Source organism: Pocillopora damicornis, chromosome 2 (assembly GCF_964200805.1).
Source record: "Pocillopora damicornis chromosome 2, jaPocDami1.2, whole genome shotgun sequence".
NCBI lineage: Eukaryota > Metazoa > Cnidaria > Anthozoa > Scleractinia > Pocilloporidae > Pocillopora > Pocillopora damicornis.
In genome coordinates, this window is record NC_142671.1 from 33328918 (window position 1) to 33470554 (window position 141637).

General features: G+C 37.3%; 12 protein-coding genes, 2 long non-coding RNA genes and 1 pseudogene across 21 annotated transcripts in view; 6 read left to right on the plus strand and 9 right to left on the minus strand.

The window, feature by feature from the left end:
• The window catches only part of LOC113670020 (uncharacterized), a 4991-nt gene extending 3365 nt beyond the window's left edge, over positions 1-1626 (minus strand). Inside the window, exon 1 of one of the 3 annotated variants that reach the window (XM_027186101.2) lies at positions 1441-1626. The gene's annotated coding sequence lies outside the window, so the exon portion shown is untranslated. The remainder of the gene's footprint in view (positions 1-1440) is intronic. The other 2 variants (XM_089197983.1, XM_089197982.1) reach the window with 2 other exon arrangements.
• Positions 1627-5479: 3853 nt separating this feature from the next.
• On the plus strand, positions 5480-11239 carry LOC113670047 (uroporphyrinogen-III synthase). 2 transcript variants are annotated; one of them, XM_027186131.2, is made up of 9 exons: positions 5480-5738; positions 6000-6108; positions 6380-6451; positions 6540-6614; positions 6799-6876; positions 7675-7758; positions 8537-8622; positions 9022-9114; positions 9238-11239. In XM_027186131.2, exons 1-9 carry the CDS (start codon positions 5673-5675, stop codon positions 9367-9369), a joined length of 795 nt encoding a protein of 264 aa, XP_027041932.2. In that variant the 5' UTR covers positions 5480-5672; the 3' UTR covers positions 9370-11239. The 2 variants fall into 2 exon arrangements, with proteins under 2 accessions (XP_027041932.2, XP_089054117.1); XM_089197991.1 differs by having other exon boundaries at positions 5483-5738; positions 8537-8617; positions 9020-9114; positions 9238-10919.
• LOC113670010 (putative pre-mRNA-splicing factor ATP-dependent RNA helicase PRP1) lies at positions 9513-21528 on the minus strand. 2 transcript variants are annotated; one of them, XR_016184157.1, is made up of 13 exons: positions 21259-21528; positions 19344-19533; positions 18550-18734; positions 18064-18196; positions 17089-17334; positions 16003-16257; positions 15434-15692; positions 14680-14871; positions 13912-14034; positions 12672-12862; positions 11782-11910; positions 11062-11180; positions 9513-10250 (listed from the first exon to the last, which is right to left on the minus strand). XR_016184157.1 is itself a non-coding variant. In XM_089197977.1 (13 exons), the coding sequence occupies exons 1-13, from the start codon at positions 21336-21338 to the stop codon at positions 10145-10147; spliced, it is 2130 nt and encodes a 709-aa protein (XP_089054103.1). In that variant the 5' UTR covers positions 21339-21528; the 3' UTR covers positions 9513-10144. The 2 variants fall into 2 exon arrangements, 1 of the variants encoding a protein (XP_089054103.1); XM_089197977.1 differs by having other exon boundaries at positions 11782-11832.
• Positions 21529-32867, plus strand: LOC113670083 (DNA-directed primase/polymerase protein). 3 transcript variants are annotated; one of them, XM_027186170.2, is made up of 18 exons: positions 21529-21722; positions 21817-21906; positions 22386-22464; positions 23050-23141; positions 23920-23966; positions 24475-24566; positions 25008-25081; positions 25642-25715; positions 26079-26282; positions 26812-26883; positions 26973-27067; positions 27515-27597; positions 27724-27818; positions 28315-28437; positions 29058-29136; positions 30560-30642; positions 31227-31270; positions 31444-32867. In XM_027186170.2, the coding sequence occupies exons 1-18, from the start codon at positions 21670-21672 to the stop codon at positions 32095-32097; spliced, it is 2133 nt and encodes a 710-aa protein (XP_027041971.2). In that variant the 5' UTR covers positions 21529-21669; the 3' UTR covers positions 32098-32867. The 3 variants fall into 3 exon arrangements, with proteins under 3 accessions (XP_027041971.2, XP_089054101.1, XP_089054102.1); XM_089197975.1 differs by having other exon boundaries at positions 26812-26856; XM_089197976.1 differs by lacking the exons at positions 21529-21722; positions 21817-21906; positions 22386-22464; positions 23050-23141; positions 23920-23966 and having other exon boundaries at positions 24512-24898.
• A 3522-nt stretch (positions 32868-36389) lies between these two features.
• LOC113670009 (techylectin-5B-like) lies at positions 36390-110889 on the plus strand. Its single transcript, XM_089197985.1, has 4 exons — positions 36390-37136; positions 40048-40138; positions 109354-109783; positions 110266-110889. The coding sequence occupies exons 1-4, from the start codon at positions 36816-36818 to the stop codon at positions 110483-110485; spliced, it is 1062 nt and encodes a 353-aa protein (XP_089054111.1). The 5' UTR covers positions 36390-36815; the 3' UTR covers positions 110486-110889.
• On the minus strand, positions 42384-57612 carry LOC113674486 (uncharacterized). Of its 2 annotated transcripts, none has more exons than XM_089197989.1 (10): positions 57494-57612; positions 56558-56880; positions 55150-55255; positions 54528-54701; positions 54084-54139; positions 53947-53993; positions 53339-53442; positions 43181-43234; positions 42641-42752; positions 42384-42506 (listed from the first exon to the last, which is right to left on the minus strand). In XM_089197989.1, exons 2-9 carry the CDS (start codon positions 56864-56866, stop codon positions 42661-42663), a joined length of 942 nt encoding a protein of 313 aa, XP_089054115.1. In that variant the 5' UTR covers positions 56867-56880; positions 57494-57612; the 3' UTR covers positions 42384-42506; positions 42641-42660. The 2 variants fall into 2 exon arrangements, 1 of the variants encoding a protein (XP_089054115.1); XR_016184158.1 differs by lacking the exons at positions 42384-42506; positions 42641-42752; positions 43181-43234 and adding exons at positions 51972-52106; positions 52228-52345; positions 52794-52847.
• LOC149050953 (uncharacterized) lies at positions 44164-46374 on the minus strand. The gene is made up of 4 exons (XR_016184159.1): positions 46225-46374; positions 45442-45615; positions 45005-45060; positions 44164-44349 (listed from the first exon to the last, which is right to left on the minus strand). It is a non-coding gene; the product is annotated as an uncharacterized LOC149050953 (long non-coding RNA).
• LOC149050954 (uncharacterized) lies at positions 57778-61471 on the minus strand. Its single transcript, XM_089197974.1, has one exon. The coding sequence runs from the start codon at positions 61298-61300 to the stop codon at positions 59129-59131; it is 2172 nt and encodes a 723-aa protein (XP_089054100.1). The 5' UTR covers positions 61301-61471; the 3' UTR covers positions 57778-59128.
• On the minus strand, positions 62091-72787 carry LOC149050955 (uncharacterized). Its single transcript, XM_089197986.1, has 10 exons — positions 72614-72787; positions 68006-68328; positions 66492-66597; positions 65860-66033; positions 65415-65470; positions 65278-65324; positions 64662-64765; positions 64387-64437; positions 63838-63955; positions 62091-63703 (listed from the first exon to the last, which is right to left on the minus strand). Exons 2-9 carry the CDS (start codon positions 68312-68314, stop codon positions 63858-63860), a joined length of 945 nt encoding a protein of 314 aa, XP_089054112.1. The 5' UTR covers positions 68315-68328; positions 72614-72787; the 3' UTR covers positions 62091-63703; positions 63838-63857.
• LOC149050956 (uncharacterized) lies at positions 75840-81062 on the minus strand (annotated as a pseudogene).
• LOC149050957 (uncharacterized) lies at positions 88816-94056 on the minus strand. Its single transcript, XM_089195932.1, has 10 exons — positions 93939-94056; positions 93084-93410; positions 92766-92871; positions 91979-92152; positions 91585-91640; positions 91448-91494; positions 90844-90947; positions 90299-90358; positions 89784-89895; positions 88816-89663 (listed from the first exon to the last, which is right to left on the minus strand). The coding sequence occupies exons 2-9, from the start codon at positions 93393-93395 to the stop codon at positions 89804-89806; spliced, it is 951 nt and encodes a 316-aa protein (XP_089052058.1). The 5' UTR covers positions 93396-93410; positions 93939-94056; the 3' UTR covers positions 88816-89663; positions 89784-89803.
• LOC149050958 (uncharacterized) lies at positions 102830-104355 on the plus strand. The gene is made up of 2 exons (XM_089196340.1): positions 102830-103674; positions 104053-104355. The coding sequence occupies exons 1-2, from the start codon at positions 102836-102838 to the stop codon at positions 104171-104173; spliced, it is 960 nt and encodes a 319-aa protein (XP_089052466.1). The 5' UTR covers positions 102830-102835; the 3' UTR covers positions 104174-104355.
• A 1668-nt stretch (positions 110890-112557) lies between the features above and the next one.
• Positions 112558-119099, plus strand: LOC113670004 (techylectin-5B-like). The gene is made up of 4 exons (XM_089197984.1): positions 112558-113130; positions 117168-117258; positions 117484-117910; positions 118391-119099. The coding sequence occupies exons 1-4, from the start codon at positions 112810-112812 to the stop codon at positions 118620-118622; spliced, it is 1071 nt and encodes a 356-aa protein (XP_089054110.1). The 5' UTR covers positions 112558-112809; the 3' UTR covers positions 118623-119099.
• A 9212-nt stretch (positions 119100-128311) lies between these two features.
• On the plus strand, positions 128312-133127 carry LOC113670075 (uncharacterized). The gene is made up of 4 exons (XM_027186159.2): positions 128312-128676; positions 130209-130299; positions 130545-130971; positions 131456-133127. The coding sequence occupies exons 1-3, from the start codon at positions 128353-128355 to the stop codon at positions 130721-130723; spliced, it is 594 nt and encodes a 197-aa protein (XP_027041960.2). The 5' UTR covers positions 128312-128352; the 3' UTR covers positions 130724-130971; positions 131456-133127.
• A 608-nt stretch (positions 133128-133735) lies between these two features.
• On the minus strand, positions 133736-135360 carry LOC149050959 (uncharacterized). Its single transcript, XR_016184161.1, has 3 exons — positions 135329-135360; positions 134935-135035; positions 133736-134142 (listed from the first exon to the last, which is right to left on the minus strand). It is a non-coding gene; the product is annotated as an uncharacterized LOC149050959 (long non-coding RNA).
• Positions 135361-141637: the final 6277 nt, after the last annotated feature.

A 141637-nucleotide genomic window follows, 5' to 3' on the forward strand; every position in this document is an offset into this window, starting at 1 on the left:
ACAATGTACGCGGAAGTATGTTATTCCGTGTTCTTTTGGAAGTTACCACACCCTTACCAAGACAGAGAAGGACTCAAAACTTCTACATGACTGAAATCAAGAATCTATTTTTGACAATACTTCTTGTGTTCCTAGATAATGTTTATAAAAAGTAGTAAGACCAATCAAAATTATTTCAATCTTTTTTTAAATAAGGGCGCAAACGAGTATTTTGTTACAAGAGTAAATTTGTATCATTGTTGTATATCACTGGAAATTCTTAGTAATCACAAAGTTAAGTCTGATAATGGGTCTCGCTACAAGGCTAGATAGAGACTATTAAATGGCAATTCTGCTAAATTAAGTGACATCCTCATGAAATAGCTGTTCTTTTTGGATTAAGAAAGCTGGATTGCTTTTTTACATGGCACACAATTTTGACCAACCATTAAGTTGCTTTGAGGCTCTCTGACACGACATTTTGATGCACGTTTTGTTGAAAACCCTGATCACTAATGCGGTAAACAGCACTTTGCAAGAGACAAAGAATAGTTTCATACTCTAAATCTCCTGGAAGTGAGGTTTCATATCTCTTTACCATCGCAATTTTTTTTAGACCAACGACTTGCCCTTGGGGCGGTTACTATGCCGCCATATGCTCGTATATCGTAGAAAATTATTGTAAACCTGAGTATTTTAAGACATCTCTGGCACATTTTTCTTCTTTCGTGGTCATTCTGCCTTATGTGCTATTTTCAAGTAACAAAAGAACCTACAAGATCCAAGGTGGAACGCGGACCAAACACAAAGAGAAAATGTCGGTGAGAGACAAAATTTATTCAACTACAAGAGCTCGTCTGTATCTAAGATGCGTGACTACCTCCTCTTTTTTCAAAAGAACATTCAAGATCGAGTAAAACTGTAAATTAGCTCAGGGGTCTGATTCAAAGCGACCTTTCTTACCACTGTAGTTTTCGTGACAAGCCAAAGAATTTCATCCTCAAACATTTTCATGTGGTTTTTAAATTTTTATTATTTGCATGTAAAGGAAATGAAACCACATCTTGAGATCACATCATGAATTTTAATCGTCTTAGAAAACAACTCATCCGTCAATCTACATCAGAATTTGTCACGATACAGTTGTAAAACTAGAAAACTATAAGAACTTAGACGTGTTGCGATATCATCTTAAGGAACTAGCCTCAATTTACAAATATCATCCATAGAAACTTCTTTGTACCCGAGACTCCAAAAGAATCGCAAAAGCAAAAATTTAAGCGTCAATGTATTTCGCCAAACTTTATCTTTTCCAAGTATGCCTTTTGTCTTCTTCAACAATACCTTATATTCTAAGTAATCGTTAGAACTTTTGGTAATAAGGAATTGTGCGTTCTTATCGTAAACCCTTAAGCCGGCTTAACTTAAGTGCAAACATCACAAATAAGTTATCAAACTCACTTGTATTTAATGCGAAACTGTGGAAGATGTTATCACGGCCGAAGATTTTCAACATATGGCAATATACCCGCACTTTTTAAACCATTCACCAGACATCGCAGTGGAAATAAATATCAGCTACCTTTGTTCCGTGTAGATTTTGCTTTCAGTCAGGAACACCTTTCGATGAAGTGGGGTCTTATCTCGAATTTACATGCGCATAAATTTGCGTGAAAAAGCACTTAGCTGCAATAGGAAACAATATCTATATCGGCCTGATTGTGCCAACATTATCTTTTTAAAACCCTTTTTATACTTACAATAAGTGTGTAATTGTTTGTTATGCATTTTATCATTGATAAATGTTAATTTTGCGGTTATTGTGTTCTTGATGTGTTTGTTTTATCTGAACAGGCGTTCGGGGCTTGCTGAACTAAAAAATAATTTTTCCGCGATGTTGTTTTTCTGCCGAAAACCTACAGATGCGTGCATTTTATGGCCAGTTCTTTTGATTCATGAAAAAAGGTTCTGGGTTTGCACGTCTGATTTTTGTCTTCTCATATTATCTCATCTAAAGGATGTTTAGAGTGTTTATGACTCCCCTTGAGAGCTTTCATAAATGCATAAAGGCCTATTACCCTCTAAACCCTTTAATTCCCAAGATCTTATTAGTAATTCTCCTTACTGTCTGCCGTATAGTTCTTGTGATGTTGGTTTGAAGAATTTGTTACTGGCTCAACTAATAATCATCTGGTTAATATTTCTCTTTATTCTCATCACTTTTCTGCTTGTTATTGTATTGATATTGCAAGGAGAAATTCTATCTTGGTCCCTTATTGGAGTTGAAGGGCTATGCAAATACAATATTGATTTTATCGCCTGACTGTTTGGCAGCTGGCGAGTGCCATCTTGTGCTGTTCTCTGCTCGCTGATGATTTCTTTTTACAGCTCAAAAAAAACTTAATGAGATACTAAAGGAGAGAAATCATTCTAATGCACATTAAAATACAACAATCCTCCCTTACTCTCCGTTTCCTTTTTTTCCATCCATTCATCTCGTTCGGGAGCGTAAAACTATCTTTCTGCGAGAACATATTTTTTGATAGCGTATCAATACGCGTCAAACAAGCATGATGAAACCTTTAAACTCGCTTAAAATACACTTTAATCTTCACAGCTTAGGTGGACTCACTAAGTCACAAAATAAATTAGAATTAATCCCTTTTTTCGATCTCAGATGTAATTTTTTCACCAAAGTTTCGAATCACTTTTCTGTTACCTTCTCTAGCCACTCTTGGTCCTTCCTTCTGAGTATCCTAAAATTGACAAAAAAATACTGGAAGTACTGTCAGGTGTTACAAGCCTTTTAAACGGTGCTAAGCTAACTAGTTATTGGACTATGGTTTTCTAAAATGTACTGTTATCTGTGTTACTTGATTCCACTTTAATTTGGGATATTTTTTTTTTTACAGGGTATCGTAGTTTTTAAAATTTTTTTTGCATATTCGTAATTTGTCATGTCATCATCAACCACAAGAGAAAACAATGTCCCATTGTTTGCTCTAGTCAACCACCATCATATTAATTTATTTCAATTCTGCATTAATCAGCTACTTTACTGTCAAGTTCACTTTAACCTCTAGTGCGTTTCACGACATGCAAAATTTTCTGAAGTCTCTCAGTCACTTTGAGAGGATGGAAAGCAACCATAGTCTTAAGGTCCTCTCTCTTTCGCCCTCGAGAAAGTTATGTTCTCGAGGAAGGAGGAGAAAGGACCCTGGAAACGAGGTTGGATGGGAAGGAGTTTACTCTATAGATGTAGGGAAGGAGCCTATAACGGGAGCCTCCATCTCCCATACTTATCCTTGGAGGCAACCCTTCCCTGCTTAAATCTTAGGATGGCAGCCAAGTGAAGTTTCCAGTTATAGGAAACAGCTAAAACAGAGCCGGGAAAATCCTATTGTTTTACTTTAAACATCCGTTCAGCGAAATCAGATTTTGTGATTCGCGGTGGACTCAACGGAGATATGATACTTTTCGCGGTAGAGAGCCGTTCTTAAAATGAATCTTTTCGGGAAAGGGACGCCGTGACTCAAGGAATCGGTGGAGATAGAGGCTACCGTTGATGCGAAACTGTGTAAGGTTAGTTATCAGCGAGTCTGTATTAGGCACGAAAAGGTTAGAGTATTAACCCTTTCTTTCCTAGGTCAAACACACGTCCTCGTTAATGCGCTTGCGCAATAATGGCTTCCTAAGAATTATTGGGAAAGAAATGGGTGGAAATGAAATATGAATGGCGGCTAGTGAGATCCTCCAGTTTGAGATGCGAAGAGTGATCAATGTTTGTTTCTGAAATAATCTGAAACCAGGAAATTTCGCATGTATAGCTAGGTTAAATAAAAATACGTACTTCCCGAAAAAGTAAAAAAAAGAACGACTCTCTCGAACAATCCACATCAATACCTGCTCTCAGCTTGTGGTACTTCAATTGAATTAAATCAATTCTTGCAGCCCCAGAACTTCGGTGGTAACATGCTCTCAACTCAGTCACAACGCATGCTCGATATTTCGGAAACACTGATATAAATTACACTCCGGAATCACAATCTTTAAATGGGTTCTTGTCGGTGAATGTGAATGTCGTTTCGACAGTCTGAGCGAAAGTCATCATCAGAGTTGTGTATCACTAGCCTTTACAAGACAGCCTCGAGCGAATTCAGATAGAGCAGCAATGGCCAGGTGTATTAATTATTTGTTCCTTAACGCGTAAACTCCCAAGATCTGATTGTTAATTCTCCCCTCCCGCTGCTCCTCTTTTCCTTGTAAATTGGGTAGGATAATTTATAAGTTTGACTGTTCTAGTTACCTGTTTGCTGGATAATGTTTGCATATTATAGGGAGAAGTTACAATTTGATCTATTTGTGAGTTTAAAGGTTAACCGGCACTGCCATTACACTAAAAAACTAATTCTCATTTATTTGAATTGAAACAAACCGTTAACTTCTATCAAATTATTAGCTTTCTTGTTAGTGGCAAATCTAGAACTCAATTAACAGTCTCCTTCCAAGAATCGTTCATTAAAGCGCTGGATTCAAGATACTTTAGTGTGGATATTGAGTCTTAAAATATTAAGCAATCTAAATTCCGTCTTTAAATAACAGATCTATACCATCACGTAGAAGATATTAAACAGCTTAAGAATCTCAGGGTTAGAACCAGTTCTATGACATAATACTTGCGACGTATGATTTCAAACCAAAGAAAACCAAGTTGATATTATAAGCTCGCTCGGATAAGTACACCCTCCTTTCTTTTGCTACCATTAAGTTAATTAGTCCATTTATAAACTAAATGACTTTTAGTGATTAAAGGTTCTAGAAGAGGTCTGTCTTTAGTGAGTTTTGTTGGCCAATTGTAAGTTACACTCTTGCCACTACACTGTCAAGACTTCTTAGGAGCACTGATTAGTCGGCGTAAAATGAAATCGTGTAACTTTCATTTTTTCTCGTATTTCGAAAATAGCTATTTACGTGTACATAATCAGTATAATTTTGCGCGCACCACTAACTGGGACGTCAGGCAGAAAATCTTAACAAGCGAATTAGTCTAATTAGTAATAAATCATAACGTCTATGAAAAGCCTTCTAGCGAACAATGTGCGGGTTGTCACTCTTCAAGAGTGCGTGGTTTTTCGGTTCCTTATATTATATAATTATGGTAGGAAAATTGACGTCACACATGAGTTTAAAATTTGTCTTTAGACTTTGCGGAATATCTTTCGACAGTTTACGAATATTTTTTAATATATATCAATACCGTTGAGGGAACTTATTTCTTGTCACGATCAAGACCATCATTTTTTCAAATAAGTCATGCAAAAGTTTCCTTTGGAGAACATTGTTGTCATGTGTCGAAGGCAGGAATTCGAACTCCAAAATGAGAGAAAAATTGTCGATAAACTCTTAGGTAGCTGTTCTCTATTTCATTTTCTCGAAAGCCTTCGATTTTTATGTGTTTCAACAGGTGGATGTTAGAAGTAAAGAAGATTGATTAGATTCCAGCTTCTCTCGGTCCTCCAAAAACAAAATGGTGGACGCAGTGCTCAACAAATTTCCAGTTACTCTAACTAGGTTTTCCGGTTGAAAATAGGGCTAACAAACCAAAAAAAATTGATTTCAGAAATAAATTCACTTAAAAGACTACAGGTTAAATTCTTGGATGAAACGTTGTTATTCAAGAACTGAATCGATTGATGGCTCCCATCGTTGTGTTGTTTCGATCACCTACTTCACCTCCCACAGAAGACGAATACCACAAGGTGAGAAATTTTTTGAAAAATTTGGCTGACCTAAGAGTGACCAACCACTAGTTCTAATTATAATATCACCCCTGAATCACACATTAAGGTCGCGAGATTAAAGGAAATGATCGCCAACAGAAGAGGCTCTTGATTGTTGAACAAATTCTCCTTGTCAGTAACTTAGGAAATGTATAGAGAACAGTATGGAGAATATGCATACTGATGTAAGCTATCGAACTATTTTTTCAAATAATGTTGTGGTGCTTTTTTTTTCTGCAGGAGTTGACTATGAAAGGATGTGAACCATTCTCAATTCCTGTCCTTGCATTCAAGTATGACAATGAGAAAGAGTTGAGTCAGAAACTTCAGGATCCAAATAAATATGGAGGTGTATTGTACATACAAACGTTTTCTTCTTTCTTAAATGACAGGCTGTCTATAAGGCATCCGGTATTGGAGAATCCTTAGGCTCCAAAGCAGAATTCTCTTTTCAGATGCATGGCAACATGAAATCTTCTTGTTAAATGGATGTATTCTGTGTAATTAGTAACATTGAGTCTGGGAATGCAGTTTCACTCCTTTATCTCCTTCCCACTTCTTATAAAAATCTCTGTTACTAAACAATCAAATACCAATGGACTTGCAAATGGTTGCTACAGGTATGGTTGTGACAAGCCAGCGTGCAGTGGAGGCTATGGAACTCTGTGTGGCTAACTTTGTGTCACATGAAGGTTGGAGTCATTTCATTAATTATGTTTCATTTGCTTTCTTCTGGTATGGTGCTAAGGCAATGACATTATAAAAATTTTCTGTTCCTAGTTTGGAGAGATGAGGTGGCAAAATTGTGGAAAGAGAAACCAATATATGTTGTGGGAAAAGCTACAGCCAAAGCAGGTTAGAGTGATTTTATAATGCGAGTACTAGCTAAGTCATTGATATCATGTCATCAGCATCATCATTGATCTAGATGGATATTGAACCAATTAACATCTGCATGCACAAGTTACTTTTGCTGTGATATTTAGTATCCTGTTTAATTTGAAGAGTTAGGACAGATCTTTTTTTTTTTATCTTTTAGTCAGTGAGAAGCTTGGATTGAACTCTACTGGGGGTGATGCAGGGAACGCAGATGCCCTTGTTCCTTTCATTCTTCAGTGTATGGATTATGTTATGACTGTGAATATATGAAAATCATACATGTGAACTGTGGATAAAGAAGTGAATATGAAAGTGATCTTCGCAGTTTGAACATTACTTAAGCAGTAGAGAAAATAAGGCCTGAAAAAATTCAGGCCTGTACAGAATTTGAACCCATGACCTCTGTGATACTGCTGCAGTGCTCTACCAACTGAGCTAGCAAGCCAACTGGGAGTTGGTCATTATGTTGGTTCCAAATAAACCTGTAGTGATGAATGGATGACTGTGAATATCTGAAAATCTTATAGATGAACTGTGGATAAAGAGGTGAATAAGAAAGTGATCTTTGCAGTCTGAACATTACTTGAAAAATAAAGCCTGAAAAAAAATTCAGGCCAGTACAGGATTTGAACCTATGGCCTCTGCAATACTGGGGCAGTGCTCTACCACTTCTCTATTTGCAGTTCACACATATGATTTTCATGTATTCACAGTCATTCATTCATCACCTCACAGTCTTATTTAAAACCAACATAATGACCAGCTCCCAGTTGGCTAGTTAGTTCAGTTCTGCCACCTGAGTCTTATAGCCAATAACATCATGGCTAAATTGACCAATCCTTTTACACCATCCTGATTTATTGCATTCAACTGACAACAGCTCTCAAAGGACTCTGATGATGACTTCCACTCAGGTTGTCAAAAGGCTATTCAGTACTGCCAACAACAATTTCCTTGAATTTCCTTTATCAATTTGATTATCAAAAAGATTGTGGTGGAAATGACTCTAGTAATATTTTGTTTATACTCTACATAGCTTTCACACCAGACAGTGATCCACTGTTGTTTCCTTGTGGTAATTTAAGAAGAGAGACAATACCCACAGCAATGGCAAAAGCAGGTACAGTGGTGGTAGGGGAAAAGGTTTTTTTTCCACCTTTAACCTCACATGAGCTGTAACTTGCTCAGATGGGACATACTTGGTTGTTTTTTCTGCAATAAGCAAAAAACCTGGAATGAAAGTGGTTGCAGAAGGGTGATTAAACAAATCAGATTTTAACCTTCTGCTATGCAGGAGAGGGTTATTCATGTAATGTTGTCTTGAACATGGGAGGAGAAGTAGATGACACACCACCCCCCTTCCCCTACCTTTACAGTTAGAGTGTTTCATGTAAATTATCTTCTTTTATGAAGAAGGTTGGGGGGGGGGGTGGGATGGCACATACCTTAGACACCTCTCTCCCTTCAGTCATGAATCATTATTACTACCTGATTAATCCTTTTACCCTTAATGAGTGTTTGGCATCCAGTTTCTCTGTACTGTATCACTGCTGAAATCAGCATTGTGATGATGAGAATATAGGAAATGATTTGCAAGAAATGTTTTTGATCTCCTTGCTAGCACCAGAGAAATGTATCTAGAACAGTATGGAAAATTCATGGATATTCATGTTAGGCTGCAAAGGATTAAAGTAGCTTGAATATTTCTTCTTAAGTGGGCTGGCCTCCTCCTGTTTAGCTTCCACTTATTGGCAACCCACAACAGCCCCTATTAAGAAGTAAAAGCTAACTGCCAGCCCTGAAACCTAAGGGATAGGAAGCCTTGTACTTAGAAAAAGAGGCTTGCTGTTAGTGAAGGCTATAAATAACCACCTGCTGTTAATTTCTTGATTTTGCAGGAGTAGCACTTGACAGCATTCATGTATACAGTACATGTGCAGACCCTAATGTTAAAAATTTGTTGGAAGACTTAACAAAAGAGAAGGTAATTTTTTTTTTTTGAGGAAATATCATAGCACTTGTTGTAACAATGAAAGAGCAAAATGTCAAAGTACATCATCATGCAAAATTGTTACCAATTAACCCTTTCACTCCTAAGAGCTCAATCATAATTCTCCTGTATGCCATACAATTCTTACGATTAGAGTTTGAAGAATCTGGTATTGAATCAACTAAATAATCCCCTAATGTATGATTTTGTATATCCTCATAATTTATCTGCTTAATATTGAGGAGAGATTCTGTCTTTGTCACTCATGGGTGTTACAGGGTTTAGTGACAAAATTCATGTTTGAGAGACAGGGGGAGGGGGGTGGGTGGAACATAGACTTTTCTTATTTGCCATTCCAGAATATTCTGCAACTAATAAGTATTTTCATTTTAGGGTGTTCCATCATATGCTGTGTTTTTCAGTCCATCAGGAGTTAACTTCACTCAAGATATTCTTTCTGGCATTTCGGAATGGGATAGCATTAAAGTAAATATTTGATTTTTTCACATATAACTCTTAGTGATTTTCCTCCATACATTCTCCCCTAGTAACCAAGTGGTGTCTCAAGGATGCCTTACCAATTGACCTTGACATGGTTTTACTTTACAGCTCATTGCAATTGGTAAAACAACAGCAGAGGCAATGAAGAATAAAGGTTGGAAAGTATTTGCAGTTTCTGAACAACCCAATGCTCACTGTCTAGCTAAATGTATCACGCAAAATGTGGAAGGAGATCATTAACAGCTGCTAAAAAATACTTGAAGCACAGTAAAAAAAAAGTAGTTTATGTATAGTACCACAGATCTCTGCATTTTCTTAAAAAAAAAAAAAAAAGCCCTCTTACTTTTGAGTAGTGGAAAATAACAATCTTGAACAAAATGAAATTGGGTTCCTTAGATTTTATTAAGCAATTTTTTTTTTAATCTGCTACAGATAACTAAGTTTTGCAAAGGATCAGAAATCAAGTCAGTTTGTAGAATGTGCAACTTATCTTGCATGCTGGTTTCTTCCCCCTTGAATTCCAAAGGGTAATGAATATGCAACTTCTGTTTAGCACATAATCTCCACAGTAACCAGCAAACTGGTAAAAGGAATACCTTAACTTAAGGGTGAAGTCACTTTTAATTACTGCTTTACAAGAGTATTTGTGGCAGCTGAAGGAGAGAATTCGAACCACAATCTCTGGAGGTACAAAGTTAATAGAACAAAGACATCGATAGTAATTGAAAGCTATGTACAGCAACAAGTGTCAAATCAGCAACTAACAGATTTGTAGAGCAGCATACCATTTAACATGCTTAAATGACCTATGGGTCTTTGCTTACATATTAATGTTTCTATGTCAATAACAAAAAAAAAAGCTTCCGGGAAAACATCTGAGGAAGCAAACGGGGCAAAACCACAGTTTTACTTTTTGTCAGAAAGCAACCAGTTACAGATGGTGGTATAATAATTATTGCATTTGCAAAGTTCTTTCTTCACGTTTCTTTTTGGTTCATGGTTCATTGTTGCCGTTTTATCTGTTCTTCTGTAACCTCTCTATAATCCTCTCCAATACTCGCTTAGCTTCACACATCGGGAAGTTCCTCATGTCATAGTACTGGGGTGCAATCTTCACCAACCTTGGAAAAAAAAAAGGAACAAGCTTTCCTAAAACATCTCAGAAGAAGTTGTTCAAGAGGTAACTAGATTGTCCTGAAGAAGTTCCCAAAAGGTCTCTAAAGTGTTATAGGCATAATTGATTCTAGCCACTTTCCTGATGCACTCTTGTCTCAAGCCCACGGCAATAATGTCATGTCTGGCTTGTTCATGTAATAAACTGAATTACGATTGATTTATTGAAGGACAGACACATAGGTGACATCATAATAATTGAAAGTTTTTTAATTTCTATTATACAAAACATAGATTCCGTATTGCTGTAGATCACACAATATGTGAAAAATGTAATGAGAACATCAGTGACACTCAGCTGTGCCTTGTGCACCACTTTTTTGTTCTTACCAGCATTTCGACTCCATCTGTTATCTCTAACAGAACACAAGCATGACAACATGGAATATATTTGTTAAACAGACTGAGACCAAAGCAGAAGCTCTTCTCTTTGGTGCACTAAGTGAGGCCATAATGTCTAGCTTCAAGCATGATCACCAGAGTTACCTTCTTGGGCCTCAGGAACAAAACAACACCTGACTCAATACAATGTACATGGGGCAATATAAACAAACTTGCTAGCCAACAGACCATTTAGAACTTATTGAAAATAAAGTAACATCGTCAAGTGTTGGAAATAGCAGTTGACTAGGATTCAGTTGAATTTGTTTTGTAATTGGTTGCACAGGTGACAACATTCAAGAGATCAATCATAATGGGTTATAAAGCAAACACCCCAAGAAATACACTCAGGAAAGTCTTGGGTATCATGAAACTTACCAGTCAGCCTTTATGTCTGTACAGGTCCGAATGTAGTTCTTGGTGGTCAATACAAACTCATTATACAACACCCACTCTGGCTTGTGATCCAAACAAGTTGATGGATGCAGTTGTACAACCTAGTGGTTGAATAATAATAATTTTTAGTCAAATAAATTCAGTTAACCTTCAGATGAAATTCAAATACACCATTGGTCCTTGCAGGTGATCTGTAATTTCAGTCATTGCTGAATAGAAGCCTGAAAAAAAATCAGGCTTTACCTGGATTTGAACCCAGGCCTCCTTGGTACTGGTTGGACCCCTACAACCAACTGAGCTACCAAGCCTCATGTTTGGAGTGGGGCACATTTTCGAGGGTTCTCCTTTCAAGTGGAGAAATCTGCTCCAAATATGTAGGTTTGGCAATCATTCACCCAATATTTCAATTTCAGGAATGTCTGGGATAGTTTAGCTTGTTACCAGTCACTTAGGTGCTTAGCTACAGTACCCCCTAATCACAAAGAAAAATGGTGTGCAGAAGAATCTGACAAAGACATCAGTCAATCTCCTAATATATCAGCAAAATCTTGGACTGTAGGTAAACAGTGAAATTGTTGATTGCCTGGGATTTTTGTGACATATAAAAACAAAACTTTATCAGTGTTCTGTTATTAATGTAACAACTCAAGACAGTAATATCCTGCTTTAAAATTTACTGATTTCCTTTACTTAATATCTCACCTGGTTGTCTTTGACAGTCAGATAGTGTCCAGACCTCTCCAAATGAGCCACCTACTCATCAGAACAGTTAAGTGGGAGGGATGGGTGGGTAGGTAGGATTCACAGATTTAATGGTCAGTATCTGAAGTACTTCAAATAAGATTACTGAATCAGTTTGGGGAACAAATGCCATTTTTTAACCACACTTCATTTTGACGGGAAATTTTTTTGCTCACAATATTTGTACACATTTTTGGTTGCAAAATACTAACAGAGTACATGTTTGTTGCCAAACAATAATAATGCACTGTTCAAATTGAAGCTGAATTTTTTCAAACATAAATGATTTTTAGAAACTTGACTGAACTAAAAAAAGGTCCATGTTCCCCTAACTGGTGTCTTTACCCTAAACTTACACAAGGTACAATTTTGGCTCAGTATAAATGTGATAGAAGTTTATCAATTTCAGTTCCTGATGATGGTCAGGCTGGTTTGATTGTAAATAATGACTAAGTTTTACCAAACTGTGCATAAAATAATTGAATGGATGTACTTTACGTCACTACTCTGACACAAATGATATTTCTGAAGATGGCTAGCAAAGGTAAGTGAAATGTAAATGGAGCAAGACTAAAAAAAAGTATTGCAACAATCCATGATCTTATTCTTAAGTATTTCTCGGACCATTTTTGCCCAAACTTTTTCCTTCCCAAAATTACTTTTTTGGCTGATTCCCCTACAAAAAATACTTCGAAATAATGATGTACATCTATAGAACAGACCTTATTAAAAGGACTTCCAACACAGTTTGCTTCTAGGATTTTGTCATGGACAAGTGACTTCCAATCAAATTTAAAACCAGTTTAAAAGTTGAAGCCATTTTAATTAAGGTCTGGAAATTTGTACAGTACCTGCATAAAAAATCCTGTCACCAGTGCCTTCCTGATGTTTACATAATAATCACGACTGTTGAAGTCAGTGCTACGTCGTCCAAGATTGAACCTGTCCATGATCCTGGTAAGTTGCTGTCTCACATTATCAGCCGATTTGAGAGAACGATGCTGGATGAAGTTATCGTAACACCACTGAGTATCTTCATGATCTGAAAATAAAGATTTAAAAAAGTGTAATTTAACACTTTGATCCCAAAGAGTGACTTCTCCTTACAGAATTACCCCTGAATCACACATTACCCTCACAAGAATACAGGTAATGATTGCCAAGTAAAGAAGCTCTTGTTTGTTAAACAAAATAATTCTCCTTTTTAGCACCTTGAGAGATGTAAGGAGAACATTATGGAGAACATGCATGCTGATGTTATTTTCAACCCATTGCCTAATTGAGTGAAAGTTGGGTGCCTGGTGCATCTTTGGGCTTTGACTATGTCAAGCCAGCCCCCAGACAGCATAATGAATCTTTCCCATGGCTGGCAAATCTCACAACCTAGTCATGAGCCCCTTCTCTGTACCCTAGTAAACTCTGATGAGATCAGTAGATGGAAAATAAAAAGAGGGAAGGGAAACAACTGAACACAACTGCCACAAAACCCCTGGAGACTTCTGAAAGACAACTGCTACAACATCTGCACTAAAACCCAAACATAGAGCTACAATCTAACTGCAATAATACCTGTTAGCCTGCCACATTAACTGCAAAAGTTTGCTTGAATTGAAATTTTTCCCTTCTATTTAAACCCAGGGATAAAATAAATATCTTACTAACACTGTTTTCCTAGTTGGTACAGTAAGTTACGGAACCTAGATTTTTCCTGCTCGGTTTAATGGCCTGAATGCTTCCACTGGGCCAAAAATCCAAGCAAGAAAAACTTGGTCCATAACTTAAAGTACAGACCTAAAACTTTGGCCAGTCCTTTAACTCCCAAGATCTCATTGGTGTTTCTCCTTACTGTCTGCCAAATGATTCTCATTATGTTAGTTTGGAGTATTTGGTATTAGATCAATTAGTAATCTCATAATTGAGGCTTTTCTTTATTCTCATCACTTGTCTGCATGATATTGTATAGATATAGTAAGGAGAAATTCTGTCTTGGTCACTCATGGGAGTCAAAGGGTTGGTAAAAGGTATTTAGTTTACAATGTACAAATATTAACATCAGAAAACTTAACATTACGATCAGGTTGTAATACTCACTCTGTTTGTATGCATGGTAAACATTCAGCAAGGTCAGATGGTCTCCATCAATGTGAGCAAACTTCATCTTAGCCTCATCAGCTGCCTTTTTAGCTTCATTTGGTCTCATAAACACCTGAGGAACTAATGGACAGGGGCATGATCACTGTTAAATTAAAATTAATGTCCACATCATTAATGAAAATGAGGTGCTCGAGGGCCTGGGGTCTGCAACCACAGTGGCACACCAAGGAGCTAGAACACCTGACTGGCCTGCCTAACCTGCAATCAAGCCATGAGCCCCCCACCCCCTATGAGCATTATCACACTAGAGCCAGATGGCTAAATGCAGGAAAACATGAATAAATAAATTAATCAATAAATAAAACAAATGATACAAAATAAACCCTGCACTAGAAACCCTACAGTAAGGGTTGGGGGGAAGGAAACACAAAGAACTGCTATCTTTAAGGACAATGCCACAGTGTAAAACAACAAACACAATGCAAGCTAATGACAGAACAACACATGCACTGATAAGGTATACTGCTAGAAGAGGACAGTTCCAGGACCCCAAAAACCACAGTACTGCTGCAAATGCTACAGAATGCAACAAATGCTGCTTGAACGCTTAACAGCCAGTCAAATGCGAACCAAATGCCTGAAAACACTACTAATCATATTTGCTCCTAGTTCTTAACTATGTTTAATTCCAGTTAACTATAAAATAATAACATCAAAAGGTATTTTTCACTCAACAGGTTCACTTGATATAGACATGGAGTGTACCTGATAACATAGCAGTAATAGAGAGAATTTCATTAGAACAGTTATGGTCACAGCTGGCAATCACCATCTTGGCAAGTTGAGGGTCAAGTGGAAACTCTGCCATCATGGAACCCAGTGATGTGAGGTCTCCATTGTCATCCAGGGCACCAAGATAGTTCAGCAGTTCAAGGGCTCTCATCAGGGTTTCTGGTGCTAGCAAATTGAAAACAAAGAGAATAAAATGTTAGCCCTCTTTGTCTGGTTTGTACATAAACTTTCACTTGGAAGACTTCATTCCATTCCTTCAGAAGAGAATCTTCTGGGAATCATCACAAATCAAGTGTTTATACATCAGCTTGCTAGCAAGCCCTCAACACTTTAAATCCCATGAGTGACCAAGACAGAATTTCTTTTTACAATATCAATACAATATCAATACAACATCAGGTAGACCAGAATTGAGAATAGAGAACAATATCAATTGGGGGATTATTAGTAGATCCAGTACCAAATTCTCTGAACTAACATCACCAGAATAATATTCAGACAGTAAGGAGAATTACTAATAAGATCTTGAGAGTTAAAGGGTTAACTCCCATGGGAGACCAAGACAGAATTTCTTCTCACAAAAATAAATACAATATCAAGCAGACAAGAGACAAGAATAAAGAAAAATATAAATTAAGGGATTGCTAGTTGATCCAATACTTAATTCTCCACAATATCATCATGAGAATTGTGAAGCAAATTACAAATGGTGAAAGGCTTAACCTACCAGGAGGATCCATAAAGTCAAAATGCACCAAGTCGTCAATGCCCAACTTCTTCAGCTGTAGCACCACAGTACCGAGGTTGGACCTCAGGATTTCAGGGTATGTATTGTCTTGCATCTCAGTCTGATAAGCTTTTTCAGTGTACAACCTGAAACACTTGCCAGGACGTGTACGACCTGCACGGCCAGCTCTCTGCTGTGAACTGGCTTTAGATATAGCAGAAACTAACAGTGACTCTACACGGATACGGGGATTGTACACCTATTATAAAAAAACAGATAAAAATGACTTTACACTCAGTCAACCTTAGCATGTAACAATAAACTAGAATTATATTTTTGAGCTTGGTAAAGAAAGAAATATTTTTTCATCTTGTCACATATTAAACATGGAACATAGAAAAAACTCTGAGTTCCCATGAAAAATTGCACCAAAGCACTTAAGGTCTAAGGTTTGATTTGTCTGGGGAACTCAGGAGGTTTTCTTTGTCTTGTGCTGATTAAAAGACAAGAAAAACAGTAAAACACTTTGTACAAAGTAGACAGTGATAAAATTCTAGAATAAGACAGACCTTCTGCTTGGAAAATCCAGGATCTATTACAAACACCACACCATCAATGGTGAGAGATGTTTCAGCTATGTTGGTGGAGACCACACACTTGCGCCCAATGGCACCATTGGGACGTTTGGCTGGAGGAGCATCAAAGATACGCTGCTGCTGCTGTGGAGGAAGAGTTGAGTACAGTGGGATGCAGCGTAGCTCGCCTACTTCAGGTCCCAAGTTATCAATTTCTTTCTTCAGTCTCTTACATGCTTCTTCTATTTCCTGAATGGAAAGAAAACAGTATAATGTTGAAAGAGTACTTTCAACTTGGTTAAACTTGGTGTAACGTATAGAAAAATTTGTTAGAAATTAATAACTAACTTGCATTTGTTACAAAATCTTTTCAGGAATGAATGCTCTTGTATCATTAGGTCAAATGGCTATTTAAGGTCTCGTCATTTATAAATGGGCAAACAAAGAATTTACTACTGGCCATCATTTTTTGCCACGTACAATGTAAGCACCAGAAGTCGAATGAGGATTCCTTTTTCATTTCAGGCCCCATGTTAATCAATAATACTCTAGGGTCATTATCATTGAAGAATATTGACAGTAAATGCACTAGAGGCTTTGCAATTTGCACAACTTGAATGCTTTACACCCGAACATCAGCATGCATATTCTCCACACTGTTCTCAATACATTTCCTAAGGTGCTGGTAAGGAGAATTTTTTTAACAATCAAGATCTTTAGTTGGTGATCACGTTCTTTATTCTTGTGTTCTTAATGTTTGATTCAGGGTTGATACTGTTGGGAGAAATTAGATGCCTATCACTCTTAGGGGTTTGAGTGTTAATAACACCCACATTGCAAATGGAGGCTAGGTGCTCAAGGGGTCCGAGGGCAGCAACAACAACCACAGTACTGCTGCAAAATGCCACAGAATGCAACAAATGCAGCATGAATGCTAACAACAAACAAGACAGGAACCAAATACCTGCAAACACTATTAACCATATAAGCTCCTAGTTCTTAACTATGTTAAATTTCATATATCTATATGATAAAATATACCATTTAAACACAACAGAACATCAAGAACTTTGAACACACCTCTTGCCCAGTAAGAAACAACAAAATGTCACCCTCTACTTCCTCACACATGTGTATCTGTACCACTGTTCTAATGGCAGCCTCCAGGTAGTCTCGTTCAGGTTCAGGAGTGTAAAAAATCTCCACAGGATGAGTTCGTCCAGGGATTGTCATAAGTGGACACTCATCAAAGTATTCCTGAAATTTCCCAGCATCTAAGGTGGCACTCATGATTATGATCTTAAGGTCATGTCTCTGTCGCACAACCTGTAGAAAAACAGTTACAGGTGCAACATAAGGAAGTGGTAGTAGAGTGGATAGTTTACTAATTAACACAAAGGCAGCCAGAAGGTTGGATTGTGCATTTACAGTTAAATACTACTACTGATAAAGTTCTTATTCTAAAAAAATATACATAATTTTTTGTACTAAGGATCATAACATCATAATATAAATACAACACCCAAAATTTGTAATACAAATTTAAAACTGTAATAAAAGTGATCATTAATGTAAATGATTCTTTAATTAAACACAAGCTCATTAAAAATGTGTTTCTAATACAGTCTGTTTTCCATTCTAAGACTGAGAAAAGCTTATTGCATCTGGGTGAGTACACTGATTTATGTGTGTGGAAAAAAGATTTTGAAGGCGGCTATCCTTATCAGTCAGACGTCTTCATACAACAATCTTCATCTTAATTAGCTGATGTAAGAAAGCCAGCTTAGTCTAGGGCAACAGAGTATTCTACACCTGTGAAGACAATGGCTAACACCCCCTGATGAACATGCTCTAGTTCTCACTTAAGGTGCAATGGAAGAGCATTATGGAAACTGGTACAGTGTAACTTAAAATAGATCTACCAGGGTAATGCAAGTACAGAAGAGGTCGCAGATCTGATAAAAATGATGCCTACAAAGTAGCAGTGTATGAAACCAATGCTATGTCACCTAGCTCTTGTTGGAAGAAATACAAAATCTCCAGGTGCGTGCATACCTCTTTCAGTAGACCCATGAGGATATCAGTAGCAAGAGTTCTCTCGTGAGCCTCATCAAGAAGAATGACTGCATAACGGTCTAGCAAAGGATCAGTCATAGCCTCCCGCAACAACATACCATCTGTCATGTACCTGTAAACAAATTAAAACAAGCTTTAAATTACATTTAGAGATGATTATCTCATTTCTTCAGGCATCTGTACCAGCCTAACTGATACCTTTGCATTTTCCCACATCTTCTTTCTTCCTGTACAGTTTTTAACCCTCTATCTGATTAACACACAACTTCTCCCTTTAATATCCATACATTACCCAGCAAACAGGTAACAAGAATACTCAAACTCATCAGGTAGAAGTTATTATTTTGATCTAACACCAAATTCTCATAACCATTCACCAGGAAATGTGTAGCAGTTAGAAGGGAGAATCAATAATCAGATGTTGGAAGTTTAAGGGTTGGGGATGAAATTGACTTTTTCTCTTACTTCAATATAGTGCGAGGACTTGTGCAATCTTCAAATCGAATGGTGTACCCAACCTCTTGACCTATGGTGACATCCAATTCATCAGCAACACGCTGAGCAACACTCATGGCAGCAACCCTCCGTGGCTGGGTACATGCCACACATTTGCGTTTGTCAATACGAGTTTCAAGACACCACTGTGGAATCTACAAAAATAAAAAAAAGTTCATCAAAAATTTGTCTTCTTTCACCTTAAACTACATTTAATGCAATGCAATCACCAACATAATAAAATTGAATTCTTCTGTCTTTCCCACTTCATTTCACCTTGAAAATGAATCTCAGTTTAATGACCTTACTACAAAGATTAGGCATAACTGGTCTTGGATGTACATATGATAAGGAGGGTACTAAAGCTCAACTTCCAATAAACTACTAAGATAATTTGGTCTCATCAACTGAGTTATTTCAAATAGCGTCCATAAACAGTTTCTAAAGCTGATAACTTGAGCATTAGCCCTTCTTCACAGCTAAATACCGCTAATTATTGATGAATAAACAGGGTTAGTTTCCAAAAGAAACTGTGGTGCTGTGCAGCTAGGGGAGTACAACAAATTAATTAGTATTATCAGCTGAGGTGATAAGGTAAACTGGCCAGTGTAAAGAGTTTCAGAGCTGATGTTTTGAGTGTTAGCCCTTTGTCCTTCCCTCTGACAAAGGGCTAATGCTCGAAACATCAGCATGAAAGTCTTTACGGAGGCCAATTTACCTTATCACCTGAGTTGATAATACCAAATTATACAGCTGAGTATTACCTGGGTTGTTTTACCAGATCCAGTCTCTCCAACCAGGACAAAAGCTTGTTTTTCTTTCATAGTCTCCATAAATTTTTCCCTGTACTCCCATACTGGAAGCTCAATTCTCTTCTTAAGAATGTCAAAATATCTGTCTGAGAATAGCTTCCCATTGAAAGGATTGATCTTTCCGCGAAGATTGCTTGGATTACTACCAACAGAAAAGAGAGAAATGTAAACCAGGAGTTGGATATATATACTTCTTAGAATGAGGTCACAGAGAGTTCTGATTAAAATCATCAAAAATAAATACAGTGTTGAGGGGGGGAAGGTGACTGATAGGTTGGTGCAGGCGACCAAATGTAGCAGGTAACCATGACAACCCAAAGAGTGACATCTATCCACTGTAATGATTTGATTTAGTGCCCAAGGGCACTTATTCACTGTTGGTACAGAGTGCTTATCAGGGACAGGGTGCTTATTTCTTTTTCAAGGAATGGCTGAATATGCAAAAAAAACTGTTCATGTTCATTCAAAATGTATCAGAGAAAATGGAAAACAGACTTGTTGTCCAAAGATCCCTCCTAGCTGGAACAACAAGCCAGACAGCTGATGCAAAATTTTGAGACAAGATCATTTGTATGAAGGACCTGTGCAGTCATGTAGACATAATAGCTGAGAGACCATGATGAAGACCACTGTAGTATTCAAAGATCCCTCCTAGCTGGAACAACAAGCCAGACAACTGATGCAAAATTTTGAGACAAGATCATTCGTATGAAGGACCTGTGCAATCATTTAGACATAATAGCTGAGAGACCATGATGAAGACCACTGTTTTTGTAATGAGGCTTTAAGCAAGCAAGTTAAAAGAAGATCAACCATGGTTGATCTCAGTAGACATATACTCTGACAATGCTATCAATGCAACAGAGTAGCGACGCTTATTGGAATAACAGTGTTTACTCAAAAGGGGCACTTAATAGAAAAGGGGTGCTTATTAACATGTAAAAAAACACATTTAGAGGGGGTGCATTTATTAGAGGGGGCACTTACAGGAATGATGATACTAAATCTAAACGTTACGGTGAGTAACATCATACTCGCAAACAGCGGAAGCCTGAGTAAATTGACACAACACTTACAAAAGGGCAGAAGGAGAAGAATGCAGTGGCAGCAACTCACAAGTTTGTGTTACACAAGGTAAAAGAAACATGATGATTCATCAAAGGCAGGCAAAAAACGCCAACAGCTCTTGCAAAGGCATTTTATTTCCTGGAGAATACTATAATCTCGAGTCTTACATAGCTATCACCTGAATTAGAGGAAGTACCTTGTGACTTTCTGACTGTAAGAAATTTCTTTTTTAGTGAATGTTTTTAAATTTTTTGTTTTTATCTTTTATATATTTTGTTTCATTTTAGCACAAAGAAATTCATCCAGTGTATATAATGAAAGCCACGACGTATGAATTTAAGCGACCTAACGTGAGTTTCAGACTGGGGTAACAAAGAGAGAGAGAAGTCAATGTTTTTAAGTGCTCTCTTGCTCGAATACTAATCAATTTGGTCCAAAATTGAAACAACACTTTAAGGATATGTGTGGTATCTTTCATAGCCCTACATATTTATATAACACAAGGGAGGATTCTGCGAAATAAATGATGATTTCGCGATGTTGGAAATACCGTCTTCTTTAATTGTCAGCATAATTCGGCAGTGTAGGTTCGAAAAAAAAATTGCACATCTAATCGGCCACATTTAAATCAGATACGCTTCGATAGAAATATTTCCAGAGCAACGCCTTCCCGAGGAAAGATTGTGATGGAAAAGACAAATGAACTTTAGTTTCTGTTCCAAAAACAGCTGCTGATTGATTAAGATCGGCGATTATTCAAAAATGAAAATCTGCCCTTCGCATGTGAATCACAGCCTACCTCAACTCTTCCTTTATCCTTTTCGCGGTGGTTAACGAGTTGGATGAGCTTCCATCGACATCTAACCTCCTTTTCGACATCTTGCACTGACATCGAAGTCAAATATTCCAGTAAATGCTCCCCAACTGCTACACTAACACAAGTGCCACTCAGATTTCCATTGAATTTTGCCGGCAAGGGAAATGCAGAAGACACGCGTTTTGATCTCTTTATCCCACAAGTCTCTACGATCATAACGGAGACTAAATATGGTAAAATTTCCAATAAATCCTGGCGGCCGTTGTTGCGCGCGAAACATTGAAAAACATGGCGGATGACATGTTTGTTTGGTTCGCGTTTTTAAAAATGACATATTGGTAATTTTAAAATCCATGTGTAGAAACATGATTGTCGTGGATACACGTTCATAAGATGGCAGAAATTTCAATCACTACAAGGGCGTTTTATGGGAACAATTCAAAGAGGTTTGTTCACGGAACGGCTTTTCATTTCATCAGCTGTAGACTGTGTAGCTGATAAAGATAATTTTCATAGTTATTAAAATTTTTCTGGCTGTAGATTGAATAAAGCTTGGCAGCAAAAGATGAATAAACTGGAAAAGTGCGCCAGGGAATTCGAAGATAACCCAATTTTACTCAAACGTCAAAGGTACACAGTTTTATACTGTATTTAACATTAGCCATTAATTGTCATTAAATTTTCCAGTTTACCACGTGAAGGCAAAAGTGAGTTATCTAAAAAACATTTTTTAGTTAGCCAAATATGTTTCTTATGATAACAAAACCTAGCATGCCTCTGATCTCGTTAAAATGCTGGGGAAGGCTCCTATATTTTCCTTCCTGAAAATTGCTGTTACCGGTAATACTCTTCGCTTCAAAATACAACACAACTCTGGGATGAGGTCACTTGTAGCTAGAATCAATGTTGCATGCATTGCGATCTAAACTTTTTAAATCATACAATGACTGTTGGAATAAAGCCCTTCCCTTAGTTTTACAGCTGCTGAATGTCTGGAATCTAATTCTGTGATTCCAGTGCCCTGTCACTTCCCCTACTCTGCATTTTAAGCTTTGCTCCAGTTACTATTCAGTCTTGAGTCGTGTCCCAAACGATGTTGATGTTTTTAGGATAAACGACCCTCCACCTATCTTTAAAACATTCCCAAGACAACAAATGGCCTTTGATTACCTCAAGACTTGTCAAGAGGTAGGTGAGCTACAGTTCAAAATTTCTAATTACTTTATTCTCATTTCTGGAAGCGAACATCAAGTTTTTTTTCGTCACGTCAAGATTATTTACTCTTTCTCAAAGCTTCTTTTCAACTACATTGTAATTTACTGTAACTAGCATGCATAGGCCTAATATCACTCTGAAAGGCAATTTTGATTAATCCTCAAAGAAAAAAAATGCCTACACTTTTGGGGATCTCAGTGGTTGATGAAACATCAGCTCATAAAGAACAAGAATTCTCCTTAAACAAGTTTGGCATAGCTGTTGATGATGTACACCAAGGGCAGGCAACAGCTAGCAATGTGTTCTTAACTATTTCATAGCTTATTAAATAGAGTTACTTCAACTATATTTTTATATGTTTTTGAAAGAATCTCTTGGAATTTAAGCGATGTAACTGGGTTTTTTCCTCAGAGTAAGAGTATCTTGGATCTGTTTTTCTCTGTATACTCTACTTTTTTTGTGTTCATTTTCACAATGAAGCAAAAATAAATCAAGGAAAGGAGGTAATAAAATAACTTAGCACATTTTATAGTGATATTTCATTTTGTTATTGGATAGGATGTTCATGTGTTTGCTAAAGAGAAAGACTGTCATGGAAAACGTGGCTATATTGTTGCAACTTTGCCATACTTTTGGCACAAGTATACAAGGTCAGGTATCACATTTATTTTACTGCAATTCTTAGCAAACTTAACCCTTTCATTAGTAATTCTCCTTGCTGTCTACCATACAATTTATGTGATGTTAGTTTGGAGAATTTGGAACTGGATCAACCATTAATCCCCTAATTGAAATTTTTCTTTATTCTCATTACTTGTCAGCTTGATATCATACTGACAGTGTAAGGAGAAATTCTGTCTAAGTCACCAGTGGGACTTAAAGGTTAAATAGTTCAGAAGAGTTTCTGGCAAAGTAAGGGTGGGTCTAGAACTTTTCATAGGAGACTTTGTGACCTTACTGATGTCTGCTCTGACAAATAGAAGGGCTATTAGAAAGAGCAGTGCCAAACTACCATTCTTATAACATGTAACAAACATTTTTTAACCATGTCTCATGTTTTGCTTCAGTGCAAATGAACCACAGGTTTTTCTTTTTTTATGCACAATACTAGTTATATAAGAAAGCTACAGGTCATCTCAGGGGGAGAGGTGTGCATGCCCTGCACCCCTCCCCTAGATCTGCTCCCTGCAAAGCATGGTCCTTTGAAACTGCTAGCAGTGCAAAACTGAAAAACACTTGGTGAGAAGGATCAGTGAGGCTAGCCAAAGAAGAATTCAATTGACACTTGTACAGATCCCAAATTTGAAATGATCAAATAGCTTGAAATGAAGAAACTTAAAGCAAATGCACAAAAAAAAACAGAGAACATTTTCTTTCCTTGTAATTTGATGTCACCCTTTCCTGATTTTCCTTTTCTCAACTTGGCAGGATATGTTCATCAGAGGACAGAAATTATTATGAAGTTATACCAGAGGGTAATCTTAAATCTGTATATTATTTAACTGTTTATATATTTAATTCTCATTCTTTGACCTCATGCTTTCATTCCCAAGATCTTATTAGTAATTCTCCTTACTCTGTTGCCTTCAATTCTTATTATTTTAGTTTGGACTGTTTGGTGTTGGATTGACTTATGATCCCTGAATTGATGTTTTTCTGTATTCTCATCACTTGTCTGCTTCATACTGTATTGATGGTGTAGGGAGATATTCTGTCTTCGTCACTCAATTTGAAGTAAAAGGGTTAATTAGGAGTGAGACTGTGTTGAGAACTGAGATGAGAATCTATTCTAGATTGCGGTTTCCCCCAAACATCCAACTGATCAATTGTTGTTGAGATGAAGAAGGTGGTGGTTGTAGTCATTGATGCCAATATAGGAGTCTGATGTTGTGAATGATTGATGTCTATAAAACAGGGAAGTCTGGTTGCAGCTTAAAAACCTTGGATTCTGTTGCAATATTATTTATCTTTGAATAATTCTAGGGGCTGCTTGCCGACTGTATTTTGACCTGGAATTTAAAACCGAATTTAATCCACTAAAGGATGGAGCCAGTATGGTAGACATTTTCATCAAGGTGAGTCCAAGGAAGTTGATTAGAGGCAAGAGAATAGGGCAGATAAACAAGGAAATATTTTCCATGTCTGAGTAGATATGTTATTTACTGGGCAGGAGGTCTTTAATGAGGAAAAACTGTGTTGGAGGTCTAGAGGACAACGTAAGGCCTCAGGCCTCAGGTGGTACTCAAGACCTTGGGCACAGTTTTTCTCTTATGGACTGATCTACATATGTAAACCTGTAAATTACTTGTTTATTTTTTCTACCGGCTTCTCTTTTTTCTGCTGTGCAACAGATGGTGGAGAACAAGGACTGGACTCAGTTGGCTGTGTTGTATTGTGGGTTGTGATGGTGAATTCTCCAATTTGTTTGCTCAATTAAAACCCTGATATGTTCTTCTTAATGAACATTAAAGGAAGGAAATACTATGGAGTAAATATGAATGATTTTTCTATTTCAGTATGTTTGTCACCACCTGAAAAATATGTATGGTGTTGACTGTGACAGGAAATTTATTATAGATTTGGATTCAAGGTAAGTTACTAGTAATGAATGATTATTTCCATGCCAAGAAATGATTCACATAAGAACTCTTATTATCCCTGGGGATTGTTATATGTCTGTGATATACTAGTACTTAAACGAATTAAATAAAATTGGTCATTGTTAATTTCTTTCTTCAATCCAAGTGAAATTATTCCTGAGTTCTCCCACACTTGGGAGCTCAACAATTGTAATAATAATTATTATTATGATTATATTAGCCTCCTTCTTGTTATTTCTGTCAATAGCTTCTCTTATTTTCCTCTTTGACCTTTTCCATCACTGTTCTTTGGCTAAGATTGTGACATTCATAGTCACAATATCCAAAAGAACCAAACTTCATAGTCACAATATCCAAAAGAACCAAAACCAGACTGTAGTAAAAGGTATCTCTTTATCTCTATTCACCATGCTAGAGTTGTAAGACAACTTCCTTTCTACAAAATTATTATGGTTTTGCTTTGTTGATCTACTGAATTATTCAATTATGTGAAGCTTCAGTCCCTGGATCATTAACAAGTATATGTACATTGTTGTTGATTTGATTTCAGCACTTCTTCTAAGTTTTCAAGACATCTGATATTCCACTTACCTGGTGCTGTGTTTAAAGATAATATTCATGCTGGTAGGGATACTGTTATTTATGGCACAGAAAATATTTACACTGTTATGCTACTTTAAGCAACATACAGTCTGAAATTCTTCAGATAATTTTCTAAAGTTATTGATGATAGGGTTTTTTGCTTTTGTCCTGTTTTTAATTGGTAAAATTTTAAGGTGTTTCATTAACCCTCAGAAAATGAGTTTTACTCTCATTGTCAGATACTCCAGCTGAATTTCAAAGGCCCTAGCTTTGTTTAATTCAGATGTGAAGTTGTTACGTACTATTTTACAGCATTCTCCATTTGCTTTCGACAATTCTCATGCTGCTAATGACAATTTTTGAAGAAAACCTTCAATTTTGAAAGTTGAGAATTCTAATTTTCAGGAAATTTTGTCCGACACATTTGCACATTGCTGGAAATGAAGCTCAGAGTTGGTACTGAGTTTTCTGTAAACAAAGACATGGGTTTTACATGTAACTCTCATCAACCAACAATGTCAGGGAGTGAGGTCTCGACTGGAAATGACCCCGTACCTGAAAATGCTGAAAAGATATGTGATGAGAAAGAACTTGAAAGCCTTACCTCAGGTGCAGTTTTGGGTTGATTGTGTAGTGTTTGCATTTTATTATATTGTTGAGTTAAAGTGTGGCTCAAACTCATCCCTCTAAAACAAAGAATAAGTGTTCAGAAAATTGTGGCCCCTTAATGTCAGAGCTTCTCCGGGTTTCTGTGGCCAGTCTTTGACAGGTAAACACAGCTGTCAAATGACAGGCATGCATAAGGGAATTAATTCTGACTTAAGGCTCTCCGATTTGCCTTCCAAAATTTTATAGGAAAACATAAGAAACAACTGCTGTTTTGCAAAATGACTGAAAGGAATATGAAACATTTGTAGAAATTTCTTTAAAAAATAAGGGAAAAGAAGAACACTCTATTTTGAGGTTTACAAAACAAAAAAGGTTTTACATGCGTAAAACACAGTGACTTTCTGGCTTGTGTGGAGAGAATCACTGTTGGAGCTGAGCCTCTTGCCGAGAACACCAGACCCCTAAACACACACAAAAAAAATCAAATTTGTTGAGAGGATAAATTCATAGCTTTCATTTGCCTTTGCAGTTAGCCTACAAGAACTAAGAGAACTTGTTGTGAAGGATGGAAAAGGTGAAGTGGGGATTTTCTGTGATCAAGGTGTGTGTAATGATGTGTGAGAAAAAATCAATGATCTTGAGCAGAAGGGAAAATTTTTGCTTGCTGACTTTATCCGTATTAATTTTCAGGTGTTTATACAAAAAATAGAAACTTTCGAATTTTCAAGTCAACAAAGATAGGAAAAGATTCTCATCTGATTCTCTCCAGTCAGAACACCTACGAGGTATGTAATAAATGTATCCTTAGAATACATTCGATTCCTCATGGAGACTCACAATTTTTTTCTTTGTCCCACGCTCGTGACAAGACGAAAAACATCTTTCTATATTTCTTTACCGAGCTCAAAACTTACCATCTCTCTTATTTCCATCCACGAACATTACGCTAGTGCCATTACTGATCCTAGCAGTATGCAGGACGCGTGTCATATGAACTTCGTAATAGACCTCGCTCACCGTGGAGTCTCTGTGGCTTAGTGGTAGAGCATCGGAGCGCGGAATCCGAAGGTCTGAGGCGCGATTCCTCATAAGGACTCACAATTTTTTCTTTGTCTCACGCTCATGACAAGACGAAAAACATCTTTCTATAATGTATCCTTTGTTGTCCCTTAAATATTAACACTTGGAGAGAGTTTGATCACATTTTTCGTGTCTTGTTTGTCATGTGACAGCCCAGCTTCAAAGATGTGAAAGGAAGTTTCTCCAAAGATCCTGAGTACTTGCTATTTCTTGATTCACTAGTTTCCAATGTCAGGTGAGAACGCAACTCGTTTCACAATTGTGATGACAAATTTGAGTCTTCACGCGGTATAATTTGTTCTCACTTAAGTCCATAGTTGGTGCTTCTTTCTCTATTTTTAACCTTTTCTTTATCAAACAGCATGCAAGTGGCTGGAAAAGATGTAAAAGTTTTAACATGTGGCAACTGTGAGAAATCTTGCAAAAGATCCTCTCGAATGGATGCACGCGATTCAAGTATGTTTTGTAGTTAACTTTCTGTTTAGAGTGTTTGTGAAGATGTAATTTTGAAGTAAGTGCAGTGGTAATTTCCCGCTCGTGGGAGGATTTGAAACGAGTTGGGGAATGGGTTTGCGAGGGGTCTGGCATTCAATATCAGTGCTGAACTCCTTTCCAGACGTATCTCGCGTTGCTCATGGCCTTTTTTTTTTTCCCGCGGGCAAGGAAATCCCAAGCGTTAATAACGATGGCCTTCTCGCAGGTTAGATAGTCATCGGATAATTGGCTTGTACTCGGCCCATTTTCGGCCGACAGCCGACAATCAAACGACTGTTAGCCGACAATCAAACGACAGTTAGCCGAAAATCGACCGACAGTTTGCCCACTGTCGATCTGCGCGTTAGGTGGAGCGGATTCCATACCCTTCCGGTGGTTACCTTATTCAGTGATGTTACAGAAACTTAAGCGCAAGAAGGAAGTTTGTCTCTTCTCAAGTTCTTCTCCTTGTTGTTAGGTTCGCCTTCTCAGCATGGATATGAACACTCCCCTTATCCCGAGATTGACAACTTTATCTTAAGTGTTCTCAACAAGGGTGGAGTACAGGGTCAGATCAGGAGATGGGTTTATTTCCCACAAGGTACCGTCTTAGAAAGAAGCTATTGCTAATAAAAGATAATTGTATACATAAATGAGTTTACATTTGTGAGGAGTATGGGTAACAAAAAGTGAGTCATCTTTGAGGATTGAAGTCCCAGTTAGTCCCGATTTCGACATTAAATTATGTTGCTAGTGAGTCATGGTACATTTTTTTTTTTGGGAGCCAAGTAATAAACAAGGTGATTACAAAGGAGTCTAGAGACAAACATGCTTGATCAGTTGAACAACAATTTCGGAAATACTTTTTGTTTTAACTGAACCTTCAAGAAGGCTTCCAAGCTTCCAAGATAGTTCTTTTCTTCTATTTTTTTAATATATTTTTTTCTCCAAGGATTGACTGCTGTTAGTTATGTTGACTTTGCAAGGGGATGGTACAAATGGATCACTGATCTCTAAAGAATAAGAACATTTAGGAACATGAAATGAATATTTATGTTACGTATAAGTTCTGTTCAGTCTGAGGAATACTCCTGGAAAAAAAATGTAAGGAACAGGAGATCGGCCATTCCTTCAAATTAAGTGAATCAGGCTTTAATTAGCTGAGGGAATTGCTAGGGATTGCTAAGTCTGAGCAAACCAATTTCTTTTTTTATTCAACAGGAAAGTTAGTCACCTATGATGTTATTAATAACCGTTGGTGTGAAAACATTGGAAGAGCGCACAAGAGTAATAACGTGATGTAAGCCAAAGAGCTGCTCTCTTAATAATGATTATCAAGCAGATTCCATGTTACCTTTACTTGCCTCTGTTCAGTAAGAGATCACTGGTGAAGTTAAAACGTGTTAAGAACAAAAAAAGGGGCTCAAGAGGTGCAGCCGAGTGTGTCACAGCTGTTCTCATCACATTGCGACATCTTTTGTGATCTATTGCTGTCCATACCCACGGCAACATGAAATCTGTTTGTTTAATATTGTAGTAAAGCAAAAGGATGTTCATGGTGACGTCCTCCATGCGTCTGTCCTCTTATAGATTATAAGTAAGGACCAATTAAACCGTTCGTGTTCTTCAGCTTATTATACATAGAGAATAATACACGGGCGCGCGTAGATATGGAATTTCTCTTCGAGTGTTTAACTCGATAGCTCACGAGTGAGCGCAGCGAACGAGTGAAATGTCGAGTTGAACTCGAGAAGAGAAATTCCATATCTACAAGCAACCATGTATTATTCTCTATGTGTAATAAGCCGAAGAACACGTGCATGTTGTATTATTTTGTTTATCCCGATAGCCCTTTGGTGACAAGAAAAGCCGACGTCATTAAGAATGAAAATAAAAGAATCGAAAATCGTACAGTGTGTCGGCCCTTAGGCTCAAGATAGAAAAATGCTTATAAAAACAACAGTGGGCGTTATTTTCCATTTACAAATTCTCATTTATTGACTTTGTCCTTACCGACAGAAATCTTTCAGGTAAACGGCCAAAATCGGCCTGTGGCAAATCTTCCAGTTGTCGATTTTCGTTCTTAGCCGCGAGAAATGCCGTTACCAAAGCCACTGAATACGTAACGTTCGGTTTTCCTTTTCGCACATTGGTTTTCTTTCCCTTCTAGAAAAGTTTGAATATCACTTTCTCTGAGCGGTACGGAGTTTTTAGTGTTTTAACCGTCATAATCCGAGAAAGTTCCGACAAACGGCCTTGTATTAAGAATCGTGAGGGCTTCGCTGTTCATTCATCAACCTGACCGAGTGGCGCGAAAGGCGAGTGACGTGTCAACAGCTGATTGGCGATATCAAACACACGTGAAAACATATCGTGTTTTTTTCACGTATGTTGTTACGGCTTTTCTCATGGCTAGAAATCCTTGTATAACACCGTAGTTTATATGATAAAAACTATTATCGTTTGCCTCTCGATGTCTTCACTCTCGGTTTGGATCGCGACGATTCTACAGCATGGTGCTTATGTTGTTCACATGATTAGGTAAACTTATAACCGTATGTAGTTGGACGTGGTGATGATAGTGGATACGAAACCTTCCTTTAAAGAATGTAATGTTGATGAAGTAATATATAATTATTATTTCCATGAATTTTCCTTAAAAATAAATCAATTATTATTGAATGTGAGAACACATAGTTAATTTTTTTTTTCTTGCATGTTAGGATTGTGGCAGACTTGAGACTTGGTGTTTATTACCAGAAATGTCACGATCCCGACTGTAGAAGAATTGACTATCGTTCCCCTGGTATGTGAGTATTAGCTGTAAAAAAAAGACATCAGTTGGTAGGATTTCTTTGAGTGCAGGCTTAAAATGGAGGAAGCGGTGAAACGGATCGCGGAGAGTTCTCGCACAGATTCCAATCGTAATTCAAAGTATGGTATTGTCAGGAACTGGAGAACTAGCCTTCAGTAAAACTGTTCTGGAATTGAACCAGGGCTAGAAAAATCTTCATATATATGTAATTTTTCTTCAAATCTTTAAAAGTACTGTTCCAGCTTTGTACAATTTTAGGGATCCTTTAATAAGGTAGTCTAAATACACCCTCTTTTAAAATTGTGAAAAGGTGTGAATTCTTGCGAAACAATTTTTCAGAATTGGCATCAGATAGAAGATAAAGATGAGTCCTTACAAAAAAAACCAACAAAAAATTGGGAAGAAGTCTTGGGTCTATTCTTAGCGGTGGCGAGCGCAAAACTTGAATTTCACATCAATCAACAAATTGTGGGAGTATTGACGCCGTAAACATCTTCTTATCATAGTGTAAACCAGTTGTTGGATGTATTCGACAAAAGCAAATTATATACCATCTATCTTTCGGTTACTTTCAGAAAAGCCTATTCCACAGGAAATCAATCCATTGTCAAGTTGTAAGGTAATAGAGTAAAGATTTGTATATAATTCTTCGATCTTGAAGAATTTGAATACGGTTCATGAAGTATAGCTTACGCTAATTAATCATAAATTGAGAGTTTGTCGAGTGACAGACACGCTCTTTTGTTAATTTTTTTTACAAAAGTTTCAACTTTGATTTTTTTCACCTTTTAGTTTGATGAATTTTTAACTGATGATTTTGATGATCAAGAGCTTTGCAAGTTATTGTCTGAATGTGAGCAGAAGCCAAATGATTCCGGGAATGATGAAATGGAAGAAATTCTAAACACGAATGAGAACAACATGAACAAAAATTGTGTCTCAAGAACTAAACAAGATGTAACGCAATTTGACATCAGTGGTTATGTCACGCAACATCACGTTAGTGATTGTGACTACGATAATGACTTGGACGATGAATTACTGCTTGAGCTTCAGATTCCCGAGCACTGTTATGATGACAAGGATGCAGTTTCACATACAAAGAGCCTTAAGGATCACAGCAAGTATATCTTACAATCATGTCACGATAATGACAATTACACGAATGAAATACTGAAGTTATTGCATGGGGAAAGTAACCAAACCAAATTAATCGAAACAGCTGTAATGGACCTTTCATCAAACTATGTGATTTGTCAGGATGAAACACACGCCAGGATGAATGGAAAATGTATGTGTAGTGGAGTATTACCTGAAAATAATTGCGCTGATGATGTGAGGGTGAAATTTTTAACAGATGAGGAAGTTTCTGAGTGGCTAGATGAAGAGTCTCTTGATGATTTAGAGTTGTCCCTGGCTGCGGAGGAGGCCGAAAGTACAGCTTAACTCAAATGTATCCCACTAGTTTGGCAAACTAGCTTGTTCCGATACCCGACTCTTTGTCAGGGAAATTTTTGATGATGGTGTTACTTATTTCTTAAATCCAATTCGACTTGTAGAGCCCTGATTTTAAGGTCGGTTTGGACAAGTTTATTCAAAATACTTTAAACGAGTAATAAACAATATAGTACTGAGACATATCGGTTGTCAAATTCTTGTTAAGCTGGTTTTATTGGAGAAGAAACCAGATGACCAAACCTCATCGAAAAAGATAGCTTTTTTCATGCGTTCAGCTAGTAAAACGAAACGCGATTAGTAAACGGTGCAATAGTAGCGGGGAGGCAAAAAAACAAACAAACAAAGGAGGATTGGGATGCAGTCGCTGATCTGGCCCTTCACAAAATTGAAAATCACATCTGGCTCTTGGATAGGGCATTTCAACACAGTTCTCGCACAGGGAAGGCGATGTTGAGGCTTCGACTTGATTGACGCAAAACATCTGTTGGTTACGTGTGATTTCAAAGACTTAAAGTCTAAATTATTCCACGTTATTGTAGTTATTAGTAATAAGATGTAATGAATGTGAAAGCAATCTTCGCAGTATTGCGGACCACTTAGGCAGAAGTGAAAAACAGTCCTGATAAAAACTTCAGGCCTGTACGGAATTTAAACACGTGACCTTTGTGATTCCGGGGCAGTGCTCTACCAACTGAGCTAACAAGGCAACTGGGAGCTCGTGATTATATTGGTTCGTAATAAAAACGTGAAGTGATGAATCATTGACTATGAATATATGAAAGTCATGTACGTGAACTGCGGTTTAAGAAAAAAATGTGAAAGCGATCTTCGCAGTAATGAACACTACTCAAACAGTAGTGAAAAAAGGCTTTAAAAAAGAATCAGGCCTGTACGCTTTCATGTTCATTTCTTAATCTGCAGTTCACGTATATGATTTTCACAGTCTTTAATATGGTGTCACGTTCTCTTTTGTGATCACTCTTTGCTACATTATGATTAAGCCTAGAACTCGAACCTTCCCCGTTCCCCTCGTTACGGTCAGAGACATTTATCGGAGAGGACTGGTGCAAAATACGTACAGCGACTTAAAAACTGACTGAACTAACAAAACTTTGGTAATTTAGTGTTAACAACTGGGTTGAAAAGGTAAATTAGCCACCGTAAAGGGTAAAAAAGCTGACGTTTCGAGCGTTAGCCCTTCGTCAGAGCGATTGACGAAGGGCTAACGCTCGAAACGTCAGCTTTTTTACCCTTTACGGTGGCTAATTTACGTTTTCAACCCAGTTGTTAACACTAAATTACGTGTAATATAAATATATCTTTATTCGATAAAAATATTTTTATTCGATGAAATATATTTCTATTTACAAAACGTATTTTATTTGACAAAATATAATTTCATTCGTTAAAAAAAAAATTTTTCGTTAAAGAACCTTGGTTTATTCAATTTTCATTCCATAAAAAAATATTTGTATTCGATAAAATCACATGGTAAGCTTAGTGATGACCAATTAATTTTGCTGCTACTGCTGTTCATCGTTTTTGAGAGGAAATTTACTTCAGCAAAACAGATTATCTCATCATGGGTCAAAGGGTTTTCATTTGAAGACAGAGTTTTTTCCATGTGTACAACTGTTTTACAAACATCTTTTGGCAGAACATTTCTATAACGTGAGGCCCTTGCCAGTCGAAGTATTTTAGGAAATGAACTATGTAATGTTGACTCGGCTCTGAATGATGTGGAAGCATTGCGGCTGAATGTGGAGCTGTTGTACCGCAGTATGTCCCTCGCACGGTTCACTACCTGACCAACTTGCGAGCTCAGTTGTTGGCTCGTACTTTCTATAGTAACAGCATGACGAAGGCTTTATAGCTTAGCGATCAGGCCTAAGCTTACCATGTGATTTTCCCGACAAATGAAGATATTTTTTATCGAACAAAAACATTTTTATCGAATGAAACCAAGATTTTTTTTGCAAATGAAATTATATTTTGTCGAATAAAAATGTATCTCATCGGATAAAAATATTTTTATTAAATTTTGCTCCATTTAGGCGACCCTGTGTATTGGACAATTCTTTCCGTCTCTTAGTTCCCTGGACACTCTTGGACTTATGGAGTTTTTTTTAACCACTTTGTTACGATTCAAACAACTTCTGTTGTGAAAGGTATAAAATGCCAATAAGACTAAACTTATGAATGAAATGAAAACAGTTGTTGCCGCCATATCCTTTATTCACGTGTTTAATTATGATTAAAAGCTCCCACTTCATGACCAGAGCCCAGTTGTTCGAAGGCCGATTGGCGCCTACCCATGGTTAAATTTTATTCTGGGTTTCTTTATTCCTTTATTGAAGGGCCTTTTTGGGATAATGTCCCGTGTTCTTTTTAGAGCATCAAAGAATCATATTTTTAACAAAAAGACTTCGACTGAATTTTCTTTTAAAGCTCTCAGTTCTGAATTCAGATTTCACACTAACTCTGGGTTATCTTAACCTAGCTTTGAACAACCCAGCCCAGGGGGGTAAACAGGATCAATATCATCCGTATAAAGATAACATTTAAAAATGAATTTAAGAAAAGGAAATAGCTGGAGAAAACAAATTGACAATCTAAACTATGCGCGAAGAAACACGGATACATATTCTCAGATATTATATATCCGCGAATCCTGTGTTCATTAAGCAAACTGCATGAGGATACACACAAAAGAGAAATAAACAATCAAAAGCGAAAATGCCTCGGGGAAATACAGCTTAGTACTGCTTCATTAAAATATTTGAACTGACTAAGTCCTGTATTTGGACAATTTCAGAATGGATGTAATAAAGTGGTAATTGAACCTCGTGTCGTGCAATTTTGGTCTGAAATCATACTTGTGATTGCAAATCGAAGTCGCGCTGCGCGCTCGTTCAATTTTGAAATCACGCGTATGATTTCAGCCCTAATAGTACACATGAAAAAATTACTCAGTTCTGATTAGTCAAGATAAATGCAGTTTTCAGGTAATTCAGTGCAGAAGAGAGTTAATTCAGTGCAGAAGAGGGTTAATTCAGTACAAAGAAAGTAACAAATCAGACATTCTGATTGGTAAATAATCTGACGAAGGGCTAACGCTCGAAACGTCAGCTTTTTTACTCTTTACGGTGGCTAATTTACGTTTTCAACCCAGTTGTTAACACTAAATTACCTTCTATACTCTCCCACCGACGCAGCACCACAGTTTCTTTAGAAACTTACCCCTTCAAAGAAACTCACAGACAGCCAATCAAATGCGAGCCTTGGAAGTCGAACAAAATTTGAAAATTTGCGAAAGAAACAATGGTCGGGTTTTAGGTAAGTTTTCTTTCGCCACCGAGACCGAAAAATAGCTCAAACAACGAAAACACTGGAAAAAGCACTGCTTTTTGGTTATCGATTCGGAAAAAGTGGTGTGAAGGGAATTGCCAAGGAAATCAAAAATTACGAACCGACCCAGCTTAACACTTTGCTCGAGCGATCCAACGCCGAAATTAAAAACAAACATGGTTAAACCTCGGAAACGACGATTCCATTTCATTGAAAGTGATTCGGACACAGACTGAACAATTCCTTGAACTGTTTAGCTGGTCGTAGAACCTTTTTGCGCCTTAAAGATGTGAAGATATCATTGCATATTATTGTTTTGATCGTACGCGGTTGTTTTGACCAAACGCACCGTTTGAATAAATTATTTTTGCACTTGATGCGCGCGCTTTGCTTATGTTTAACTATGATAAGCTATCTCGTATTTTTTCATGTTTATTATTAACACGTAATCACATGATTTTTCTCGTGCAATGTGGAATAAATAAGCACTTGTTAATTTTTTTCAAAGACCACAAATTGCACTCGGACTACGGGCTCGTACAATTTTGTTAGTCTTTAAAAAAAATTTACTCATGCTTATTTAGTCCACATTGCACTCGAAATCATGTGATTACCTATACAAATTGCACGCCACTCAGTTCAATTACCATTATAAATACCCTCTCTTCGATAGCCAATCAGACCGCGACTTTACCTTTAGCCATGCGATTCTATGTTAAACCATCGAATAAGGTGTATGTATTTTTTTGGGGACGTAACTCATACATATTTAAAGAGAATTCTTAAATGAAACGAAAGTTTAATTTTTAGTTTAGTAGGAATAAAGATGAAACAATGATAAATATGAAGTACTTCGGAGGTGGCTATTAATTATGAATGTGGAAAAAGTTATGTTAACATCAGTTCGTCTTACTGTAAACCTGTAGCTATAGGAAAGACTTTTACGTTGTATCTAATCAAAATATATTTGATCAGTCGCCATTTGAATGCTCTACTTCACAAGGTGTACATTGATAACAACTGTCCACTCTGCCTGAGGTATGATGATTACAAAAATTATGATGAAAAAGGTTTATTTACGAGATCCCCCACTAGGGGCTTCTTGGCGTCGTTAAAGAGATAAATATGGAAATCACAAGTTAAGTAGTATGTTTATGTAATTGATAAAAGAAAAAGATGGTTATTGTGCAATACCCCCCCGAGCGCATTCTTTGCGTATTATGAGCGTAAAGAAATTACTGCAAACTATTCCTTCACGCTAAGAATTTATTTTCACCTGCTAACCTAACTAGGTCGCCGCTCGAAGTCAAAGAATTTCCACATCAGTTTACGAGAAAAGCTTTCCATGGAGAATAAACATGCATCTGTGGATATTTAATCTCGTCTGTTCAGCTGTGTACGGCATAAGCCGTATTTCAGGGCCAAATTTGAAAGCTGTTAACTTTGCCAAAGAGTTAGAAGGAAAAAAGCTGAACGGAAGCCTGATAAAAGAAATAGAAGTTTCTTCGGAAAGTTCTTGTCGATTTGAGTGTGTCAATAAAGAGCGATGTCAATCCTACAACTTTGGAACCTTGGAGGGCGATTCAGGGAAATTCAAATGTCAGCTCAGCGACTCTGATCGATTTGTTGGATTTGCTAACTTTACCGAGGATGAACATTTCATTTACAGAGGAATAAAGGTAAGCTGAATCTCTTTTAATTTATCAAAAATTACTTGAGGCTCAATGGTTGAATTTTATCTCTAGAATCGAAGCTGGATCTCTTTAAAATGCTTTCTAACTTAATGCATCAACCTTACTCTGCCTAATATAGGTCGCTAAAGTTTTTAAGAATCTAGGATTCTTGCGCCAACCTGTGGGAAATTTGCCGATGTTTGTGTCACGGAAAGAAGCCTGGTAGAGCCAATGATAAACAAAAAAAGTACTAAACTATTTTAAGGAATTAATTTTTGCAATCGATTTTTTACAATAAGGGAAATAAACCCTATTTCATTTTTAACATAAATCCTGCTAATGAAGATTCAAGCGTTTTCCCATCCGTGCATCAGTCAATTTACGGACGTTTTGCCCCGTCACAAATTTGCCCCCTTAAAGCAAAACAAGTTTACCCTAAATCTTTCAGCGCGTTTTAGCTGGCGCTCATAAAATTATCACCCAAGAACGAAAGAATACTTTTGACCAATTTCAGAAAGCTGTCTAACGGATGCTTTTAAATAAATTATGTCGAACCTCTGAATAAACACATATCAAAATTGAAATGCTTACCAAATCCCTTATATATCACACAATTTAGGAATACAAACGATTTCTTGCTGCGTGTGATGTGTTACGAGGAGTAAACTTGTCAACTTTTGAAAGTTTCGATGTCGCAAGAGATCAAAAAAGGGCCTTCTGCAGCTTAGATTATTGAGAGCTCTCAAAAAAAATTTTTAAACGTATTTTCAGAAACCAATGTGGTTTTATCTATTTACTACCGATGATAGTTTAATGGGCAAAGTTTGAGGCAAAACTTTTTTTCCGATGAAAAACGCCTTGGACCGCTTTTACAGAGATCGCCACTTGAGTTTGACACCAAGCCAATCAAAAGAATGTTAGTTGGAAGATTAAAAAAGGTTTTTTAAAGCTAGGAATATCGATGTTTGTCATACAACTTCCTTTCCACCCATGGCAAGGCGGCCAACAGATGCCAGCTAAGTGGCTCTGACCGATTTGTGTGTCAGGTGAATTTGACAAAATAGTGTGAAGCATTATTAGAGGAATACAGGCAAAAAAACTGATGAACTCTTTGGATAATGGAGCAATTTTGATACTAATTACCTTGCATTGTGAATTAGTAATTTTTGGGTCTTGAGGACAAACGCTGGGCTTGGAAAGCTTAGGAAGTTGAATCGATCACAACACGATAACGCACTTGAAACTCCAGCCTTTTAAAATATTTTATGTATCTACGAGGTTTTATCAACCTATGTAAACAACTAGGTCATATTAAACAATTAAATTGTTTCACGTCTCAACTGAGTCAACTGATTCCAAAGAATACAATATCTTTCTAGAGTTAACGGTGCCGAAAAGCACCAGTTATGAAGACCGCCGAGGTTCTCGACAAAGAAAGAACGAGAACTCCTCACTAAGGCATCCTTTCGTGAAATGAATCTACCTTAAGATGAATCATAATCTGATACAAATTTCTTTTAAAGACTTAAGGCTGAAGAAATGTAGTTAGAAATAACATAGAAGACACCAACGTAGTAATAAATCTAGAAATAAAGCGGGATGCGGCCGTCGTCAGCCAGCAAAAAATTGAGAAATAAAGGAAGACAGCACCATGTTAACGGCTTTCCATAATTTGTAATGATACAAGAATAGAATTGTACAATCTTAGTTAAGTATTCATATAAGATATTTTATTCACTTGTGATTTGCAGTTGTAGCATTCAAATGCCGAATTTTTTTCTTAAGCTTACTAATAGAGCTTGTCTTCATGTCGTGTTAGTTACGTAAGGAAGTATAATATATATTCATAGAGCTTTTGTAATCACTTGGATCCTCTTAAAGCCGTTGCTCTATGAAATCATCAGTTAACTAGAGGCAATGGTAGAATAGGGAAAAGGATTAGTAAACTCATTTCAGGAATTTCTCCACATCGTGTGGCATATTTGGCCCTTTTTTGCATTTAATAATTAATTTTGTTTAAAAAAGAGCTGGAGAAAAACAAATGATAAAATACATGAATGGTTTTGTTATTGAGCTATGACTCCACGAAGGAAGACGCTCGCCAGTGATAACTTTTGGCTTTACCTTTGATTTTCTTCAATTTTCTTCGGTGAAAGCTCTCATAATTTTCACAATTTGTGAAATCTGTCCAGCCGATCATTTAAAAGCCGAAATTTCCTTGGCTACTCGCAATTTTTCGTTTTCACCAAAGGAAACACGATAAGTCTTGCTCGAAAGATCCCTGTTTTCTTTGTCGCAGAACAGCACTAAAAAGAATAGAACTTCGCCAAAATCTGTATCTGAGCATGCATAAACTTTCGAATCTGCCGCGATCTGTCGCTTGTTTCACAGTTTTTCCTATGGTGTTTTCTTTTCGGTTGACTTCTTTTTCAGGCGTAGAGGGCCTATAAATATAACGGGTGCAGTTGCTGGAAACCCAAGATTCCATTAAATAAAAACTTTTAAACTGTTTTTAACACATTAATAAAGGGGGTAAGTTTCTAAAGAAACTTTGGGGCTGCGTCGGTGGGAGAGTATAGAAGGTAATTTGGTGTTAACAACTGAGTTGAAAACGTAAATTGGCCTCTGTAAAAGGTAAAAAAGCTGACCGTTCGAGTGTTAACCCTTCGTCAGGCCAATTTACGTTTTCAACTCAATTGTTAACACTAAATTAACTCTTTTTATCACACCTTTTCAGATAACAATTGTGCGATCGTATCGAGCCGCCATGTTATGCATGTTGACGCTTTTTAAGTTTGTGCTATGTTCGCACCCAGATCTCGGTCAGAAAATCCTATAGAACCTCTTTAAACGAAAAAGTCTGCCATCATCCTTTTGATATCTCTTTGTACACTGATTTCCTTTCTTTAATATTAAGAGCACCTGCGAAGAAGATGATCCTTGCAAGGAGAATGAAATTTGTTTTGTTGACTACAAATCAAACACTCATGTTTGTAAGTGTATTAGAGGTAAGTGAAGATCTGTTCGGGGAAAGATAAAAAACAACTATGGAAGAGGGACATACTGAAAATGCCGGGGACAGAAAAAACGGGTAGATTAGCATCAGCTGAGGCAAGGGTATGAAAGATCAAGGATGTAACGTCCATTACAGAAACAACTAAAGGGAGAGAGAGAGAGAGAGAGAGAGAGAGAGAGAGAGAGAGAGAGAGAGAGAGAGAGAGAGAGAGAGAGAGAGAGAGAGAGAGAGAAATATGGATAAATCATTAGACTATAAATTTTAACATTGGAAATAATCACCGAAGGTTCGTACTTTCAATATATTGTGTTGAAAGGACGAATCTTAGGTGATTCAAACACATCCATGTAGATACATGCTGTTTTTGGTCTATAATCCTCTGGGTGGGCATGTCTTCCTGCGAGGATAATTTAAAATAAATAGAACATTGTAATCCGACACATGAAGAAACAAACTTAATTTATTTGAATGACTTGTTTTAGCGACAGATGGCTGGAGAAGATAATGAAAATAAACCGACAAACTAAAACTTTCGAGAAGGACAACACATATAAATTGAATAAAACGTCATCGCTCTGACGAAGGGCTAACGCTCGAAGCGTCAGCTTTTTTACCTTTTAAGGTGGCTAGTTTACTTTTTCAACTCAGTTGTTAACACTAAATTACCTGCTATACTCTCCCACCGACGCAGCACCACGGATTCTTTAGAAACTTACCCCTTTATTTAACTGATTTGTGATCTGTTCGAAAACATAGAGCACTTTCATATTGGATGAAAAATCCCATTTTTTTCCCAAGAGAACTTGGTTTACTTACCTTAAATTGATTTGGTGTTAAAATTACATAAGTGTCAAACATTCTCTGTCAAAGGGAAATGTCAACTTTACTTAATCGCGACCAACTTGAATAGGCCTACACTTAAATAACTACTACTTTAAGTTGTATTATAAAGGAAAGCAAAAACCTCACCTTCACAAATTATCGAAATTTGGGCCTGATATGGGAGCTTTAAATGTTATTTGTTTTTATTTTATCTTTTTTTTTCCAAGAGATGCAATCAATAATATAATCAATTATGCATTGCCTTTACTTTAGATTCTGACTGAAGCACAATACATTGTCTTGAAATCTTTTTCCATACTAGGTATTTGTTTCCTTTGGGTTTGGTTTCGAGCTACCTGCTGGCAGAAAAAACTTTAAAAGAGTCCTTAAAAACAAGCTGTTTGTACAGAAAATAAATGAAAAAATTTACGTGTCAAACAGCAACGACAATAATGAACGAATTTTGGTTTCTTTCAAGAATCATGACCCAGGGCTCAAGTTCTTTGTTAGAGGCGCAAGTTCTTACGTGGCTTAATGTGCAGTTGCGTGAAACACACAATTGCAACACCGACTCGATCTTGTCGATCTTGTTGTGATCCCGAGAGGAACCAGAGGAAACCCTCTCAGCATTAATGGTCAAAAAGGAAACCATCTGTACGAAGTGCGGAGCTTCATGTGTCAGAAGGACCTTGGAATCCTACAATGCGGGCGTCGGCAGAGAAGGTTTAATTTGAGTTTCGATTGTATGTGGTGTGGGTGAGCTATATCTCAAGGGGTATACAAATGTAAGAGAAATGATAATGCGCTTCGAAAAAGGTTGGAAGGGAAATTTATTTTGTCTCATTACTACTTTTGCTGTATTTACAAACAGTTGTGTGTCATAGCGCTTAACTTTTTACTTGCGCTCTCATTTCAGTTGATTCCTTGTTAAATGAAGTTGAGTTCACAAGTAGTACAACATTACTTATCCTTACTACGCATACCTGCTTCAAACCAAACTAGCGCGCGCACACGAATAGTTGTGGCTTTTTCTCTATGGTCATAGATCACTTAGTATAGGTAATCACATGAGGCCAAGTACTATTAAGGATTAATTGCACGAGAGTTTTCAAAATTTTCTCTAAAATTGCCCGAGTCGCGAAGCGACCCACAAATATTCTTCCATAATTTACATAACTACAAGATAAAAAGGAAATTGGTTACGTGTGGCAAAAATCTTGGTGCAGGGTTTAAAACATAGGAATAGCCTTAAAGTTCTCATCATTTTCTTTGCTAAATTATTGTGATTTGAGAAAGCTTAAGCACATTAAGTTGTAAAGTAACGTTATATTTAGATGAAAAGGAAAATAAATTCCTTTTCGTTTTTAGGCGTCGCTTGCGTCATCACAAGGCTTTAGCAAAACTAAAACAACAAAACTATAAGAAAATACATTGCACCAAATCTCTCCTAGATAGGATTACTTTACAAACAACATCCCGTCCTTGTTTAGGAAGATTACATGGCAATTGCTAAAGCACAGTGGAAAACCTTTGAGGGTCTGAGGATAAAAAAGATAAAAACAAATAAGATAAAATTGCGAATGATGTGATTGGAAAGTGTAGTTCATGATTGTAACATCAGAGTTCATTCCAGTTTTCGCTGATTGATTTTGAGGATCCTGACATACCTTACCAAATTTCTCTGGAGTAGGGTTATTTTACAAACAACATCCCTGCGTTGTTTTGGTAGATTCCGTGATTATTTTCGCACTGTGGATAACCATACAAGGCTCGTCTTCCAGAGTCTGTTTTCAAATGGAATGAAATATGAGAGTCAGGGGCTATTTTAAAACACACGATTTTGCCATCGAAGTTTGGTGCTCCCCCGGCCCAAACGTTAATATATTATAGGTCTTACATGTCGTCTGAGGTAGAATGGCATTGTGAAAGTAAACTTCTCAAGTTTCACCCAAAAGCAGAGCAAAACAGGCACTTGCGATTTTCTATCAGGCCATCACTTCTCCCACTATAAGAAGATTATACAGGCTTGGCTCTTTGACCCCTTAGAGTGACTAGCGACATATTATCGTTGTCAGCACCTTGGTAAATGTATCGAGAATAAGATGGAGAATATGCATGTTGATGTTTGGGGGAAATCGGTTAAAAATCGTTCATAAATCAACTATTAATTAAAATCAATTTTCAATTGATATTAATTGCCATTTACTCCTACATTTTGATGAATGCCACTCATGGCCACACTCCCCATCGTCATGTCCGTCGAAGACTGGTGACCAGAAACAAAAAGATTCAAGATAAATGAATAAAGAACGGAGAAAGAGGTAATAATTAAAATGCTCACTTGGTCACACCAAAAAGAGGAGTTTTTATTCTTACTCTGAGGTAAACAGGTTTGGAGGGAAAAGGGAGGAATCATGCACAAGTTTTTGTTCCTAGTAGCGTCCCTGAAACTGACTTTGCGTGTGTGACTGGCGCAATCTCTCGCATCTCGTTTCCAACTAAACTCTTAAATATATGAATTGGAAATTTCTCCCCAGCCACAAGTTCTTATAACTCTATATTATTAAATGCTTTCTAAAGTAAAAAAGCATGGAGCTACGTTCCAAAATTGCATCTCTCTGGATTTACTAAATTCCGCCACCAAATGGTCTATCTCATTGGAATGTTTCTCGTTATTCTTGGTCTTTTACATGTCATTGCAGCCAAGGAAGAGAGTTTGTAACTCATCATCACACATCATCGTTCCTGTTACCTCCGTGGCAACCGGGGTAAATGTTGTAGCTGACGTCAATATTTGTACAATCGTTTGTCTCCCATTGATGAGGATAAGAATGAGAAATGATTATGCGTGGACACCTGTATTCGACAAAAACAAAAGTAACAAAACAAAGCGTAACAAAATACAATAGTTTCTCTTTTTGGACCTACTCTAGTTAATCATTGTGTTCGCTTTGGAAAGGAAAATAAGATACATCAACCTGGTAGAATGGGGGACATGAAGAGTTCACCTCAACCCTAAGCTTTAGCTGCTGGATGGTTTACGTTTGAGGACACCACGTTAATGTTAATTCAATGGCTTATTGACTGAGTGGGAGAGGAAGGCTGGAAGATATGCCTTAACGTAAGAGCAGAGCACAGCAAGGTCCAAGCTTCATGTCGAAGAGTCAAATTTTCTCTCGTTCTTTCTGACCAAGCTCAGCCAATAATGTTGGTTTTTGCATGGTAATGGAGGGGATGTTTGTGACTTAGAATATGCCCACGATTTCGAACGACGCAAGAGAATAAGGTAATATTTATTGGCAGGTTCTAATTCATTTATATTTCATGCACTTACTTTCCATAGCTACATGTTGAATTAAACTTTTCTGGGCCACTTGGTATCTAGATTGAGTTTCAAATAGGATATACGTAATTACTAATGGTCTTCTGTAGGAAAATCCATTGCCTGACTCGTGAATTCCGCGTTAAATTGCACGCGAAAACCGATATCGCACGAATCGCTTTACGATTCGTGCCATATCGGAATTCACGAGTCAGGTAGTGGATTTTCCTTAAATTGCATAATTGAATAAAGAAAAAAAGAAAACAGTAATAATATAATTTGTTAACCTGAAGGCGTGACCCACAAAGCCATTTCAAAGTCAATTGTCCGACCTGTCACTGCGTTAGCGAATAGGAAGCAAGGTCAGTGGTAGACGTTTGAATCTTCGACAACCTTATTTGTACCTTATGCCTGTTTTTGCATTTATTTTAAAACTTTTTAAACAAGTTTCACTCTATCTTTAGGAAAATAGTGGTATTTCACTGAATTTACAAGCCGTTTATCTTTTAATTGGTATTGTTGAGAACTTTGTTACAATTTGACGACAGGTGTTTTGTTTAAGTACATGCGAAACAATATCCTTTGGTCTCGTTTTCAGCTCGCTAATTCTAAGCCAAATACTTCACTTCGTTGACCAATCAGAATGCCAGATTTTATTTAATTACACGATTCAACAAAGACGGCAGGTAAACTCAAACATGTAATGAGCAATACCTGGTGAAAAACGGTGTAATTAACATCCTTTGTCAAAACATCAACTCTAAAAGTTCCTGAAAAAAAAATGTGTCAAGGTTAGAGGTGAGGAATTATATGCAATGGAATCTGTGTAAACCAAATACCTCCATAAGTTATCTATGAGCATACTTACATTTTATCACCTATCTTGAAATTTGCAGCAGAAACAAAAATAAAAGGCTGAACGAATACACAAGGTAGAAAGCAAGACCCTAATTGTGTTCAACGGACCTAAGAGATCGTAACTCTAGGGGGACCAAAATGTTGTTGTATAAATGATAGACATTGAAACCTTCTTTAATTTCTTTAATAACCTTTTATTGTACCTATAAATATTCATGGGCAGTCTGATCCGAACAGGAAAAACATTAATTGTTTATTGAATAATTGGCCTTTAATCCAGTTCACAGCTTTACCTTCAAAATATCTCATTTCGTGTATATCTTCGTCTGCTAATTTTCGCGCAGCGATGTCGTTGTTCCCCTCGACAAAGGGAATACACAATGTGGGTTTAAGACAGTGCACTTCAGCACCTTTAAGGTGATCGTTGCTCTTGGAGCTAATGGTCACTACCAAAGTCCAACCGCCACCTACACACATCAACATTTCAAAATAAACAGTGCAATCATTTTAACTGCATGACTAATAGAAGAATCTCGTTAAATGAATCAGGGACTGTGTGTAAAAGAAAAAAAGTAAGAACACATATATTGAATAGATGAATAAACATATGAAAAACTTAGTAAATAACGCCAACAACAACAAAAACAATCACGTCCACAACAACGATTTTGCGTAGTCGGGGAGCTCCAAGCCCTAACTCTTAACTGGCTGAACATTTGTTTTCATCTTAGTTTGATTTTTGCCAGCTTTTCTAACCAGTCATCTCTTACATTCTAGATCAAAACAGGCTTATTAGGTTAGATTCGAGCTACAAGATCCAGCACAATGAATCATAGTGATTCCTCTTGGGTAATTTTTGAGTCTTGTCAGCGTGGAAGGTACGGAAATATTCTCCTTTCTCAATTAATTAAGTTGGATTGAATTGAACTTGATTGAATAAGATGACAAAACTGAAAACTAAGCAACAAAGAATAAAAAAACATTGATGTTCATATAGACTCTAAGGCTTAGGTTAGTTGTAATAAAAATAAATATAAAAATCGTGACTGAAAGGAATTATTTGACTTGGGGCTTACCGTAGTTCGTCATATCACAATAAACCTGAACTTCTCTGCTCCCAGTCGTTATCCAATAGTATCCACTTTCCGCCTGAGGCCATTCTTGCTATATTGCTGCACAAGACTTCAAATGGATAAAAGCTTTTGTCGGATTCTCGATCTGAAAAAATTTTAAAAAATAAAAAAAAAAAAAAAAAAAAGAAAAAGAAAATTATCGTTTAATTTCCCCAGAGAGAGAGAGAGAGAGAGAGAGAAATATAGATAAATCATTGGACTATAAATTTTAACATTGGAAACAATCACCTAAGGTTCGTACTTTCAATACATTATGTTGAAAGGACGAATCTTAGGTGATTCAAACACATAAAAACTTTTGCTGGGTTTTTGATTTGGAAAAAAAATCGTTTGTTTTTCGAGTCGAGCGTCGAACTATAACGTACTATTGATCTTTACATTTCCTTTTTCCAAAGAGAAAGAGATAATAAATAACAAATAGAAAAGCCTTGCCTGTGCTCTGTTTTGTTGTAAAGCACGCAGGAAGCGGCTGGAGCACGAAAGAAGTACATTTTTTTCAATTTTCAAAACAAACTTTATTTCCAAAGCGAACAAAAGCGTCGTCAGCGTACTCTATGCGCTAATAAAGCACTTTACGATAAGCCAATCAGAATCCTTGTCAGAATGGTTCATTTGTTGTACAAGATTTCAGCTGTCAAAGATGTCAAACCATCAAAGTTCAAAAATCATCAAAGTTCACAATCTGCATGTTCTAGCTTACAAACTGAAATAATTCGACAGGTCCAATTTAACACTTTTGCCTGAATTCTATAAGTCTCTCCTACTAATTTGTGTTTTGCAGAAGAGAAAGATGTTGTTAAGATCCCTTGCGAGGCCAGGCGTGGGCATCGGGTAATTAAAAATTAATAGACCATTGTCATCCGACACATGAAAATACAAATTTCATCTATTTGAACGACTTCTCTTAGCGAAAGATGGCCAGAGATCTCGTAACAAAGAAGATGAAAAAAACCGATAAACTAAAACTTTCGCGAAGGAAAAGACAAATAAAAGGAATAAAACGGAACTAACTGATTTGAAATCAGTCCGAAAACATAGAACACTTTCATATTGAGCAAATGAAGATCATCGCAGTATATACTCAACTTAAGCAGTTGAGAAATAAGGCCTGAAAAAAATTCAGGCCTGAACGGGAATCGAATCCATGACCTCTGCGATACCGTTGCAGCGCTCTAACCAACTGAGCTATCAAGCCAACTGGGAGCTGGTCAATTGTGAGTTCGTTATATACCCGTAGATGGAGAAGGTGTGATAAGAATACATGAAAGTCATATATTTGTATATATTTGTAAAAAAATTCAGGCCTTATTTCTCAACTGCTTAAGTTGAGTATATACTGCGATGATCTTCATTTGCTTAAAATGTATTTTCCGCAGTACAAATATATGACTTTCATATATTCTTATCACACCTTCTCCATCTACGGGTCTATAACGAACTCACAATTGACCAGCTCCCAGTTGGCTTGATAGCTCAGTTGGTTAGAGCGCTGCACCGGTATCGCAGAGGTCATGGGTTCGATTCCCGTTCAGGCCTGAATTTTTTTCAGGCCTTATTTCTCAACTGCTTAAGCTGAGTATATACTGCGATGATCTTCATTTGCTTAAAATGTATTTTCCGCAGTACAAATATATGACTTTCATGTATTCTTATCACACTTTCATATTGGTTGAAAAATCCCATTTTTTCCTGAGATGACGTGGTTTAATTTCGTGAAATGAATGTTTGGGCATCGGGTAATTAAAAATGAATAGACCATTGTAATCCGACACATGAAAATACAAACTTTATCTATTTGAACGACTTGTCTCAGCGACGGATGGCCAGAGATCTCAAAACAAAGATGATAAAACAAACCGATAAACTAAAACTTTCGCGAAGGACAAGACAAATAAAAGGAATGAAACGGAACTAACTGATCAGAGATCTGCTTTAAAACATAGAGCACTTTCATATTGGTTTAAGAATCCCATCTTTTTTCCTAAGATGACTTTGTTTACTTTTACTTTTTTTGAATTCTATAAGCGTCAAACGTCCTCTGTTAAAGGAATATGTCAACATTACCCAATACCAAGAACTTGAATCGGTAAATCGTGAAAAAAATTTTTTTAAAGTCTACACTTAAACAAGTACTACTTTGAGTTATAGATAAAATTGAGCAGGATCCCTCTAAGGGCATTTAAAACGGCGAATCGTTTTAAATGCCACGAATTTTTCACAAGTATTTATCAATTTTTCATTGTATTTATAAAATGAGATATTACGAGGGCTCTAATTAGTCAAAAACCCATCGTAAAGCCAAACTTCCTCAATGTTCTCTGAACATCTTGCGAGTGTTATAGTCTGGGTAAACCGATAAAGAGCGTAGTCTATTCCATTAGTACCACACAAAAATTAAATGACGTCCTTCCAAGAAATAAACTCAACCTACCAAATTCATATTAACCAAATTTACAAATCTACTATGATCCCAAAAATACATAACCAGAACATTTTTTTTTTGTTTAAATGGGGTTGTCTAAGCCATTACTTCGCCTGAAAATATGATTTACACCCTTTACATCTTTTGAACTTTTAACACTCTGCTTATAGAAAAAGAAAGCCTTATAAACCGGGAAAAAATTTACACTGAAAGACTCGTGTAAAAGTTGATTTATAAATTTATAAGCGTCAAACCTTCTCTGTCAAAGGGATATGTCAACTTTACTTAATCCCAACAACTTGAATAGGCAAGTCGAGAAAACTATTTTTCTAAAAGTCTACGCCTAAACAAGTTTTACTTTAAGTAATAGATAAAATATGAGCTGGAGCCCTTCTGGGCATTTAAAACGGCGAGCCGTAATAAATTCCATAAAGGTCGGACGCCATTATTTTATAATACACGTGGGCGTGTAGCTGTCGCATAGGATAATGATTTTAGATATATGAAATTCATATATTTGCAATGCGGTGAAGGAAGGAATATAAGAGATCCCCGCAGCTAAGAACACTACTGAACTAGCAGTTGAAATAAGACCTGAAAAAATTTTCACTACTACTTCAATAGTGTTCTTAGCTGCAAAGATCTCTTATATTCGTTTTTGCACCGCAGTGCAAATATATGAATTTCACATATTTAATATCATTATTCATCACTTGGATGGTTTATTTGGATCCTCCCAGTTGGCTTCTTAGCTCAGTTGGTAGAGCGCCGCACCGGTATCTCAGAGGTCGTAGGTTTAAATCCCGTACGGGCATGAAAAAAAATTTTCAGGTCTTATTTCAACTACTTGTTCAGTAGTGTTCTTAGCTGCGAGGATCTCTTATATTCGTGTCCCATGGCAGTTTGGAAATATTCAGTATTAGCATTTCATTTTCATAAACTATAGCTTTTGCAGTAGAAACATGGCTAACGGTTTCGTTCTCCAAAGAGTAAAGAAGAGACTATTCTACTGTCGGAAGCCACTCCAAAAGCAACGCAATACACCACTAAATGGGGTAAAATAGTCTTTGAGGAATGGCAGCAGTGTCAAAATACATGTGCAATGTTAGAAGTTGTTGGAGTGGCCGATCTGAAATGCGAAGATATTCAAGTTCAAGTTTGGAGTGTTATCCGCCCAATTCGCTTTATTTGTTAATTGTTGCGATTAACCGTTATTTGAGTGAGACGGGAGAAAATGATGCAAACTAGCGATTGATTAATAAACTTTGAACAAATTTCCAGGGTTCGTCCTTATCAAAGATAAGCATACTAAGTAGGGGAGATGGATATCTTTCTGAAAATTAATTCTATTGATAATTTTACTAATTCATAATCCATCAACCCTTGCCTTTCCCTGCTATCTTTCAAACCCTCCCCGTGGTTTTATACAGTTAATTTATATTGGGGTTTACAGAGGTAAACATGTGACTTAAATACGGCCTATTGATTGGTATCATAAATTAAAGAAACAACCTTACCCTCACAAATTATCGAAAATTGTGCCCGATATGGAAGCTGTAACTATCTATTATCTTTTTTTTTTCAAGCCACGCAATAAATAATTTAATGTCAGCATTAATGGTCAGAAAACAAAACCCTTTGTGCGAGGTTCATGCGCTAGAAGGACCTTGGAGTCGTACAATGTGGGCGTCGGCAGAGAAGGTTTAATTTGAGTTTAGATTTTATGTGGTGTGGGTGACTTAAATTCCAAGGGGTATACAAATGTGAGAGAAATAAAAATACGCTTCGAAAAAGGTTGGGAGGGAAATGTATTCTGTCTCATTGCTACTTTTGCTGTATTTACAGACAGTTGTGTGTCATAGCGCACAAAAATTATTTAAAGGAAAGAAATAAACTTACCCTCACAAATTGTCGAAAACTGGCCCGATATAGAAGCTGTAACTGTTATTTGTTTTTGTTTTTTTTTGTCTTTTTTTTCCAAGCAACGCAATTAACAGTTTAATCAATTATACATTGCCTTTACTTAGGAATCCGATTAAGTACAATACATTGTCTAGAAATCTTGTTCTGCATTTGGTTTTTTGTTTCTTTTCGGTTTGATTTTGAGTTACCCGCTAGCAGAAAAACTTTATAAGAGTCATCACGACCAGCTACTTTTACAGGAAATAAATGAAAAAATTTAAGCTTCAAACAGCGACGACAAAAATCAACGAAATTTGGTTTCTTCCAAGAATCGTAACCCAGGACTCAAGTTCTTCGTTAGAGGCGGAAGTTCTTACGTGGCTTTATGTGAAGTTGTATGTAAAACACAATTGCAACACGGACTCAATCTTGTAAGTTGACCGTTTGATCCCGAAAGGCACCAGAGGAAACCCTCTCAGCATTAACGGTCAAAAAGTAAAACTCTGTACAAATGTGAAAACAGGTTTTGCCTTCACAAATAAATGGACGGACGGGGACAACTCTTAATTTGGGTTTGGATTGTATCTGGTGTAGGTGACCTATACCTCAAGGGGTATACAAATGTAAAAGAAATAATAATGCGCTTCGAAAAAGGTTGGAAGGGAAATTTATTTTGTCTCAGTACTACTTTTGCTGTACTTACATACAGTTATGTGTCATAGCGCTTGAGTTTTTTACCTGCGCTCTCATTTCAGTTGATTTCTTGTTAGTAAAGTTGACCTTTCCAAGTAGTACTACATTACGCATCTTTCATATGCATAACTGTTTTAAACCAAACTAGTGCGCGCACACAAGAAGTGGTGACGTTTTCTCGAAGGTCGTAGATCACTTAAGATGTAAATTATGACTTTCCCCCAAACGAGGACAGTGACCTGTCGTTTTTTTATTCTTTCTTGGGTTTGAGCAAAACCTTTTCTCAGAGTAAGAAAACGAGCAATTTTCGGAAACCCGAATTTAGCAAGAATATATAATTGTCACGATCTTATAGGAATCATATGGGTATCTATCTGCCCCTAAAGGGAACAGAGACACTCAAATAATCTTTCTTTTTTTTACGTACTTATAAGATAATCAACTGATTACATAAAGTATAGCAAAAATCGTGGTGCAGGTTTCAAATGATAGGAGTGACTTTAAACGTTAATTATTTTCTTTGCTGAGCTTGTGACTTGAGATAGCTAAGGCTAAATAAGTTTTAAAGTAACATTATATCTCGATGAAAAGGAAAAAATTCTCTTTTGTTTTTTTACGCGTAGCTGTACACCATCACAGGGCTTTAGCACCATTAAAACAAAACAAAACAAAACCAAAACAAAACATATTCCACCAAATCTCTCCTAGATAGGATTGCTTTACAAACAACATCTGGCATTTGTTTAGAAAGATTCCACGGCTATCGCTGTAGTTTAGAGGATAACCTGCAATGCTCGTCTTTGAAGGGCTGTTGGATAAATAATATGAAAATTTGTAATAATGTAATTGGAAAGTATAGTTCATGGTAATACCATCAGAGTTCATTCCGGTTTTTACTAATTGATTCTTAGAATGCTGACATAACTCACCATATTTCTCTGAAGCAGGGTTATTTTACAAACAACATCCCTGAGTTGTTGTAGTAGATTCCATGATTATTTTCGCCGTGGCACTGTGGGAAACCATACTAGGCTCGTCTTATATGATCTGTTTTCAAATGGAATGAGATATGGGAGTCGGGGGCTATTTTAAAACACATAATTTTGCCGTGGAAGTTTGGTGCTCCACGGCTCACACGTTAATCTATCATAGAAGGTCTTACATCTCGTCAAGTAAGATGAGGTAGAAAGGTATTGTGAAAGTAGATCTCTAAGGTTTCACCCAAAAGCAGAGCAATACAGGCAGATACGATTTGGTATCAGTATAAGAAGATTATGCAGATTATAGATTATTAAGAAGATTATACAGTTTTAACTCTCTAACCCCTTAGAGTGACTAGCGACATATTATCCTTGCCAGCATCTTGGTAAATGCATCGAGAATAAGACGGGAAATATGCGTGCTGATGTTACGGGGAAATCGTTAAAAAATCAGTCATAAATCAAATATATTTAAAATCAATTTGCAATTGAAATGAATTGCCATTTACTCCTACATTTTGATGAAGTCTACCAATGGCCACAATCCCCATCGTCATGTCCGTCGAAAACTAGCGACCAGAAACAAAAACAGTCAAGATAAGAAGTTTAAGAAAAGAGAAAGAGGTGATAATTGAAATGCGCACTTGGTCACACCCAAAAGAGATTTTATCCTTACTCTGAGATAAGGGGGGATTGGGGGGGAAAGAAAGGGATTAAGCTCAAGTTCAAGTTTTTGTTCCTGAGAGCGTCCCTGAAACTGACTTTGCGTGTGTGACTGGCGCAATCTCTCGCATCTCGTTTCAATTAAACTGTTGAATATATGACTTGGAAATTTCTCCCCAGCCACAAGTTCTTTTAACTCTATATCATTAAATACTTTCTAAAGTAAAAAAAAGCATGGAGCTAAGTTCCAAAATCTCGTCTCTCTGGATTTACTCAATTCCGCTACAAAATAGTGAATCTTATTTGAATGTCTCTGGTTATTCTTGGTCTTTTACATGTCATTGCAGTCGAAGAAGAGAGTTAATAACTCATCATCACATATCAACATCTCTATTACCTCTGTGGCAGTCGGAGTATATGCGGTAGCCCACGTCAATATTATTACAGCTGTTTGTCTCCCATTGATAAGGATAAGAATAAGAAATGATTATGCGTGGACACCTGTATTCGACAAAAACAAAAGCAAAGATAAAGAAAAGGAAACAAAACGAAGCGTAACAAAATACAATAGTCTCTCTTTTTGGACCTACTCTATTTATCTGCACGAGTTAATTCTTGTGTTCGCTTAGGAAAGCAAAATGACATAGGTCACCCTGGTGGAATGGGGAACATGAAGAGTTCACCTCAACTTTTACCTTTAGCTGCTGGATAATTTACATTTAAGGTCACCTCGTTAATGTTAATTCTATGACTTATTGACTGAGTGGGAAGGCCAGGCAAGACGACACGTAAGAATAGAGCACAGCCAGGTCAGTGCTTTATGACCGAGAGTAAAATTTTTTTCCGTCCATTCCGACCAAACTGAGCCAATAATATTGGTTTTTGCAGTGTTTTTGGGATAATAGAAGGGGGCTTTTGTGACTTCAACTACGATTTTGACCGAAGGGAGAAAGGAAGGCAGTCTACATTGGCAGACTCTAATTTATCTATATTACATGCACTTACGTTCCATAGCCACATGTTGAGTTAAACTTTTCTGGGCCACTTGGTATCTAAAATTGAATTTCAAAGAGGATATCCGTAATTACTCGTGGTGTTCAATAAGAAATAGCAGTTAAACTCAAACATGTCATAAGCAATACCTGGTAAAAAACGGCGTAAGTAACATCCTTTTTCAAAACATCGACTCTAAAAGTTCCTGGAAAATAAAATACGTGTCAAGGTTAGAGGTGAAAAATCATCTGCAATGGAATCTGCATAAATCAAATATCTCCAAGTTCTCTAGGTGCATACTGTACATGAAACTTGCTTTCTTGAAATTTGCAGCAGAAGCAAAAATAGAAGACTAAGAGAATAAACAAAGTAGAACACAAAACGCAGCTAATTATATTTAATGGACCCAAGAGATCTTAACTCCAGCTGGACCAACATATAAATAAATATATATAAATGATAGACGTTGAAACCTTTTTTTTCTATGATAACATTTTATTGTATCTGAGAATTTCTTGGGCAGTATAATCCGAACAGTAAAAACATTAATCATTTATTGAATGACTCGCCTTTAATCTAGCTCACAGCTTTACCTTCAAAATACATCATTTCTTGTATATCTTTGTCTGCTAATTTTCGCGCCGCGATGTCGCTGTTCTCTTCGACAAAGGGAACACACAATGTCGGTTGGAAACAGTGTACTTCAGTGCCTTGAAGGTGATCGTTGCTCTTGGAGCTAATGGTCACTACCAAAGTCCAACCGCCACCTATATATATCAACATTACAAAATAAACCTTACAATCATTTAACTGCATGGCTAATAGAAGCACCCCGTTAAAATAGCCAAGGACTGTCCATAAGAAAAAAGTAGAAACACATAAACTGAGAGAAAAATAAACATATGAAAAAGTAAGCAAAAAACGCCAACAAAAATAACAACAAGCACGACGATTTTGCATGGTCAGAGAGTTTAAAATCCTAACTCTCAATTGGATGAACAATTGTTTACATCTAAGTCGGATTTTTGTCAGCTCTTTTAACCAGTCATCTCCTATATTTCAGATCAAAACCGGTTAAGTAGGTTAGGTCATGTTAAAACCATGGTCGTTTCCTCGATATTTAACAGTGGGAAAATGAGGCTTAATGCAATCATAGTAAATTTCTCACAAAACTATGAAATCGTGCCTGAAATGAATAAGTTGAATTGGGCTTACCGTAGTTTGTCATATCACAATAAACCTGAACTTCTCTTCTCCCAGTCGTTATCCAGTAATATCCACTTTCCGCCTGAGGCCATTCTTGCTGTATTGCTGCACAAGACTGGAAGCGAATAAAACTTTTGCTAGGTTTTCGATTTGGAAAAAAAAAAAAAAATACATCGTTGGTTTTTGGTGTAGAGCGTCGAACTTGAATTTGCTATTGATCTAAACACGTTCAATTTTCAAACAGAAAGAGAGAAATAGAGATAGATTATGAAACTATAGTTTTTTTTCGCAATAATTAACAAACAGAGAAGCCTGGCCTGTGTTCTGTTTTGTTGTAAAACGCACAGGAAGCGGCTAGAGCACGAAAGAAGTGCATTATTTTCAACTTCCAAAACAAATTTTATTTACAAAGCGAACAACAGCGTTGTCAGCATGCTCTATCCCCTAATAAAGCACGTTACGATAAGCCAATCAGAATCATTGTCAGAATGGTTCAAATACTCTGATTTATCGTACAAGACTTAAGCTGTCAATAATGTCAAACCATCAGAGTTAAAAAATCATTAAAGTTAAAAAATTAACAAGTTTACCTGAATTCTTTAAGTCATTATCACAGAATCTGAAAGTGACTTGTTCAGTGAAATCCGGCCGAATCGAATCTCGTAAAAACACGCACGTTTTTTCACATGTCAATTAGAAAACAAACTGTTCAAGGCTTTTGCTTAATGAACGAACGACAGCCGAATCCACAGAAACATGAAGATTGCTCGGGATGACAGCGCCATACAACTCGCCTTCTGTGACAGATATGGCATTCCACTCAACACATCGGAAAGGGTATTAGAGCAAACTCTTAATCGTTCACTCGAAGGGCAGCCGATGTAATTTGTGAGGCTTCTTCACAACGATCACCGGAGATCGCCATGGTGAGCTAGCGTCAATTTTAACAGTTATGCCAGTTGACCATATCTTTCATCATTCATGTTTTGTTCTGTTTTGTTTTTGAACACGAAACTATATTTACTGTACGAGTGTTTGCTGTGTTTTATTTTTAGCACCTTCAAAACTCGTCTATTTCGTTTTCTCTTTGAGGATTTTCGTCTCTGCTGACGTTAAGATAACATAAATTACGGCGCTCAGCGTGTTTACAAACCCTTTTTGGTTCTTCTGTCGCTATTTGCCGTCTCGCTTGTTCAGAAAAATCACTTTTAAATAACGAAAAAAGAGCTAGAAAAAAGACTAGGAAATGGTCGGACACAGTACAATTTGGCAGATGGCGTGACAGCTTTAGCTCGACTCCATTTTCTATGCTCTGATAGAGCACGCACGCTCTCTCAACCAATGACAGCGCGCGTTACATTTGAGCTTTATTGTTGAACGAACCAGCATTGGGAATATAATTATTGAAAATACAAACCTTGGGTGATTCAGACACATCCATGTAGATAATTCCTGCTTTTGGTCCATAATTCTTTGGGTGGGCATGTCTTCCTGCGTCATTTAAGTCGCATGATTTCTCTTTTAAACAAAAGTTTAAACTTTTGCAGCGGATCTTAGTTACACACATGGTCACACACTCAGAAAAACTGGAGACAATCTTGGTGGACATCACGTGACCAGACAGGTGGTAGCCGCTTATTGAGTGAGTCGAAGGAGCACATTTTCCGAAGACGTTGAGGATCTTTGCTGCGCATAGAATGACCAGAATAGGGAAACGAAGCTGCATCACACAATCAATTTCTGGAAATTGATCACATCATTAAACCGAGATGAGTTTTTAAGTTTTAAAGAACAACTGAGAAATTATGAGGGCCCTAATTAGTCAAAAGCCTCTCGTTTATTGTATTGGTAAATCCAAACTTTCCTTATGTTCTCCAAACATCCTGCGTGGGTTATAGCCCCGCTAAAAGAGAAAGAGAGAGCTGTCTATTGCATAAATAACACACAAAAATGACGTCCTTCCAAGAAACGAACTCAACTAACCGAATTGATTTTAAGTAAATATAAAAATCTACTATGATTCCCAGAGCACTTTCCCAGAGTATTTTTTTTGTTTAAATGGAGTTGTGCAAGCCATTACTTTACCTGAAGCCGAAGACAAGAAAATATTATTTACACCTTATACATTTTTTGAACTTTTCACTCTCTGCTTATAGAAAAAGAGAGCCTAATTCACCGGGAAAAAAGTGTACTTTGAAGGACTCATGGAAAAGTTGATTAGTTTTCTAAGAAAGCTTTAAGCACAATTTTGTATCATGCGTAATAACAAAGAGTTTCACGAACTAGAGCGAGAAGAAAATCAATTGGGCGGAATTGAAGTGGATCTAATGCGAGTTAGCTGTAAATTACAAACCTTCTGGCAATCGGGAAGTTCAGTCAGGTTTTTGTTTCGATGTTATTGTACAAAAACTTTGACACAAATACTCTCGACAGCAATCTAACTTGTGTTTTGCAGACAAAGTTAGTTCTCTTTTGGATCTTTTGCGTTGCAAGGCGTGGGCATCCGGTCATTAAAAATGAATAGACCATTGTAATTCGACACACGACGATACAAACTTAATTTATTTGAACGACTTAGCGACAGATGGCTTGAGATCTCATAACAAAGATGATGAAATAATCCGATAAACTAAACCTTTCAAGAGAGACGAGACAGATAAATTGGATAAACCGGAAGTAACTGATTTGTGATCTGCCCGAAAACATAGAGCACTTTCATATTTTATTCGTAAGATGACTTGGTTCACTTTCGTTAAATGATTGTTTTGTTTTAATTCTCTAAGTGTCAAACATTCTCTGTCAAAGGAATATGTCAACTTTACTTCATCCCAACAGGCAAATCGTGAAAACAATTTTCGTCTTTAATTTAAGTCTTCACTTAAAGAAGTACTAAGAAGAAGTACTACTATAAGTAATAGATAAAATATGAGCGGGAGCCCTTAACGGGCATTTCAAAAGGCGAGCCGGCGTTTTAAAGCCCCTAAAGATCGGACGCGATTATTTTCTCTTACTTGTGAAATGAAACCGCGACAATAGATTGCGTTTGTCATGTTAATTACGTGGGGCGTGCAGCTGTCCCAGAGGAGTTTGGAAATATTTAGCATTGCAATTTGTTTTCATATAGCTTTTGCAGGAGAAACATGGCTGGCCGGTCTCGCTCTCCAAAGAGTAAAGAAGAAGAGACCAGCTTACTATCGGAGGCCACTCCGAAAGCAACACAATAAAACGCCAAATGGGGTAAAAAAGTATTCAAGGAATGGCAGCCGCGGCGGCAAAATACATGTGTAATGTTAAGAGTTGTTGGAGTGGCCGATCTGAAATACGAAGATATTCAAGATCTGACCGTTCCACCAGAGCATATGTCACCAAATACATTAAACTTTTAGTTGAGCAAGTTCGTTTGTGAAGTGGCCAAGCAAAATGGAGATCGTTATCCGCCCAATTCGCTTTATTTGTTATTTTATACAATTAACCGTTATTTGAAAAATTGTGATTGAAAAGGTCATAGACAGGCCTACACAGACTCCCCTGTGTGGTTTTACATTTGCGACGCAAAAGCCTTTAATTAAAGCTTCGCTCTGACGAGTATGTCTTTGAGCGATTTACCTCTTTTGTATGATATAATTGGAGGCGTTTTGTAAATTGTTTTCAGCAATGGCTGATTTCGGATGAGGTTCCATTCTTGCATCAGTATTTGTTTTAAATTTTTAACCCCTGGGTGGTATGCTGTCACAAAAGGCAATATTTTGCCTTTAGTTTTTTTGGTTTGTTTTTTAAGTGTCGACTGCCTTGCGGCAAACGAGACCTCAGATAACGTTTGTTCAATTAGGCTTTTTGGGTAACCACGTGCTTCAAGTCGTGTTTTGAAGTTACACATGGCCTCCTGGAAATTTCTTTCCGAGGAGTTTGTTCTTAGAAGTCTGATAGCTTCTCCTTTAATAAAGCCTTTCTTAACACCTGGCGGGTGGCAAGATGAATAGTGTGTATATTAAAAGGTCTCAGTCGGTTTGTAGTGAGTTTTAACGTCGAGGATAGCTTCGTTTTGGAATCTTTCACCTTTGTAGACAACCGTGTCTAAGAATGTGATTTCAGTCTCTGAGATTTCAGCCGTGAACTTTATAGTTGGATGGAACGTGTTAGCTTGTTCTATGAATAGATCAATGTCTTGTTTACGAACATCCCACAGGGAGAAAACGTCGTCAATGTAACGCTTCCATACTCTCGGCTTGATACTGCTTTGGTGAAGCAGTTTTGTTTCAATTTCTGCCATAAAGAGATTGGCGAAAGCAACCGCCATTCGTGTTCCCATGGCAGTTCCAAAACATTGGAGATAGTTTACTCCGTTGAACTGGAACGAATTTTCTTTCAGTATAAGCCCGAGAATTTGTTTTAAGTAGTGGGACGGAATGGGAGGGCTGTTATTGTGGTATTTTTCGTATGCTTGGCATACTATTGTAATACCCTCTTCTTGTGGGATGTTTGTGTACAAGGTTGTTACATCCATTGATACTAAAATAGTATCATTTGACACTTGCGTTTTCTCTATAAAGTTGATGAAATCAGTCGTATCTTTGAGATACGATTTTTGCTTTTGAGCAATAGGCTGTAATAAATGATCCACAAAGGATGATATCCTTTCAGTTGGTCCTTCGCAGCCCGATATAATCGGTCTACCCACTGGCAAAGGTTTGTGGATTTTTGTTAAAGTGTAGAAAATCGGTGTTCTGGGCGGATTGGGAGTCTGTGAAAGCCACTTTTTTGTCATATCGTCTATATGTTTGCCATTGTGCAGTTGAGCAATAAGCTCATTAACTTTTTTTAATGTATCAGTGACCATGGGGTTTTCAAGAGGTCGGAAGTGGTCTCTGTTGTCGAGCTGAACCTGGGCCTCTTGAATTTTGTCCCTCTTGTTGAGAATCACTGTTGTGGTGCCTTTGTCAGCACGTTTAAGGTTGATGGCAGTATTGTTTTGCAGTTCTTTGACTGCTTTGTGTTCGTTGTATGACAGGTTGTGTTTTGGCTTTGTTATTGCTATTTCAGCAAGGCTTAACTTGATATTTTCGAAGTAGCGTTCAAGGGCAATAGAAGGTTGTACTGGTGGTATCCAGTTTGATTTGACGTGGAAAGGATGTGGTTCCTTGTCATTCCCGTGGAATATATATCTAAGTCTCATTCGCCTAGCGAATTGTTCGAAGTCACGCAACAATTGTTGCCTGATCTTATTTTCATTTGTCACGGGTGTTTCAATAAATTTAAGCCCTTTTGTTAACACGCTGACTTGGTGATCAGTTAATGTATTGTCTGAAAGGTTTTTAAGGTATTTTTCATTTTTCTCCCTTTCTGTAGTCACTCGCTTGTGTAGTGTATTTTTTCGACGCTTTTTGCGTTTATTATTCTTGGATAGCCTTTTTGCTGCAGTGGGTTTGGCGACTGATTTTTCAGAGATGACACTGTTGTACTTTTCAACATGTTTATTATCACTCTGAAAGCGTGTGCATATAAGATCTTTCAGCTCTGAAAGCTGATTTTCTATTTCGTCTATCCTGTCGACATCAGTATTTACAATGTTCCTCAAGGGCGAACGTGATCTTTCACGTGCATTTACATTGTATTGTGATCGAGACTTGGCAATATTAGCCTTTTCAAGTTTGTTCTTGTGACTAACAAGTCTACGCTGATAGAAGCGCACTAGGGCGCTAACGTATTGTTCTTCGGCATGACTTTTAATAGCGCTTATTTCCTGTCGAAAGGTTTCGTCAGGCGTGACGTTTGCCTTCGCCTTGTATTGAAGCGACTGAGGGCAAGTCTTTTGTTGCAAGTGTCTCTCCAGTTTTAAAATGGAGGTTTCAGTTTTTTGCTTCTTGAACTGGATAGCGCTGATGGTGTCTTCATGTTTCCTCTTCCTTGGCTGCCGCGTGGATCGGCTATTCCTCGGAAGGTTTTCTTTTTGACGGCTTTCTTTTTGAAGGCGTAGACCTTCGTTGCTGCGTTGTTTAGCTAATTCAGCTTTATGCCTTGGCTCGAGTTGTGATGCTGGAGGGCTATCCTCTGGGTCCGATTCTAGGTTCGGATCAGTGTACGTTAATTCCATCTCCTCGTCCAGATTTGGACGGTAGTCTGGCGTTTTTGGTGGCCGCAATGGTGTTTCAAAAGCTGACATTTTTTTCAGGTAAAACTGAAAGTTAAGTATATCGTCTAGCAGGACCGGCGGTTTCGATTCTTAAAAAATCTCTTCAGCTGCTTTGTTAAGTCAGGCTGTGTTAATCAGGGGCAGGCAGAGAAATTCTCAATTCCAATCCCGCCAAAAGGGGTGGAAAACCATCTTTTTATACTTGGTTTACCTGCGGTTAGGATCAACGGTGTTCCGTTTTCATTGGTTCTCTCTGGAAAGAGAGTAACCAATCATGTGTTGGTATTTTCGATCCGCGCTTTTTCAAAGCTCAGAGGTGTGTTTCTTTGTGAGGCTTTCTTTCGCATTATACGCCGCAAAGGCGTTTTAATGTCGCTTTTTTGTATTTTATCTATCTTTGTACTGTATGTAGAACCAACTTGTTGTTCTGGTTCTGTAATAAAAGTGCTATGTGCCGCAAATGACGCGGTTTTGTACTTGGAATATTGTAAAGTTGTACAGAGTGTGATGTCACGCAGGGGACGGGGCCTGCCTGGAAAATATCACAGATTGAAAAGGTCATAGACAGGCCTACACAGACTCCCCTGTGTGGTTTTACGTTTGCGACGCAAAAGCCTTTAATTAAAGCTTCGCTCTGATGAGTATGTCTTTGAGCGATTTACCTCTTTTGTATGATATAATCGGAGGCGTTTTGTAAATTGTTTTCAGCAGTGGCTGATTTTGGACGAGATTCCATTCTTGCATCAGTATTTGTTTTGAATTTTTAACCCCTGGGTGGTATGCTGTCACAATATGATTACAAGCAAAATGGAGATCATTATCCGCCCAATTCGCTTTATTTGTTATTTTATACAGTTAACCGTTATTTGAAAAATTGTGAGACGGCAGAAGAGGATGCAAACTAGTGATTGATTAACCCCTTTACTCCCAAGATCTGATTGTTAATTCTCCTCTCTAACTGCTACTAATATCCTTGTAAATAAGTTACGAGAATTTGGTGGTATATCAAGATAACAACTTCTACCTGATATAATTGGAGTACTCTCATTACCTTTTTGCTGGATAGTGCATGGATAATGTAGGGAGAACCTACTTGTTAAGCAATTCTGGGAGTTAAAGGGTTAATAAACTTTGTACAAATTTCTAGGGCTCGTCTTTACTAAAGTTAAGCATAATAAATAGCAGAGTTGGAAATCTTTATGAAAAGTAATCTTATTGATGGTTCTACTGATTCATTATTCTGATCAAACTATGCCTTTCCCTACTACCTTTTCAAACCCTCCCCGAGGTTTCAAACAGTTGATTTATATTGCGGTTTACAGAGGTAAACATGTGACTCATATACTGCCTATTGATTGGTTTTATAGGGGAAAGAAATGAACTTACCCTCACAAATTATCAAAAATTGGGCTCGATATGGAAACTGTAACTGTTTGTTGTTTTTATTTTATCTTTTTTATTTTATCAAAGCCACGCAATGAATAATTTAATCTCAGTATTAATGATCAGTAAACAAAACCCTCTGTACGAAGTGCGGAGTCTCATGCACTAGAAAGACCTTGGAATCGTACAATGCGGGCATCGGCAGAGAAGGTTTAATTTGAGTTTGGATTTTATGTCAGGGTGTGGGTGATCTATATCCCAGGGATAATACGCTTCGAAAAACATTGGAGGGGAATTTTATTTTGTCTTATTATTACTTTTACTGTATTTATAGACGGTTTATGTGTCATAGCGCTTGAGTTTTTTACTTGCGCTCTCATTTCAGTGGATTCCTTGTTAAATGAAGTTGACCTTCACAAGTAGTACAACATTACGTATCCTTACTATGCATACCTGTTTCAGACCAAACTAGCGCGCGCACAAAAATAGTGGTGGCTTTTTCTTAAGGTTATAGAGCACTAAAAGTGTAAATCACAATTTTCTCCCAAACAAGCACAGTGACCTATCATTTTTTTTTTCATGGATTTGAGCAAAACCTTTTCTCAGAGTGCAAAAAGGATTAATGTTCGGAAGGAGGACGGGGACCCCCAGATATTCTTCCATAATTTACATACCTACAAGATAAAAAAGAAATTGGTTATGTATGGCAAAAATCTTGGTGCAGGGTTTATATCATAGGAATAACCTTAAAGTTCTCATTATCTTCTTGCTAAACTATTGTGATTTGAGATAGCTTAAGCTCATGAAGTTTTAAAATAACATTATATTTAGATGAAAAGGAAAATAAATTCCTTTTCGTTTTTAGGCGTCACCGTGCGTCATCACAAGGCTTAAGCAAAATTAAAACAACAAAACCAAAAGAAAATACATTGCACCAAATCTCTCCCAAATAGGATTACTTTACAAACAACATCCCGCACTTGTTTAGGAAGATTCCATGGCAGTTGCCGAAGCACAGTGGATATCCATACAATGCTCGTCTTTGAGGCTCTGAGGATAAAAAAGATAAAAACAAATAAGATAAAATTTGGAATGATGTGATTGGAAAGTCTACTTCATGATTATACCATCAGAGGTCATTCCGGTTTTTACTGATTGATTCTGAGGATGCTGGCAGAACTCACCATATTTCTTTAGAGCAGGGTTATTTTACAAACAACATCCCTGCGTTGTTGTGGTAGATTCCGTGACTATTTTTGCCTCCGCACTGTGGATAACCATACAAGGCTCGTCTTCCAGGGTCTGTTTTCGAATGGAATGAAATATGGGAGTCAGAGGCTATTTTAAAACACACGATTTTGCCTTCGAAGTTTGGTGCTCCCCCGGCCCAAACGTTAATCTATTATAGGTCTTACATATCGTTAGGTAAGCTGCGGTAGAATGGCATTGTGAAAGTAAACCTCTCAAGTTTCACCCAAAAGCAGAGCAAAACAGGCACTTGCGATTTGCTATCACGCCATCGCTTTTCCCACTGTAAGAAGATTATACAGTCTTAACTCTTTGGCCCCTTAGAGTAACTAGCGACATGTTATCCTTGTAATCACCTTGGTAAATGTATCGAGAATGAGACGGAGAACATGTGTGCTGACGTTAAAGGGAAATGGTTAAATAACCATATGTTCATCAGCTATGAATAAGTATTAATTTTGCGTTAGATATAAATTGCCATTTACTTGATGAAGCCCACAAATGGCCACACTCCTTATCGTCATATCCGTCGAAGACTAGTGACAAGAAACAAAAAGAGTCAAGGTAAGTGGTTTAAGGAAGGAAAGAAGAAAGAGGTGATATCTAAAATGCGCATTTAGTTATGCCGAAAAGAGAAATTTTTATTCTTACTCTTCAACCTATCTTATTTGAATGTCTCTGGTTATTCTTGGTCTTCTACGTGTTATTACACGAGGACGAGAGTTCATAACTCATCATCGCATACCATCGTTTCTATTACCTCTGTGGCAACCGGGGTGTATGCGGTAGCCCACGTCAATATTTGTACAATCGTTTGTCTCCCATTGATAAGGATAAGAATAAGAAATGATTATGCGTGGACACCTGTATTCGACAAAAACAAAAGCAAAGATAAAGAAAAGGAAACAAAACGAAGCGTAACAAAATACAATAGTCTCTCTTTTTGGACCTACTCTATTTATCTGCACGAGTTAGTTCTTGTGTTCGCTTAGGAAAGCAAACTGACATAGGTCACCCTGGTGGAATGGGGAACATGAAGAGTTCATCTCAACCTTTACCTTTAGCTGCTGGATGGTTTACATTTAAGGTCACGTCGTTAATGTTAATTCTATGACCTATTGACTGAGTGGGAAGGCCAGGCGGGACGATACGTATGAATAGAGCACAGCCAGGTCAGTGCTTTATGACCAAGAGTAAAATTTTTTACCGTCCATTCCGACCAAACTGAGCCAATAATATTGGTTTTTGCATTGTCTTTGGGACTTTGGGATAATAGAAGGGGGTGTTTGTGACTTCAACCACAATTTTGACCGAGGCGAGAAAGGAAGGCAGTCTACATTGGCAGACCCTAATTTATCTACATTACAAGCACTTACGTTCCATAGCCACATGTTGAGTTAAACTTTTTTCGGCCACTTGGTATCTAAAATTGAGTTTCAAAGAGGATATACATAATTACTCGTGTTGTTCAACAAGAAACAGCAGTTAAACTCAAACATGTCATAAGCAATACCTGGTAAAAAACGGCGTAAGTAACATCCTTTTTCAAAACATCGACTCTAAAAGTTCCTGGAAAATAAAATACGTGTCAAGGTTAGAGGTGAAAAATTATCTGCAATGGAATCTGCATAAATCAAATATATCCAAGCTCTCTCTGTGCATACCGTACATGAAACTTCCTTTCTTGAAATTTGCAGCAGAAGCAAAAATAGAAGACTAAAAGAATAAACAAAGTAGAACGCAAAACGCGGCTAATTATATTTAATGGACCCAAGAGATCTTACCTCCAGGTGGACCAACATATATAGAAATATATATAAATGATAGACGTTGAAACCTTTTTTTTTCTATGATAACATTTTATTGTATCTGAGAATTTCTTGGGCAGTGTGATCCGATCAGTAAAAGCATTAATCATTTATTGAATGACTCGCCTTTAATCCAGCTCACAGCTTTACCTTCAAAATACATCATTTCTTGTATCTCTTTGTCTGCTAATTTTCGCGCCGTGATGTTGCTGTTCTCTTGGACAAAGGGAACACACAATGTCGGTTGGAAACAGTGTACTTCAGTGCCTTGAAGGTGATCGTTGCTCTTGGAGCTTATGGTCACTACCAAAGTCCAACCGCCACCTATATATATATATATATATCAACATTACAAAATAAACCTTACAATCATTTAACTGCATGGCTAATAGAAGCACCCCGTTAAAATAGCCAAGGACTGTCCATAAGAAAAAAGTAGAAACACATAAACTGAGAGAAAAATAAACATATGAAAAAGTAAGCAAAAAACGCCAACAAAAATAACAACAAGCACGACGATTTTGCATGGTCAGAGAGTTTAAAATCCTAACTCTCAATTGGATGAACAATTGTTTACATCTAAGTCGAATTTTTGTCAGCTCTTTTAACCAGTCATCTCCTATATTTTAGATCAAAACCGGTTAAGTAGGTTAGGTCATGTTAAAACCATCGTCGGTTCCTCGATATTTAACAGTGGGAAAATGAGGCTTAATGCAATCATAGTAAATTTCTCACAAAACTATGAAATCGTGCCTGAAATGAATAAGTTGAATTGGGCTTACCGTAGTTTGTCATATCACAATAAACCTGAACTTCTCTTCTCCCAATCGTTATCCAGTAATATCCACTTTCCGCCTGAGGCCATTCTTGCTGTATTACTGCACAAGACTGGAAGCGAATAAAACTTTTGCTAGGTTTTCGATTTGGAAAAAAAAAAAAAAAAGAAAAAAATACATCGTTGGTTTTTGGTGTAGAGCGTCGAACTTGAATTTGCTATTGATCTAAACACGTTCAATTTTCAAACAGAAAGAGAGAAATAGAGATAGATTATGAAACTATAGTTTTTTTTCGCAATAATTAACAAACAGAGAAGCCTGGCCTGTGTTCTGTTTTGTTGTAAAACGCACAGGAAGCGGCTAGAGCACGAAAGAAGTGCATTATTTTCAACTTCCAAAACAAATTTTATTTACAAAGCGAACAACAGCGTTGTCAGAATGCTCTATCCCCTAATAAAGCACGTTACGATAAGCCAATCAGAATCATTGTCAGAATGGTTCAGATACTCTGACTTATCGTACAAGACTTAAGCTGTTAATAATGTCAAACCATCAAAGTTAAAAAATCATTAAAGTTAAAAAATCATCAAAGTTAAAAAATCATCAAAGTTCACAAATCATAAAAATTCACAATCTGCATGCTCTAGCTTATAAACTGAAATAGTTCGGCAGGTCGAATATAACAAGTTTACCTGAATTCTTTAAGTCTTTATCACAGAATCTGAAAGTGACTTGTTCAGTGAAATCCGGCCGAATCGAATCTCGTAAAAACACGCACGTTTTTTCACATGTCAATTAGAAAACAAACTGTTCAAGGCTTTTGTTTTATGAACGAACGACAGCCGAATCCACAGAAACATGAAGAGTGCTCGGGATGACAGCGCCATACAACTCGCCTTCTGTGACAGATATGGTATTCCACTCAACACATCGGAAAGAGTATTAGAGCAAACTCTTAATCGTTCACTCGAAGGGCAGCCGATGTAATTTGTGAGGCTTCTTCACAACGATCACCGGAGATCGCCGTGGTGAGCTAGCGTCAATTTTAACAGTTATGCCAGTTGACCATATCTTTCATCTTTCATATTTTGTTCTGTTTTGTTTTTGAACACGAAACTGTATTTACTGTACGAGTGTTTGCTGTGTTTTATTTTTAGCACCTTCAAAACTCGTCCATTTCGTTTTCTCTTTGAGGATTTTCGTCTCTGCTGACGTTAAGATAACATAAATTACGGCGCTCAGCGTGTTTACAAACCTTTATTTGGTTCTTCTGTCGCTATTTGCCGTCTCGCTTGTTCAGAAAAATCACTTTTAAATAACGAAAAAAGAGCTAGAAAAAAGACTAGGAAATGGTTGGACGCAGTACAATTTGGCAGATGGCGTGACAGCTTTAGCTCGACTCCATGTTCTTTACTCTGATAGAGCACGCACGCTCTCTCAACTAATAACAGCGCGCGTTACATTTGAGCTTTATTGTTGAACGAACCAGCATTGGGAATATAATTATTGAAAATACAAACCTTGGGTGATTCAGACACATCCATGTAGATAATTCCTGCTTTTGGTCCATAATTCTTTGGGTGGGCATGTCTTCCTGAGTCATTTAAGTCGCATGATTTATCTTTTAAACAAAAGTTCAAACTTTTGCAGCGGATCTTAGTTACACACATGGTCACACACTCAGAAAAACTGGAGACAATCTTGGTGGACATCACGTGACCAGACAGGTGGTAGCCGCTTATTGAGTGAGTCGAAGGAGCACATTTTCCGAAGACGTTGAGGATCTTTGCTGCACATAAAATGACCACAATAGGGAAACGAAGCTGCATCACACAATCAATTTCTGGAAATTGATCACAGCATTGAACTGAGATGAGTTTCGAAGTTTTGAAGAACAATTGAGATATTACGAAGGCCCTAATTAGTCTAAAGCCTATCGTTTATTGCACTTGTAAATCCAAACTTTCCTTATGTTCTCCGAACATCCTGCGTGAGTTATAGCACTGGTAAACCGAAAGAGAGTGCAGTGTATTGCATAAATAATATTGCACAAAAATGACATCCCTCCAAGAAAGAAACTTAACCTACCGAATTGATTTTAACTAAATATACAAATCGGCTATGATTCCAAAAGCACATAACCCCAATATATTTTTGGTAAAATGGAATTGTGCTAGGCATTACTTCACCTGAAGTCGAAGACAAAAAAATGATACTTACACCCTGTACATTTTTTAAACTTTTCAACTGTTTGTAGAGAAAGAAAGCCTTATTCACCAGGAAAAAATGTACTTTGAAGGACTCATGCAAAAGTTGATGAGGTTTCTAAGAAAGCTTTCAGCGCAATTTTGTATCATACATAATACCAAAGAGTTTCATGCACTAGAGCGAAAAAAATATCGTCAACTGGGAGGAATTAAAGTTGATCTTAAGCGGGTTAGCTATAAACTACAAACCTTCTGGTATTTGGGAAGCTCATCCAGGCTTTTGTTTCGATGTAATCTTACAAAACCTTTAACACAAATTGACTTCACAGCAGTCTAATTTGTATTTTGCAGAAAGCGGAAGCCTTGTTAAGATCCCCTGCGAGGCAAGGCGTGGGCATCGGGTAATCAAAAATAGACCATTGTCATCCGACACATGAAAATAAAAACTTTATCTATTTGAACGAGTTGTCTTAGCGGCGGATGGCCAGAGATCTCGTAACAAAGATGATGAAATAAACCGATAAACTAACTAACTGACTAAAGATCTGCCCGAAAACATGGAGCACTTTCATATTGGTTGAAAAATCCCATCTTTTTTCCTAGGATGACTTTGTTAACTTTTACTTTTTTGGATTCTATAAGCGTCAAACGTTCTCTGTCAAAGGGACATGTCAGCTTTACTCAATTCCCAGAATTTCAATTTGTAAATCGTGAAAAATAAATTTTAAAGTCTACACTTAACAAGTACTTCTTTGAGTTATAGATAAAATATGAGCGGGATCCCTTAACGGGCGTTGAAAACGGCGAACCGTTTTAAAGCCGTTTTAAAGCCCCTTGAAGGTCGGACACCAAAACAGTCTCGGCCAGCCACGAACTTTTCACAAGTATTTGACAACTTCTCATTACATACATTGTAATTAGCTTGTGACTAGGCGGTTGGGAATCCTTTTGCGATAAAGGGCTAGACTCCTAACATCTTGACTTTGCGAACGGGACTTTGAGCGCGATGCTCAACGAGTTCGTTTTAAATTTAAGAAAGGTATCCGATGAGTCTCTTGACCGAGACGAAATGCCGCGTCATGCAAGCCGCAAATTTTTCACAAGTATTTGACAATTTTTCATTGTATATATACAATGATATATTACGAGGGCTTTAATTAGTCAAAAACCCATCGTAAGTCCAAACTTGCCTTATGTTTTGTACATCTTGGATGGGTTATAACTTGGGTAAACCGATAGATAGCGCCGTCTATCGCATAAATAACACACAAAAATGACCTCCTTTCAAGAAATAAACTCAACCTACCAAATTGATATTAACCAAATTTACAAATCTATTATGATCCCCAAAACGCATAACCCGAAGATTTTTTGTTTGTTTGTTTAAATGGAGTCGTGCAAGCCACTACTTACATGATTTACACCCTGTATATCTTTTGAACGTTTAACACTCTGTTTATAGAAATAGAAAGCCTCACTTATCGGGAAAAAGTGTACTTTGAAGGACTCATGCAAAAGTTGATTAGGTTTCCTAAGAAAGCTTTAAGCACAACTTTGTATCCTACATAATAAAAAAGAGTTTCAGAGAAAAATATCGTCAACTGGGAAGAATTAAAGTTGATCCAACTAGTAAAGCGGGTTAGCTGTTACCTACAAACCTTCTGGTATTTGGGAAGCCCGTCCAGGCTTTTTTTTTCGATGTAATCGTACAAAAACTTTAACACAAACAGACTTCACAGCAGACTAATTTGTGTTTTGCAGAAGAGAAAGGTGTTGTTAAGATCCCCTGCGAGGCAATCCGACACATGAAAATACATACAAAAAAATACAAATTTCATCTATTTGAACGACTTCTCTTAGCGACAGATGGCCAGAGATCTCGAAACAAAGATGATGAAATAAACCGATAAACTGAAACTTTCGCGAAAGAAAAGACAAATAAAAGGAATGAAACGAAACTAACTGATTTGAAATCTGTCCGAAAACATAGAGCACTTTCATATTGGTTGAAAAATCCCATTTTTTCCCAAGATGACGTGGTTTAACTTCGTGAAATGAATGTTTGGGCATCGGGTAATTAAAAATGAATAGACCATTGTAATCCGACACATGAAAATGCAAATTTTATCTATTTGAACGACTTGTCTCAGCGACGGATGGCCAGAGATCTCATAACAAAGATGATAAAACAAACCGATAAACCAAAACTTTCGCGAAGGACAAGACAAATAAAAGGAATAAAACGGAACTAACTGATCAGATATCTGCCTTAAAACATAGAGCACTTTCATATTGGTTGAAAAATCCCATCTTTTTTCCTGGGATGACTTTGTTTACTTTTACTTTTTTTGAATTCTATAAGCGTCAAACGTCCTCTGTTAAAGGGATATGTCAACATTACCCAATCCCAAGAACTTGAATCGGTAAATCGTGAAAAAAATTTTTTTAAAGTCTACAATTAAAAAAGTGATACTTTGAGCTATAGATAAAATATGAGCGGGATCCCGTTATGGGCGTTTAAAACGGCGAACCGTTTTTAAGCCGTTTTAAAGCCCCTTAAAGGTCGGAGACCAAAAGAGTCTCGGGCAGCTGCAAATTTTTCGCAAGTATTTGAGAACTTTTCATTGCATACATTGTAACTTGTGACAATGCGTTTGGGAATCCTTTCGTGATAAAGGGCTAGACTGCTAACATCTTGACTTCGCGAACGGAACTTTGAGCGCGATGCTCGACGAGTTCGCTATAAATTTACGAAAGGTATCCGATGAGTCTCTTGGCCGGGACGAAACGCCGCGTCATGCAAGCCAAGTATTTAACAATTTTTCATTGTATTTATACAATGAGATATTACGAGGGCTCTAATTAGTCCAAAACCTATGGTAAAGCCAAACTTCCTCAATGTTCTCCGAACATCTTGCGGGCCAGTTATAGTCTGGGTAAACCGATAAAAAGCGTAGTCTATTCCATCAGTACCACACAAAAATTAAATGACGTCCTTCCAAGAAATGAACTCAACTTACCAAATTTATATTAACCAAATTTACAAATCTACTATGATCCCCAAAAATGCATAGCCAGAACATTTTTTTTTTGTCTAAATGGGGTTGTCTAAGCCATTACTTCGCCTGAAAATATGATTTAAACCCTGTACATCATTTGAACTTTTTAACACTCTGCTTATAGAAAAAGAAAGCCTTATAAACCGAGAAAAAATGTACACTGAAGGACTCATGTAAAAGTTGATTAGGTTTCTAAGAAAGCTTTACGCACAATTTTGTATCATGCATAATAACAAAGGGTTTCACGCACTAGAGCGAGAAAAATATCGTCAGCTGGGAGGAATAAGAGTTGATCTAAAGAGGGTTAGCTGTAAACTACAAACCTTCTGGTATTTGGGAAGCTCGTCCAGGCTTTTGTTTCGATGTAATCTTACAAAAACTTTAACACAAATTGACTTCATTGCAGTCCAATTTGTGTTTTTCAGAATAAGGAAGGTATTGTTAAGACCAAATAAATGGAATAAAACGGAATTAAATAAAGTAAACCGATAAAAAGTCTATTGCATAAACAATACACGAAAGTGATATCCTTCCAAAATATAAACTCAACTTACGTTACCGAATTGATTTTAAGTACCTATACAAATCTACTATTATCCCCAAAACACATAACCTCAATATTTTTTTTGTTTAAACGGAGTTGTGCAAGCCATTACTTCGCCCGAAGTCGACAAAAAGTATGATTTATACCCTGTAAACTCTTTTATCTTTTAACTCTTAACACTCTTCTTATAGAATAGAAAGCCTTATTCACCGGGAAAAAAGGTTTTCTTTGAAGGGCTCATGGAAAGTTGATCAGGTTTCTAAGAAAGCTTTAAGCACAATTTTTTTATCATGCATAACAACATAGAGTTTCACGTACCAGAGCGAGAAAAAAATCAACCGAGCGGAATTGAAGTTGATCCAATGCAAGTTGGCTGTAAATTACAAACCTTCTGGCATTAGGGAAGCTCAATCAGGCTTTTGTTTCAATGTTATCGTACAAAACCTTTGACACAAATAAACTTGACAGCAATCTAACTTGTGTTTTGCAGACAAAGGAAGTTATTTTTCAGATCTTTTACGTGGCAAGGCGTGGGAGTCAGGTCATTAAAAATGAATAGACCATTGTAATCCGATACATGAGGATGCAAACTTAACTTACTTGAACCGACTTGTCTTTGCAACAGATGGCTTGAGATCTCATATTAAAGATGATGAAATAAACCGATAAACTAAAACTTTCAAGAAGGACGAGACAGGTAAATTGGATAAACCGGAAGTAACTGAGTTATGATCTGCCCGAAAACATAGAGCACTTTCATATTGTTTAAAATAATAATGTTTTATTCGTAGGATGACTCGGTTTGTTTTCGTGAAATGACTCATGTTTAAACTCTATACACGTCAAACATTCTCTTTAAAAGGCATAGGTCAACTTTACTTAATCCCAACAAACTGAATAGGAAAATCGTGAAAACTATTTTTTTTAAAGTCTACGCTTAAACAAGTTCTGCTTTAAGTAACAGATAAACTAGGAGCAGGAGCCCTTTATGGGAATTTAAAAGGCGAGCCGTTACGGGCATTTAAAACGGTGAGCCGGCGTTTTAAAGCCGATAAAAAGCGGACGCGATTATTTTATCTTGCTTGTGAAATGAAACCGTAACAATAGATTGCGTTTGTCGTGTTAATTACGTGGGCGTGCAGCTGTCCTATAGGAGTTTGGAAATAATCAGCATTGAATATAGCAATTCATTTTCAAAGAGCTTTTGAAGTAGAAACATGGCTTGTTGGTTTCGTTCTCCAAAGAGTAAAGTAGAAGAGACCAGTCTACTGTCGGAAGCCAGGTAAAATTTCCGCACAGCCCCATACTATTGTAAAACAAATCTGTATTCCTAATGGCAATGTATTGTTTTTGTCATTGTTTTCTCTATCCAAGAACTGAATGCGTAATGTAGGATGGAGCTAGGCGGAAATTTTACCGGTAGCTGTGGCGGCAAAGTGAATTTGCTACATAAGGTGCGGAAGTTCATGCGCCAGAAGGAATCGTACAATGCGGGCGTCGGCAAGATTGGAAGATAAATTTATTTTGTGTTATTGCTACTTTTACTGTATTTACAGACAGTTATGTGTCATAACACTTAAGTTTTTCTACTTGCGCTCTCATCTCAGTTAACTCCTTGTTCAATGAAGTTGACCTACACAAGTGATACTACTTTACACGTCCTTGCTATGCATAACTGTTCCAAACCAAACTAACGCGCGCGCACAAACAGTGGTGGCTTTTTCTTTATGGTCGTAGATCACTTAAGATTTAAGTCACAATTTTCTCCCAAACGAGTACAGTGGTCTTTTTTTTTGTTTTTTGTTTTTTTCTTTCTTTCTTGGATTTGAGTAAAACTTTTTACAGGTTACGAAAAGAAGGACTAGTAATGTTCAGAAACACGAATTTAGCAAGTATACTAAATATTATTGTCATAATCTTATAGGAATCATACGGGTATCTATCTGTGCCTATAGAGGAAAAAGACCCCCAAGTATTCTTTCAAAACTAACATAGCTATAAGATAAAACAAATTGATTATGTATGGCAGTAATCTTCGCGCAGGGTTCATATCATGAGGATGACCTCAAAGTTCTTTTTATTTTCTTAGCTAACCTACTGTGACTTGAGATAGCTTAAGCTCATTAAGTTTTAAAGTAAAACTATATTTAGCTGAAAAGGATAATAAACTCCTTATCGTTTTTGTGCGTCGCCGTGCGTCCTCACAGGGCTTTAGTAAAATTAAAAGAAAACAGAACTAAAACAAAATTCATTTAAATAAATCTCTCACAGAGAGGATTGCTTTACATCACAGCTCATTCCGATTTTTGCTGCTTGATTAATAGAATGCGGTTATAATTTACCATATATCTCTGAAGCAGGGTTATTCTACAAGCAATATTAGATTGCCGTGGCACTGTGGATAACCATACAAGGCTCGTCTTCCAGGGTCTATTTTAGAATGGAATGAAATATGGGAGTCAGGGACTGTTTTGAAATACACGATTTGGCCATCAAAGTTTGGTGCACCTCCGGCTTAAAGGTTAATCTATTAGAGAGGGTCTTACATCTCGTCGGGCGTTGAAAGTAAACCTCTCAAGTGTCACCCAAACTGCAGAGCAAAGCAGGCACTTGCGATTTGCCATCAGACCATTGCTTCTTCCACTATAAGATTATACAGGCTTCTTTGGCCCCTTAGAGTGACTAGCGACATATTATCGTTGTCAGCACCTTGGTAAACGTATCAAGAATAAGCTGGAGAATATGCGTGCTGATGTTAGAGGGAAGAAAGACAATTTATTAATCAGCTATTAATAAGAAGTAATTTCGAAATCGAAATGAATACCACGAATAACCACACTCCCCATCGTCATGTCGGTCGAAGGCTAGTGACCAGAAACAAAAAGAGTCAAGATACGTAGATTAAGAAAGGAGAAAGAGTTGATATTTAAAATGCGCACTGCACTTGAGAAAGAGAAATTTTTATTCTTACTCTGAGGTAAGGGGGTGAAAGGGGTTGGGGGGAGGGGGGAGGGTATTATGCACAAGTTTTTGTTCCCAGTAAAGTCCCTAAAACTGGCTTCGCGTGTGTTTTTAACTAGTGCAATTTCTCACATCTCGTTGCATACAAACTCTTAAATATATGAATTGGAAAATTTTCTCCGGCCGACTAGTTCCAATATTATGAAATACTTTTAAAGTTAAAAAGCACGGAGCTAAGTTCCAAAATTTCATCTCTGAATTTTCTTAATTCCGCCACCAAATGGTGTATCTTATTTCAATGTCTCTGGTTTTTCTTGGTCTTCTGCGTTTCATTTGCAGACGAGGACGAGAGTTCGTAACTCATCATCGCATATCATCACTTCTATTACCTCTGTGGCAAGGGGGGTAAATGTGGTAGCCGACGTCAATATATGCACAACTGTTTGTCTCCCTTTGATAAGGATAAGAATGAGAAATGATTATGCGTGGAGACCCGTATTCGACAAAAGTAAAACTAAAGGTAGAAAAAAGGAAACAAAGGAAAGCGTAACAAAATACAATAGTCTCTCTTTTTGGACCTACTCTATTCATCTGCACGAGTTAATCGTTGTGTTCGCTTTGGAAAGCAGAATGATATAGTCACCCTGGTAGAATTGGGAACATAAACAGATAAACTTAAACCTAAGCTTTAGCTTCCAGAGGCTTTACATTTGAGGAAACCACGTTGATGCTAATTCTATGACTTATAGACTGAGTGGGAGGGCCAGCCGGGAAGATATTTGGCTCGAGGACATGACGTGAGAACAGAGCACAGCCAGGTCTATGCTTCATGACCAAGAGCCAATTTTTTTTTCTTTCGTTCCGACCAAACTCAGGCAATGATATCGGTTTTTGCATAGCTTAAGGGATAATGGGAGGAGTTTGTGACTTCGAATTCAACCACGATTTTAACTGACGCGAGAGAGAAAGGTAATCTACTTTGGCAGACTCTAAATCATCTGTATTACATGCACTTACGTCCCATAGCCACATGTTGAATTAAACTTTTCTGGGCCACTTGGTATCTAAAATTGAGTTTCAAAAAGGATATACGTAATTACTTACGCTATTCAAAAGGAAAATTCAGTACTTGACTAAGGAATTCCGCGTTAAATTGCACGCGAAGACAGATATCGCACGAATCGCGAAGCGATATCGGTTTTCAAGTACAATTTAACGCGGAATTCACGGGTCAGGTAATGGTTTTCCTTGAATCGCATAACTGAATAAAAATAAGAAAAAACAGAAGGAATAATACTGTCTGTTTTTATCCTGAGCCCGCGCCAGAGAGAGCTATTTCAAAGTCAGCCGTCGGAACTTTCATTGCGTTAGCGAATATGAAGCAAATTAAGTCGTACGCGTTTGATTCTTTGACAACTTTGTTTGTACCATGTGCTTGTTTTTACATTTGTTTTCAAAGTTTTTAAATAAGCTTCACACCGTCTAAAGGATAATAGTGGTATTTCACTGAATTTACAGGCCGTTTATCTATCTAAAATCTTTTTTTTTCAAAATTCCAAATCATTTGCTCGAAAAGAAAAATAATTTACACCTTTTGCCTCTTCGGTGGCAAAACTGAAAGAAATGAAGTGTCCAAGTGAAAGCACTGAAAGTTTAACATCGCGATTGAAGGTATTTATTTCTTCTTCTGTATATCTGATAATCGACCCTGGCACTTCCTCCGCTGACGCGTCTACGTCTTGTTAGGTTGAACTTTTCCCTGCTATTTTATGCGCCGTGTATAAAGGATTTCCCGCTTTCTTGTTATCGCAAGCGAAAGAGGTTTTATATGCCTCTCCAAGAACTTGTAGTTCATTTCAAATCAGGGAAGAACCTCTGACTCACTTTAAAAAACGCTTTTGTTCGTTTTTGGCTCTTCAAAAGGAGACAATGGTCTTGAAAACACTTTAAAATGACATTGTAGAAAACTTTGTTACAATTTGACGATAGTTGTTATGTTTACGTGGATGCGAAACAATATCATTTAGCCTCGTTTTCAACTCGCAATTCCATGCTAAATACTTCGCTTCGTTGACCAATCAGAATGCAAGATTTTATTCAATAATGCGATTTAACAATAAAAAAAAAATTAAATTCAAACATGTAATGAGCAATACCTGGTAAAAAACTGTGTAAGTAACATTCTTCGTCAAAACATCAACTCTAAAAGTTCCTAAAAAAAAAGGGCCAAGGTTAGGGGTGAGAAGTCATATGCAATGGAATCTGTGTAAAACATATACTTCCAAGTTCTCTATGAGCATACTTACTTTTAATCGCCTTCCTTTAAATTTGCAGCAGAAACAAAAATAGAAGGCTGAGCGAATACACGATGTAGAAAGCAAAACCCTAATTGTGTTCAATGGAGCCAAGACATTAGAACTCTAGGGGAACCAACAAAATGCCTTACCTTCAAAATGCAGCAGTTCGTGTATATCTTCGTCTCCTAACTTTCGCGCCGTGATGTCTCTGTTCTTTTCGACAAAGGGAACGCACAGTGTGGGTTTAAAACAGTGTACTTCAGCACTTTGCAGGTGATCGTTACTCTTGGAGCTAATGATTACTACCAAAGTCCAACCGCCATCTACATATATCAACAATACAAAATAAACAATGCAATCATTTTAATTGCATGACTACTAGAAGCATCTCGTTAAATGAGTCAGGGACTGTGTGTAAAGAAAAAAATAAGATCACATGAAATTAATATATGAATAAACATATGAAAAACCAAATAAATAACACCAGCAACAACAACAACAACAACCACGTCCACAACAACGATTTTGCGTGCTCAGGGAGTTCCAAACCCTAACTCTTAACTGGCTGAACATTTGTTTTCATCTTAGTTTGATTTTTTCCAGGTTTTTTAACCAGGAATCTCCTAGATTCTAGACCAGAACAGGTTTAGTAGTTTAGATTCGAGCTACATGATCCAACGAACTGTATCATAGTCACTACTCTTGGGTAATTTTTGAGTTTTTTTAGCGTGGAAGGTAGGTTATGTTTCAGTTAATTAACTTGGATTGAATTGGTGAACTTGATTGAATAAGATGACTACCGCTGAAAACTCAGCAACAAAGGATAAAAAACATTGATGTTCGGGTAGACTCTAGGGTTAAGTTAGCTGTAATAAAAAAATATAAAAGTCGTGACTGAAAGGAATTATTTGACTTGGGGCTTACCGTAGTTCGTCATATCACAATAAAATTGAACTTCTCTGCTCCCAGTCGTCATCCAATAATATCCTCTTTCCGCCCGAGGGCCATTCTTGCTGTATTTCTGCACAAAACTGGAGGCGAATGAAAAATTTTGCTGGGTTCTCAATTTCAAAAATAAAAAAGGAAAAAAAAAACCGTTTGTTTTTCGTGTCGAGCGTCGAATTATAATTTACTATTGATCTTTACATGTCTATTTTCCAAAGAGAGAGAGAGAAATAGAGATAAATCATTAAACTATAGGTTTTTTTTTTCGCAATAAATAACAAAAAGAGAAGCCTTGTCTGTGCTCTGTTTTGTTGTAAAGTACGCAGGAAGGGGATGGGGCACAAAAGAAGTGCATTACTTTTGATCAAAACAAACTATATGTCCAAAGCGAACAACAACGTCGTCAGCAGAGAAATGTGCGCGCCGTCATTGGTCAGAACGACTTCATTATATTTCCATAAAGCACGCACCTTACGTCACACAAGTGCACTGTTGAGATATAATGCACGCAGCCTACGTCATCGGTACGAGCGCGCGCAACTCACGATACATTTTGTAAAAGAAATAAAGAAACTTGCTTCTCGAGCATTGTTGAGTCATGTAAGCGCTTGGAAATTTTTAAGAACACTCGAGAAGTACGAGAAGCACTCGTGCTTCTCCGCACTTCGCTCGTGTTCTTTAAAATTCCCGAGTGCCTACATAACTCAACAATGCACTCGACACGTTTTTTTAATTCGTTAATAAAGCACGTTGCGATAAGCCAATCAGAATCCTTGTTAGAATGGTTCAAATAATCTGATTTGCTGTGCAAAACGTAAACTGTCAAAAATGTCAAACCATCAAAGTTTACAAATCATCAAAGTTCACAATCTGCTCTAGCTTACAAATTGAAATACTTCGGCAGGTCGAATTTATCACTTTTGCCTGAAGTCTTTAGGTCTATTACAGAATCTAAAAATGGCATGTTCAATGAAATCTGGGCGAATCAAACCCCATGAAAACGCATTTTTTTCACATGTCAATCAGAAAACAAACCGTTCAAGGCTTTTGTTATATTAATTAATTTATTTATAACAACTTTATTAAAATAATAATAACATATAACATATTGTTATTAAAAAAGGGTTATATAAGGGAGGAACTTTGTCCTCAGTGTAACCTATACCCCACGAATGAATAAATCCACAGAAACACGAAGATTGCTCGGGATGTGACCAATATGGCCTTCCAGTCAACGCATCGGACAGGATATTAGAGCAAGCTCTTAATTGCTCACTCGAGGTGGAGTGAGGCCGAAGTAATTTGTGAGGCTTCTTCACAGCAATGACCGGAGATTGTCATGAGAAGCTGGCCGCAATGGACCTCAACATGATTCATGGTAAGTGTGAATTTTAACAGTTATGCCACCTGCTGGCCAGAACTTTCATCATTCCTGTTTTGTTTTTGAACACGAAAGTATATTTACTGTACGAGTGTTACCTGTGTTTGATTTTTATCGACCTATGTTAGGTTGCAATCTAAATGAGCGTGAAAACCTTAAAAACTCGTTTATTTCGCTTTTTCTTTAAAGATTTTCGTCTCTGCCCACATTATAATGACGTAAATTACGGCGCTCGACGTGTTTACAAACCTTTGTTTGGTGCACCTGTTCAGGAAAGCCTATCTGCTTTAAATACCATCTGTCTAATAATGTTATGATTGTTAAGATTTTAATGATTAGAAATATTGTAATAATTATAAATATCATAGTTTTAATAATATCACATTTGTAGAGATTTTGATGATTATAAACATTTTTAAGATTGTAAATACTATACAATGATCAGGATTGTGAAGACTGTACTGATTGTAATGATTGTACTGATTGTAATGATTGTACTGATTGTACTGATTGTAATGATTGTACTGATTGTAATGATTGTACTGATTGTAATGATTGTACTGATTGTAATGATTGTACTGATTGTAATGATTGTAAAGACGGTGCTGTAAGATTATTATATTGTAATGCGCGTGCGAGTATGTGCATATGTAACACGCGCAATATAAGTAAATAATTTTTTTTTTCATTATTATTACTTCTCCTGTCGCTATTTGTCGTCTCACTTGTTCCGAAATTTCACTTTCAATTAACGAAGAAAGAACAAAAAAAAAAATAGAATGGGAAATGGTCGCACAATTTGGCAGATGGTGTGAAAGCTTTACCTCGACTCTATGTTCTATACTCTGGTAGAGCACGCTCTCTCAACCAATGACAGCGCGCGTTGCATCCTAACTTTATTATAGAACGAACCAGCATTAGGAATATAATTATTGAAAGGACAAACCTTGGGTGATTCAGACACATCCATGTAAATAAATCCTGCTGTTGGTCCATAATCCTTTGCATGTCTTCCTGCATCATTTAAGTCGCATGACTTATATTTTAAACGAAAGTTCAAACTTTTGCAGTGGATCTTAGTTACACACGTGGTCACACACTCAGAAAGACTGAAGACAATTATGATGGACATTACGTGACCAGATAGGTGTAGCCTCTTATTGAGTAAGTCGAAGGACGACATTTTCCGATGACGTTGAGGATCTTTGATGAGCATAAAATGACCAGAATAGGGAAACGGAACTGCATCACATATTCAATAACCTGGAAATTGACCCCATCATAAAACCCAGATGAATTTCGATGTTTTAAAAAAACAACTGAGATGTTACGAGGGCCGTAATAAGTCAAAAAACCAACCATTTATTGCACTGGTAAATCCAAACTTTCTTATTTTCTCCGAACATCCTGCGTGGGTTATAATCCTGGTAAACCGAAAGAAAGTGCAATCTATTACATAAATAACACACGAAAATGACGTCCTTCCGAGAAATAAATTCAAACTACCGAATTGTTTTTAACTAAGTACACAAATCTACTATGATCCCCAAAGTACATAACCCCAGTATATTTTTGTTGAAATGGAGTTGTGCCAGCCGTTACCCCGCCTGAAGTCGTAGACAAAAAATGTGATTTACGCCATGTACATCTTTGAAACTTTAACACTCTGCTTATAGAAAAAGAAAGCCTTATTCACCGAGAAAAAAGTTTACTTTGAAGGACTCATACAAAAGTTGATCAGGTTTCTAAGAAAGCTTTAGGCACAATTTTGTATCATGCATAAGAACAAAGAGTTTTTCACGGACTAGAGCGAGAAGAACATTGTCAACTAAGGGGAATTGAAGTTGATTTAATGCGAGTTAGCTGTAAACTACAAGCCTTCTGGCATTCAAGAAGTTCAACCGAGCTTTTGTTTCGATGTAATCGTACAAATACTTTAACACAAATAGACTTGATAGCAATCTAACTTGTGTTTAGCAGAAAGAATCTCCTGCGTGGCAAGGCGTGGGCATCGAGTAATTAAGAATGAATAGACCACTGTAATCCGATACGTGACGATACAAACTCAATTTGTTTAAATGACTTGTCTTTGCGACATTTGGCTGGAGATGTCATAAAAAAGATGATGAAATAATCTGATAAACTAAACCTTTCGAGAAGGATAAGACAAATAAATTGATAAAACGGAGGAAACTGATATGTGATCTGCCCGAAAACATACAGCACTTTCATATTGCTTGAAAAATTATACTTTCTTTTTTGCCCAGGATGACTTGGTTTACTTACTTTAAATGAGTGTGTTGTTTAAGTTCTATAGGCGTCAAACATTCTCTGTCAAAGGGATATGTCAACTTAACTTAATCGCCACCAGCTTCAATAGACAAATCGTGACAACCTTTTTTTTTTTTCTTTTTTTTTTTCAAGCAACGGAACCAATGATTTGATCAAATATGTATTACCTTTACTTCAGATTCTGCTTAAGTACAGTACATTGTCTTGAAATCTTGTTCTACATTAGGTTATTGTTTCGTTTAATTTGGGTTTGGTTTGGAGTAACCTGCTGGTAGAAAAACTGTACAAGAGTCATCACAACAAGCTGCTTTTTCAGGAAACAGATGAAAAGTTTATGTTTCAAACAGCGACTGCAATAATAATCAACGAAATTTGGCTTATTTCAAGAGTCATAAGCCAGGGCTCAAGTTCTTCGTTAGAGGCGCAGGTTCCTACATGGCTTTATGTGCAGTTTCATGAATCACACAATTGCAACACTGACTTGATCTTGTCGATTGACCGTGTGATCTCAAAAGGCATCCAATAAAACCCTCTCAGCTTGCATTAATGGTCAAAAAACTAAACTTGCTGTACAAGGAGCGGAATTTGATGCGCCAGGAGGACCTTGGAATTGTACAATGCGGGCGTTGAGAGAGGAGGTTTGGGTTTGGATTGTATCTGTTATAGGCGACCTATATCCCAAGGAGTATAAAAATGTAAGAGAAATAATAATACGCTTCGAAAAAGGTTGCGAGGGAAATTTATTTTGTTTCATTACTACTTTTACTGTAATTAGAGACAGTTATGTGTCATAACGCTTAAGTACTTGCGCTCTTATTTCAGTTGACTCCTTGTTAAAAGAGGTTGACCCTCTCAAGGAGTATTACATTACGCATCATTACTATGCATACCGGTTTTAAACCAAACAAGGGCGCGCACGCAAACAGTGGCAACTTTTTCTCTATGGTCGTAGATCACCTAATATTTAAATCATAATTTTCTCCCAAACGAGGACACTGACTTATCACTTATTTTTTCTTTCTAGGATTTGAGCAAACCTTTTCTTAGAGTACGAAATGGAACAGTTTTCGGAAACCCGAATTTAGCAAATATATACTCAAAAGTAATTGTCATGATCTCATGGGAATCATATGGGTATCTATCTGCGCCTAAAGAAGATGGGGACCCCTAAGTAATCTCTCAAAATTTACGTGTCAATAAGATAATCACCTGACTTGCTATTGTATGGCTAAAATCTTGGTACAGGTTTTATATGATAGCAAGGACCTTAAAAGTCTAATCATTTTCTTTTTAAGCTTGTGACTTAAGCTAAATAACTTTTAAAGTAACACCATATTTGGAAGAAAAGGGAAAAAGATCTCTTTCATTTTTAGAGATAGCGGTGCGTCATCACAGGACTTTAGTAACATTGAGGCAAAACAAAACAAAACAAAACACATTCCACCAAATCTCTCCTAGATAGAATTACTCTACAAAAAACATCCCGCTTTTGTTTAGGAAGATTCCATGGCTATTGCGGAAGTACAGTGGATAACCGTACAATGCTCGTCTTTGAGGGTCTGTTGAATAAATGAGATAAAATTTGGCTTAATTTGATTGGAATCTGATTGGAAAGTCCAGTTCATGGTTGTATCATCACAGCTAATTCCGGTTTTTGTCGAAGGAATTAAACAAACTTTTTAAAAGTGCTTGCTTATCTTGATACGAGTAAGAATGGAACAAAACAACGATAAATTTCTGGTTTGTTCGCTCATCTAACGTGGAAATAAAATTTATCATCATTCGTAGTAATTAAGTCATTCTGAGTCTCGCATTTTAATACTGGAAATATATTAAGATAACAGACCTTAAATGAAGGAAACAATTCCATGTAGATGCATCCCATTTTCGGACGAAAATCTTTTGAAGGTCGACATTTTCCGACAACGTTGTGAAGCTGTGAGGAACATATGATGTTTTTCAAAGCCGTGCCATGAAATTAGTGGGAAAAAATATTGAAGACACTTCCCAAAGTAATTTAGCCGGATGGGAACAGCTAATAGTGTTTTTCAATAAAGCAATCAGCCTTTGAATTAGCATTACGATACGAAAAGCAAACCTAAAAAATTGAAATCCAGCTGTGACTCTTTCAGCTAGCGATATTAATTGCAAAACAATGCAGTATGAGGCCGTGCAAATGTTGTATTGATGGGGTTATCGACTTTGAACGTTATAACCATTCACGTATGCCATCGCTGCTTATCGACTTGCAATTAACTTCTTTTCAACATCTATTCGTAAAAGGGGTTTTTTTCAATGCCACAAACGTTGCTTGAAAGAAAACCTTTGATTTCTATATATACAATGAGATATTACGAGGGCTCTAATTAGTCAAAAACCCATCGTATAGCCACTTTTTCAATGTTCTCCGAACATCTTGCGAGGGTTATAGTCTGGGTAAACCGATAGAAAGCGTAGTCTATTGCATAAAGAACAAACTAAAAATTAAATGATGTCCTTCCAAGAAATAAACTCAACCTACCCAATTAATATTAACCAGATTTATAAATCTACTATGAACCCCCAAAACACATAACCCGAATAATTTTTTTTTTCTTTAAATGGAATTGTCCAAGCCATTACTTCGCCTGAAAATATGATTTACACCCTGTATATCTTTTGGACTATTACCACTCTGCTTTTAGAAAAAGAAGGCCTTATAAACTGGGAAAAAGTATACTTTGAAGGACTCTTGCAAAAGTTGATTAGGTTTCTGTGAAAGCTTTAAGCTCACTATTGTATCATGCATAATAACAAAGAGTTTCACGTACTAGGGCGAGAAAAATATTGTCAACTGGGAGGAATTTAAGTTGATCTAAAGCGGGTTAATTGTTAACTGCAAACCTTCTGATATTTGGGAAGCTCATCCGGTCTTTTGCTTCGATGTAATCGTACAAAAACTTTAACACAAATAGACTTCATTGCAGTCCAATTTGTGTTTTGCAGAATAAGGAAGGTATTGTTAAGACCCTGCGAGGCAAGGCGTGGGCATCAGGTTATTAAAAATGAATAGACCACTGTAACCTGACAGAAGAAAATACAAACTTTATCTATTTGAACGACTTGTCCTAGCGACAGATGGCCAGAGATCTCATAACAAAGATGATGAAATAAATCGATATACTCAAACTTTCGCGAAGGACAAGACAGATAAATGGAATAAAACGGAATTAAATAATGAGAGATCTGCCCGAAAACATAGAGCGCTTTCATATTGGTTGAAAAATCCCATTTTTTTTTCTTAGGATGACTTGGTTTACTTTCGTGAGATAAATCCCGTTTGGTTTTTTTTTTTTTTTTTTTTAAATTCTAGGAGCGTCAGACGTTCTCTGTCAAAGAGATATGTCAACTCTACTTAATCCCAACAACTTGAATAGGAAAATCGTGAAAACTATTTTTCTAAAAGTCTACGCTAAAACAAGTTCTACTTTAAGTAACAGATAAAATATGAGCGGGAGCCCTTTAAGGGCATTTAAAACGGCAAGCCGTTTTAAAGCCCATAAGAGTCGGACGCGATTATTTTATCTTGCTTGTGAAATAAAACCATGACAATAGATTGCGTTCGTCATGTCAATCACGTGGGCGTGAAGCTGTCCCGTAGGAATGATTTTAGATATATGAAATTCATATTTTTGCACTGTGGTGAAGAAACGAATATAAGAGGTCTCCGCGGCTAAGAACACTACTGAAATAGTAGTTAAAATAGGACCTGAAAAAAGTTCATTATTAGTTCAGTGGTGTTCTTAATTGCGGGGATCCCTTATATTCGTTTCTTCACCGAAGTGCAAATATATGAATTTCATATATCTAAAATCATTATTCATCACTTGGATGGTTTATTTGGACCTAACATATTGCTCAGCTCCCAGTTGGTGGAGCGCTGCACTGGTATCGCAGAGGTCATTGGTTCAAATCCTGTACAGGCCTGTAAAAAAGTTTTTCAGGTCTTATTTCAAACACTAGTTCAGTAGTGTTCTTAGCTGCGAGGATCTCTTATAGTCGTGTCCCATAGGAGTTTGGAAATATTCAGTATTAGCATTTCATTTTCGTAAATTATAGCTTTTGTAGTAGAAACATGGCTGACGGTCTCGTTCTCCGAAGAGTAAAGGAGAGACCAGTCTACTGTCGGAAGCTACTCCATAAGCAATACAATACATCACTAAATGGAGTGGCAAAATGTATGTGCAATGTTAGAAGTTGTTGGAGTGGCCGATCTGTAATGCGTAGATGTTCAAGATCTGCCCGCTCCACTGGAGCGCACGTCGCCAAATACGCTAAACTTTTAGTTGACCAAGTTCGTTTGTGAAGTGGCCAAGCAAAATGGTGAACGTTTTCCACCCAATTGTTAGTGGTAATTATGTCACCTGCACTTATCTCCTCTCAAGAGGACTTTCATTAAGGATAGTTATTTTGTTTACTAATTAAAAAATAGGGCTTGTGTGTGGCATGCTATGAATTTCTACATATTTTCATTTAGAAAATACTGTTATTTATCAGCATTTGAGTTGCATTTTGGGGAGGGGGCATGAGTCAGTTTGCTTTCCCAATCCCAAAGTGTTGATGTGAAAAATTGAACAACAAATTAATTACAACTTAGAAGACTGATGAGGAATAGTCATGTCAGTAGATTATTTGAGCTCAGGGTAACTCGAGTAACAAATTTGTTAGTTCTTAAAACTTGTGGTTAGTTAAATGTCAACTGAGTGTAATGTACCTGTGATGAAGTAGGAAAGAAATCAATGGAAAGCCTAGGGTCAAAAAAAGTAGGTGAATTAATAATATTCGTGGTGAATCTTTTTCACGAAAATTTGACTGATGTAATTTACTTGAAACGAATCCTTTGAGTGACCATGTTCAAATCCTTCAGGGTTTTGCGGATATCGTTGCCTAATCTGGTCACCTCTCTTCGAGAGAAACTCATGGGTAACTATCGTAAACATAATAATTTACGATACTTTTTAGCGGGAAATAATTATTCGACAATACTGAAATCTGTTATGAATAAGCATACGTATCGAAAGGTGCAGTGCAAAGTTGGTACCTCAAACGTTATTTTGCCTCTGCACAGTGGAAAGAGTAATAATTTGTTGCTTCTGACCAGAAAAGAAAATACTTACTGTTTGTGCATAATCTTTCATAAGCAATTCGTTTTATAGGTCTGCATATGAACGCCTGTACTCGAGGTAAAGACAGGATTAGATACCTGTACATATTAAGTCAAAAAGAAATAAAACGACTTTAAAGTTTACACTTACCGAGCGTCAACCTTGACTTCACTATTGATCTTATCATGTTTATTATTTCCAAAGAGAGAGAGATATATAAATAGAGATAAATCATTACAATGCAGATTTTTTCGCAATCAAACGAAGAAACATTGGGAATGTATTAAACGGACAAACCTTGGGTGACTCAGACACATCCAGTAGATAAATCCTGTTTTTGGTCCATAATCCTTTGGGTGGGCATGTTTTCCTGCGTCATTAAAGTCACATGACTTATCTTTTAAACGAAAGTTCAAACTTTTGCAATGGATCTTAGTTACACTCGTGGTCACAAACTCAGAAAGACTGGAGACAAATTATGGTGGACATCACGTGACTAGATAGTTGGTGGCCGCTTATTGAGTAAGCTGAAGGACGGCATTTTCCGAAGAAGTTGAGGATCTTTGCCGAGCATAAAATGACCAGAAAAGGGGAAAAAGGCTGCATCACACAATCAATTACCTGGAAATTGATCACATCATAAAACTCAGATGAGCTTCGAAGTTTTAAAGAACAACTGAGATATTACGAGGGCCCTAATCAGCCAAAAGCCTATCGATTACTGCACTGGTAAATCCAAACTTTCCTTATGTACTCCAGACATCCTGCGTGGGTTATAACCCTGGCAAACCGATAGGTAGAGCAGTCTTTGCATAAATAACACACGAAAATGAAGTCCCTCCAAGAAATAAAGTCAACCTACCGAATCGATCATAACTAAATATATAAATATACAATGATCCCCAAAACACAATTTTTTATTTTTTCCTCTAAATGAAGTTGTGCAAACCTTTACTTCGCCCGAAGTCGAAGAAAACCGACAGAATTGAAACCCTGTACATCTTTTAAACTTTCAACACTCTGCTTATTGAAAAAAAAAACGTCTTATTCACGGGGAAAACAGTGTACTTTCAAAGATTTATGCAAAAGGTGATCAGCTTTCTGAGAAAACTTTAAGCACAATTTTGTATCATGCATAATAACAAAGAGTTTCACGTACTTGAGCGAGAAGAATATCGTCAACTGAAGGGAACTGAAGTTGATTTAATGCGGGTTACCTGTAAACTACAAACCTTCTGGTATTCGGGAAGCTCATTCAGGCCTTTGTTTCGATGTAATCGTACAAAAACTTTAAGACAAATAGACTCGAAAGCAATCCAAAAAAAAAAAAGCAAAACTCTCTGCACAAGGCGAGGAGCTTCATGTGCCAGAAGGACCTTGGAATCATACAATGCGGGCGTCGGTAGAGAAGGTTTAATTTGGGTTTGGATTGTATGTGGTGTGGGTGACCTATATCTCAAGAGGTATGCAAATGTAAGAGATATAATAATGCGCTTCGAAAAAGGTTGCAAGGGAAATTTATTTTGTCTCATTACTACTTTTGCTGTATTTACAGAAAGTTATGTGTCGTAGCGCTTAAGTTTTTTACTTGCGCTCTCATTTCAGTTGATTTCTTGTTAAATGAAGTTGACTTTTCCAAGAAATGCTCATTACGCATCCTTACTATACATAACTGTTTCAAAGCAAACTAGCGCGCGCACACAATAAGAGGTGACTTTTTCTCCAGGGCCGTAGATCGCTTAAGACTTAAATCATAATTTCTCCCAAACGAGGACAGTGACCTATCGTTTTTTTTTCTTTCTTTGATTTGAGCAAAACCTTTCCTCAAAGTAAGAAAATGAACAATTTTCGGAAACCCGAATCTAGCAAGTATACTAAATATAATTGTCACGATCTTATAGGAATCATATGGGTATCTAACAACGCCTAAGGAGGAAACGGACCATAAATTATCCTTCAAGATTTACATACCTATAAGATAATCGATTGACTAGGTAAAATATGGCAAAAATCTGGGTGCAGGTTTTATACGATAGCAGGGACCGTAAAAGTCTAATTATTTTATTTTCTAAACTCGTGATCTGAGATAGCTTAAGAAAATTTTGTTTTAAAGTAATACTACATTTAGATAAAAAGCAAAAAAATTATCTTTCGTTTTTAGGCATAGGCGTGCGTCATCACAGGACATTAGTAACGATAAAATTAAACAAAATCAAAACAAAACATATTCCACCAAATCTCTCCCAGATAGGATTACTTTACAAACAACATCCGGCACTTGTGTAAGGAGATTCTATGGCTATTGCCGTAGCACAGTTGATAACCATAAAATGCTCGTCTTTGAGGGTCTGTTGGATGAATGAGATAAAATTTGAAATAGTGTGATTGGAAAGTATAATTCGTGGTTATACCATCAGACTTCATTCCGGTTTTTTACTGATTGATTCAAGAATGCTGACATAACTCACCGTATTCCACTTAAGAAGTGTTATTTTACAAACAACATCCCTGAGTTGTTGAGGTAGATTCCATGATTATTTCCGCACTGTGGATAACCATACAAGGCTCGTCTTCCATGGTCTGTTTTCGAATGGCATGAGATATGAGAGTCAGGGGCTATTTGAAAACACATGATTTTGCCATCGAAGTTTGGTGCTCCCCCGACTCAAACGTTAATCTATCATAGAAGGTCTTATATCTCGTCATGTAACATTAGGTAGAAAGGCATTGTTAAAGAAAACCTCTCAAGTTTCACCCAAAAGCAGGGCGAAACAGGCACTTGCGATTCGCCATCAGACCAACGCTTCTCTCACCATAACCATAACCATATTATCCTTGTCAGCACCTTTCTAAATGTATCGAGAATGAGATGGAAAATATACTGGCTACTGATGTGAGAGGGTAATCGTTTAAAAATCATTTATTAAGCAGCTATAGATTAGAATTGATTTTGCAACTGTAATAAATTGCCATTTACTCCTACATTTTGACGACTTCCACCAATGCTTATGATCACACTCCTCATCGTCATGTCCGTCGAAGACTTGTGACAAGAAACAAAAAGAGTCAAGGTGAGGTGTTTAAGAAAGGGAAGAAGAAAGGGCTGATATTTCAAATGCTCACTCATAGTTACGCCCAAGAGAGGAATTTTTATTCTTATTCTGAGGCAAGGGGGTGAGGGGAGCTGGAGGAGGGAGGAAGTTGTTCCCGGTAGCGTCCCTAAAACTGATTTCACGTGTTTCTTCAATTGGCGCAATCTCTCATATCTCGTTGCAACCAAACTCTTTGATATATGAATTGGGTATTTTTGTCCAGCCACTAGTTCTTAAACTCTATATTATTAAATACTTTTAAAGTAAAAAACATGAAGCTTAGTTTCAAAATTTCATCACTATATTTGCTTAATTCCGCCACCAGAAGTCGAATCTTATTTGAACTGTCTCTGGTTATTCTCGGTCTTCTAAGTGTTTTATTACAGACGAAGACGAGAGTTAATAACTCATCATCGCATATCAACATTTCTATTACCTCTGTGGCAACCGCGGTGTATGCGGTAGCCCTTGTAAATATTTGTACAATTGTTTGTCTCCCATTGGTAAGGATAAGAATGAGAAATGATTATGCGTGGACACCTGTATTCGACAAAAACAAAAGTAACAGAACAAAGCATAACAAAATACAATAGTCTCTCTTTTTGGACCTACTCTCTTCATCTGCACGAGTTTATCATTGTGTTTGCTTTGGAAAGCAAAATGACATCGTCACCCTGGTAGAATGGGGAGCATGACGAGATCACCCTAACCCTAAGCTTTAGCTGCTGGCTGGTTTACATTTGAGTACACCACGTAAACGTTAATTCTCAGGGTTTTTGACTGAGTGGGAGGGCCAGGCGGGAAGATATTTGGCTCGAAGCCACGACGTAAGGAAAGAGCACAGCCAGGTTCATGCTTCATGACCAAGTGTGAAATTTTCTCCTGTTTGTTTCGACCAAACTCAGCCAATAATATCAGTTTTTGCATTGTCTTTGGGATAATGGAAGAGGGTGTTTGTGACTACAACCACGATTTCGACCGAGGTGAGAAAGAACGGTAATCTACATTGGTAGAAATTAGTTCATTTATCTTACACTTACGTTTCATAGCCACATGTTGAATTAAACTTTTCTGGGCCACTTGGTATCTAAAATTGAGTTTCAAAGAAGATATATGTAACTACTCATAGTATTCAACAAGAAACAGCAGTTAAACTCAAACATGTAATGAGCAATACTTGGTAAAAAACGGCGTAAGTTTCTTTCTTTTCCAAAACATCAACTCTAAAAGTTCCTGAAAAAAAAGTGTCAAGGTTAGGATGAGAAATCATAAGCAATGGAATCTGTATAAACCAAATATCTCCAAGCTCTCTATATGCATACATACATGTAACTGCCTTCCTTGAAATTTGCAGCAGATGAAAAAACAGAAGTAAGGCAATGCGCATACACTGAATGCAGAACTCAGTTAAACCAACATATAATAGTATAAGTGATAGAAATTTAACCTTCTTAAATTCCGGGGTTAGCATTTTAGTGTACCTGTGAATGTTCTAGAGCAATATGATCCGTACAGTAAACACATTAATTATTTATTGAATAATTGGCCTTTAATCCAGCTCACAGCTTTACCTTCAAAATGCAACATTTCGTGTATATCTTCGTCTGCTAATTTTCGCGCCACGATGTCGCTGTTCCCTTCGACAAAGGGAACACACAATGTGGGTTTAAAACAGTGTACTTCAGCACCTTGAAGGTGATCGTTGCTCTTGGAGCTAATGGTCACTACCAAAGTCCAACCGCCACCTATAAATATCAGCATAACAAAATAAACATTACAATCATTTCAACTGCATGGCTAATAGAAACATCTAGTTAAATTAGTCAAGGACTGTGTGTAAAGAAAAGAGTAAGAAGACATAAATTGAATAGATGAATAAACATGAAAAAGTAAATAAATAACGCCAGTAACAACAACAACAACAAGAAACACGCCTATAACAACGATTTTTCATGGTCAGGGAGTTCCCTAACTCTTAATTGGCTGAACATTTGTTTTCATCTTAGTTTGATTTTTGCCAGTTTTTTTAACCAGTCATCTCATATTCTAGATCAAAATGGGTTTTGTAGGTTCGATTCAAGCTACAACATCCAACACAATGGATTTTAATGAAAGCTCTTGAGGTAATTTTTGAGACTCAGCGTTTAAGGCACGAAAAGATTCTCCTTTTTCAAATAATTAAGTTGGATTGAATTGGTGAACTTGATTGAATAGGATAAAAAAAGCTGAAAACTACTCAGCAACAAAGAATTAAAAAACATAGAAGTTTCAATAGATTCTAAGGCTTAAGTTAGTAAATAGTTGTAATAAATTAATATAAAAGTCGTGACTGAAAGGAATCATTTGATTAGGGCTTACCATAGCTCGTCATATCACAATAAACCTGAACTTCTCTGCTCCCAATCGTTATCCAATAATATCCACTGTCCGCCTGAGGCCATTCTTGCTGTATAGCTGCACAAGACTTCAACGGAAAAAAAGCTTTTGCTGGGTTCTCGATTTAAAAAAATAAAAAAAAAAGGAAAAAGAAAATTATCGTTTGTTTTTCGTGTCTAGCGCTGATTTTTAATTCACTACTGATCTTACTATGTTCATTTTTCCAAAGAGAGGGAGAGAAATAGAGATAAATCATTAGACGATAAATTTTAAGATTGGGGATATATTGAAAGGACAAACCTTGGGTGATTCAAACACATCCATGTAGATACATCCTGCTTTTGTTCCATAATCTTCTGGGTGGGCATGTCTTCTTGCGTCATTTAAAATACATGACTTCTCTTTTGAACAAAAGTTCAAACTTTTGCAGCGGATCTTAGTTACACACGTGTTTAAACACTCAGAAAGACTGAGGACCGTCTTGGTGGACATCACGTGACCAGATAGGTGGAAGCCACTAATTGAGTAAGTCGAAGGACGACATTTTCCAAAGACGTTGAGGATCTTTAATGAGCATAAAAAAATGACCAGAATGGGGAAACGAAGCTGCATCACACAATCAATTACCTGGAATTTGATCACACATAAAACTGAGATGAATTTCGAAGTTTTAAAGAACAAATGAGATATTGCGAAAGCCCTAATTAGTCAAAAACCTATCGTTTATCGCACTGCTAAATCCAAACTTTTCTAAAGTTCCCCAAACATCCCGCGTGGGCTATAACCTCGGTAAACCGATAGAAAGTGTTGTCGATTGGATAAGAAATAAAATTAACCTACCGAATTGATCTAACTAATTGATCAACTAAATATGGACAGCTACTATAATCCCACATAACCCCAAGATTTTCCTTTTTTATATGAAGTTTGTACAAACCATTACTTTCGCTTCGCTAGAAAAGGAAAGCCTATTCACCGAGAAAAAGTGTACTTTGAAGGACTCATGCAAAGGTTGATCAGGTTTCTATGGAAGCTTTAAGCACAATTTTGTATCATTCATAATGACAAAAAGTTTCACGTACTAGAGCGAGAAGAATATCGTCAAAGAAGGGGAATTGAAGTTGATCTTATGCAGGTTAGCTGTAAATTACAAACCTTCTGGCATTCGAGAAGCACAACCAGGATTTTGTTTCGACGTACAGAAACTTTAACACAAACAGACTTTACAGCATTCGAACTTGTGTTTTGCAGAAAGAGGAAATTATATTTCAGATCTTTAGCGAGGCAAGGCGTGGGCATCGGGTAATTAAAAATTAAGAGACCATTGTAATTCGACACATGAAGATAGGGATTTAATTTATTTGAATGACTTGTTTTAGAGACAGATGGCGGAGATCTCAAAACAAAGATGATGAAATAAACCGATAAACTAAAACTTTCGAGAAGGAACAAAAAAATAAATTGAAATGGAACGGAAGTAACTGATTTGTTATCTGCTCGGAAACATAGAGCACTTTCATATTGGTTGAAAATTCAGTTTTTTTATCCTCAGGATGACTTGGCTACTTGCTTAAAATGAATGTTTTGTTTAAATTCTATGAGCGTACAACATTCTCTCTCAAAGAGATATGTCAACTTTAATTGATCGCATCCAACTTGATTGGGCTAACTGTGGAAACAATTTTTAAAAAAAAAGTCTACACCTAAACAAGTACCACTTTAATTGGTATTATGACGGAAAGAAGTTAACTTACCGCCACGAATTTTCGAAAATTGGGTCCGATATGAAAAGTTTAAGTGTTACTTGTTTTTATTTTATATTTTTTTTCCAAGCAACACAATCAATAGTTTGATCAGTTATGCATTATATTTACTTTAGATTCTGAATAAGTGTAATACATTGTATGGAAAGCTTCGTCTATTTTAGGTTTTTCTTTGTTTTGGGTTTGGCAGAAAAACTGTGAGAGAGTCATCATAACAAGCTACTTTTAATGAAAATAAATGAAAAAATTGTTTCAAACAGCGAGAACAATCATCATCGAAATTACGAAATTTATTTTCTTCCAAGAATCATAACCCAGTGCTTAAGTGCTTCGTCAGAGGCGCAGGTTCCTACGTGACTTTATGTGCAGTTTCATGAAACAAGGGAAATTCATTTGGTGTCATTACTAATTTTGCTGTATTTACAGACAGTTATGCGTCATAGCGCTTAAGGTTTTTACTTGCGCTCTCATTTCAGTTGGTTCATTGTTAAATGAAGTTGACCTTCACTAGTAGTACAACATTACACATCCTTACTACGCATACCTGTTTCAAACCAAATTAACTCGCGCACACAAACAGTGGTGGCTTTTTCTCTATGGTCATAGATCACTTAAGATGTAAATAATGATTTTCTCGTAAACGAGCACATTGACCTATCATTTTTTTTTTTCTTTCTTGGATTTGAGCAAACTTTTTCGCAGAGTACGAAAAGGAACAACTTTCAAAAACCCGAATTTAGCAAGTGTACTCAGATAGGATTTTCATGATTTTATAGGAATCATATGTGTATCTATCTATGCCTAAAGAGGACAGAGACCCCCATAATAATCTTTCAAAAGTTACGTACCTATAGGATACTTAATTGATTAGATAAAGTATGACAAAAATCTTAGCGCAGGTTCTATATCATAGGAATGACCTCGAAGCTCTCATTAAATTTTTTTGGTAAGCTTGTGATTTGAGATAGATAGCCTAAGCTAATAAAGTTTTAAACACTGTATTTAGATGAAAAGGAAAATAAATTCTTTTCCATTTTTAGGCGTAGTCACGCGTCGTCACAGGGCTTTAGCAACATTAAAACAAAACAAAACACAACTAAAACAAAACAAAACACATTCCACCAAATCTCTCCCAGATAGGATTACTTTACAAACAACATCCCGCACTTGTTTCGGTAGATTCCATGGCTATTGCAGTGGTACATTGGATAACCATATAATGCTCGTCTTTTATGGTCTGTTGGATAAAAGAGAAAGAGGTAAAACTTGGAAGGATGTGATTGGAAAGTCAAGTTCATGATTATACCACCACAGCTCATTCCGGTTCTTACTGATTGATTCATAGAATGCTGGGACAATTCACCATATTCCTCTGAAGCAGGGTGATTTTACAAACATCCCTAAGTTTTTTTTTGCCATGGCACTGTGGATAACCACACAAGGCGTGTCTTCCAGAGTCTGTATTCACATGGAATACTTCTTGCACAACAAGCAGATTATAAAGTCTTAACTCTTTAACCTCTTAGAGCGACTAGCGACATATTATCCTTGTCAGCACCTTGGTAAATGCATCGACGATAAGATTGAAAATACGCGTACTGATGTTCTAGGGGAATCGGTTAAAAATCATTAATAATCAGCTATCAATTAGAATTACTTTGCAATTGAAATAAATTGTCATTCATATTGATGAATCCCACTGATGGCCACACTCCTTGACGTCATGTTCGTTGAAGACTGGTGACCAGAAAAATAAGTGGATTAAGAGATTAAGAAAGGGGGGGGGGGGGGTTGGGGGGATGGAAATATCCATATGTTTTTTCCCAGTAGCAAAGACTGACTTTGCCTGAGTCATAAACTGGCGCAATCTCTCGCATCTCGTTGCAACCAAACTCTTAAATATATGGATTGGAAATTTTTCTCCAGCCACTAGTTCTTATGTTATTAAACACTTTTAAAGTTAAAAAGCATGGAGCTATGTTCCAAAATTTCATCTCTCTGGATTCGCCTCATTCCGCCACCAAATGGTAAATCTTATTCGAATGTATCTGGTTATTCTTGGTCTTCTATGTTTCATTGCAGAAGAAGACGAGAGTTCATAACTCATCATCGCCTATCATTATTTCTATTACCTCTGTGGCAATCAGGGTGAATGCGGCAGCCCACGTCAATATTTGTCCAACTGTTTGTCTCCCATGGCCATTGATAAGGATAAGAATAAGAAATGATTATGAGTGGACACCTGTATTCCCCAAAGCAAAAGTAAAGATACAAAAGGAAACAAAACAAAGCCTAAAAAAATACAATGGTTTCTATTTTTGTACCTACTCTATTTCTATGCACGAGTTAATCCTTTATAAAAAAGGCAGAAAAAGGTGCCTTCGCTTTGCAAAGCAAAATGACATACGTCACGTAAGAAAAGAGCACAGCCAGTTCCGTGCTTCACAACTAAGAGTCAAATTTTCTATCGTCCTTTCCGATCAAACTTAGCCATCAATAACGGTTTTTGCATTGCCTTAGGCATAATCGAAGGGGGTGTTTGTGACTTCAACCACGATTTCGACTGAGGTGAAAAAGAAAAGTAATCTACATTAGCAGAAACTAGTTCATCTATCTTACACTTACGTTCCATAGCCACATGTTGAATTAAACTTTTCTGGGCCACTTGGTATCTAAAATTGAGTTTCAAAGAGGATATATGTAATTACTCATAGTATTCAACATGAAACAGCAGTTAAACTCAAACATGTAATGAGCAATACCTGGTAAAAACGGCAAAAGTGTCATCCTTTTTCAAAACATCAACTCTAAAAGTTCCTGAAAAAAAAGTGTCGAGGTTAGAGGTGAGAAATCATATGCAATGAAATCCCTATGAATCATATATCTCCAAGCTCTCTAAGTGCAAACATAGATGTAACTGCCTTTCTTGAAATTTGCAGCAGAGGCAAAAATAGAAGGCTAAGTGCATAAACTGAATGTAGAACGCAAAACCCTAATTGTATTCAATTGACCCAAGAGATCATAACTCTAGGTGGACAAACATGTAATAGTATAACTGATAGAAAGTTAAACCTTCTTTGTTTCATGTGATAACATAGTGTACCTGAGAATGTTCTTGTGCAGTCTGATCCGAACAACAAAAACATTAATAATTTATTGAAATATTCGCCATTTATCAAGCTCACAGCTTTACCTTCAAAATGCATAATTTCGTGCACGTGTACATCTTCGTCTCCTAATTTTCGCGCCACGATGTCGCTGTTCTCTTCGACAAAGAGAAAATTCAATGTCGACAAAAACAGTGTACTTCAGCACCTTGAAGATGATCGTTGCTCTTAGAGCTAATGGTCACTACCGAAGTGCAACCGCCACCTACGTATATCGATGTTACAAAATAAACATTGCAATTATTTTAACTGCTGAGCCAATAGAAACATCTCGTTAAATAAGTCAAGGACTGTGTGTAAAAGAAAAGAGTAAGAACACAACACAACAACGATTTTTCATGGTCAGGGAGTTCCAAACCCTAACTCTTAATTGGCTAAACAATTGTTTTCATCTTAGTTTGATTTTTGCCAGCTTTTCTAACCAGCCATCTCTTGCATTCTAGATCAAAAAAGGTATAACAGGTTAGATTCGAGCTGCCAGATCCAACACAATGGATCATAGTGACTGCTCTTGGGTAATTTTTGAGTCCTGTCAACGTGGAAGATACGAAAAGATTCTCTTTTTTCAATTAGTTAAGTTGGATTGAACTGGTAAACTTCATTGAATAAGATGACCACCGCTGAAAAGAGCTCAGCAACAAAGAATAAAAAACATCGATGTTCCAATAGATTCAAAGGCTTTTAAAAGTTAGTTGTTGTAACGAAAGAGGAAATCGTGACTGAAAGGAATTATTTGACTTGGGGCTTACCGTAGTTCGTCATATCACAATAAGACTGAACTTTTCTGCTCCCAATTGTTATTCAATAATATTCACTGTCCGCCTGAGGCCATTTTTGCTGTATTGCTGCGCAAGACTTCAAATGGATAAAAGCTTTTGTCGGGTTCTCGATTTGAAAAAATAAAATAAAAATTAAAAAAAAAGAAAAAAGAAAATTATCGTTTGTTTTTCGTGTCGAGCGTCGAATTCTAATTTCCACAGAGAGAGAGAGAGAGAGAGAGAGAGAGAGAGTTAGATTGCTCTGCGTATTTGCTACTATAAGTGCGTATTTGCTACCGTAGCAAATACTCACCGCGTATTTGCTACCGTAGCAAATACTCACACTGCGTATTTGCTACCACAAATGCGTATTTGCTACCGTAGCAAATACGCATAGTGCGTATTTGCTACCACGAATGCGTATTTGCTACAGTAGCAGATAGTCGTACCACAAATGCGTATATGTTTCTATTTTCAAATCTTTATATTAATAATTGTAAGCCTTTTACCTGTTGCCTATTCATTTAAGGCTCCACGTTTCACTTCGTGTGAAGTGCATTGAGTCCTATCGTGATGTACTTGTGTTTTGTATATCAATAATAAAAGTAGATAGATAGATAGATAGATAGTTTATTATCAAGAACCTTGCAGCCACAGGCTGAATTACGTTTGATTTACAATAAAATATATACTACAAAAAATACATGGCTAAGAAGAACTAATTAAAAAGACAAAAATATATAATTAAGAGGAAAACAATATTACATCATTGCTTTATGGACATAGTGATGGATAAAACTATTTCGAGTACGAATGGTGTGGAGGCGCCGTGTAGTAAAAGAGTGCTGACTCCTTAAATTGACTTCGCACTCATTCTTGGGAGGTAGTAAGCTATAGAGCTTGTGCGAGGGATTAGACAGGATGGAATTAAAAAGCTTATCACATAAGAACTCGCGGCGGTTGTGTAAGGGAACTAGACCAGTCAAAAGAAGCGCCTCATTGTACGAACAATCTGGATAGATAATACGTAAAGCTCGCCTTTGACATCTCTCAAGATCTACTGAAAGGTATTGCGGGAGGCTATGATGATAAACAGGGCATGCATATTCAGTGACAGGCCTAATACAAGTCAAATAGAAGAGCAAAAGTTCCTCCGACTTGACCTGTGCACGCTTAAGCTGACGCAAAAAATACAGGCGCTTGTTTACTTTCTTTACAACTTCGGATACGTGATTATTCCACGTAAGATCGCAAGATATCTGCAAACCTAAGATCTTTGCTTGCTCTACACACTCTAAGTCCTGATCATTAACCTTAATTGGATCAAAGTTCTTTCTAGAGTGACTGAATGTTATGCGCAGTTCCTTGCACTTGGTTTCATTTAATTGGAACTTGTCAGCAGAAGCTTGCGTCGCGAGTTCGTCAACCGCTTGTTGGACTTTGCTGACCTCAGACTTCATGACTGTTTCAGAAATAGTGGAGTCATCGACATATTTCCACATGTCTGTACCCGGGATGATGAGGTCGTTTATCATAATAGTAAATAACCAGGGGCCAAGTTTTGTGCCCTGTGGGACCCCTGATGGGATGGCCCCCCACTCCGAGTAACAGTCCTGACTAAGTTTAACACGCTGTCGGCGACAGGACAGAAAGTCCACTATCCAGTTAATTATTCCGCTTGGAAGATCGTATGAAATGAGCTTCTGAACTAGGATCTGATGGTCAATAAGGTCAAACGCCTTGCGGGAGTCAAAGAGGATGGTTCTGACAGTTGCACCGTTCCCATCCGTAGCACTAAGCCATGAGTGGACCATGCTTATTAGTGCTTGTGTCGTACTGGAACCTGGCACAGTCCCAAACTGCCGTACATCCACTTTCGCCAAAACAACAGGCTTGAGGAAACTCTCCACGACGAAATCTTCAGCAACCTTAGAAAGCACGGGAGTTAGGGATATTGGACGTAGATGTTTGTTTACATCGTGTATTGGATTTTGCTTTGGTACTGGAGTGATGTTAGCGTCCTTCCAAGATTGAGGCAACCGTGCTTCCTTAAACGAACAGTTAAGGATATCAGTCACAGGCAGTGCTAGTAAATCTGCATTCTCTTTAAGAAGCCAACCGGGGATTCCGTCCGGACCGGTTGCCTTAGTTGGATTTAAGGCGGATAGCTTCTTTAAAACAGAGAATTCTGATACCTGGAAAGCACTCTCCTGGTCAGAGTTGGTTGAGGTGTTAGGTGAAAGGGGGGTGAAGACGCGCATAGGAGCCAAGAACGCCTGGTTGATGGTGTTAGCAATGTCTATCGTGCTTGGAGGCGAACCTCTCTGACCACAATCAATATGTTGGTAGAGGGTAGCTGGATTAACGCCTCTAGAAACTGCGTCTGACGTACCACTGAGCTTCTTTACCTCACGCCACCAAACTGCGGGTTTACAGTCCTTCAGATGTTCAACCTTGGAGTTATAGAACTTTGCACGGCATGCTTTCCTCTCACGATTAACGCGATTTCGTAGGGTGCGGTACTGCTCCTGGTCGCCTTGAGCGAGGGCCTTTTGGCGGCTGTGAATGAGACCCTTAAATTGTTGATTGACCCAGGGCGGCTCGTTGGTTTGTACCGACTTAGACTTCAGGGGGAGGAGAATGTCCATTCCGGTCTTAACTATGGTCTCCAGCATTTCCACTTTGCCCTTGCAAGAATCTTTACTATCGATAAGTGTCTTAACGTCCACATTTCCAAGATACGTGCGCATAGCCATACGCGTTGTAGGCCGTAAGTCCCTCGATTTCACGATAAGTTTAGTTCTTGGTTGTTGGGAACGCACGAGCGGCTGAACTTCCACAGAGAAATGATCGGACAAACCGAGAGCAGGGCGCTGGATCGGAGGGGCATAGAACTCCTTCACATTTGTTAACACCGGATCTAAGGTATTTCTGCCGCGAGTTGGAAAGGTAACGATTTGCTTCAAATTAAAGCCGTTACTAAGGCGCGAAGATTTTTTTAACAGAGTTTTATTGAAGTCACCAAGTAAAATTATCCCGCAACCAGGAAAGCGAGCCTCAACCAAAGATAAACAGTTATACAAATAATCCAGCATAGGCGAATCCGCGGCGCTCGGAGAATGATAAACAACTCCAACAATAATGCTGGTAATGCCCCTTGGGAGACGCGAAGGCCGTATTTGAGTCCAAACAACTTCAAACTTCCTATCCATAATGTCCTCAATGATCTTGAATTGGATAGACTCTTTAATGTACAGACACACTCCCCCATGCACTGCTTCAGTTCGATCTCGGCGGATCACGTTATAGCCAGAAATAGCGACAATATTATTGTCAATGTGGTCTTTGAGCCAAGTCTCTGTTATGCATACAAGGTCGAAATCTGCATAATGGACGACTTCACGGACTTCATCTATTTTCGGCGCCAGTGACATGACGTTGGAGAGAAAGAACGACGGCATGAATAGCTTTGATGACTTTGCAGGTTCGGCTTTAGATGGTGTAGGTGGAATAGCGAGAAGGTTGGCGTTATTACAGTATTTGTGACTGGACTTCAAACGGTAGGGGCTATGGTTGGCTGACCTTGGTGACATAACTGCAATATGGCGGTGACGATAAACTTCTCGCTCCTTCACTTGTCGTCCAGCTCTGGTACCGCGATAAGATGGCCATTTCCCACCATGAAATCGAAGAAAACCAAAAGAGGGGCGAACCTGGACCATTTTGCGGCAGCAGATATAACATTTAAGGCAATAAAATTCAAAAATTACGGAAGCAGATGAGACCTCGTGCTGCCTTGAAAGGCGCATACATAACCGATACATTTTATTATAGATATTTATTTAGATATTTATAGATATTTATTTATTATTATATTTATTATAGATATTATATTATTATATTATTATAGATACATTTTAACAGAAACCCTGTCCCTTTTTAACTGAATGTATGCCCAAAAGAAGAAAGTTCTGAGAAGAAAGCTTCAGAAGCACGAGGAAGATTTTAAGAAACTGATCACCAGTGAAAATCTCTACCAAATCTGCCATGGTGATCAGCGAATAAATGCAATAAAACAGCTTGGCAATTCGTCAAAGGAAACCAGTCAGGGGGCCGAGGTTCAAAGGATAATCAGCGACAAAACTCACTGCGAAGTAAGGGATTGGTTGATGACTCGTCTCGTCATCGACAATAGTGGAAGAAGTGGGGTCATTGCAAACATGACCGTAGCTGAATTCAAGGACGCCGTTTATCACTCGGGTACAGACGAAGACCAGGCTCGTTACAGAATTCTTGTTAGTAACTACAAAACAGCTGACCAGTATGGTTCTGCGGTTATCTGGGTATATGACGATTTGTACAAAATGATGGACATGTACCTTAGAACTGTACGAAGCCAGTTCACGGCAGCTACCCCACAGGTTGAACAACTATTCATTTCAAGCAACGGGATGCCCCTAACATCTTCGCAGGTATCAACGTCGGTATGGCGAACTTTCCAGAGAGAGGGGATTGTGACAGAGGGAAGAATATCTGCCACAATTATACGGAAGTCTCTTGCTACTGGTATGCATGTCCACATGCCAGATGAAAAGGATCATCTCGCTACCCTAGCCCAGCATAAGACCCTGACACAAGCCAGGTATTATCGTGTCCACGATAAGCTTGTCGAAACTGACCTTGGCCGAAGGGCAGTGAGCAAACTTGTTGCCCTCAAATCAAGCAACGTTCATCAGCCACAGAATGATCCCAAGGAGACTAAAGCAGTCCCAAAGCCGTGGAAGAGGGAGGAAACGGAACATCTGAAGGAGCTATTTAAACAAGACCTCGAGACAGGCGCTATCGAGGAGGCCAACGTGAAGGAAAAACTAACAACAACAACGCTTCTGGAGGAACGCCCCTTGAAGGCTGTGGTCTTAAAGCTCCGGAGACTAAGAGAAGAACACATGAAAGGTTGCGAGCCCCCATCTGACATAGAGTCTGCTGAAGCGAAAGTCAAGAGGTATCTTGATTCAGCCCAACCAGAAGCTGCGCCGTCATCCATATCGCACATCACAGGCTCGGTATCTGCTGAATCTTCAAGGTTATGGAAAAAATTCACGGAAGAGCAGGCAACCCATCTTTTCAAATTAACCAAAGACCTTATTGAAGCTAACGCTATCAAGAAAGAAGTCGTCTGGCAGCGGGTGAAAGGCGACAAAAGGTAATTGTACTTGTTTGTCATGCACAAAAAAATCCTACAAACATAAATGCAAAAGAAAGAAAGATGGTAAACAAGGGAAGTAACAGGAGTTCATTAGCAGGAAACAATAAGGCATATAACATACCTAAAGACCCCTCGTGATCTCACAGATGAAAAGGTTATACATTACAATTAGTGAAATAGACTGATTAAATGATCATCAGGCTGCGTAATTAATTTAATGCTTAAATTGCTTAATCATATACTCATGAGGGCTGTAAAATTAGTTGTGTGGACATCAAGGAGGAGATTATTTAATAGTTATAAAAAAAAAATAGAAGTTTAAGTTGAGATTATACACAGGGCAGCTTAAGACAGTGTTGACAACGTTTTTTTTAGGTCACTGGAACTCGAGCTATTGTCAGGAAGAGAGGATCAGGAAGAAGAAATGAGAACAAAACAGCGATTAGCAGACAAGGTCAGAAAAATGGCGCGGGAAAGTAAAGTAAAGAGGAAGTGAATCACGACTAAATACCTAATGGTTACTGAGCCAAGGGAGTTACCATTTTATCGTGCATACTTTCTCCATAGTTATGGAGTATGTGTCATAGTATCAGAGTAACACTTGTTATTTAGTTGCGTTTCGTTTTATATTCAAAGTCTACAGGGGTGTTTTCTTGTTAGTTAGGTTTGCTTTTATCGGAGTGTGTTAAAAGTCTTTTCCTTAGTTACCTAACAGCATCATGAATGAATAGGCATCAGTTCAACACTGTTGTCAATTACTAAAACGCTCCAGAATGTTATAAGAAACAAAAATGACGACGGTAAAATGTGGGTTAGAATAATCACTAGTTCCCTGATAACGTCGTTAATTAATCGCACTATATCTCCCACGCGATTATCAATAACTAAAGGTTGCTTTCTACTTATTATACCTAGACGCAACTAAATAACGGGTGTACCCTGATAGTATTATTAAGCCCAAATAATGGATCAAAAACGTTGTTTTTAACAATAAGAGCAAAGGCGTGCATAGTTAAGTAACCGTATATGTGGGCTTCTTCGGCTTTGAGTGAGTTAAAGAGTCAGTTTTAATTGTTACCTGACAGCGTCGTTAACGATTGCGCAGGTCGTCTACAATACCGGCTTGCATTTATAAGAACCAAAGGACGGTTTAAATCTGATAGTATCATTAAGGCCGTGTAACGTAACAGATCAAAAACTATGCTCTTGACTACTAAAGGAATGCCTACAACATAGGTTAATTCGGCCTGAACCGAACAATATGCCAATCGTTAACATTGAGTTTAAAGACCTTTTTAGTTACCTGACAGCGACAGCAATAAATGCTTTTCGATAGCTACCTGACAGCGTCGTTCAGTGAATGCGCAACAGATCGTCTATACGATTATGGATCACTGAAGTGCACCTTAAAGCCGATTACAACAAAATTAACTAACGAGTGTAACTTTTACACTATCGTTAGGCTGGAATAGCCTCTTCTTTTGTTATGACGTTTTTAATAAACGCGAGCATTATTTTGGACACAATTTATAATCACTTCGAAAAAGCAAAACTTAACTTCTAGTTAACCTGTAGTACAGGTTAGTTTTTACATCATCAATTAACATTTTTATTAAACAAATTCTTACTGTCAGGCCTTTGTGTCATTTTCAAGGTTTATGTTAAAAAATCGTTAACCATAGTTTTAGTTCATTATGTGCTAAAAATTTACTTTTAGTATATAGTTAATGTTTAATACGCTTTGTAGATCATTGAACATTTTGATTATATACATTCTTTATGCCTGACCTTGGTGTCCTTTCCAAAGATTGTTAAAAAAAATAGTTAATCATAGTTAACTTTTAGTACTTTTTGTACCAAAAATTTACTTATAGTATGTAGTTGATGTTTAGTGCGTTTTTACATCATTGCACATTGGAATTATACAAAACATCATTGAACATTGGGATTATACAAATTCCGGCTGTCTCTGGCCTTGGTGTTCTTTTCGAGGCTCATGTTAGAAAAAGGTTGTTGTTGACCATAGTTAACTTTAAATACGTGTTAATCTAAGAGTTAACCTTAAGTGCTTAGTTCAAGTGTAGTACGTTTTGTACATCGTTGAACTTTTTGATTATACATATCTAATATTTTCCTATGAAATTTTGATTGTCCAGTCTTGTAAACTGTTTTTGCGACCAGTCCTTACGACAAAATAAAGGTAAACTGATCATTAACCAAAGCAGTCGGTCACTGCGACTAGTTCGTTCGTTTAAACACTACATGGGACTTATCTCTGTTGTAGGTCATTAGCTTGACCGTCCCTACGTGTTTTCCGAATTGTATGTTAAAAAAGTTGTAGCTAGACATGGCTTCCTTTTTGTACTCTTTTTTAATCTGAGGTCAGCGTTAAGGACATAGTCAACCATTAATACGTTTTTGAACAGCTATCACACATTTTTATTGTACCCTTCCTGACCGCCTGGCCGTGGGGTCCTTTTTGAAGCTTATGTTATAAAATTATTAACGAATAAAAAACGTTTTACTTGGATAATTCTTTATTTCATGATGTTTTACTTCTATCTTGCATCTGCCTGATAGAAGACGTTATGAGCTAGTTTCGAATTACGCTTCACTGATCCTAAACAAAAGATCCAAGTCGAGGTTCAGGGGAATTATTTGAATTTTCTTTTTTTTTTTTCCCTCAACCTCGACTTCGCTCCTTTGTTCGGGATCAGTAGAGAGTATTTACAAGGTAGCCTATTTATCATTATCATTACCCTCTCCTTATTCGCACTGGAACGATTTCTCTGTTTGAGAAGACAGGACTTTACCAGTTACATCAAACATACCACTTCCTACTTTATTGTTTTCGGGTATCTATCCATCCATTCACTTTGTGATATACTGATTTAGCGAAAACAGATCGCATTTAAGTATGTACTAAATAGTTACAAACGTTTAATTTAATTGGCAGAATTGAAAAATTAAAAAATATCTGGACATTTGATCATTTCCCTATTAACTGGAGCCGTTATCGGGAAAGGAAACTATGGTTCTCTACGCGTCCCTTGGACATCAATCATCTCCCCATTTCTTGTATTGCTGATGCTATTGGTAACTGGCATGCTGTAATTCGTGCGTCGCTCTAGGAGATTTTGTCAAATGATATTTAAAGAAAAAATGTTGGTATGTTGGCCTTTGTTGGTGTATTAATCTCTCAACTTACTTTGCAAACTTCCTCCAGGTGAAATTTCATAACAATGAATCAGACGAATGTTTTTACACTGAATGATGTACTTTTCTATACTTTTTCTGTTCTTTTCTTCTAAGTGGGTCAAATATTAAGTGCTGGCCTGAACGCAACTGACAAATTCGATATAATATATAAGTAAAATTAGTAAGTACAAACTAGAACTATACTGAAGTGAATATATGAAATTCATATGTTTGTACTGCGGAGTACACTTACTTCAAATCTCGCTCAAGCCTGAATTATTTTCAGACAAATTATCATGTTGCTAATGAGAAGGAATGAGGAAAGGTGGCAGTCTCTCGTCAAGCAATCGAGCAAGAACCTTACACAGTGTATCAAACTGGGGGTGAATATGGTATCGCCGCTTAAGCGACGAACGAAAGCAAATCGTTTTGAAAAAGCTCCTCGAAACAAGCTAGTGTCAGTAGTGGTCTTGATCGGCGACGTGTAAACGAAAGGCGTAACGTCATCGAAAGAGCTCTATGCGGTTGCAAAATTTATGAACCCTGTCTGTATAAACGCTGCACGAGGTATGCTTTCTCTACCTTAGCCACTTCCGTGTGGTCCAATAGCTTTGTCACCTTTTCATTCACTGGGTGGTTAAGAGGGACTCCTTTGTATTCTGACCAGTAATATTAAGTTTGTATGATCTCTTACTCAGGGGGTAGATCATGTGATTTATAAGTTCAGTTACAAGACACACGGATATTTAAGAATTTAAAAGCATAAAACCACTAAAGAGCATTAAAGCTCATTAAAGGGCATTACTCATCAAAACATCTAAGCTAAAAAAGTAACAAAAGACGAAGGAAGACTCAATGAAACAACGCAAGCCTTAAACTTATCTAACAAAATAGGAAGACTAAAGATTTAACATGAGACTAAAAATAACTATGAAAGGAAAATGTTTTATTTTTTCTTCGTTTAGGGCGTGTTACTTGTCCGCTCTCTTGTCTAGGACCCCTTTGGATATCACCCTCGTTGCTGAATGGGCCATCCTGGCAAAATAAAGATTACCTTACCCTTTCTCTTATCTATTCTCTTAAGATGATGTCACACGGGACGATTTTTAACGACAATTTTTAACGGCGATTTTAAATCCATGTTTCACAAGACAACTTTTAACGCAACATTGTTGCGACAACAGTATGTTACACGGGACGATTTTTAAGGCAACATTGCGCGCGCGATCAATAACAACGTCAGTATTTCCGCAGAAACTACATTTGAAATACTTTCACTGAATGTTGCTTTATCTTCTCCAATTCTCATGACCTCTCTCAGCTTACATGCCCTCAGACTTTTTCACACTCCTACTAGCTCGTCTAATGTGAAGTTGAATTCAAAGCGCTCCTTCGGTCTTTTAAAGCGGTTTCTTTTTATTCTTTCGCCGCTTTCTTCGGCAATTTTAGGGACACGTCCCACAAAATTAGTCTCACCTTGTAGAAAGCGATGAGTTTACACCTATCGTTGTTATCAAGATGTACTTCTGGTATAAATGTCTCGACCGGAGCGGCCTCACTGTCAACAATCTCCGCCATTTTGTTTATTGACATGAAAAAAGAAAAAATGCTGACGTTGACTGATCACGCGTTGTGCATTCTGGTACGATGTTGCGTTAAAAGTCGATGGCGAGGGTGTTACATCATCAATGCATCACATTTTCTGAAGAAAAATCAACTTTGTCACCAAAAACTGAAAGTGGGTATTTGCTACTAAATGCGTATTTGCTACGAAATACATTTTTCTAAATAAATCGTCAAAAAGTGCTAAATTGAATTATTCGAAAATGGAAGCAGTTCTTCTTTCAAAGCGCAAGCCATATGTGGAACAATTATTTTGTTATAAAGAAAAGAAGGACATTTATGAGGAAAAAAGATTCCAGTACCTTCAAAAAAATCTTCAACTTTAAGGTCGAGTTTACTTCATAGCCTCAGACAGGATTTGGTTCAAAAATTGACGTGGGAAAGAACAAAAAATATTTGAGCTCGACGGGGGCTTTGGTGGAAAATATCTTTTCGTAAATGACCTTTAGAATAATCAAAAATATAAAATTTCTAATTATTTTAGGGTCCGTGTACCTATGACTGAGTATTTGTTACGTCTGTCTGATGAAATTCCCTATATTTTCTTCACAATGCTCGTAATTCTCTTCATTGCAATGTGGCCACGAAAAAGAATGTTTAAATGAAAGGTCTATATCCCAAAAACATATCTTAAGTCCTTTTTAATGAATAAAAAAAGGAAAAGGAGATAAGGTAGTAAATAGGCAGACAACAATCTAAAGAGAGAGAGAGAGAGAGAGAGAGAGAGAGAGAGAGAGAGAGAGAGAGAGAGAGAGAGAGAGAGAGAGAGAGAGAGAGAGAGAGAGAGAGAAAGAGAGATAGAATAAATAATTTTTGTTATCGTCAAAGCGTTTTACTTTTTTTCGTTATTTCTAGATTTCCCGGCCAAGAACTGTCTAGATTATTATCAAACTGGTTCCAAAACTGACGGTGTGTACTGGGTTTACCCTGATGAAGAAGAACCCTTTCAAGTGCTGTGTGACATGACAACTGATGGCGGAGGATGGACCATCTTTCAAAGGCGTATGGATGGCTCTGTGGACTTTTATGTCGACTGGGAATCATACAAAAAAGGCTTTGGAAATCTGAAAGGCGAGTTTTGGCTCGGAAACGATTATCTTCACCGTCTGACTGCATCTGCCAGCATGGCGTTTCGAATTGATATGGAGGATTACAAAGGCGACCGACGATTTGCCGAGTACACGACTTTTGCTGTGGCCAACGAAAGCGATAATTATCGGGTGACAATCGATGGATACCGAGGCACTGCAGGCGACTCATTGATTTCGCACACGATGCCTATCAGGTATGTCTCATAGTACCCTTTTGTACTTTACTCTGAGAATGACTTGTAATACAAGGGTAGTTTCAAAAAGTCTCCTGCCCGAGAATTTGGAAATACGTTGATGATTGTTGGAAGCTGAGGATCCCCTACTCTTAAGCTGATCAGCTTTTTTCTACATAAGACAAATCTGAGCTCAACTGCGTCATCGCCGATCAGATATTTTAACTTCCAGTTTTTTGCCAACCAGGAATGCTCCTTTCAACAAGATGACATAAAATTCCTGCTTGCTTAACTATAACAAACAAGTGTACGTTGCTCACCGTTCCATTTTCTCGAACTTTCCTGATAGGGGAATCTTTTTATGTACACTGCTGACAATTAGTGCTCCTTGGATATTTCCCACCATGTGGTGCCAGTTGCACTTTATTGACTATGATATGCTGCTAGAAGCATTGCTTCCTCGCTTTTTCTCAGTTTCTTACGAAATGCATTTGATATCCTAGAAAAATGAGGTTTACAACCAAAGACAAAGATAACGACGTTAAAATCAGCGGAAACTGTGCGTTGGACTATAAAGGTGGCTGGTGGTACAACTACTGCCATAACGCCAATCCAAATGGTTTGTACAAGGGTGGAGGTAACGCACAAGGTATTACGTGGTGGTCATTTCGAGGACAAGGATATTCTTTAAAGCACACCGAGATCAAAATTCGACCAGCATGATTTCATTTGTGGTAGTTGCGTTTTTTAGCCGACAGCAAATTGTAGCTTCTTATTATGAATTGAAGATATCTGTTAAGCTTAGAGATATAATTATTTTTAATTTGTGATGATTGTAATATACAAGTTCGATAAATGCGGCATTTTGTTTGCAGATGGCGCGTTTAACAGTAGTCTTTCAACGCTTTTAGTGGTGATAAACTTTTTAAAATTTTGTTTTTGCAATAGTTTTATTGATAGTCATATAGCTACGTGTATAAAGCACTTTTTCTGTCTTTGAATATATGTCGCTCATATAGAAAGGCTTTTTAATTCGTATTGTGAAAACATTACTTATTTCATCAGTTGAGACTTTCATAGGTACTGATGGTGGGCTTAATTCTAATTAAACGTTTTAATGTCTGAAAGATTGTCTGATGGAGAAGTTATTTCGTTACTGTTACTTTCGTTTCGTTTCGTTACCTTCTAGGAAATTACAGAACTGAACAAAAAATAATTGCAAGGTGGGGGAGAAGTTACTGAATACAGGAAATAACACTGTTTTCATTAAAATAGTCAGTTCTACCTCAACGTCTTGCGTTTGAGTAAAAAATAAAATGACGGAGCCAGCGAATCGGTGAAGAAGTCATCAGTCTTCAAGCTTGATTGCAGACTAAAACCACCCCAGGATGAAAAAAGAATTCTGTCTTCATTATGCAGTCAGGATTTTTAAATGAATTTTATCATTTCTTTCGTCTACTATGGTTGCCGAAATGGAGCAAAATGTAATAAAAATATATCTTTATTCGATAAAAATATTTTTATTCGATGAAATATATTTCTATTGACAAAACGTATTTTTATTTGAAAAAATATAATTTTATTCGTTGAAAAAAAAAATTTTTCGTTAAAGAACCCTGGTTTATTCAATTTTCAAATTGAAATATTTGTATGTGATAAAATCATATGGTAAGCTTAGTGATGACCAATTTGTTTTGCTGCTACCGCTGTTCATCGTTTCTTAGAGGAAATTCAATTCAGCAAAACAGATTATCTCATCATGGGTCAAAGGGTTTCATTTGAAGACAGTTTTTCCCATGTGTACAACTTTTTTACAAACCTCTTTTGGCAGAACATTTCTATAACGTGAGGCCCTTGCCAGTCGAAATATTTTGGGAAATGAAATATGTAATGTTGACTCGGCTCTGAATGATGTGGACGCATTGCGGTTGAATGTGGAGCTGTTGTACCGCAGTATGTCCCTTGCACGATTCACTACCTGACCAACTTGCGAGCTCAGTCGTTGGCTCGTACTTTCTATAATAGCAGCATCACGAAGGCTTTCTAGCTCAGCGATCAGGCCTAAGCTTACCATGTGATTTTCCCGAAAAAAAGTATTGTTTTTTTTATCAAATGAAGATTTTTTTATCGAATAAAAATATTTTTTATCGAATGAAAATTTAATAAACCCAGATTTTTTTTTGCGAACTATATTTTTCAACGAATGAAATTATATTTTGTCGAAGAAAAATATATCTCATCGAATAAAAATATTCTTATTAAATCTTGTTCCATTTCGGCAACCCTGTGTATTGGACAATTCTTTCCGTCTCTTAGTTCCCTGGATACCCTTGGACTTAAGGAGTTTTTTAAACCACTTTGTTGCGATTCAAATAATTTCTGTTGTGAAAGGTATAAAATGCAAATAAGGACTAAACTTATGAATGAAATGAAGACAGTTGGTGCCACATATCCTTTATTTATGCGTTTAATTATTATTAAAAGCTCCCACTTCATGACCAGAGGGGTAAACAGGATGAATATCATCGGTATAAAGATAACATTTAAAAATGAATTTAAGAAAAGTAAATAGTTAGAGAAAACAGAGTGAAAATCTAAATTATGTGCGAAGAAACACGGATACACATTCACAGATATTATATCAGTGGTAGTATCCACGAATCCTGTGTTCATTAAGCAAACTGCATGAGGCATACACACAAAAGAGAAATAAACAATCAAAAGCTAAAGTGCCTCAAGGAAATACAGGAAACACACAAAACCTTAACAAATTAAAACAAGCCTGAATTGTCAACGGGCTTAAAAGTTTTATGCAATTCGCAGTGCACGCTACCATTCCAAAACTTGGTCCCACAGCTTGGATCTACCTTCTTCGTTGACTTTCTGACGGTACAAAAAAAAGTTGACTTCAACTTTCTTCTAAGGTTGAACCCAAATCTCAATTTCTCAGTTTCCTTGCACCTGCTTACCTAGTTACCAAATCAGATAGAAATGAAACAAACATTCATTTTTCTTCATCATAGACTTACCGACGGTGAATACTACACATGCATCTCTGCGTAACATTTCTTCTTTGTGCCGTTGCGTACGGCATTGGCCGCATTTCAGAGCCAGATCTGAGAGCTGTTAACTTTGCCGGCAAGATAGAAGGAAAAAAGCTGAACGGAAGCCTGATAAGAGAAAAAGAAGTGGATTCGGAAAGTTCCTGTCAGCTTGAGTGTGTAGATGAAGAGCGATGTCAGTCTTACAACTTTGGAACCATAGAGGGCAACTCAGGGAAATTCAGATGTGAGCTAAGCGACTCTGATCGATTTGTTGGATTAGCTAACTTTACCAAGAATGAACACTTCATTTACAGAGGAATAATGGTAAGCTAAATTTCTTTTAGTGTATCAACAATTACTCGTGGCTCAATGTTTGAATATTATTATTTAAAATCGAAGCTGGATCTCTTTAGAATGTTTTCTAACTGTGATACATCAACCTTACTCTACCTAACATATGTCGCTGAAGTTTTTAAGAATCTAAGATTCTTGCGGCAACCTGGTGAGAAATTTTCCGATGTTTGTGTCAGGGAAAGAAGCCTGCTAGAGCCATGATAGACAGAAAAAGTTAGACTTTGATAAAAAGTACTAAAACCATTTCAAGGAAATAATGAAGAGCTAGTAATCGCGAGTTTGTACAATAGGAGAAATAAACCTTGCTTTATTTTTGACATAAATCCCGCTGATGAAGATTCCAGCGTTTTCCACTAGTACATCAATCGATTTATGGAAGTTTTGCCCCGTCACAAGTTCGCCACTTAAAGCAATACAAGTTTACCCCAAATCTTTCAGCGCGTAGTTTTAAAGTTAGCCAAGCTTTCTAATTCATAAAATTTTCTCCCGTCGTTAGCCCAAAAAACTTCTGAAATAAAAGAAGACCACAATACGCTAGCGACTTTTCATAATTTTTAATAATACAAAAAAAAAAAACAATTGCACAATCTGAGTTCAGTATTTACTTAAGATATGTTATTCGCTTTTAATTTGATGTTGTAGCATTGAAATGCCGAATTATTTTTCTTGAACTTACTGATAGAGTTTGTCTTCATGCCGTTGCTCGACGAAATCATAGTTACTTAAGGCAATGATAGGATAGGGAAAAGGATTAGTGAACTCTTTTCAGGAATTTATCCACATCGTGTGGTATTTTTCGCCCTTTTTTTCATTTAATAATTAATTTTGTTAAAACATGAGCTCGAGAAAAAAAAATCATGCGATACCAGGTCAGTGTGTTGCAGCAATGCAGGTAACGTCGAATGATAAATTTTGCAATAACACAAACCACCTGCATTTATATACAAAGCTGATTCCTCTGTTAAAATGATATATTGTACACCTTGCGAAGTACAGCATTCACATGGCGACTGATCAAAAATATTTAGATTAGAAAGCAAAAATAAAATTAGGAGGTAGAAACGTAAAATTTTTCCCTATAGCTACAGGTTTACAATAAGACAAACTGATGCTGTCAGAATCTTTTTCTGCATTCATCATTTATCAGAAGCCATCTCGGAAGTATTTCATAGTTATCAGTTTCATTTTTATTTCCACTAAATACAAAAAATTTATTTTTCGCTTCATTTCAGAATTCTCTATAAATATGTCAGGGGTATTACGTCCCTAAAAAATACCTATATGTTATTCACCAGACGGGAGGTCCGTATTGGGAAAAACTGTGCCCGAGGTCCTGGATGGCGCCCGAGGCCGTAGGCCGAGGGCGGTACAGAAGACTGAGTGCACATTTTTGCCCAATACGGACCGACCTTGGCTGGTAAATGACATTTTTATTTTTTTCTAAAACCTAACAAATGGTTGCGAAAAGAACCTGAGTGAACCCGCCCGCTGTGAGCGTACCGAATGGGGAGAATACTGCCCGCTCTCGGAACCAATCAGATTTCAGGATTTGTAGAATACCGCCCGCTCATGAACTGAGAAAAAAATAATTACACCCTACTCGACGGTTTAACATATAATACGCGCGGATGTTTTTGCGAGTTGCGCAGTATTTTTTTCGAATCTCGAAAGGTCATTATTACCCACCATTATTTGAATTTTAAGAATTTTGATTTTGGTTTGCGAAATACATCCTATACGGCCTCAGCTGTGCATTTTGTCGATCGCATAAGGAGTATTAAAAAAACAACCCGAACAAGACAACCAAAGTGGTACTTTGTGACCAAAAAAAAAAAGTTGTCGCGCTTAAAAGTTCGTTTCTCTAAAAGTCAAGCCTTATAGGAAAACTAGCAAAAATATCAAAGTTTGGATCGTTCAGTACGGCCATTTTGTTGCCCCTTATTTTTTTTGCACTGTTCCTCACTATTGTACCGTGGCAAATTTTGCGTGCGCTCTACACAGTAGTGGAAGAATAACCAGCGTTATTTTTAGCGTTTATGCGTGTATTTTCTCAACTTCTAATCAAGTAATTATATTAAGAATAACCCACAAGTTTTCAACAAGCCAATCAAAAAAATGTTAGTTGAAGGGTTACATGAAGTTTTTTTAAGCTTGGAAGATAGATGTTTGTCATACAACTTCCTTCCCATCCATAGCAAGGCGGCCAACAGATGCCATCTAGGTGGCTCAGACCGATTTGTGAGTTAGATGGATTTTACAAAAGAATGAACTCGAATGTCCTTGGTTCGTTTAAGTATCTTTTCGTTTTCTCTGAATTCATTTCAAATAGGATGCGGCAATTCTTATTAAGTCAGTATTCACATCTTACTTGTTGTCAATACTGACTAAAATAAGGAATTTAATGAGTGTACATTCTTTATAAACTAGGACCGTTTTATTTCATGATTAAATAAATAGGAACTCTTTGGATGATGCAACAATTTTTATACTAATTACATTGCATTGTGAATTAGTAATTTCTGGGTCTTGAGGACAAACGTTGGGCTTGGAAAGCTTGGGAAGTTAAAATGATTACAAAACGATAAAATACTTGATACTCCAGCCTTTTGAAATATTTTTTTGTATCTACGGGGTTTTATCAACCTTAATAAACAGCTAGGTCATATTAAAGAAGTTGTTTTACGTCTCAATTGAGTCAACTGATTCCAAAGAATACAATGTCTTTCTAGAGTTATCGGTGCCGAGAAGCACCTGTTATGAAGACCGCAGAGGTTCTCGTCAGAGAAGGATCGAGAACTCCTCACTAAGGTATCCTTTCGCGAAATGAATCTACCTTAAGATGAATCATAATCTTATACGAATTTCTTTTAAAGAGTTAAGGTTGATGGAATGTAGTTAGAAATAACACAGAAGAAGCCAACATAGATATAAATCTAGAAATAAAGCGGGATGATTTCGTTTTAGGACTATTCAAAACAAAAACTGTTTATGTTCTCAGCTTTTATATTTTTAAATTTGATACGTGACCGACAATAGACAGTAAGCTTTTAGCTATTGAAGACTGAGGCTTCATAGGGTTTTTGCTCACCGTTACCTCGCGCACCAGCATGTTGTTTTTCTGGAAAACTTTTATGTTTTCGCTTTTCTAGGTCACTAAAAGCCATTAAAAGGACGACGAGAAAGGTTCGGAATATCGTTCACTATAGTAAATATTATTAAAATGATTTTCGTTATTCAGCTAAGGCACCACGAAAGGAGGAGCTCGTCGAAATAGTTTGGCTTTGCCAGTGGTTTTCTTCAATTTGCTTCAGGGAAATCTCTTTCACAATTTCACAATTTGTGAAATTTGTCCTGCCTATCATTTAAAAGCCGAAAAAAATAAAATAGGGATAATAAAGACAGTGTATTCGCTATTTGCAATTTTGTGTTTTCTTCCTCTACCTCAAATTTGGTCTTGTGAATTTTTTTTTTATCAACAGGCACTAGAAGGGCACAAATATGTTTAACGGTCCAGCAAATCTTAGGAAATTACACCGAAGGAAACGCGATAAATCTTGCTCAAAATATCCCTATTTTCTTTGTCGTAAAACATCACGTAATGGAATAGAACCTCGCCAAGATCTGTATCTGAGATGCGTAAACATTCGAATCGGTCGCGATCTGTTGCCCCTTGGCAATCTTTCTCAAGGTGTCTTCTTTTCGGTTGACCTCTTCTTCCGGCGTAGAGCGCCTATGGATATTACGGTTACAGTTGCTGGAAACCCTAGATTCCATCACATAAAAACTTTTCAACTGTTTTTTAACACACTTTTTTCAGATAACGATTTTGCGATCGTATCGAGCCGCCGTTTTTGTCAAGCATGTTGACACTTTTTAAAGCTCGCGCCATGTTCGCACCCAGCTCTCGCGCGGGTAAAAAATACCCTATCGAGCCTCCTTAAACGAAAAAGTCTACCATCATCCTTTTTATATCTCTTTGCACACTAATTCTCTTTATTTAATTTTAGAGCACCTGCGAGGAAGATAATCCTTACAAGGAGAATGAAACTTGTGTTGTTGACTACAAATCAAACTCTCATTTTTGTAAGTGTATTAGAGGTAAGTGTAAGTCCGTTAGAGGAAATACAAAAACAACTCTAGGAGAGAAACATACTGGGACAGATGAAACGGGTAGATAAGCACCAGATGAGGCAAGGTTACGAAAGATCAAAGATACGACATCCACTACAAAAACATTTAGAGAGGGAGAGAGAGCGAGAATATGTAATTTTTTTCTGTGATTGTCAAAGCGTTTTACGTTTGCGTTTTTTTTTTAATTTCTAGATTGCCCTAAGAACTGTCTAGACTATTATCAAAGTGGTTCCAAAACTGACGGTGTGTACTGGGTTTACCCTGATGAAGAAGAACCCTTTCAAGTGCCGTGCGACATGACAACTGATGGCGGAGGATGGACCATCTTTCAAAGGCGCATGGATGGCTCCGTAGACTTTTATGTCGACTGGGAATCATACAAAAGAGGCTTTGGAAATCTGGAGGGCGAGTTTTGGCTCGGGAACGATTATCTTCACCTTCTTACTGAATCTGCCAGCATGGTGTTTCGAATTGATATGGAGGATTATGAAGGCGACCGAAGATTTGCCGAGTACACGACTTTCGCTGTGGCCGACGAAAGCAATAATTATCGGGTGACAATCGATGGATACCGAGGCACCGCAGGCGATGCATTGCTATCTCTCGATAGGCCTATCAGGCATGTTGAATTGCAGGTTTTTCTACTTTGCTCTGAGAATTACTAGTAATATAAGGGTAATTTCTGAAAAGCTTGTGCCCAAGAATTTGGAAATACGTTGATGATGGTTTAACCTGATCAGCTTTTTCTATAAATGGCAAATCTAAGCTGAGGTATCGCATCCCGGATGCATCATAGCCGATCAAATATTTTAACTTCCAGTTGAATGCTAACCAGGATTGCTTCTCTCAACATAATTATTATGACATAAAATTAATGTTAACACTATTAACCAAGAAAATATGTGTACTTGCTTACTATTCTATTCTCTCAAACTTTCCTGATAGGGGAATCTTTTCATGTGCACTGCTGACAGTTAGTGCTGCTTGCGTATCTTCCATCATGCAATGCCATCTGCACTTTACTGACTACGATATTCTGTTAGAAGCATTGCTGTCCGGCTCTTTCTCAGTTTCTTACGAAATGCTTTTGATATCCTAGAAACATGAGGTTTACAACCAAAGACAAAGATAACGACGTTGGTACTAGTGGAAACTGTGCGTCACGGTACAAAGGTGGCTGGTGGTACAACTACTGCCATAACGCCAATCCAAATGGTTTGTACAAAGGCGGAGATTACGCACAAGGTATTACATGGAAGTCATTTCGAGGACAAGGATATTCTTTAAAGCACACCGAGATCAAAATTCGACCAGCATGGTTTCATTTGTGATAGTTGCGTCTTTAAGCTAACAGGAAACTCTAGCTTCTAATTAAGAATGAAAGATATCTGTTTTGCGTACTGTTATAATTCTTTGTTAAATTTGTGATGATTGTAATATACAAGTTCGGTTGATGCGAGATTTGTTGGCAGATGGCGCGTGTAACTGTCGTCTTTCAACGCTCTTGGTAGTGATAAACTTTCTTGAATTTTTTGTGTGCAATAGTTTTATTAATGTAACAACGTATAAAAAGCACGTTTTTTGTCTTTGAATATATATCGCTCCCTCAGTGAGAGAAAGGGACTTTTAATTCATATTGTGAAAAAGGTACTCATTTCATCGCTTGAGACTTTCATAGATATTGACGATGGGCTTAATTTTGATTAAACGTTTTGATATCTCGAAAATTGTCTAATGAGGAAGTTATTTAGTTACGATTTACCGAGGCTGGCTTGCAGACACACTTAAAATAAACATCAACACTTAAAATAAACATCAACACTTAAAATAAACATCAACAGAGCCTTGCAAAATATCTCCCGTCAACTCGATGAAAAGAGACCTGCTGCAGTTAGCTCCCATTTCATCTTTTCACACATATCTAAATTGAAAACCTGTCATCTTTCTTTTCTTTACTGCGTCTTTTAATAAATAATTACCTCAAAATATAATTTTAAGTGTCTAGTACATTTCAACATGAACTTAGAGAAAATAACCACGAAGAAAGATAGTTTGGACCACGAGACATTTGCTTAAACCGTTAACTCCCTTTTGAAGATGGTGCTGAGCTGAATTATTGCCAACAGATCTATAAAGACGCATAAATCTTAACTCTTTTCCAAATCGAGATAGGAGGATTCCTACTGCTGTTTTTTTTTTTTTTTAATATTTGCGTCCCTGTTTATTAAAGATTACTTAATGTTTTTCTAACGTAAAATGGCTGTTAATACTCTCCCCAAGCGTTACGTTTTGTCTGGAAGGATTTTCATTGGATTCTTTGTTATGTCTGAGTTGAGAGTAAATTTGAATGTCGCAATTGGTGCGACGGTCAATGATCACACGGCTGGGTGGATGGAGAAATAATCTGAAGGGTAATTGAAGGTAGCACCTCAGAGAAAACTCGTCCACGTAACACTTAAATCAAATTGTGCCAGATAAAAATCCTTATGGTAAAAACACCAAGAGAAGCTCATAATATTGGAAAACTCGGGGTCAAGTTTTTTTTCGTTATCGTTGCTTACGATAATGAAACCCAGTTAAACCTAACATTTAGATAATTATCTCACCACTTTTCCATCCACTATATTTTTCATTTCATTGTTGCTGGCGATCACCGCTCGCAGCCCACCATGACTTAGTTTAGCGCTATTGGTTTGTTTCTATTTTATGATTCCATTCTTCCGTAGGCGACCACTTCACGTGGGCTGACCTCAATACAGGTGCCCTTCGTGTAACAGGACGTTTTAAAAGGCACAAATGTCGGTCGATATACTTCGTGTTTGCTCTTTGAAAGTAACTTAACAAGAGACGCTTGTAGAGCAAGATTTTTTACTTTTAAGATTGCGATTCAATGTAGTTATTCTTTTGGTTAAAAACATGTTTTTCATGACTAACTAACGGGTTTAACATTGTATTTCTAAAGATATCAAATTCCTAAACGTTCATCAACAACCAAACAAAAAATATTCTACAAATTGGCAGTAATATTTTATCAAAAAGCTATCCCCAGCGAAAATTGTGTGAAAATTGTTACTGTATGTTTCGATTCAGAATTGTCTGCCTAACTGTTCTACGGGAAGCGGATTTCAAATGGGAACCTGAACTGAAAGGTAAAAAGAAAAAAAAACGAAGAAATTAAAATTGAAGACGTTAGCATCTATAACCAGGCAGTACATAGGCAAGAAGCTTTTCTTACAACTGAGAAGATCTGTAAAGAGTTCCTATCTACGATGCTAAAATTAAATCGTGACGTCAAGATCCTAGAGTGGGAAATATTTACATGACAGACACCTGAAAAGGAAACTACTTAAAGTTTAGCGCACATTCGATGGCTTTGTTAATAATATGTGTTTTAGGATATACCTGTAAAGATAACTATCGAGAAATTTCTGAATGCTTAGAGGTACATACCATGGAAGTTTCTGGAACGCTTCATTAGGTCTCGTAATCACGATGTGTACTACTTAAATAGCTGCGTTGTAAACCTCCAGAATGTTCTAGAATACTTTGTAGAAGTAGTTACTAGCTGTTGTCGGGAGTGAGTGACCGTTTGGAAAGCTATACCGGGGGAAAGCCAACGTGGAGATTGTTCCTTTCTAGGGGCTTTGCAGAAAACTTTGATTATTTTTGTTGCTGGTGAGCTAAGATATACCTTGTATTGGGCTCAAGTGAGTTTATTCAGGATTAATACTTTACTGACCGTAGGATCCGTTCTTTATTCAGAGTAACAGGTAGTGTAGTAAAGGAGTCGAGTCTGTAGGATTGCAATGTTCTTTTTGTCGGTTAGATTATGCTGTAACACAAGATAACTTCATTTGTTTTCCTTACGTGTAATTCTAAGAGCATTTTATTACGGTTACATGATATGGTGTCAAAACTTTAATTTATCCCGCCTGGCACGCATGAGTTTATGCACCATAATCGATCAGGACGCAAAGGAGGCGGAACGGGTCTGCTCTTTAAAGAGAACATTGGAGTTAAGAAAACTGATGCTTCAGAGAAAACTTCGTTTGAATTGTCGGAATGGAGCCCAAGTTCGAATTCATTCTGGGCTAGGCTGTCTTTTATTTATCGCCCACCGTATTCTTCTCAGCATCCAGTGACTCTGAATACTTTTATGGACGAGTTTGCTACTTATCTGGAATCCATCATATTAGTGCCTGAGCCGCTAATTGTGACTGGGGACTTGAACATCCATGTAAATACAAATGATCCCAGTGACTGGACCTGCTTGTATCTATGGGTTTAAAGCAGCATGTGAAGGGTTCTACACATGAGGGCGGCCACACCCTGGATTTGGTCATCACCAGGGAACATGATGACATGATCAAGAGTGCGCCAGTCATTAACCAGTTCATATCTGACCATGCTGCAGTTTTTTGCCCCTTGAACTCTCTAAAACCGCCAGCTGTTGTGAAGGAGATCAATTACAGACAGCTGAAGGCTATTGACCTGGATGCATTGCGTGCGGATCTCAGGGATTCAGATCTGTGCACCACGGAATTCACAGATGTGGATGAAATGGTCAACTGCTACAACTCCACTCTCCAGGCCATTCTTGACAAACACGCACCTCCGAAAACTAAGACTGTCGTCAACAGGAAGTGAGTTCCCAGGTTTAACAGTCAGATCCAGGTTTAACAGTCAGGTGAAGGCTACCATTCGGGCTAGACGAAAGGCTGAGAGGATCTGGCGCAAGTCTAAATCTGCGATTGACCTTAATGTTTTTTAAGGCGAAGAAAAACCATGCAATATTCATCATGAATCAAGCCCGTTGTGAATATTACACTCGTCAACAAAACAGCTCTAACTGGAGGAAGCTATTCCAAACTACTAAGGCATTGTTGTGTAATGCTAAAGATGTTTCTTCCCCCCCGGGCAACCCTGACCAGCTTGCCAATGACTTTGGCAACTTCTTTGCCCAGAAGATTGGGATGATAAAATGGTCTCAAGCTGATCTGTCCGCGCAGTCGCAATCGCCTCCTCGCGCAGATGAGCATAGCGCATACGTTGATGGACAGCTTACTAGCTTCAAGACCCTGACGCAAGACCAAGCGCGCATGCTCATTGACAAGGCGGCTAAAAAATCATGTCAGCTTGACCCGGTCCCAACGTCGGTTGTTGTTCTGTCGCTGGACATTTGCTGCCAGTTATAACCAAGTTAGTCAATCTTTCTTTTGAGTTTGGCCGTTTTGCTGAGTCCTGGAAAAAGGCGCTTGTCTTGCCTTCTCTCAAGAAGCCTAACTTGGACATTGCCTATAAGAATTTCCGTCCAGTTAGCAATCTCGCCTTTATATCTAAGCTCTCAGAAAGGGCGTGTATTGATCAGTTCACCGAGCATCTGACAGTCACCGAGCGCCATTCCCTACTGCAATCTGCATATAAGCCTTTAAACAGCACGAAAACAGCTTTACTTAAAGTAAAGAATGACATCCTGATGTTAATGAATCAGCAACATGTCATCCTGCTTGTTTTGCTGGATTTAAGTGCAGCTTTTGACACAATACACCATAATATGCTGATTCAATGTCTCGAGTCTGATTGTGGAGTAACTGACAATGCGCTTTCTTGGTTCAGGTCGTATTTATCTGACCGGTTCCAGCGAGTGTCTGTCAATGGTGGACTTTCCAAGAGGTTCTCCCCTATGTCAAGGCGTCTCTCAGGGATTGTGTTTAGGCCCGCTGCTCTTCACCATATATACGCGCAGGCTATTTGATATCGTGGAGCATCACCTGCCACAAGTCCACTGCTATGCTGATGATGCACAGCCGTACGTTTCCTTCAGCCCAAACCAATCTGCGGAAGCGGATGCTGCTATAAAGTCTATGACTAACTGCATCAGTGATGTCAGCAGCTGGATGATATCGAACAATCTAACACTAAATGAAGACAAAGCAGAGTTTCTTATATTAGGCACAAAGCAACAGCTAGCAAAAGTTAATAATTATAATATTAAGGTGGGCTCTGCTAATGTGAGTCCTGTTCCGGTAGTTAGGAACCTTGGATCATGGTTCGATTCACAGCTCACTATGTCTAGCCATATCAGTAAGCTTTGTTTTGTTGCATTTTACCACCTGTATAATATTCGACGCAAACGCAAGTATTTATCTCAAGAAGGTACGGAGACGTTAGTTTATGCTTTCATAATGTCCCGCATCGACTATTGTAATGGCCTGTTGTAATGGCCAAACAGCCAGCTTGCGCAAATTCAGAGAGTTCTGAATACTTCCGCTAGGCTGGTATGTAATGCGCCTAGGTTTTGTCACAGTACACCAATAATGCGCGATTTGCACTGGTTGCCTGTCAAGGCACGCATCAACTTCAAGGTACTTCACCTCACGTTTAAGGCGTTACATTGCCTTGCGCCTCAGTATCCACGGTCCTTAATTAGTATGAAGACATCATGCTTTAATCCAAGGGGTTCTAATACTCTACTCCTAGTTATGCCATCAGTGAAATCTAGCATTTTCTTTTTTTAAATAACGTATACTTTAGTTTCTTCGATTCTCTTTTATATAATATATACTTTAGGAATGCGTATCTAATCATAGTCATGTAAAGATGCGCACTGGAAATGAATAAATTATTCTTATTTTAATTATTATGGTGTTCCAAATCTCAGGGGGATGGTTAGCATTCCCAGTGGATAGATCGCGCCGATTCTACTGCATTGTGCTTATACAGTTCACAGGATTAAGTCAACTTATAACCATGGCGTGGTGAAGGATGAGGAATATTAAAATTTTCTTGAAAGAAAAAAAATTGATTTAAAAAATTAGAATTGTTCTAAAATAAATCAATGATTATAGAGTGAAAGAACACGCAGTTAATTTTTTTTTCAGGCTAGGATTGTGGCAGATTTGAGACTTGGTGTTTATTACCAGAAATGCCACAATCCCGATTGTAGAAGGATTGGCTATCGTTCCCCTGGTATGTGAGTATTAGCTGCCCGAAAAAACATCACTTGGTCACTTGGGTGAAGGCTAAAAATAAAGGAAGCAGCAAAACGAATCGCGGAGACTTCTCGCTCAGATTCCAATCGTAGTTCAAAGTATGGCACTTTTTTTGCCAGAAACTGGAGAGCTTACCTTCAGCAACACTGTTCTGGAACTGAACTAGGGCAGATAAATCTTTATATATATGTAATGTTTCTTTAAATCTGTACTAGCACTGTTCCAGCTTTGTGCAATTTTATGGATCCTTTAATAAGACAGTCTAAATACGCTCTCTCTTAAAATCGGTAAAGATGTGGATTTTTGCGAAACAATTTTTCAAACTTGGTAAAGCTACTGAAGATAAAGATGAATTCTTACAAAAAACAACAACAACAACAAACAAACAAAAATTGGGAAGAAGTCTGGGCCCTATTCCTGGCGGTGGCAAGAGCGAAACTTGAATTTCGCATCAATCAATAGATCGTGGGAGTATTGACGCCGTAAGCATATTTTACCATATTATAAGCTGGTCGTAGGGTATATCAGAAAAAAGCAAATTATAAACCATGTATCAGTTGGTCACTTTCAGAAAAGCCTATTCCACAGGAAATCAATCCATTGTCAAGTTGTGAGGTAATCAAGTAAGGATTTGTAGCTAATTCTTCGAATGTGAAGAATTTGGACACGATTCATGAAATAAAGCTTACGCTAATTAATCATAAATTGAGAGTTTGTTGAGTGACAGACATGCTCTTTTGATAATTCATTTTTCAAAAGTTTTGAAATCGATTTTTTTCACCTTTTAGTTTGATGAATTTTCAACTGATGATTTTGATGATCAAGAGCTTTGTAATTTGTAATCTAAATGCGAGCAAAGGCCAAATGATTCCGGGAATGATGAAATGGAAGAAATTCCAAACACGAATGAGAACAACATAAACAAAGATTGTGTCTCAAAAAAGAAACAAGATGTAACGCAATTTGACATCAGTGGTTATGTCACGCAACATCAAGTTAGTGATTGTAACTACGATAATGACTTGAACGATTAACTACTGCTTGAGCTACAGATTCCCGAGGACTGTTGTGCAGCTTCACATACAGAGAGCCTCAAGGATCACAGCAAGTATATCTTACAATCATGTCACGATAATGAAAATTACACATTAAAGTAACCAAACCAAATTAAGCGAAACGGCTGCAATGGACCTTTCATCAAACTATGTGATTTGTCAGGATGATATACACGCCAGGATGAATGGAAAATGTATGTGCAGTGGGGCATTACCTGAGAATAATTGCGCTGATGATGCGAGGGTGAAATTCTTGACACATGAGGATATTTATGAGTCATTAGATGAAGGGTCTCATGGTGATTTAGAGTTGTCTTTGGCTGCGGAGGAGGTCGAAAGTACAGCTTAATTCAAATGTATCCCACTAGTTTGGCAAACTAGCTTGTTCAGATATGTGACTCTCTTTGTGAGGAAAGATATCGTCTTTTATGTAATAAGCCCAGTTATGCACGTACTCTGATTGGTTCCCACTTATGATCTATTGGAGGACAGACGTATAGATGACGTCATTATTAAAACTTTTTTTAATTCTTTAATATATAAAACAAATAGATTCCAAGTTGCCGTGCGTCTGTTCAATAATAGAACACAGAGGAAGCCACTTTTTTGTTCTTACCACATTTTGACGTCATCTGTGATCTATTACTGAACAGACGCACGGCAACTTGGAATCTATTTGTTAAGTAGAGCCCTGATTCTAAGGTCGGTTTAAACAAGTTTTTTCAAATCACGTTAAACGAGTAATAAACAATGAAGTACTGAGATATAACAGTTCTCAGATTCTTGATAAGCTGGTTTTTAGTGGCGAAGAAACTGGAGGATCAAACTTAATAGAAAAAGATAGCCTTTCTCAGGTGTTCAGCTGCTGGTGCAATAGTAGAGGAGGAGGAAAAAAACCCAGGAGGATTGGGATGCAGTCGCTGATTTTGCCCTTTACCAAAAAAAGTTGACCAGCAGATCTAGCTCTTGGGTAGGGCATTTGAACATAGCTCTGGCACTGGGAAGGTGATGTTGAAGCTTAGAATTGATCGATGCATAACGTTTGTTGGTTACGTGTGATTTTAAAGACTTAAAGTATGAATTATTTCACGTTATTGTAGTTTTTAGTAATAAGATGTGATGAATATGAAAGCGATCTTCGCGATACTGAGTCCTACTCAAGCAATAATGGAAAAATCGTACCAATAAAAACTAAACACATGACCTTTGCGATACCGGTGCAGTGCTCTACCAACTGAGTTAACGAGCCAACTTGTAGCTGGTTATTATGTTGGTTCGCAATATGTCCAGGTTTTTTCATACAGTGAATTATTTCGCGTGACACGTTCTATCTGGCACTCACACAGAAGCAGTGATACAAGGAAGAATAAAGAACCTTCTAGGTAATTACACAACTGAACGAAAAATAATTGCAAGGTGGGGAAGAAGTTACTGAATATAAGAAATAACATTAATATAATAATAATATGAATATTATTAAATATTATTAATAACACCATTTTCACTAAAATACCTCAACAGGATGAAAAAAGAATTCTATGTCTTCATATTTCTTTCGTCTACCGTGGTTGCCGAAATGGAGCAAAATGTAGTAAAAATGTAATTTTATTGGATAAAAATATTTTATCTAGACGAAATATATTTTCGTTCGATAAGATATGTTTCTATTTGATAAAACATATTTTTATTTGACAAAATACAATTTCATTCGTTAAAATAATTGTTTGTTAGAGAATCTTGATTTATTGAACTTTCATTCCATAAAAAAATATTTGTATTCGATAAAAATAGATCTTCATTCTATAAAAAAGTTTTTATGCGAAAGGTAAGCTTAGTGATGACCAATAAATTTTGCTGCTTCTGTTGTTCATCGTCATCTGAGAGGAAATCGACTTGAGCCAAACAGATTATCTCATCATGGGTTAAAGGGTTTTCATTTGAAGACAGAGTTTTTTCCATGTGTACAACTGCATGTTTTACAAACCTCTTTTGGCAGAACATTTCTATGACGTGCGGCCACTGCCAGTCGAGGTATTTTGGGAAATGAACCATGAAATGTTGACTCAGCTCGGAATGATGTGGAAGCATTGCAGCTGAATGTGGAGCCGTTGTACCGCAGTATGTCCCTCGCACGGTTCACTACCTGACCAACTTGCAAGTTCAGTCGTTGGCTCGTGCTTCCTAAAGTAGCAGCAAAACAAAGGCTTTCTAGCTCAGCGACCAGGGCTAAGCTAACCATGTGATTTTACCGAATGATAATATTTTTTTTAGTCGAAGGAAGATATTTTTTTATGGAATAATTTTTTTTTTATCGAATGACGATATTTTTTATCGAATGAAAGTATTTCTTATCGAATAAAAATATTTTTTATCGAATAAACCAAGATTTTTCAGCCAACAATATTTTTCAGCGGATGAAATTATATTGCAAAGAAGGTATATCCAGTGAGGCCTGACGTCTCTGTGAAGTGTTCTCCTAATTCTGAAAAAGCTACACTCTCGTGTGTCACATCATGTTTCTCTCAAGTTAAGGATTCGCCATGGCCGATGACGACCACGAGGGACTAGTGCCACTCTACTCCCGGCCAAAACTCGTAGTCCCAGTTAAGGCTCTCAAGTATTCGAGAGGCAACGGCTCGATTCCCGTCGTGACCTAATCATTTTAGGCTTCTCTGCTATTGCTAAAATCGCAGCTTACCTGCAAGGTCATTGCCTAACGTAATACTAATGCAGTTGTATGATTAGATGCCAAGAGAATAACCAATTTAACAATCGTGTTGCTGTAAATGACGATTATTATTTTTAAGGACGTAAAACATGCATATTTATTGAGAAGTTAATGGTTAAATGTTGTAAAAATCGTAGCAATGGCACCTCTTTGTTTCACCTCGAATGAGGTCATTAGTTATGAATCGGGGTAGTTTTAATTAGTTTAATTTGATTAGTTTAGATTCACCACATTGCTGATTCAGCGAGTGCGATCTTAGTCGAGGTCAGCATTGGAAAAAAGAAACATGTACCTATGGGCCCTATTGATGTTTGCACTTATGGGCCTCGCAGAAGCTTCAAATCGTTTTTCGGAGCCAGATTTTAAATCTGCTAATTTCGCAAAGGCGATAAACGATCAAAAACTCAACGGGAGTGTCCTCAGAGACTTTGAAGTAGCATCTGAAATATCTTGTCAGTTTGCATGTGTCTCTGAAGATCGATGTTTGTCATACAACTTCCTTCCCATCCATGACAAGGAGACAAGTAGATGTCAGCTAAGTGGCTCGGACCGATTTGCGAGTCAGGCGAATTTTACAAGAGAGGATGGAGCATCATATAGAGGAATACAGGTAATAAAACTGATGAACTCGAATGTCCTCGGTTCGTTAAAGTGTGATTACTTTTCGTCTCAATTCATTACAAACAGGATGCTGCGATTCTCATTACAGTCAGGCTGATTGTTTCAAGAATTTAATAAGTATGCATTCTTTATAAACTAGGACCGTTCTATTTCGCGAATAAATGAATAGGAACTCTTAGATGATGCAGAGATTTTGGTACTGATTACCTTTTATTGTGAGTAAGTAATTACTGGTCTTGAGGACACATGCTTGGCTCAGAAAAGCTTGAGAAGTTGAAATGATTACAACACGATAAAACACTTGAAACTCTAGACTTTTGAAATATTTTTGTATCTACGAGGTCTTATCAGCCTTTGTAAACAACTCGGTCATATTAAGCAAGTTTTTTCACGTCTCAATTGAGTCAACTGATTCGAAAGAATACATTATCTTTCTAGAGTTATCGGTGCCGAGACGCACCTGTTATGAAGACCGCAGAGGTTCTCGCCTACAGAAGGAACGAGAACTCCTCACTAGGGCACCCTTTCGTGAAACGAATGTACCTTAAAATGAAACATAATCTAATACAAATTTCCTTTAAAGACGTAAGGTTAATGAAATGTAGTAAGAAATAACACAGAAGAAGCCAACATACTAAAAGCGGAATAAAGTGGGATGATTTCGTTTTAGGACTATTCCAAACAAACACTGTTTATGTTATGAGTTTCTTTCTTTTAAAATTTAATACATAACCGACGAGAGGCAGTAAGAGGCAGTAAGATTTTAGTTATAGGGTTTTTGCTTAATCTTAGCTTGTGCGCCAGCGCATTGTTTTTCTAGAAAACCTTTTATGTTTTCGCTAAAAGCCATCCAAAGGGCGATGAAAAAAGGCCTCGGACTATCGTTTGCTCTAGTAGATCTTATCAGAATGATTTTCTTTATTGAGCTTAGACTCCACGAAGGGAGTGATAATTTGGCTTTGCCTTTGATTTTCTTCAATTTGCTTCGGTGAAATATCTCAAAATTTTCCTAATTTTTGAAATTTGTACTGCCGATCATTTAAAAGCCGAATTAAATTAAAGGTTACAAAGGCAGTTTCCTCGCTATTTGCAATTTGTGCTTTCTTCCTCTATCTCAAGCTTGGTCTAAATGATTCATTTTAATCAACAGGCACTAGGTAAGGCACAAATTTGTTAACGGTCCAGCAAATGTTAGGAAATTCCACCAAAGGAAACGCGATAAATCTTGCTCGAAAGATCTCTATTTTCTTTGTCGCAAAACAGTACGTATAAATATTACTGGTGCAGTTTCTGGAAAACCTAGACTCCACTACATAAATACTGTGTAACTGTTTTTAACACACCTTTTCAGATAACGATTGTGCGATCGTATCGAGCCGCCATGTTTAATGACACTCGCGCTACATTTGCACCCAGATCTTGATTGGTTAAAAAACGCTATGGAGCCTCCTTAAACGAAAACGTCTGCCATCATCCAATGGAAATCTTTTTGTATGCTGATTTTCTTTCTTAAATTTTTAGAGCACCTGCGAGGAATATGATCCTTGCAAGGAGAATGAAACTTGTGTTGTTGACTACAAATCAAACACTCATTTTTGTAAGTGTATTAGAGGTAAGTGGAAATCCGCTCAAGAAAAGACAAAAAAACAACTCTACGAGAGGGAAATATTTATCCCTCCGAAAATGCCACGAACAGATGAAACGGGTAGATTAGCACCAAATGCGGCAAGGTTACGAAAGATCAAGGATGTAACGTCCACAACAAAAACATTTAGACAGAGAGAGACAGATAGAATATATAGTTTTTAATTTGTTATTGTCAAAGCGTTTTACTGTCGCTTTTTTTTAAATTTCTAGATTGCCCTAAGAACTGTCTTGAATATTATCAAAATGGTTCCACAACTGACGGTGTGTATTGGCTTTACCCTGATGAAGAAGAACCTTTTCAAGTGCTGTGTGACATGACAACTGATGGCGAAGGCTGGACCACCTTTCAAAGGCGCATGGATGGCTCTGTTGACTTTTATGTCGACTGAGAATCATACAAAAAAGGCTTTGGAAATCTGAAAGGCGAGTTTTGGCTCGGAAACGATTATCTTCACCGACTGACTGCATCTGCTAGTATGGTGTTTCGAATTGATATGGAGGATTACAAAGGCGACCAACGATTTGCCGAGTACACGACTTTCGCTGTGGCCGACGAAAGTGATAACTATCGGGTGACAATCGATGGATACCGAGGCACCGCCGGTGACTCACTGCTTTCGTACACGAAGCCTATCAAGTATGTCTTATCGCAGTTTTTTGTAATTTGCTCTAAGAATGACTTGTAATATAAGGGTAAAGCTCCTGCCTGAGAATTTGGAAATTCGTTGAGGATTGCCGGAAGTCGATCAAGGATCCCCTACACTTAAGCTGATCAGCTTTTTTCTACATATGAGAAATATAAACTGAAGTGCATCATCACCGATCAGATATTTCAACTTCCAGTTTATTGCTAACCAGGATTGCTCCTTTCAACAAGATGACATCAAATTCCTGTTTGCTGCACTATTAACTAAAACAAACAAGTGTACGTTGCTCAACGTTCCACTTTCTCGAACCTTCCTGATAGGGAAACCTTTTTATGAACACTGCTGACAATTAGTGCTCCTTGGATATTTCCCACCATGTGATGCCGGTTGCACTTTATTGACTATGATATGTTGCTAGAAGCATTGCTTCCTCGCCTTTTCTCTGTTTCTTACGAAATGCTTTTGATATCCTAGAGACATGAGGTTTACAACCAAAGACAAAGATAACGACGTTGGTACTAGTGGAAACTGTGCATCATGGTATAAAGGTGGCTGGTGGTACAACTACTGCCATAACGCCAATCCAAATGGTTTGTACAAAGGCGGAGGTTACGCACAAGGTATTACATGGGTGTCATTTTGAGGACAAGGATATTCTTTAAAGCACACCGAGATCAAAATTCGACCAGCATGATTTCAATTGAGGTAGTTGCGTCTTTAAGCCAACAGCAAACTGTAGCTTCTAATTAAGAATTAAAGATGTTTGCTGTGCGTGGAGTTATAATTCTTAATTTAGTTTGTGATGATTGTAATATACAAGTTCGGTTAATGAGATATTTTGTTGGCAGATGGGCGTTTAGCTGAAGTCTTTCAACGCTCCTAGTGGTGATAAACCTTCTTATTTTGTTTGTGAAGTAGTTTCATTGATTTATCTACGTATATAAAGCACTTTGTCTGTCTTTGAATATATGTCGCTCCCGCAGTGAGAGAAAGGTACTTTTAATTCGTATTGTGAAAACGTTACTTATTTCGTCAGTTGAGACTTTCATAGAGTAGGCTTATTTTTAACTAAACGTTTTTATGTCTCAAAGATTGTCTAATGGAGAAGTTATTTCGTTACTAACGCTGGCTTGCAGACGCACTTAAAATAAACATCAGCAGAGCCTTGCAAAATATCTCCCGTCAACTCGATGAAAAGAGACCTGCAGTAATTGGCTCGTGTCTCATCTTTTCTCTGGTACGTCACACATTAACCTAATTGAAGACCTGTCAACTTTCTTTTCTTTACTGCGTCTTTCAATAAATAGTTACCTAAAAGTTCTACATTTCAACGTGAACTTATAGAAAATAACCATGGATAAAAATGTTTTGGAACACAAGACATTTGCATAAACCGTGAACTCCCTTAGATGGTGCTAAGCTGAATTATGGCCAACAGATCGAAAAAGATGCGTAAATCTTAACTATGTTACAAATCGAGATAGGAGGATTCTTTCTAATATTTTTTAATATTTGCTTCCCTGTTTATCGAAGATTGCTTAATGTTTATCTAACGTAAAATGGCTGTTAATGCTCTCCCCAAGCGTTACATTTTGTCCGAAATGATATTTATTGGATTCTTTGTTATGTCTGGGTTGAGAGTAAATTTGAATGTCGCTATTGGTGCGATGGTCAATAATCACACGGATAAGTGAAGATAGCAGCTTAGAGAAAACTCATCCATGTAACACTTAAATCAAATTGTGCTTGTAAATTTCTAAAAAGATATATATCGTTGGTTAACGAAAGTGAAGCGCAGTGAAACCTTACACTCAGTTAATTATCTGACCACTTTTCCATCCACTTATTTTTCATTTCATTGTTGCTAGCGATCACCGCTTGCAGCCGATCACGGATAATTTTAACACTATTGGTTTGTCTCTACTTTATGATTTCATCCTTCCGTAAGCGACCACTTCACATGAGCCGACCTCAGTACAGGTGCCCCTCGGGTTACAGGACGCTTTTTTTGGTCGGTGGTAAGCTAAGATATACCTTGTAGTGGGCTTAACTAAGTGTATTACGGATTAATACTGTAGTGGCTGTAGGATTCGCTCCTTATTAAGAATATTACAAGTTGTGCAATAAAGTAGTCGATTCTGTGGGATTTTAATCTTCTTTCTATCGTTTGATTAAGCCGCAACAGATGATAGCTTCATTCGTTTTCGTTAGGTGTAATTCTAGGAGCATTTTATCACGGTTACATGGTGTTCCAAATCGCAGGGGGATGGTTAACATTACGAGTGAGTGGAGCTCTTCTGTTTGGAGCTGCTGTCATGATCGCCTTATTGTTTACTATGTTAACTTCCATGGCAACGCGCTGGAACCCTATCGCATTGATTGTATTAAGGTTATTAGAGGGCCTTGTGTTGGTGAGTTAAAAATAATAATGACAACAATGATAACGATTGTAGTAAACGAAAGTGAAATTAGTACTAGTATTTAAATGATACAGTTGAAAAAGAAATAATTTTTTAGAAATTGTCTTAAGCTTCGACGTAAAAATAGTTAGCGACTTACGATTATATATTTCACCAGGGATAAAGTCTCATAAAACTGGGGCAATGTATAGGATTATAATTATTTAGGACTTACACTTAATTTCTTTACCAGGAATCTGTCATATAAACACAATAGCCCTTTACTGACAAGAAAAGTCAATTTTTTTAATGAGTGAAAATAAATTAAAAGGATCGATAATCCCCGAATAAAAATCGTAAAGTGCGTTGGCGCGAAGGCTCAAGATGAAAAATATACGTTGAAAAACTACAAAAACAAACAATGGGATTAATTTGAATAAACAAATTCTATGTTATTGACTTGGTCCTTACTAACAGAGGAAATCTTTCAGGTACTCGGCCAGAATCGGGCAGTGGCAAATCTTCCAGTTCTCGATTTTCATTCTCAGCAGCGGGAAATGCCATTAGCAAAGCCACTGATTTCGTAACTTTTGGTTTTTCTTTGCGTACAAGTTTGGTTTCCTTTCCCTTCAAGGAAAGTTTGAACGTCACTGTCAGTTAGCGATACGGATTTTTCAGTGTTTCAGCAGCCATAATCCGAGCAAATCTCGATAAACGACCTTGAATTGAGGATGGTGAAGGCTTTGCCGCTCATACATCAACCTGACCGAGAGATGCAATTGACACGAATGAGTAATTCCTAACAATTAATTCCCCGAACACTTCGTGCGGCTGAACTTGTTTAGCGGCAAAACTGATATTCTGATCTTAATTTCATGACTCAAGCTGAAAAAACCTTCCAACTAATATTTTTTGGTTGGTTTGGTGAAAACTTTGGGGTTAATTGTAAATGATTTCTTGATCAGAGGTAAGAAAAATATACATATAAACGCGAAAAACAACGGTAGTCTGGTTATTATTCCACTAGTATGTAGAGAGCACGCGAAATTTTCCAGGGTATTAAGTTGAAGAACTAGGCAAAAAATAAGGGATAACAAAATGGCCGAACAGAACGATCCAAAATTTGATTTTTTCGCTAGTTTTTCGAGGCTTGACGTGTAGAGAAACGAAGTATTGAACGCGACAGATTTTTTTGTTGGTCACAAAGTACAATTTTGATGGTTTCTTTCGTTTTGTTTTCGTCTTTCGCGTACTCCTTATGCGATGGATGTATTTCGCAAACCAAAATCAAAATACTGAAAATTTAAATAACGGTGGATAGTAATAATCCTTCGGCGCTAGCAAGAATACTGGGCAATTTGCAAAATATCCCCGTGTATTAAATTTTACATCATCGAATAAGGTGTACGTATTTTTTAGAGACATAACTCATACATATTTAAAGGAATGCAAACTGCACGAGGCATGCACACATAAGGGAAATTAACACTCAAAAGCGAAAATACCCCAGGTAAATACATGAAACACACAAAACCGTAGCAAATTCAAACAAACCTGAATTGGCAACGGGCTTAAAAGTTTTCTGCAATTGGCAGTGCACTCTACTATTCCAAAACTTGGAACCTCTTCCCGGTTCTACCTTCGTCATGAACTTTCTGACGGTACAAAAAATTGACTTTAACTTTCTTCTAAGGTTGAATGGAATCGTAATCGATCATATTTAAACGGGTTTATACGGCATTACTCGTAATTCCGAGTAGGATCTGAAAGATTCAATCGAATTTTGATGCAGAGAGAGCAACTATTTTTGAAAATTGATCAATTATGGGAACACCAATGTAAATATCTGTTTAAAAATAATTGAAAGAATGTAAGGTAGAAGAACTGATTTTATGCATTATTTAGGCTCTTTGTACGAGAAAGAAAACTCAACCTTCTCACTACTTACACTGTTTTCAATCTACCAATTTTCTTGCATCTGCCTCCCTAATTACCAAATCAGATAGAAATGAAACAAACATTCATTTTTCTTCATCATAAACTTACCGACGATAAATACTACACATGGACCTCTGTCTAACATTTCTTCTTCATGCCGTTGTATCCGGCTTAGGCAATATCTAAGAACCAGATCTGAGAGCTGTTAACTTTGCAGCTGGATCTCTTTAAAATGTTTTTTAACTGGGATGCATTAACCTTACTCTACCTAACACATGTTGTTAAAGTTTTAAAGAATCGAAGATTCTTGCGGCAACCTGGTGGGAAATTTGCCGATGTTTGCATCAGGGAAAGAAGCGCGGTAGGGCCATGATAAAACAAAAAAGTTAGACCTTGATAAAAAGTACTGAAACTATTTTATGGGTATAATTTTTGCAATGAAAAACCTTGCTTTATTTTTGACATAAATCCTGCTGATGAAGATTCCAGCGTTTTCCCATCCTTACATCAATCGATGTATGAAAGTTTTGCCCCGTCACAAGCTCGCCCCCTTAAAACAAAACAAGTTCACCCGAAATCCGTCAACGCGTAGTTTTAAAGTAAGCCAAGCTTACTAGTTCATTACATTTTCTGCCGTCATCAGCGGTAAAAATGTCAAATACAGGAAGACCGCGACATACCAACAGCTTTGCATAGTTTGTACATTGGTCGTGCGTTAATTAACGAGGAAATAAATTGGCATATGCATGTTGATTGAAGTTTATCGTCGCTTAAAGGTGAAATCACATTTTAGTTAATAATCATTTTATTAATCACGCTTAATAAAAAAATATTTCAAAAAGAATTAAACCAATTATGTCAACACTAAAACTATAAAATTACCTAGACTACTTAAATCGTAAAACGAAACTGCATAAAACCTACTAAAAAACGACATTAAAATACACATACTTATCCCTCGGAAAATGCCGCGAACAGATGAAACGGGTAGATTAGCATCAGATGCGGCAAGGTTACGAAAGATCAAGGATGTAACGTCCACAACAAAAACATTTAGACAGAGAGAGACAGATAGAATACATAATTTTTGTTATTTTCAACGCGTTTAACTGTCGTTTTTTTTTTAATTTCTAGATTACCCTAAGAACTGTCTTGAATATTATCAAAATGGTTCCACAACTGACGGTGTGTATTGGGTTTACCCTGATGAAGAAGAACCATTCCAAGTGCTGTGTGACATGACAACTGATGGCGGAGGCTGGACCACCTTTCAAAGGCGCATGGATGGCTCTGTTGACTTTTATGTCGACTGGGAATCATACGAAAAAGGCTTTGGAAATCTGAAAGGCGAGTTTTGGCTCGGAAACGATTATCTTCACCGTCTTATTGCATCTGCCAGCATGGTGTTTCGAATTGATATGGAGGATTTTAAAGACAACCGACGATTTGCCGAGTACACGACTTCCGCTGTGGCCGACGAAAGCGATAATTATCGGGCGACAATCGGTGGATACTGAGGCACCGCAGGTGACTCATTGCTTTCATACACGAAGCCTATCAGGTATGTCTTATAGCAGCTTTTTGTACTTTGCTCTGAGAATGACATGTAGTATAAGGGTAAAGCCCCTGCCTGATAATTTGGAAATTCGTTGAGGATTGCCGGAAGTCTATCGAGGATCAACAAGATGACATCAAATTCTTGTTTGCTGCATTATTGACCAAAAAAATATATGTGTAAACTGCTACCGTTCCATTTTCTCAAACTTTTCTGATAGGGGAATCTTTTTATGAGCACTGCTGAAATTTAGTGCTCCTTGGATATTTCCCAACATGTAATGCCAGTTGCACTTTACTGACTATGATATGCTGTCAGAAGCATTGCTTCCTCGCTTTTCTCAGTTTCTTACGAAATGCCTTTGATATCTTAGAAACACGAGGTTTACAACCAAAGACAAAGACGTTAAAAACAGCGGAAACTGTGCGTTAGACTATAAAGGTGGATGGTGGTATAATACCTGCCACAACGCCAATCCAAATGGTTTGTACAAAGGTGGAGGTAACGCACAAGGTATTACATGGGAGGCATTTCGAGGACAAGCTTATTATTTAAAGCACACCGAGATCAAAATTCGACCAGCATGACTTTATTTGTGGTAGTTGCGTCTTTGAGCCGACAGGAAACTGTAACTTCTAATTAAGAATTGAAGATATCTGTTAAGCTTCGAAATATAGTTATTTTCAATTTGTGATGATTGTAATATACAAGTTCGGTTAATGCAGCATTTTGTGGGCAGATGGCGCGTTTAATAGTAGTATTTCAACGCTGTTAGCGGTGATAAACTTTTTTAACTTCTTTTTTTACAATAGTTTTATTGATAGTTATATAGCTACGTATATAAAGCACTTTTTCTGTCTTTAATATATGTCGCTCCCTCTGTGAAAGAAAGGCACTTTTAATCCGTGTTCCATCTTTTCTCTGGTACGTCGCACATAACTCAATTGAAGACCTGTTATATTGCTTTTCTTTACCACGTCTTTCAATATAATTATAACTGTGTACTACATTTCAATATGAACCTATAAAAAATAACCATGGAGAAAGATGTTTTGGACCACGAGACATTTGCTGAAACCGCGTACTCCCTTTGGTGCTAAGATAGTGCTAGCTCAAATTATGGCCAAAATATCTATAAAGACGTGTAAATCTTAACTCTTTTACCAATTTGAGGGAGGAGGGGTCCTTCTACTTCTTTTTAATATTTGCGTCCCCGTTTTTTGAAGATTGCTTAATGTTTTCCTAACGTGGTATGGCTGTTAATGCTCTTCCCAAGCGTTACGTTTTGTCTGGAGTGATTTTCATTGGATTCTTTGTCATGTCTGGGTTGAGAGTAAATTTGAATGTCGCAATTGGTGCGATGGTCAATAATCACACGGCTGTGGCGGATGGAGAAATAATCTGCAAGTGAAGATAGCACCTCAGAGAAAACTCGTCCATGTAACACTTCAATCAAATTGTGCCAAATAAAAATCCTTATGGTAAACACCAAGAGAAGCTCCTAATATTGGAAAACTCGGGGTCAATTTTTTAAAATTATATATCGCTGGTAACGATAATAAAACGCAGTTAAACCTCTCATTTAGTCAATTATCTCACCACTTTTCCATCGACTTTATTTTTCATTTTATTGTTGCTAGCGATCACCGCTTGCAGACGACTATGACCAATTTTAGCGCTATTGGTTTGTCTATATTTTTTGATTCCGTCCTTCCGTAAGCGACCGCTCTATGTTGGCCCACCTCAGTACAGGTGCCCTTCCCGTAACAGAACGTTTTAAAAGCCACAAATGTCGGTCGATATACGTGTTTGCTCTTTGAAAGTGACTTACCAAGAGACGCACCTATAGCAAGACTGTTTAATTTTAAGATTATGATGCAATGTAGTTATTCTTTTGGTTAAAAACATGTTTTTCATGACGTTACTAACGGGTTCAACGTTGTATTTCTAAAGATATCAAATTCCTAAACGTTTATTATCATCCAAAGAAAAGGAATTATATAAATAGCGCTTAATTGACAGTAATATTTCATCAAAAACACTATTACCAGCATTATGCGTTAAAATTGTTGCTCCATGTTTTGACTCAGAATTGTCTGCCCTGTTCTACAGGGAGCGGAATTCAAATGGCAACCTGAACTGAAAGGTAAAAAAAAATAAAATAAAATAAATTAAAATTAGAGACGTTAGCATTTATAACCGGGCAGCGCACAGGCAAGAAGCTTATCTTACAACCAAAAAGATCCGTAAAGGGTTCCTATGCTGCATTGCTAAAACTAAATCGTGGCGTTAAGATACTAGTGGGAAATATTCACATGACAGGCGTCTGACAGGGAAACTACTTACAGTTTAGCGTACATTCTATGGCTTTGTTAATAACTTGTGTTTTAGGATATAACTGTAAAGATAATTATCTAAAAATTTCTAGAATGCTTAGACGTGCTGTCTTGCATACCGTGGAAGTTTCTGGAACATTTTATTTGGTTTCGTAGTGTAATATTACCAAAATAGTTGCGTTGTAAGCCTCCAGAATGTTTTAGAATACTAGAATACTTTGTAAAAGTATTACTTTGTGCAAGCTGTTGTCAGGAGTGAGTGACGGATAGGAAAGCTTTACCTGGGGAAAGCTACTGTGGAGATTGTTCCTCTCAAGGAACTTTGCAAAAAACTGTGATTTTTTGGTCGGTGGTGAGCTAAGATATACGGCGTCAATACTCCCACGATTTATTGATTGACGTGAAAACAAATGAAGTTATTTTGTGTTACGGCATAATCTAACTGACAAAAAGAACATCACAATCCTACAGACTCGACTACTTTATTACATTACCTATAATAATTTTAATAAGGAGCAGATCTTACAGTCAGTACAGTATTAATTCTCAATAAACTAGTAGACGGTGCAATAGTAGCGGAGGAGCAAAAAAAAAAAAAAAAACCAAGGAGGATTTGGATGCAGTCATTGATCTTGCCCTGATAAATGATACTTGATGCCATCGAATTTTGATGAGGAAAGAGTCACTGTTTTTGAAAATTGATCAATTATAGGAACAACAATGTAAATATCTGTTTTAAAAAAGATAAAATAAAATATCAGGTAAAATAACTGATTTTATTGTTTTTTTAGAGGGCACGGTAACGAATCCTGCAATCTGATTGGTTCTTTACCCGGTCAGTATTTTCCTATCTCTGCCCACGGGCCACGGTAACGCTTTCGTGAGTCGCCGAGTACATCCCAACTTTCGTTGTCATTTTTCATAAATATACCTCGTTTTCCAGCTGGGCAGTATTTTTAAGCAAACACGTCGGTCACTACCTCAAGCCGATAAATAACTTATGAATCCTCTCTTTTCTCTCTATCAAATCACTTTGGTTGACAGAAAAATTTTGGTTTCAGAATGAATTTGAATAAACAATAGTGTCATTACGTTGGTTGACAAGCGGCCTAAAAACTGTCTGCAATTAATTTTAATCGTTCACAAAAAGTACCCAGAAAGTTGAAACGTGAGGTATTTGGTTACAGTTAAACTGAACGATGGAACTTTCATTCATTTAATATCTGAATTTTCTCGAGCAATTTGTTCGTAGTGAAAGAGCGAGCGAAGTTTTAATTTAAGTTCTACAACAAATATACGCTCCCGGTGAGTCTTTCCAATTCCGTTCAATTTAGACATTTGTACCGTAAATTGCACAGCAGAAATTGAAGGAATTTTTTGAGTAAAGGTCGCATTAAATTCCCTTATGTCTCGTTGGAGTGTGCCGTTCGAATTTATTTTTGTGAAGGAAATACCAGAGTCACACACGCCATTGCAGCAAACAAACGAGCAAACTCTCACAACTTCAAAATAAAAAAAATTGAATTTACTCACAATTACTTTCCTCGCCGTTTACTTAATGAACAGAGGTAAATCTTCGTACATGAATGAATGGTCGATGAGAGTGAATAATACTTTCCGTTAGATCACTGACTGATTTTGAAGAAGACATTGTCGTGACAGCCCTTGCCAAACTAGTTCTGATGTTTTTCAAATGTTCCTACGCTTTTTTTTTCTTGCGCGCTCTCTAATTGACAGGTGTCAGATTGTGGCAGATACTTGTAAAAATAATGTTTCAAAGTTTGTTTGGAAGCCTTTTAAATCATCTTTATCGTTACGGAAATGAAAATGTTTCGCTGAGGCATCTCTCTTTAATTTGCATCACCGCTATTTTAACTACCATTTACTCACTCAAAAATTGTTCAGTTTATGGAAGATCTTGCCGTATTTACTGCCCTAAATCATTCGGGTTCTTTCGGAAAGAATTTCGTCAAGTTTAAAAAACAATAAATATGTTATTTACCGGCTAAGGGTCGGTCCGTATGGTGAAAAACTGTGACCTCGGTCTTGAAAATGCTGCCCTCGGCCTACGGCCTCGGGCAGTATTTTCAAGACCTCGGTCACAGTTTTTCACCATACGGACCTCCCAGCCGGCAAATAACATATATTTATTGTTTTTTTAGAGGGCACGGTAACGAATCCTGCAATCTGATTGGTTCTTTACCCGTCTATCTTTGCCCACGGGCCACGGTAACGCTTTCGTGAGTCGCCGAGTACATCTCAACTTTCGTGGCCATTTTTCATAAATATACCTCGTTTTTCCCGCTGGGCTGTATTTTTAAGCAAACACATCGGTCACTACCTCAAGCCGACTTATGAATCCTCTCTTTTCTCTCTCTCAAACCACTTTAGTTGACAAAAAAATTTTGGTTTTAGAATGAATTTGTAT

Excerpts from the sequence above, each read along its gene's own strand:
- LOC113670047 (XM_027186131.2), top strand. The coding sequence starts at position 5,673 with ATGGCTCCCATCGTTGTGTTGTTTCGATCACCTACTTCACCTCCCACA. Across the intron at positions 6,877-7,674 it reads TGTTCCTTTCATTCTTCAGT|CTTTCACACCAGACAGTGAT; the intron begins GTATGGATTATG and ends TACTCTACATAG. Across the intron at positions 7,759-8,536 it reads CACAGCAATGGCAAAAGCAG|GAGTAGCACTTGACAGCATT; the intron begins GTACAGTGGTGG and ends TTGATTTTGCAG.
- LOC113670010 (XM_089197977.1), bottom strand. The coding sequence starts at position 21,338 with ATGTCGAAAAGGAGGTTAGATGTCGATGGAAGCTCATCCAACTCGTTA. Across the intron at positions 17,335-18,063 it reads TCATGGGTCTACTGAAAGAG|GTTGTGCGACAGAGACATGA; the intron begins GTATGCACGCAC and ends GTTTTTCTACAG. Across the intron at positions 11,833-12,671 it reads TGACAGGATTTTTTATGCAG|GTGGCTCATTTGGAGAGGTC; the intron begins GTACTGTACAAA and ends TCTGATGAGTAG.
- LOC113670083 (XM_027186170.2), top strand. The coding sequence starts at position 21,670 with ATGGCAGAAATTTCAATCACTACAAGGGCGTTTTATGGGAACAATTCA. Across the intron at positions 25,082-25,641 it reads ATTATAGATTTGGATTCAAG|CACTTCTTCTAAGTTTTCAA; the intron begins GTAAGTTACTAG and ends ATTTGATTTCAG. Across the intron at positions 26,884-26,972 it reads GGGGATTTTCTGTGATCAAG|GTGTTTATACAAAAAATAGA; the intron begins GTGTGTGTAATG and ends ATTAATTTTCAG.
- LOC113670009 (XM_089197985.1), top strand. The coding sequence starts at position 36,816 with ATGCATCTGTGGATATTTAATCTCGTCTGTTCAGCTGTGTACGGCATA. Across the intron at positions 37,137-40,047 it reads TCATTTACAGAGGAATAAAG|AGCACCTGCGAAGAAGATGA; the intron begins GTAAGCTGAATC and ends TTTAATATTAAG. Across the intron at positions 40,139-109,353 it reads TGTTTGTAAGTGTATTAGAG|ATTTCCCGGCCAAGAACTGT; the intron begins GTAAGTGAAGAT and ends CGTTATTTCTAG.
- LOC113674486 (XM_089197989.1), bottom strand. The coding sequence starts at position 56,866 with ATGCAGCTTCGTTTCCCTATTCTGGTCATTCTATGCGCAGCAAAGATC. Across the intron at positions 53,994-54,083 it reads CTTACGCCGTTTTTTACCAG|ATACCAAGTGGCCCAGAAAA; the intron begins GTATTGCTTATG and ends ATTCAATTTTAG. Across the intron at positions 43,235-53,338 it reads ATACTCCGACTGCCACAGAG|TCTTCGACGGACATGACGAT; the intron begins GTAATAGAGATG and ends TCTGGTCACCAG.
- LOC149050954 (XM_089197974.1), bottom strand. The coding sequence starts at position 61,300 with ATGTCAGCTTTTGAAACACCATTGCGGCCACCAAAAACGCCAGACTAC.
- LOC149050955 (XM_089197986.1), bottom strand. The coding sequence starts at position 68,314 with ATGCAGCTTCGTTTCCCTATTGTGGTCATTTTATGTGCAGCAAAGATC. Across the intron at positions 66,034-66,491 it reads TTGTGATATGACAAACTACG|GTGGCGGTTGGACTTTGGTA; the intron begins GTAAGCCCAATT and ends ATATATATATAG. Across the intron at positions 65,471-65,859 it reads AGAAATGATGTATTTTGAAG|GAACTTTTAGAGTCGATGTT; the intron begins GTAAAGCTGTGA and ends TTTATTTTCCAG.
- LOC149050957 (XM_089195932.1), bottom strand. The coding sequence starts at position 93,395 with ATGCAGCTTCGTTTCCCCATTCTGGTCATTTTTTTATGCTCATTAAAG. Across the intron at positions 92,153-92,765 it reads TTGTGATATGACGAGCTATG|GTGGCGGTTGGACTTTGGTA; the intron begins GTAAGCCCTAAT and ends TGATATTTATAG. Across the intron at positions 90,359-90,843 it reads ACACCGCGGTTGCCACAGAG|TCTTCGACGGACATGACGAT; the intron begins GTAATAGAAATG and ends TCTTGTCACAAG.
- LOC149050958 (XM_089196340.1), top strand. The coding sequence starts at position 102,836 with ATGATGGACATGTACCTTAGAACTGTACGAAGCCAGTTCACGGCAGCT. Across the intron at positions 103,675-104,052 it reads CGGGTGAAAGGCGACAAAAG|GTCACTGGAACTCGAGCTAT; the intron begins GTAATTGTACTT and ends CGTTTTTTTTAG.
- LOC113670004 (XM_089197984.1), top strand. The coding sequence starts at position 112,810 with ATGCATCTCTGCGTAACATTTCTTCTTTGTGCCGTTGCGTACGGCATT. Across the intron at positions 113,131-117,167 it reads TCATTTACAGAGGAATAATG|AGCACCTGCGAGGAAGATAA; the intron begins GTAAGCTAAATT and ends ATTTAATTTTAG. Across the intron at positions 117,259-117,483 it reads TTTTTGTAAGTGTATTAGAG|ATTGCCCTAAGAACTGTCTA; the intron begins GTAAGTGTAAGT and ends TTTAATTTCTAG.
- LOC113670075 (XM_027186159.2), top strand. The coding sequence starts at position 128,353 with ATGTACCTATGGGCCCTATTGATGTTTGCACTTATGGGCCTCGCAGAA. Across the intron at positions 128,677-130,208 it reads CATCATATAGAGGAATACAG|AGCACCTGCGAGGAATATGA; the intron begins GTAATAAAACTG and ends TTAAATTTTTAG. Across the intron at positions 130,300-130,544 it reads TTTTTGTAAGTGTATTAGAG|ATTGCCCTAAGAACTGTCTT; the intron begins GTAAGTGGAAAT and ends TTAAATTTCTAG.